General features: G+C 46.1%; 1 protein-coding gene, 2 long non-coding RNA genes and 2 pseudogenes across 4 annotated transcripts; 2 read left to right on the forward strand and 3 right to left on the reverse strand.

Annotated features, from left to right (window-relative positions):
• Window positions 1-3,519: 3,519 nt before the first annotated feature.
• On the reverse strand, window positions 3,520-14,399 carry LOC135904259 (uncharacterized). The gene is made up of 3 exons (XR_010565065.1): window positions 14,242-14,399; window positions 13,176-13,311; window positions 3,520-3,835 (listed from the first exon to the last, which is right to left on the reverse strand). It is a non-coding gene; the product is annotated as an uncharacterized lncRNA (long non-coding RNA).
• A 1,134-nt stretch (window positions 14,400-15,533) lies between these two features.
• Window positions 15,534-72,956, forward strand: LOC135904262 (uncharacterized). 2 transcript variants are annotated; one of them, XR_010565070.1, is made up of 3 exons: window positions 15,608-16,009; window positions 21,169-21,267; window positions 71,735-72,956. It is a non-coding gene; the product is annotated as an uncharacterized lncRNA (long non-coding RNA). The 2 variants fall into 2 exon arrangements; XR_010565069.1 differs by lacking the exon at window positions 71,735-72,956 and having other exon boundaries at window positions 15,534-16,009; window positions 21,169-24,892.
• Window positions 52,465-54,819, reverse strand: LOC135904255 (piggyBac transposable element-derived protein 3-like; annotated as a pseudogene).
• A 3,053-nt stretch (window positions 72,957-76,009) lies between the features above and the next one.
• LOC135904261 (piggyBac transposable element-derived protein 4-like) lies at window positions 76,010-78,429 on the reverse strand. Its single transcript, XM_065434883.2, has one exon. The coding sequence runs from the start codon at window positions 77,797-77,799 to the stop codon at window positions 76,177-76,179; it is 1,623 nt and encodes a 540-aa protein (XP_065290955.1). The 5' UTR covers window positions 77,800-78,429; the 3' UTR covers window positions 76,010-76,176.
• An 18,707-nt stretch (window positions 78,430-97,136) lies between these two features.
• On the forward strand, window positions 97,137-98,958 carry LOC135904290 (uncharacterized; annotated as a pseudogene).
• The last annotated feature ends 16,602 nt before the right edge of the window (window positions 98,959-115,560 follow it).

Here is a 115,560-nt window from a genome sequence, read left to right on the forward strand (position 1 = left end):
ATTTCGATCCTAAAACTGGCATTCGCCGGATAATGCGAACTTGACCAGACCCCAATAATGACCCCTTTTAGTGGCAGCGCATGTCTCAGTAGAGCTTAGGGGACAGTGAATGCGTTAAACAAATGCCATCTCCTCTCTGAAATGCCTATTTTTGACCCACCCGAAAAAGATTTTCAAGCAGTAACGGTAGCTGACAATGTCCGATTGTGGTATTTATCCGATTCTAACAAACACTTTTTGTTTTCGAAGGACATTGAGACGAAAATTGCCTAGCTGTGCAATAGATTGCGAAACTAAAACCGTGGTTGTAGCATTCATATGCTTTACCACATATCATGGCTGTAATACAGCAAAGCTGGCTTTAGAAAATCAGCTGCCATTCTAAAAAATGAGGTACGCGTAGGTTTCTACTTTGGTTTGGAGTTAAGTCCTTTCTACTTTAGTTTTATACTGTGGACTAATAGAAATTTGATGCACGTTCATTTCAGAGGCCTGTTACTCAAGCACATATTGCCAAATGAATCAACGGTGCTTCAGCAGGTTTTTGCATCTTAATTCGACCCGTCAGTCTCGCGAGGGTAGAATTAATGGAAGTTGATTGTATAAATTGCGTGATAAAGCACCAAGAAAGTTACCTTAATCAGGTAGTGAAAAAAGCATGGAAAGAGTGCTTCACACAACATCCACCGATGTTCTGTTGCAGATGCAAAAGCTGCCTCCCTTATCTGGAACAGAATAAATTCCTTTCGAAGGCAAAATAAAAAACAAAGAGAAGTCATCAAGGCATTCCACATCCATCTTATTCAGTCTTTACAGTGTTGCTACATCACCATTTGCTTAGCCTCCTATGCCAAAAAAACTTGACGAAAATAAAATGACCTGATTTCCATGTTTTTCACCATCCAAGCAGTGTTTACTGTCAATTATTACTGCTTTCTGTAACCTCACCTGTAAATACTGTATGCTGACCTATATGTTAACACTGAGCTATACGATAAGCTTAGTGAAAGTTAAAAAAGAATACTGGATGTTCATTTCTGTTTTTTTTTTTAGACATAAGAAGGGGTGCTTAAAAGCGAGCCACATTTGCAAAATGCTTGAATAAACAGCAACTACCCCTGTCATGCGCTAATTGTGGCCATGCTGTCCCTGCAAACTTCTTAATCTCATTCACCCACCTAACTTTCTGCCGCCCCCTGCTATGCTTCCCCTCTCTTGGAATCCAGTCCACAACCCTTAATGACCATCGGTTATCTTCCCTCCTCATTACATGCCCTGCCCATGCCGATTTTTCTTGATTTCAAGTAAGATATCATTAACTCGCGTTTGTTCCCTCACCCAATCTGCTCTCATCTTATCCCCTTAACGTTACACCCATCATTCTTCCTTCCATAGCTCGCTTTCCATAGCACGATGTGTCGTCCTCAGTTTAAGTAGAACCCTTTTTGTAAGCCCCCAGGTTTCTGCCCCGTAGGTGAGTACTGGTAAGACACACCAGTTATACACTTTTCTCTTCAGGGATAATGGCAACCTGCTGTTCATGATCTGAGAATGCCTGCCAAACGCACCCCAGCCCATTCTTATTCTTCTGATTATTTCCGTCTCATGATCCGGACTCGCGGTGACTACCTGCCCTAAGTAGATATATTCCCTTACCACTTCCAGTGCCTCGCTACCTATCGTAAACTGCTGTTCTCTTCCGAGACTGTTAAAAATTACTTTAGTTTTCTGCAGATTAATTTTCAGACCTACCATTCTGCTTTGCCTCTCCGGGTCAGTGAGCATGCATTGCAGTTGGTCCCCTGAGTTACTAAGCAAGGCAATATCATCAGCGAGTCGCAAGTAACTAAGGTATTCTCCATTAACTCTTATCCCCAATTCTTCCCAATCCAGGTCTCTAAATACCTCCTGTAAACACGCTATGAATAGCATTGAAGAGATCAAATCTCCCTGCCTGACGCCTTTCTTTATTGGGATTTTGTTGCTCTCTTTATGGAAGACTATGGTGGCTGTGGAGCCGCTGTAGATATCTTTCAGTATTTTTATGGACGGCTCGTCTACACCCTGATTTCATAATGCCTGCTGAGGTTTAATGACTGCTGAGGTTTAGACTGAATCAAACACTTTCTTGTAATCAATGAAAGCTATGTATAAGGGGTGGTATTAAAATTAGATCTTTCGTCTCCTGCGATAGCTTACTGGTATCCTGTCTAAGAAGTTACAACCGACTTCTATTGCATGCTCCTTAATGATGCCCATAAGATTTTCGTTCATTGCTTCAACACTAAGGTTCTCTTCCCAAGTTAAAGCCCTATACCTCTTTTGTAGCTTGATCCGAAATTCCTCTATTTTCCCCCTTACCGCTAACTCATTGATCGGCTTCTTATGTACCAGTTTTTTCCATTCCCTCCTCAAGTCTAGGATAATTCGAGATCTTACCATCCCATGGTCACTGCAGCGCACCTTGCCGAGCACGTACACATCTTGTATGATGACAGGGTTAGCACAAGGTATGAGGTCTATTTCATTTTTAGTCTCGCCATTAGGGCTCCTCCACGTCCACTTTCGGTTATCCCGCTTGCGGAAGAAGGTATTCATTGTCCGCAAATTATTCCGTTCTGCAAACTCTACTAATAACTCTCCCCTACTATTCCTAAAACCTTTGCCATATTCCCCCACTGGCTTTTCTACAGCCTGCTTCTTGCCTACCCTGGCATTGAAGTCGCCCATCAGTATAGTGTATTTTGTTTTGACTTTACCTATCGCCGATTCCACGTCTTCATAGAAGCTTTCGACTTCCTGGTTATCATGACTAGATGCAGGGGCGTAGACCTGTATGACCTTCAATTTGTACCTCTTATTAAGTTTCACAGCAAGACCTGCCACCCTATCGTTAATGCTATACAATTCCTGTATGTTACCAGCTATATCCTTATTAATCAGGAATCCGACTCCTAGTTCTCGTCTCTCCGCTAAGCCCTGGTGGCACAGGATGTGCCTGCTTTTTAGCACTGTATATGCTTCATGTGTCCTCCCAACCTCACTGAGCTCTATTATATCCCATTTAATGCCCGCTAATTCCTCCAATAGCACTGTTAGACTCTCTTCACTAGAAAACATTCTAGCGTTAAACATTGCCAGGTTCAGATTCCAATGGCAGCCTGTCCAGATCCAGAGATTCTTAGCACGCTCTGCTGCATCACAGGTCTGACCACCGCGATGGTCAGTTGCTTTGTAGCTGCTGGGGACTGAGGGCCGGGGTTTGACTGTTCTATTCATATAGAAGGTTGTGGGCAAGTACTGCACCAAGGTGGCCAATCCTGCTCTGGTGAGGGAGTGCATTACCGGTTCTGGTCACCGGGGTCAGGCCACTAGGCCTGTTTATACAGCTGTATCAACATGTGGTTTTTTTTTTATCCAGTGGAAAATTGCGTGGCACCGGGATTTGAACCACAGTCCTTTTGCACATGAGGCAGATGCTTTACCTCTACGCTATCGCATCAGGGCGCAAGTAGTAAGTAATTATACAGAAAGCATTTTATTTACTGTAATTGGAGGATTGGAGTAGATTAGTTCGACCACTCAAGGAGTGGGAATGGTTCAACTGTCAGAACTCCGACAAAAGGACTGGAATCACATAAGCCACAACTCTGAAGGAATGGAGTGGGAATAGAATGGAGCGCCCCCACTCTGCAATTCTGCGCCATGCCGATATATCCTGTTCTTGGGCAATGCCAGCGCAGCTCTAGAACCACAAAGACGACCGCACTACCAGGGCGAAACACATCGAAGACACGTCAGCTGCTGCATGAGCACGTGCTGCCAACGAGCAATCCTGCACACAACACACACACACACACACATATATATATATATATACACACATTGTATATATAGACACACACACGCAGTGCACGGACTGGTACCCTAGGTAGGGGCTATGACTCGCAAAAACTATAGTGTTCTCCACAACTGTGACGAGTACCAGGCCGCCGAACTCCTTGCCCTGTGCACGTTGCTGTCTATCTTCATGAGCCTAGATCCTGATGCAACCACTGGTGCCACGCTGCTATTTTCAAAGGCCACCACTAAGTGAAGCGCCAGGGACCGCCCAGGCCAGGGGACATTGGCTTGGTCCGATACACAAACAACCGTAAACTTCGAATTGACAGGACTACGAATTGGATTAGTAAATTCTTAACTAACCGGTACCAATTTGTAACTACTAATTAACTTTCTTCTCCGCGATCGCTAGTAAGATCTGGTGTGCCACAAAGCTCTGTATTGGGATCAATTTTATTCCACCACAAACATGGCTCCACACAATAGTTTTGTTTGAAAACATATGTGAGTGCATATGCTTGTATTGGACAGTGAGAATAATTAAGAGTCAGTAAGCAATCTCAAATACATGCAATCTGGCTTACAAAACAAAAGGAACTGGTCACTATTTAGTAACAGTTTTCCTTTGTGTGAAACAACTTCACCCTTGAAAAGTTCCTCATTCTACAAAGGTTTATATAGTGAAATATAGAAATATTTGGATGTATTTGGGTTATCACCTGGCCCAAGGAACTTCTAGTGGCAGCCTGTCTCGATCTCGCAATTCCTGGCACTGCCCAATATACAGCATGCCTGACTGCTGCAGTGGTCAAGTGCTCTGCAGCTGTAGGAAACCGAGGGATAAGGGTTGATTGCACAATTTATGGCATTTCCAAATTTTGAACTTAGTACCATCTCTATACTATGTCGACACTATGCCACTAGACTATTGCTGTGCTGCAGTCATCATAATATTAATTACTCATCGTATACACAAGCTATACAACTGCTTAGGCAAAATTTTAAACTGCGCAAGGAAGACAGGACGTGAACTGAAACATAGACACACACAAAGCACAGGCTTCCAACTGGTTTTATTTTGCGAAAGCAAAGAATATATAAGGTACTTCAATATAGCAAAACAAGGAGCAATTGCAAATAATTTTTGCACGAGGTATTGACGAAAAACATCAAGGCCATGTATGCATCAAGAGTGCAGGAGAGTCTTAATGTGCCCATCTAAGACTTTAATTCTTTCCTTGAGAATCTCCTCTTGCAGTGCAGGAGCTGCGACAGCAAAAGCTGCCTGCCTTATGAGGAACAGAATAAATTCCTTTCGAAGGCAAACTCAAGAACAGAAAGAGAAGTCATCAAGGCATTCCACATCGCTAAAAGGTGTGACAAGTTAGCTCACCTTCTTGATCCCTATCAAGGAAAGAAATAGAATTCTTAGATGGGCACTCTGGGTCTCTACTGCGCTCTTAATGCACAGGTGGCCTTGCTATTTTTTGTCACTGCCTCGCGCACAATTTCTTTGTGAATGTTCTTTGTTTTGCCATTTTGAAGAACCTTATAAACTCTCTGCCTTCACCAAACAAAGCCAGTCGGAAGTCTACACTTTGTGCATGCATCTATGGTTTTGTTCATGTCCTGTCTTTCTCGCAGAGTTTAAAATTTTGCTGAAGCTACGAGCTGACTAGCCCAAAACGTGCCGTACTTCAGTGTACAGCTGGGCTTGTTGGTAAAGCTACACAATGCAGCTCAAGTGTGTGTCTGCTCTTCCGCGTTCTCATGATGTGGCTCAGCCTTGAGTGCATGTGTAGTTTCAATACTGGCTACTATATTTTAATGACTAACATAACTTCTATCTTCAACTTCCAGCCAGACAGAGTACCTCATACTACATTCTGAACATTGCTGCAGTGTAGCAGGATTTCTGTCTAATGCATTGGCCTCCACCACCAAATGCATGAGAAATTAAAAAAAGATTATGTAGATTCCAAGCACAGTGGGGATTCATGTTACAGGAGGCATACTGCAGGTAAATGGCTACATAGTATTGGTTCGGGTTCTTCCAAACATTGCAGTGTTGACCAATGTGTTTGTGTATGGTGAGTGATTGCATATATGACACAAGCTTTGTGAGGAGAGTACGAATGCAAAGGCATGGTTTCTTTGCCTCTTTCCTAACACTTTGTGGCGGCTGCTGTTTTGACGAGTAGAAAACTTGGCTTATGCAGTATGCGCAAATGGGTTTGAGACTTTTAAGACCAATTTCCTTGAGGCAAAGTTTAGCATGGAGCCAGTTTTGTCACAAGGAAGTTATTCCTACTCACACATGCCTGTTTTGTTTTTGTTTTTTTCATTTAGTTTCAGGTCTACCTAAACTATTGCCGTCATGACAGCCATCACATATAATATGGTAGCATCAATCTTTGTATTAATCATTCGAATATTGAAATCTAAAAGTTTGCAGCTGTGTAAAAGGACAGGAGGACAAGAGAGCGAGGAGAAGAGAGGTTGCAGTGTAACAGAAATAGGCAAGCACTAATTGAGCGACAAGACCACTGGACACAGGAAAAGCAGATTTAGCTGAAACACAGCAGCCTGTCAGGAAGAGACTGAACATAATTCTTTGTGAAGCTTTGTCTGCATCACAGTTTTATATACTATCACAGATCATGAACATGCCAGAGGCAAAGCGTACTGTTACGGGGATGTTGGTAGTATAGAAAGACTGTATTTACAATATATATTGTCACGTGGTAGTGACGGTTGAGAAGGCAGCAAAACTATGATTAACGAAACGAGCATTTTATTGGGTGAACTTGTGCCCTCAAAAGAGGCTACACTCAAAGAAGGATCGTAGCGGCGAACACGATCGGCGGTCGTCGAAAATCTGATGAGCGGGTCAAGCGCGTTGGCTTTTATACATCTGTCGTCGAATGTTCCAGAGCAGTCACTGGGACCTGCGTGCCTTCCACAATGTTCCACATTATTCGCGTCGCGCCCACATGCAATCAGATAACACAAGTTGCGGTGAAAGACAGTGGACGGAACCATTGATAACATTCCAGAAACTTCTTTTACATGCAGGCACGTCCTGTGCTGTGCGATAACATTTGTTAGGCGGCGAGAAGTGGTCGCCCAATAAAGATAAAGTACACGTGTCAATATACAAGATGAGGCAGAGTAGTTAAGATGGCTGACCACCAACAGCACGCAGCAGCCAGCGTGCTGCGGTCTTCTTCCTCTCTTTTTTCATCCTTCCGTAACAGGACCCCCGGGCGGTGAAGCGCCGTCTCGGCTCATGGTAGGCTAAGAATCGCGAGCGAAGTATGGCTTCAGCCGCGAAACATGCACGACGTCAACAGGCGTCAGACTTGAGGATGCATCAAACCGAAGTGGCGAAATCTCGTAATTTACATCGTTAACTTGACTTAAGACTTCGTAAGGCCCTGTGTAGTGAGAGAGACGCTTCTGGGAGAGGCCAACCCGACGACATGGTGACCAAAGGAGCATCCAAGCACCTGGTGTGAACTTAACATCGTCATGGCATCAGTCATAACTCTTTTGGTATATGCTGCGGGGCTAATAAACGAGATCGGGTGACTTGACATGCCCTGTGAGCGCGATCGATGACTTCATGAGCATGGTCAGTTGCAACACGTGGCACAGAAGGGATTATGATGTCAAAGGGCAAAGTAGGGTTGCAAACATACAAAAGATAAAAGGGTGAATATCCTGCAATGTCACTTCGGGATAAGTTATACACAAACGGCACGTAGGCCAGCGTGGTGTCCCAGTCGCGGTGATCGTTGGAGACCTACATCGACAGCATCTCTGTGATTGTTCGGTTGAGACATTCCATAAGACCGTTTGTTTGTGGGTGGTAGGCGGTGGACAGCTTATGCTTAGTGGCACAAGAGCGGACGAGGTCGTCGACAACTAGAGACAAGAATGAGCAGCTGCGGTCTGTAATAACTGTCGAGATGCACCATGGTGGAGAATGACATCGTGGAGGAGAATATCGACGACGTCTGTTGCGCAACTAGTCTGCAACGCCTTTGTTATCGCATAGCGTGTCATGTAATCAGTAGCAATGGCAATCGACTTGTTAGCTCTAGTTGTCGTCGGAAAAGTGCCAGGTTAGTCAAGGCCTAAGCGAGAAAACGGTTCACAGGGAACTTCAACTGGATGGAGTCATCCGACAGGTGGTAGGGGAGGTTTCTTCTGGCACTGACACAATTCGCAAGTTGTGACATAACAGTGCACAAAGCAGTAGAGACCTGGCCAGAAGAACCAACGTTGTACATGATCGCACGTATGCAAAACTTCAAGGTGTCCCACCGTCGGTGCATCGTAAAGTTGTTCAAGAGCAACAGATTGCAGATGATGAGGATGGTGAAGGAGCAACTCAGGGCCATCAGCATTCATATTGTGGTGGTAGAGGATGCCGTTGCGCGGCAAGAACATGCGGCATGTGCCGTCAGTGCTGTCGGAGTGATTGCACTCTGGCAATGATGGACTGTAAGGACTCGTTGCGTTGTTCGGTGCGCATGTCAGTCATGTCAGTGAAAGCCATCACGCAGGTCACCAGATCATGCACAGCAGGATCAAGTGGATCCACGGGGTGACGAGAGGCAGTTAGTGTCCTTGTGGAGGCATCCAGTCTTGTAATTGACAATAAATGAAAATTCCTGGAGCCACAAAGCCCAGCCACCAAGCCGTCCTGTCAGGTCCCGGAGGGAAGACAGCCGGCAGAGTGCGTGGTGGTCTGTAACGACCGAAAATGTACGGCCGTACAAATATGGCCGGAACTTGACGACAGCCCAAACTAAAGCGAGCACTCCCACTTGGTGATGGGGTAATTTCTCTCGGCAGGTGACAGCAGGCGGCTGGCGTAAGCTATCACGCACTTTGTACCATTCTGTTGTTGATCGAGAACAGCGCCGATGCCGTGGCCGCTTGCGCCAGTGTGGACTTCGGTCGGTGCAGATGGATCAAAGTGGGCAAGTATGGGAAGGGTGGTCAGAAACGTGATGAGAGCGGCAAATGCATGAGCCTGCTCCAGGCCCCATGAGAATGGCGTGTTCTTCTTTTTGATCTGTGAAAGGCTGAGCAATGTTGGCAGGGTTTTTGATGAAACAATGAGAGTAAGAACACAGGCCGAAGAAGCAGCGCACGTCAGAAGCAGAATTTGGCACAGGGAAACTGCGTATGGCACGAACTTTTTCCGAATCTGGTTGGACATCGGATGCGTCAATGAGGTGCCCCAACACGGTAATCTGACGGCGCCCAAATTGACACTTCGTGGAGTTGGAGGCCAGCTTATCAGAAGACCGCAATAATCGCAGTGAGTCGGGTAAGGCAGCTGCCCAACATGGGAGAAAAAACAGCTTTGTCAAGGTAACAAAGACAGGTGGTCCATTTGTAGCATTGCAGAAGAGAGTCCATCACAAGTTCAAATGTCGCAGGAACATTGCACAGGCAAGAGGGCATGACTTTGAATTGATATAAGTCATCCGGTGTGATGAAGGCTGTCTTCTCCAACCATTTCATCAACCGAAATCTGCCAGTAGCTGGATCGAAGATTGATGGATGATAAGTATTTAGCTCTGTGCAAGCAGTCCAAGGCGTCATCGATGCTTTGGACTGCTGCGAGACGAGACGTTTTTTCGCGTGATCTCATTTAAGTGGCAATAATCGACGAAAATATGCCAGGCACCATCTTTCTTTTTTCACATGGACGACAGGCGTAGGGCTGGCTGATGGCTCGATGACCCCTTTGCGGAGCGTTTTGGCCACCTCCGATTGGATGACTCGACGTTCAGCATGCGATGCACGATAGGGACGCTGACAAATAGGACTTGTGTCTCCAGTGTTTATATGGTAGTGAACAACAGATGTTCAGCCTAAAGGCCTGTTGCCAAAATCAAGGATTCCACTGTACGATTCAAGCAGGAGACGTATGTCCCTGGCCTGTGCAGAGGTAAGGTTAAGTGCAGTCATTTTCGCAAAGTCGTTCGTTAAGGAACCAGAGCTGGGCGCTGCGATTGGCACTAATAAACCACTCTCAGAATTCAGACTCTCAATATCAAATTCAGAACCACTAGAAACGCTGTCCAAGAACATGCTAGCCGGAATCACTTGAGGGCACAGGCTGAAATTCAGAAGAGGTAAAGCAATGTCATTATTAGTAACCGTGACCGGTTCAAAGCACATTGATGATGGGGCGAAGCACATATTCACCATCAGGAACCTGTGGCTGGGCGGTCAAAGTGACGTAAGTAACTGCTTCGGGTGACAGACGCACATCACGAAGCGAGCACAAGTACAGTGGGGCGGTGCTCGTAGCATCGGCTAGTTGAGGCAGTCCTAACTGAAGAACGCCGGCCGTGCAGTTGAGGAGAGCGGAATTAGTGGATAAAAAGTCAAATCCTAGGATAACGTTGTGAGGGAAGATGTTGCTCACAGTAAAGAGAACAGAAGTAGGGTGGCCAGCTATACTTGCAGTGCACATTCCAAGAACCAGCATTCCAATGTTAGCCATATGAAGCACTCGGGCAGCTGCTGGGGTGAGGACCTTCTTTAAACGACTACGCAGGCTAGCACTCATCACAGGTATGTGGGCTCCTCTGTTGATGAGTGCTTGGACAGCTATGCTGTCTATTTTAACGCCAATTACACTTCTCCTTGTGTGCATAGACAGAGGATTTGCTGCAGCATTAGGCAATGCAGCACCACCTCCGAGGGCTGCATTTCTTACTTTTACGAACGGGTGTGGCCAAATGCCACAGGGGACGAAAGGCGACGTGGCTGTGGTGAACGCGAAGATGGGCGACTTGTTTGCGGTGAACGAGACTGGTGTCTGTGCGGCGATGGTGAGCGACTGTACCACATGTTCCTAGCAGAGTTGGTGCTGTTAGATTCGGCGGTGGGCGAAACATTGCGGGCATTTTCATCAAAACGGCTCAGGTTGGTTGGCATGCGAAGTGTTAAGGGCCACGAGTTGTGACAGTATCAGGCGACATGACCAATGCGGCAGCAGGTGAAACATATCGGCTGGTCGTCCACAGTTCTCTACTCAGTTGGGTTGCAATAACGCGGAGAGAAGCGTTGGGGTGGAGCAAAAATAGTAGAATGGCGTTTGTTAGCTCTGGGATTGGCAACAGCACAGACAGAACGTAAGCCAATGTTTTCAGGTTCCTGGTGAATGATGGCTTGTAAGAAGGGGACTGAAAATGTTGTAGCATCAGGGATAGGCGAACAGAAATGCAGGCGCCATCGCATCCAGTTCACGTCAACGATTCGCACCACATCCTCCGATGGCGACGCATGCTGCTGTGTGGGTTGATCTTCACACGTTGTCGTTGCAGCAGTAGTGGGAAGTCTGGCGAATGGTTGCAAGACGCATCGGCTTTTGACGTGCTGGAATTGTCGGCACTCCTTAAAGATAACATCAACTGTAGAGCAGCTTTTGCACATGAGCAGATTAAAGGCATCGCCAGCAATCCTTAAGCACATGCCCGACCTTCTTAGCTCCTGTCATGTCGTGATCGGGTTTGCTTTACGACAAAGTGCCAGCATGTCTTGGATGTACAAGAGATAGGACTCCATGGGGGATTGGGCACAGGAGGCCTGTTCCTGTTTTGCGTCAATTTTACAGCCGGCTGGTTTGCCAAACAAATCTGTCAACTTCTCTTTGCATTGGTCCCAGCTGGTTAGCTCCTCTTCGTGGTTTTCATACCACACATTTGCCATGCCTCTTAGGTAGAACAACAGGTTAACTAGCACACGCGTGGGGTCCCATCTGTTGATTCCACTCACATGTTCGTACATAGCCACCCACTTTGCAACATCGGTGCCATTGGTCCTACAGAAAGTTCCAGGATCCTTGGGTTGCGCAACCACAACCTTGGCTATGCCCGATGACAAGGTACAGCAAGATGCTACTTTACCCCCAGTTGTCACCTCTTATGACATTTCAAGGCAGCGAGACTGAGACTGTAATGTATTTAGCGGCACTTGTAACCATGATGTAGAGGATTGACTTTCCCCCTATGTACAACACATCAGCAGAATAAGAACAAGGAAATGCCCCACACAGGTGCATGGCACTAAACTGAACACACTACCTGCTGTATGCGAGAGAGAATGAGAAAGAATGAGCTTCCGTTACTCCTGAGCATCTACCTACAACTGTTTTTTATGGGCACAGCATTGAAGCTGCAATTGAGGTAATGCCTAACACCACATGAAATACAAAGCACAATAAACACAGAGAAACCAAAACAAATGCACACACTTCTCACCGAAATAGACACAACACCTGCTTTGTTGCATCTGAGCTGAAACGGGTGAATCCCAAACTCTGTGTCACATAACATCTGAAAGAATTAGCTGCTACGAGAGAACCAATGAGATTAATCTGACGTGCTATGCATGCACCTTTAGCCTAATGGGTAAAGAATTGGGCTGCTGCACTAAGGACCCAGATTAACGACGCATTATCAGGCACATTACTAACTATTATTGAGCCTATCTGACTGGATGTACAAAGAAGCCAGGAGACAGCTCATGATAATGCTTTGAATAAGAGACAACGAAGCTGAACCCACGTTTTCTGCCTTGTGCTTGCAATGCTCTACCAAGTGAGCTTCTACGGCAGTTGTCCCAATGTCAATTTTCTTGGATAGCTGCGCATATGTACTAAGCATAGCCCTGGGAGTGCTAGGCAGCAGCACTCACAGTTATGATGGCAAATGTGTAGTACCCTTTAAAACACCCACATTACAAAGCACATGATCTTAGAAGCTGGCAACTGGCTAATAAACACTCGTTTTCTACCATGAGGCACCAAGGCAGCCGAAATCAAAACATTTGTATCTGATGAGCGAGAAAAATCAGGGGAATCATGCAGCTCAATTTTTTTGTTTATAACAAGCATGTGATGGCAACAGACAATGAAGCAACAGTGGCTGTATAGGAAAATGGGTTAGAGCTGATGACAATCATCGGCAGCTCACACTATACTGCTTTCTCTACCATTTATTGTCTCAAGACATCTGGCAGCAAATCCTCTGGAGTCTTCTACTATGTCTTTTGCAACTGAAATTTTAAATGTGTGTAATACTTCATGGAACTTGGAACACTTAAATGGTTAAGCATCTTCATACCTTAAATTTGTGGACCAGCTTTGTCACCTTTCTAGAACAATAACTCTCTGGTGTCATACATCACTCAAACCAACTAATTCTCACTCAAACCACTACTTATTAAATCTACCTCTAGATGAGCAGTACCTGCATTAGACGCAGCTGCATACCCTTTTAGCAAATGGATATACATACCACGCTCAGACTGAGCAAACCAAACAAACCAACAGCAACCAGTACTTCTGCCCATTTGTCTTCAACGAGGCAGAGACAGGCCAGGTCTCGATAAACACAACAAATATAAGGTGCAGGCAGAGGAAATAGGCAGAAGCTGTAAAGACAGCAGCAAAGTGAAACAAATTAGACAAGTTTGCACACAGTCAGCGATCTGGGCCGAGGACAATGCAGAACGTTACTGCCACAATGAGAAGCAAATGCTCCTCATGCAACAAGAAAAAACACGTTTTAGCTGTAAACAGCACGACTGCGCGGAGTTGGTTGTTATTCTAAAAACAGCACATACAACAATTAAAGCAGACATTACTTGTGTCATCTGACGTCCTCTTGCTGTTTTTACAATATCGGTCACGGTTGCAAAGCTACGCACATGATCTATGAACGAAAGCAACGGACGTGCATATAAAGCTTGGTGAGTCGATTCATACTAATATATATATGTTTAATTTTGAAAGTTCCCGTAAAAGTGATAGTAGCAGCAGCAGTAAAGTGGTTTCGTTTACCAGCTCGCTCACAACGTACGCATTGTATGATTTAACTCCACGGCTCGCAAAGGAGCTACTAAGAAGCTTCAAGTGAAGGAAATACGCTTTCGTTATCTCACTGCAACGAATGAAAGCCTCTGACGCCCATACCGCGGTGAGCAGTGAGAAAGGTAATTAAATGCAGCAATGCGCTGCATGGGTAAATAAGAAGGGCATAGCGTAGTCATCCTCTAGAGATGGAGAAAAATAGACTTAAGAACGCGATAAACATCATAGGACGACATCCACGCTAGTTGAGTGCATGCATTTCTGGCGCGTGGAAGATGTCGCTGTCTTTTTGTTAATTTTTTTACATCGGTGCAACGCGTAGGAACTGCAGTGTTGAAGGCACGAACGAATAAATTATACTGCGATCACTGCGAGACCTGCGACAACCGTTTCGTGTTCCTTCGAATTTCGAGATCACATCGACCACAGCTCGAATGCGCAACCGGTTTTTTACGTGTCAGCAAGAGAACGGGTAATCGCACAACACTTACCGTTGCTCCAAGTACGTCGCGGTAGCACCAGCAGCTGGACAACAAATGTCATCAAGCCCTGGCCCACCGCAGTGTCCGCAACTTGATGCTTCTAAGCATTCGCCAAAAACTAAAAGCGGAGCCATACGTACGCGCGCGAACGAGACACAAGCCATGCGTCTGAGTTAGAGAGTAGTTATTTCAGAAAAGCAAAAACAAACAACAATGTGACGTCACATCCGGTAAAGTCAACTTGTCCTCCTTTCTCACCTTCTCTCAGCTAACGCATGCGCAGCGACCACGGAGCACTCGCCCAGGTGGGTCTCCGGAGTGTGGGACGGAGACGCTACCACTGAGCCACGAGTACGACGCTTCAAAGCGGTACAAAAGCGCCTCTAGTGAATGCGGTGTTGCCTTAGAAACGAGCTGTTTCTAAGGCGTGCGTCTCTTGCTCAGGCGCACATTTCGTTGCCGCGCCGAACGCTGCTTTGCTCGACGCTCACCGCGTCCAATGCGGGGCGCGTAGTCGCTGCCCTGTAGCCCATTGTCTTACACCCCTTGGCGAGTCGACGGGAACGCTGTCGCGTTCCACTCTTGAAGGCGAAGCAGTAATGCATGAGTTGTTTCTTCGTCTAGCCGAACCAAATATAGCCAAGCAACAGCAGTTCACCAGGCTAAACAGTGGTTCAACAACTAAAATAAAGGCTAGTATGCTTCGCATCCTGGGCTTAACCTTACCTAAGCCACAGCCATTTTTTTGGAAGCGACTGCTCACTGATTTCATTGTATGTTAGTATCCCTCGCCTTTTGCTAGTGTTTTTCTAGTTTTTTCGCGCCTGATTCCGTTGACTGCTGGTACGTTCGTTCATCGATGCGCATTGTCATTTTTCCCCGATTGTATCACTCCCTTCCCCCCTTCACTTCTGCCTTTCCCCTTATATAAGGTAACCGTCTTCCGTTAATAAAATTTAGTTGACAGTCAGCGCTTGTGTCCTGTCTTCATACTTTGTGGTTGCATGTGTTTGCGCTGTCCTTCATACTTTGTGGTTGCATGTGTTTGCGCTGTAACAGTTTTTATGTCAAGTATGCACCAACTCGCCCAGAAAGAAGTTTTAATGAACGCTATGCCCGTAAGTACAGTGGGCGCAGCGTTAAAGAAAAGGCCCGAAAGATAGATGACGATTTTGGTTCAGACAAGATAAGCATACAAGCTCCACAAAAATACTCTTGGCGCATATTATGTATCGCCTCAGAGATTTAACTATGCAGTAGTTAAGCTCGGAGGCTAAAAGGGCGCACATAACCTTCTTAAAGCGTACGTCTTCACTATCGTGCCTTGTATGGTATATCATATATATAGGTGTTCTGTGGTACATTCCTCTATCCTCCTACTAAATTTTTTGCAAAATGGCGCGGTGCGTTGTGAAGGCATCGGCGTGGTATGGTTGTGGTGAGAACTATTGTACGGACCCGCGCCTTTATTTTGCTGACATCATTCGGAAAGGTCACGCTTTCACTTATTTCCAATAAGTGCATAGTTCAGAGGTTTGCTTTCTCGTGACACTTTACTCCGCGTGAAGGGACACCGCTAAGTTTACCCGTGTGCGCATCACAATATGAGTGAATCAAAGGAAACTTGGACGCACTGCTTGGAGAAAGCGTACAGCGAAGCATACTCTAATGATGGACGTTAACCAGCGCGCACATGGAGCAGCGCCTTCGCGTTGCGAGCACATGGAGGTCCTCTGTTTGTGGCGCAAGAGCGGGTGCGTAGTTTTCCGCAGACGAGGCAAGTGCATTTATGACCGGGAGTCTTGCTTGCTTGTCACGCGTTCTTGGCTTCAGGTCACTCTGTGCATTTGTTGTGCATGCTGTGTGCAAGCATCGCTTTGTTTTCGTTGTGCTCGCTGTTGGAGACTTATTTCACGAGCTCTGTGAAGAAAGTAATCCTCACTGCGTTATGTAGACGTTTCAGTCAGCTTTCTTGATGAGATAGCTGGCTGTCTAGAGCAGTCACGCTGGATGCATGCTATAGCGCGTGGTATCTCGTGTGCGTTGCTTGTGCTTGTGGCATTGCCGGCGTGTGGTTAACAGCTGATCCATTTTTTTCATTCTGGAATGCGTTTCCCGCTGCTCTTCGCTCGTCCTATCCGAATCGTGCTATGTTTACCCGAATCGCTAGGTATAGTGGCAATAAAACACCAAAATGCATCTTCCTTAGTGCTTTTTTTTTTCATCTTTGAGAAAGTCTGTACGGCAAAAGCCGGAAGCATGGTTCATGGTACTGGACCCGATTGACGAGCTTCCCGCTGTCGCTCTTTGCCATGGGCGTTTTCGCGGCTTTGTTGTTAATGCATCGTTATTACACTATCGAGGTGCGTGCCGCGTCGGTGTGACGTTTTGTATGCTAAGAGCATTTCACGCTCGAGTTCTATAAGCCATAGAAATTTCCGCCACGAGTAAAATCGGCATTAGTACTGCCAATTCCACCTCAAAGTAGCCTGCTTTATTTTTTGCACTGTAATGAAGTGGTGCTCGGTGCTACAAACCGTTTCTTTTTCAATGTTTGACAAACATGGGCCAAACTATTTCAAGAGATTGTGCGTGCAACTTAAAGTTGCCTGGTGAACACTGAAGCACTATTACATTCCAGTTTCGTCATGAAAAAAAAATTCTAGATATTTCCACAAGTGCCTTTAGTAGGTGACATAACCTTGCCATCACCTTGCATGTCCCAATTTACAATTCCGCAAAGGTTTCGTACCTTTTCAGTAGGCATTGTAGACACCCTTCCGTGTAACTGAGCTCTTTCAAAAAGTCTTTGCCCATCGCTGTTCTCTTCTAAAAGTGAATCGCCAAATTTGTTTGTCATTTCTTCAGCCATGCATACCCAAGTCAAGTTCCTCCTTGTTATTTTCAAACCACAGAAGTGTACTTTGGGCATGAAAGAAGATATTTGATACTTGTAATTACATGCTTAGTTGATATTTTATATTACCACCAGGTTCATTTAATTTGCCTGCACTGCATGAACCAGTTTAGGAGGGACTGCACTTTGCTATTCGTTTCATTATTTCAGCATGGTTCAAATTGTTTCACAGGGCAGCCTGCATGTGTGTAGGGTGGTGGGGGACATGCTTGCAGCATTCCTTGTAGCGATGCAGAACTATCGATGGTACTGTCAGTACTGCTGAAAGCTGAGTTATTGAAATGTCGATAGTACAAGAACCAACTACAGTATCCGTAATAGTGCACTATCGATAACGTAAAGTTGTACGACATACTGCACTTAAGTACAGCAACATAAACTTGGTGACGTTTCCATGTTCCCAACTGCATGAACTGAGTGTTACAGAATGCATACTGTAGGGCCCCGAGCCCCCCAATACTCGTGCGTATTATGCTATGCATAATGTGCTTGTTTGACAGATCAGAGCACTTCACTAAGGGGAGTTAGGATACACAGTTCGTACTTATGCAGAGAAAAATTAATATTTTGGTCACAATACATAACGCATGCACTCAGAAAAATCATTCAAGAATCTACACAGCAATTATGGTTGATGCACACCAACTCCTAATAATTGTCATCATTTTCTTTTTCATTTAATCTAGCAGATTTTGAGATCTGATTCATGAAGTACAGTTGGTACATAGTAGCTTCGCGTATTTGTACAATAGTGCTTAAAAAAAGCACAGTTCGACATAGCACTCCGTTTTCCGTAGTGATGTCCTTGGTCACCAGTCAGTTTTCGATGGTCAGCTATTCAAAATTTCTAGTACCTAATATCACCAGCCAAGAATTGCAGAACTATCGCTGCTATTGATAATCAATTTAGTAATAGTTGTTCACCATTAATTACCTGTCCTCGTGGAAGCGTTAGTGCAGGGATAAGGCAGGTGTATCCAGGCCAGCTTCACACAAGCAAGAACTGGCACCAAAGTCGGCAATGAGTCGTACTTGCTGCGCACTGATTTCACAAGTGTGAGACAAAGTGTTAGTGAGTAGGAATGGGAGCAAGAGCCAGCACATTTAACTTCATGGGAGTAGGAACAGGAGTGCCAGTTGTGCAAGTACAAACAATAGTCGGTAATGGGGATTTCATAGTGGACAGTAGTGCTAATGTAGATGGATGTTGGCAAGTGAGAGTGGATGTGAGCGTGAAATTTAGAGGGTTCTGGGAAGTGCGAATAGAGTTGACTATTAACGCGAATGAGTGCTGGTATGAGTGGGCTCAAGAGTGGGCTCATGAGCTTGAGGGTGCCAGCATGTGTTAGTGAGTATGTAGCCATTGAACATATTAGTGAGTAAGTATGAGTGAATATCTGCTTATTCTACTAATCTAAGACCACACTGAATTGACAAACTAGTTCATGAATTCAAGGGTGAATTAATGAACCTACAGTGCTGCTTACTAAGTTTCCATGCTGTGCACAAGGGAATTAAATTCTGGGGTATTATGTGCCAAAATGATGATTTTATTACGAGGCATGCCATAGTGGTGGACTCCGGATTAATTTTGACCACCAGGGCATCTTTAACATGACCCAAATGCAAGGGATACAGCCGTCTTTGCATTTCATCCCTGTCAAAGTGTGGCCATTGTGATGAGGATTTGACCCCGCAACTTCGTGCTTAGCAGTGCAACACTATAGCCACGAAGCCATCGCAGCAAGGGTGCACAAGGTCAGCACAGCTTGTCTGGTGGGCGGCAGCATGTACCCAATGTGTGTGTATGGTTGCTGTTAAATATGTGAAATGCAGATACGCACATTATGTGCATCATGTTACATTGAAGTTTGTGTTTTGCAGTTGGTAACTCTATACTCTCCAACACTTCCAAAATTTTCATAAAATGTACTAATGTCGGCTCATTCTATGGTTTTATGATAAGTCAGGCTTTACGAAAAATAAATTCTGTCCGCGAAAAAGTTTTGAAGAGGTTGAAAAATGGCGGGACGTGCAAGATCAAAGAAAAAGAATGTATGCAAGGAAGAAATTGTGGTGGTACTTGTGCTTCTTATGGTGGTGCAAGACACCATATTGCAGTGGGGCACTTGCTTTGAGCAAGTTTATTCTAAAGCCGTCAAAATCTGCTACATTGTGTAGTTGTTGAAAAAAGTTGCTGTTTGCTTCTCATTCACTGCTCTTCCAGGTTCACTGTGGCTTGTGTGCTGTGCATAGAGGTAAAGAATCATTAATAAAGTGCAGATCTGTACTACAATGAATGTGTGCCCAGTGCAAGCATAAGGACGTGCATGGAATTCCCCCTCCCTTCTTGTACCCATGGGATTTTTATTAATGTTAATTTTCACCGGTTGGCAGGTGTGTAATTCTAAAATTACCGTATCTGTACTTACATCAGTAATTGAAAAGTTCACTACTAGGCATTTGTTAATGATGATATTGGCAATTGTCACATAACTACTGTAGTGGCTCTGTGACTACGGCAGTGTGCTGCATGGTAGAAAGTCGTGGGTTTGATTTCCGGCCGCTGTGGTCGCATTTCTTGGAGGCGAAATGCAAAAATGCTTGTGTACTTAGATTTAAGCACATGTTAAGGTATCCCAGGAGCTCAGTATTAATCCAGAGTTCTCCACTGCGGGGCCTTGTATAGCTCCATTGCTGCTTTGGAGCACTTGACTTCAGAATTCATTTTGCTACATATTTACTAGTTAACGGCTCTGTTCTCTGTAAAATTGTGTGATGAAACAGGTGCTACCAAGATATCCTCACTGCAACAAATATACGCCTTCAAGCACATCAGTCTTTCAAGGAAGCATTTAGCTTTGTAGAAGTGTTCGGCTATTTGCTTTCATTGTTTAGAGTTCCACTTGCAATTTCTATTGTCACACATTCTATGTGGCCACTGCTGTTAATTTTAATTGACATAGTAGTTCTGCGGAAACCCGCAAGGTGGAGAGAAGTAATTAATAAAGGGAAAATCAGACATCCACCTGTTCGTAGCAATTGTCACAATGGAAACCCATGCGGGTTCCTCGAAAGAAAAGCTTTGGAGTTGAAGAAAAATTCGTCCTGGTTCGGGACCTTTGGTTGGGTTAGGTTTCCTTTGCAGCAATTGCTACGAACGGGTGGATGTCTGATTTTTCCTTTATTAATTGCTATTAATTTTAGTAGGAAAGAATGATAATTCTTGCCCTTATTTAGCATTTTAAAAATTTTGAGACAGTTTCACATAAAGCACTCCAAAGGGCTTTCGGGCTGCTCCTCTGAGGGGACTTGCATACTTACACAGTGAGCACTCGGCTGTATGTGCTGCAGGTGCAGCTGAATGCTGTCATATGGAAAACACTGGCTTTGTTCATGTAGGGTTAGCGTTAAGTATAAACCCCATGCAAGCGATCTTGCACGCGACAAGCGACGCGATGGAGATGGCTGTCGCGTTCGCTTAGTCGCCTACAAGTTGCACCCCATGCGAGCGATGACTTCGAGCGACGTCTCCCCAGTGTTGCCGGTATGAGGGCAGCAATATAGGCGCCGAAACTAGCGTGACGCATGCTTTATTAACTTAAATTGATGTATTTTACTGTAAAAAGCAGCATAAAATATTTCTGAAAGTCTTGCAGTAGGTTCTTATCCTTGCACCTATAAAAAAATCAATCGTTTGCTCGTTCCGTGCAACAATCGGAAGTACTGGAGTTATGTACATCCAGTTCCGGCTTTGCGCTATTGACTAGTCGCTCATAGCACTTCCGGGCGACGAGCGACGAGCGACGAATTCTAGATTTGCAAAACCGAGCGATCGCGCGACAAGACCGAGCGATCTGTTCAAGCGACGGCCTGATCCGTCGCGCGAACCCGTCGCTTGTCGCTGTCGCGCACAAAATCGCGCTAATGGGGTTTAGCCTTTATCACTTACAAGTGAACTGAACTGTCCACACGAGAATGTTAGAGCCGCATTGCAACTATGCTTCTTTTCTCTTTAGGTGCACAAAGGAATGATTTGTTGCAGCATCCATTGGAACAGCATTGCATCGTGAAAGATGTTCGTGGCATCCCAAAGATACCTCAAGTCATGGCTTCAGGTAAGGGATGTGCAGCTTCAATGCTTAAACCACGCCATTCGACTAGGACAACAAGAGATGACCGTCTTCTACAGGCGCCCCTCAGTTGTGTCTAATTTTGCTCGTGGGCTATTCCTTATAGGGTCCGTGGAACAGGTGTATTAATCGTTAAAACCAGTACTTTCGGTGTGGCATATTTTTGGGGTTTTGTCTGTACATTGAATGAAAGGTACGCACTAAGCGGGTGTTTCATCATTATTAGCATTGAGGAAGGAAGTCTCATTTGCCTGTATACCTGTCGGAAAAAATGCACAATGATTATCACTGTTCCCGTTTTCTGCCTGCATTGTGTAAGTTGTGTACAAGCCGTCATGTCTGATTAATGCCCACACGTTTCATGTCTGTGTGCATGTCTTTGAACATCACTCTTCTACCATCTCCTCCAGTCTTGTAGCGGTTAATGAAAGTCAGTCTTTCAGACTTGCTACCATCTTTGCCAAAATTTCATGTTCGTTTGCAGCAGTGTTGGCAAATAAAAATGTTTCAAACATCTATGTCAAAACCCAGGAGATTCCAAACCAAAGCTGCTAGATCCAGTTAAATTCTGAACGCAGTCAGAAATGCATTACATATGCTAGTTGTGCCTTCTACTTAATAATTGAAACTCAAAAATTGAAAACGGACTCTTGAGATTTTGTAGGAATTATCAGCAGCTTGCATTACCAGAAGCTCACATTACCAGAAGCTCTCATAAATACAACCTGGGTAAGATAACAGCTTATATCGAGATCAAATATTCACTTGAATTAAAATTTGAAAAATATCTTAAATGGTTGACTGCTGCATTGCTGCATGCAACTTCAACATTGTTTATTGCTGCAAGAGCAAGGAGTTCTCTATGGGAGTCTTCTGTTGTGATTAGGAATTTGCACATCTTTGAAATGTGGTGGGAAGGCCCTTGCAGTTCTCAGAGCTGGTGATTGCTCTGCTGGCTCATCACTTCTGCTGCTGCATTGTGCTGGCAGCAAGAAAAGGAATCAATTTTTCCACCTTTGAGCATTGAATTGCAGGCAAATCAAATGGGCATACAATTCTGCAAATAGAATCTGTTAAGGAATACCGGGTAGCAAGGAACATTGAGGCTTTCCTATGTACTTTCTTTGACTGAGTAATCAAGTTTGAAATTACTCCCATTAGGATGTCATGACAATGTTGATCTTATACCGGTTAAACACATGACTAGCTTAAGAAGTCACAGCACACGCAACACAACCGGAAGAACCAGGCTAGCGCTGAGGTTGAATGTCGCTATACAATTGCCATTCCACGTTCAGTAATCACATGCAGATCATTTGCGGCTTCGTTCAGGGGCAGGCGTGGGCTTTCGGGTTGGTGCTTGTTGTGTTTGGTGCAAGAATATGGCTAGGAGCAGGAAACACTTATGCGCAGTCACGAGCAATATACACACATCATTTCTCCAGTAGCTGACGCTGAGCATGCATAGTGTGACGACCTCGTTTGGCTGACACGACTTTGCTGCAGCCAAATTCCAAATACTGCATCTGCAGTGAGAGTAGCTACATGAACTTGTTGATAGCTCATCCTGTAGGTTGTTGTAGCACAGACAGTATGACACAAACATGGAAGGCGCACGACACAACACACAGTGCTAAACAGCCTGTTTCCCTTCCTGAAACCAGAACCACCTGAAAGACCTGTTTTCGCAAGGCCACATTCGTAGTGTCGCCTCCATTGACAGCCGCCAATGGCTAGGAGCTGGCAGGCATAGCTCACTCGGCCGTCAAATCCGACACCAGTAGCGCTTGCGGCACTATTGTAGCAGCTCATATAACGAAGCGCCTGTGTTGGTCGGTATGTGTACGCAATTATGTCGCGCTTAAACCGCAATACATTTGATCTTATTGTTGCCAACAGAAACGAGCGAGCAAGCCAGGCGAGCTTGCAATTGTGAGGAAATGATATAGGCCTAGCTTGCCGGCCGTCTGTTCTGGGATCATCAGCCCTTGCGATGCATCCGCAGCTCATAATAAAGCGCCTAGATATTTGTCAACACTAACAACATCTGCTAATTTAGTTGCTCGTAAGTGAAAATACTACAGTCGAACCTCGATATAACGAAGTCCAATTTGCAGCCGAAAATTTCTTTCGTTAAGTCGAGGTTCGCGTGTTTCAGCAGTCCAAATAAAGATGCAAGTTCTTGGAACACTCCTGGCATATGGCACCTTGTAGATAGCAAAATTACAAAGATAACCCATAAACCCCGGGACTAATAACACAACCAAGAGCGTGATGCCCGATAGCCAGCGGGTACGAACACATTTTTCTCCATTACGTGTACGGCAAACAGCAGGTCTGCAGCAAGTGCCGCGCCTAGTGCTCATAACTGCCACTAGATGTGGCCATCAGCGCCATCATCATCATGATTTGTCATCACTACAAAAAAAAAATTTCCTTTCACGAAGACATGGCAACCCGTGACGAAAAAAAAAAATTATGCACATGCCAGAGCTATCAACTTAAATGTTCTTTCGAAGAAAATTGAAAGTATTAACTTGGTGGATACATGAGGCCACCACTTACCATTAGAGCGCTCAACGCTCGCAGCCATCGGATGATACCGCCCTCAGTAAAGCAATGGTGATGTTAATTCATGAACACTGGAATATTTAACTTCCCACAGAGCAATTCTATGCAACTCAGGTGGAAGCGAAGAACTCCGTCAGCTTCATCTGCCACTTTTTAATAAACGTCGGGGTTATAAGGTGCTCGTAGGTTGACAGGGCTGCTAAGGCTTGCCCTTACGAGTGCGCGCCCGCATACGTGCGTAAGAGATCCAGTGCATCCATGACTTGCTTCGGTGTTGCTATGCTGCTTGCTGCCTGGAGTTCTTCGTCCGAGTCGTTGTCCTGCATTTCTTTATCTGTGATGCTCTGGATTATTGCGTCATCGTCCGGCTCTTCAGTTGTCACAGCGCAAGCATCGCTGAAGACAAAGTCCTCGAGTGTCATGTCGCTTGGAGCACCTCCCTTATTGCAGAACAGCTGCCATGAGTCAACGACATCTGTTGTGTATGCCATACTTTCGTCACCGTCATTTGCTCTGCACTCCGCTTCCTCATTCAAAGAAATGCTCTCCTTCAATCCCACTTTCCTGAAGCACTTGGCTACGATCTCCCTATTTGTTGCCTCCCATGATCGCGAACGCATCTCCAAGGCCATGAACACGTCGATTTTCGTCTCTCTGTGTAGCTCGATGTACAGCAGAAGCCTTTCGATGACCCGCTTGTGGTATGCACACTTGACGCTGTTTATTATTCCCTGGTCGAATGGTTGTATCAGGGAGGTGCAGTTGGCGGGAAAATATTCAAGCTCAGTGTTGGAAAGCGCACAATCTTGAACATGTTGTGCTGAGCAATCGTCCAGAAGGAGGCAAATGTTTCGACCTCTTTTGCGCATTTCAGCATCCAGATCCTTAGCCAGTTGCTGAACAAATCCCTTGTCATCCACGCCTTTGTATTTGCATCGTACTTGGCTGGCATGCTCCTTTTCCCACTGAAGCAACGCGGCTTCTCGCTTGTGCCAATTACGAATGGCACATGCTTATCGCTGCCGTCCATATTCTTAAACCTGAGCCACAAAGAACTGCTGGAAGGTTTCCAAGAACAGAATGTAATCAAGGTTCAAAAATAACACTTCGAAGAAATAAGGAACAAATCCTGACCAAACACGTTATACTTACCTTTGGTACCAGTATTGTACCTACTACACTTGAAGCAGGCTATCTGAAGATCAACGTAAGACTATATATCCCAAACCCGAGGCAGTGTTTCAAGTGCCAGAGGTTCGGACATGCATCGCAATCATGCAGAGGTAAATCAACATGTGCAAAGTGTAGTGCCAATGACCATCAGTCGGAGAACTGCAATGCTGCTCCGCACTGTACAAACTGCAAAGGAGATCATCCAGCATATTCACGACCTTGTCCTTGCTGGAAGAAAGAAAAAGAGATAATTGCAATTACGGTGAAAGAGAAGATTTCCTTCTATGAAGCAAGAAAGAAACTAGCACATTTGCCTCAAACAACCAACGCCAGTGTGGTGCGACAGGGGACAGCACCGCAGTGGTCTTAGGAGTCTACAGGGACCGCAGACAGTGGCCCAGTAGTAACTCCATCCGTCCCCTTGGTGGCAGCAGCCAGTCCTGCTCCATCATCATCATCATCAAAGACCGGCCCGTAGACCCCGGTTCCACAGGGCCCCAGGCTAAATCGAACACCCAGGCCTGAGACGTGCGTCTCAGTGCCTGGTTCTCGATCATCCAGCGCCTCGGAGAAGGCTATGGAGGTCGACAAAAAGACTCCTGCATCATCGACGCCAAAAGATCAATGCTCTTTGGAGCGCACTAAGAAGGACAAGATCACAATAACTAGGCGAACAAAGGGACCGGTAACCTGAACGGTTACCGTTCTTCCAGTAGTACATTTCCGCTAATAAATGTCACCTACAGTTACTTAGTACACATATATAAATTAACATTCTCACTTCTGCCACTATGGCTTTTATCATGCATTGGAATTGTAGAGGGCTGATTCATAATTTGGGTGACATTAAACACATAACAAATAAGTTTTCGCCAGTCGCATTTTGCCTACAGGAAACAAACTTAGGCCCTAAACACAGTCGATTCCTTAGAGGCTTCACCGTTGTCCAAAGGGACCGCGAATGTTCCAGCCATTTGTCAGGTGGAGTGGCTATAGTTGTGCAGGGCGGCACTCCTACCCGAAATGTCCAATTAAATACATCTTTAGAGGACGTAGCTGTCACCATTCTGTCCTACAAAATCATCACCATTTGCTCACTATATATACCACCCTACACACATTTTACTATTAAAGACATAGAAAATCTAACAGATCAGTTACCGGAGCCATTTGTCTTAGTAGGAGATTTTAATGCTCATTGTACTCTTTGGGCAGTGTCAAAACTGACCAAAGAGGGCAACTCGTTGAAGATTTTATTCTGTCAAATAATATCTGTCTTTTAAACTCAGGTGCGACAACTTACTTCTCACCGACTTCCCGCACATTTAGTTGTTTAGATTTTGCTTTTTGTTCGCCCTCTCTCTTTACTGATTTTAAATGGGAAGCTCTCGACACGTCATATGGTAGCGACCACTTACCCGCACTCATCAAACACTTATCATCACCACAAACCCTAGTAACCAGACCACACCGATGGAAATTGCAGCTCGCGGACTGGCCAGTCTTTATGGAGAACGTGATACTGGAAGATGTATTTTCGCCAGAGCTAAGTATTGATGAGCTTAATAAAAAAATCACTGAGGTTATAATCTGTGCGGCAGAAAAAGCCATACCCCTGTCATCGGGTATAGTGCATAAAAAGCTAAACCCCTGGTGGACGAAGGAGTGTACCGACACTAAAAAAGAACAAAATAAGGCCTGGGGAATCCTACGGAGGTACCCCACCAATAGCAACCTGTTAAACTTCAAACGAGCCAAAGCCAAAGCACGATTCATTCGAAGACATGCTGAAAAATCATCGTGGCAAAAATACATCTCTTCAATTAATAGTACGGTAACATCGAAACGAATGTGGGACCAGGTGAGGAAATTTAGAGGACAGTACTCATCTTACACAATACTATTACAAGTCCAGGCGTACAAACAACAATACAAGAACAGGCAGATATACTTGGAGAATATTTCCGCGATGTACCCAGTTCAATTATACAAAGGAATTTTGACAATACAAACAGTCTGCTGAAAAACAGAAGCTGCCCACTACTGGCGCATCACATGAACCGTACAATCCCCCCCTCACACAACAAGAAATCAACAGAGTTCTTTCTGCAGGGAAAAACACAGCGCCAGGTCACGACCGTATTCACTACGCCATGCTGGCTCATCTATCTCCAGCATCTGTAAACACTCTCCTCAATTTTTTTAACTTAATCTGGGAATCTGGCATAATGCCGGAAGAGTGGAAAAAGGCAATAGTAGTTCCATTTCTAAAAGCCGATAAATCCCCCACATCCGCAAGCAGCTACAGACTTATTGCCCTCACAAGCTGTTTGGCAAAATCATATGAAGGCATCATCAATCATCATGTATTTTAGAATCAAGAAACCTTATTGACCCCCATCAGTGTGGATATAAAAAGGGTTGTTCAACCACTGACCATCTTGTCTGCCTAGAACATGAAATTCGATATGCATTTTTACACAAACAACACTGTCTTGCAGTTTTCTTCGATTTAGAAAAAGCCTATGATACCACATGGAGATATGGAATCTTAAGAGACCTGGCTGACCTCGGCATCCAGGGTAAAATGCTGAACTGCCTAGCTGATTTTATATCTAATACAACATTTCAGGTACGTCTGGGCTCAGTACTATCTCATACATTTGAACAGGAAAATGGTGTTCCACAAGGCTGTGTTCTCAGCACGACACTCTTTTTAGTAATAATGAACTCAGTTGATAAGATCATACCGTCGTCTCTTATGCACTCTTTATACGTAGATGATCTCCAAGTGGCTTGCCGTGCCTCAAATATGTTAACCTGTGAAAGGCAGCTTCAACTCACAATAAATAAACTTACACAGTGGGCTGACAAAAATGGTTTCCATTTCTCCACACAGAAAACAGTTACTGTTTTGTTCTCTCAAAAACGAGGGCTACACAGCGATCCAGCCCTAAAATTGAATGACGTCATACTGCCGGTGAAACAAGACCATAAGTTTTTAGGAGTAACCTTTGACACCAAACTAAACTTCCTAGTCCACATTAAAACACTAAAGATTAAGGGAAATAAAGCATTGAATATCCTCAAAGTTTTATCTCATAAGCACTGGGGTTCTCACCGAACCTGTCTTTTACGTATTTACCGGTCTCTTGTGCGTAGCCTTTTAGACTACGGTTCCGTGGCTTACAGCTCAGCCAGACAGTCCTACATCCAACGAATTGATCCAGTACATAACCTTGGACTGCGACTGGCAAGTGGTGCCTACAGAACTTCACCTATTCAAAGTTTATATGTCGAGTGTAATGAACTCTCCTTAAAGCAGCGCAGAGCATTACTAACTTTTTCCTACGTACTCAGAATTCAGTCATCATCGCAACACATATGCTACAACATCCTCACACAATGCAACTCACGCTTACGCTACACAAACAAACCGAACGTGATTAGGCCACTTGTCCTGCGGTATGAGCAATACTGTCGGGACTATGACATTCACCACGAAGTCCTCCAGCTTGCCACAAAACCACAACGGTTGGCCCTGTGGTACGATTTCACACACTTATGTGATTGGACTTTAACACATCTAAAGAAAAGAGACATCCCACACGAACACATTATACAAGAATTCCGTGCACTTCAGGACAAATATCAATATAACATGCACTATTACACTGATGGCTCTTAAACAAAAGATCACATGGGTGTGGGGGCCGTAATGGAAAATGGGGGAACAAGTATTCGATTTCCACAACATGCCTCTGTTTTCACGGCCGAAGTTTACGCCATCTGGGTTGTGAAAAAGATTATCGCTAATAAACACAAAAATGCAGTCATATACACAGATTTTTTAAGCACACTGAAGGCTCTACATCTGAAATCTGAGTGTGAACCCCTGATTGGAGACATTTTAAACATGGTGGCTTTTAACAAGTACGGGAAGTCAATTCGTTTCTGCTGGGCCCCGAGCCATGTTGGGATACTGGGTAACGAAGCAGCTGATAGATATGCATTGATGGCAGCGCACAAAGACATTACAAACACAACACTCCCATATAAAGATAGCATCCATGCAATTAGAAAAGCTTTAACGGTAAAATGGCAACGCGAATGGGACCGTTGTGCCGACAACAAGCTACATCTCACGAAACCCATAGTTGGCGAGTGGAAGTCATGCTATCATCAGGAGCGGTTCATCGAAGTAGTTTTATGCTGACTACGCATTGGGCACACACACCTCACACACAATTACTTACTTACGAAAGAAGACACACCAACATGCGAGAAATGTCAACAGCCACTAACAGTTATGCACATATTACTCACACGTACGGAGACTGAAACACACACACAAACACTTTTGTACAAATTATATCAACTACACACACCTTTACACCCTGCTCTAATTTTAGGTGATGATCCACTAGTACCAATATGTGACGTCCGTTTTCATGTGACGTCATTTCCAAAATGTAGTTAAATAGTTCACATAACTGAACAAAGATCACTCATGCTAGCTCTCTCCATACACACCCGCAGTTCGGTTTGCACCATCTGTTTGTGAACCGATGCTCCTCATTTCCGAATGAAAAGTGGCCTGCGTTGCTTTTATTGACACTTGTACAGTGCACTGCATTTGGGAGTCACGTGCACTGCATGAGATTCCTTCTGTGGCTGCGCATGGGGGTGATGGTGTGGAGTAGTGCTGCCCAAGTGCTGGATCAAAAGAAAACAATCGCAGGAGTCTTGGAGGCATGGTTAATGGATCATTTGTGCACACGGAGCACACATCATAAGCAACATGCTTGCGACAATCATACCAGTGGTTCCATTATTCCATTACATCTAGACTGGTCACCCAGTTTTACGAGTACAAGCATATGTTTGTAGGCATATTCTCCCCTCAAATACCACTACCACGACATAGACCATGCTTGGAAATTTCTAGCCTATGTAATGACACGGCAATGTAAGATCTTTTGCAAGTGCTTCCTTTAGTGTGGGTTTGTCAGTAACCTTATGCGCCAAGTTGAGCTGAGTTGAGGTTTACGTAAGAAGCTACTGGTAAGACTAGCCTCGCTATTATTCTGCCGGCAATTGCTCCACCGTAGCGACGCCTTGGATCAAAAATTTGAAACACAGATTAGAGACCCGGCACATCTATGTAAAAAATCGCCTATGCTTGTCGAAATTTTGTATTCTCGGCACTTTGCACATAAGGGTACGATAAAAACTTACTCGCAGATACTTCGTCCATGGCCGTCATGTCCCAGGAATTATGATCGCTGCCAACTCCAGTGATGCACTGCACAAAATATCACATAAGCCAGCATCAGAGCCACCGACAACAAACGTGCCATATCCTTTACAATCGGATGTAATGCACACCTGACGCTTCGGTGCAGTTGCTCCAGTCCCATGTTTAAGGAGACTGCAAGCGGAAGCGGGATACACCGTCATCACGGCATCGGGTTTCAGGCAGCGCTTCGCGGGGATCCCGAAGTCGACTGCATACTGACTACGGTACGAGTCCGACGAAAAGTGCAGTGAGCAAACCACACTAGTATTTCTCGGCGTCCAATAGTGCAGCCCTGTAGCACGAACAGTCTGTCCAAGTGTCCCTTTGCGCACCGTCCCGAGGGAACTTGTGAAAGGTCACGCCATCTCCGACTCTGCTAGGGCAAAAGTCCACAACGCAGTACTTCAAAGGCATGGCGGTAGTTGTGCTCCACAGCTACCGTCCGGATGCCTCGAACGGCTCCAACAGAAAGTGCTCGTAGATGAACAACGCCGATTTGCATGACGATGTGAAGAAGGTACGATTGCACGTTGGGAAATGCCAAGTTGAACGAGAGACCACTCTGAGCTGCCGAACTATGCGACTCGCAGATGCAGCACTGTGTCTCGGTTAGGCATGGACCATTAGCGGCATTTCATTGCTACTCATCATACGTCACGTTTTTGTGCTAGTATGCTATGCATATTTTCGTTCCTCCACTGTGACGTCATAACAGCCGTGCTAGCGATGGGTCTCCATCACGAGAAGGAGCTTTTATTGACTTTTTGGCGCTGAATTAACATTATTTTGAAATGTTTGCAGTGTCAGCCAATTTTATTGGCGTCAGCCTCTATTGTTGCGTTTTCTACATTGTTTCTGCCTACATTTATGCCCTGAGCCGCAGTGGACCCCCTAAAGAAGCTACTGCCCGGCCTGCCAGGCGCCAGCCGATCTCAGCTCCTAGCCTTCCATTAAAGTGGATGCCATCTCGTGTAAAGCCTCTGCCAAAGCCTGCTCTATGCACTTCTCTGTTTATGTCTGCCACTTCAAAGCCTTTCTCCTGGCTTAGCTTTCTTATCTCCTGATTAAGTCACAACGTCCTTGGTAATTTCTCCGTTCCGTCCTTGCACCTCTGGCACTGTGGATACCACGATCTGGACCTGCTGTGATATCGCCCTTAAATCATCAACTCCCTCCGCTAATCTTTTCACTATTTTTGCGGCTTCACTATTCAGGACATCATTTAGCCTCGCCACTACCACTACCAAATTGTGCTCTGCAGCATTCTTAGAAAGGTCGCTTTTTGTCTCTCTCAGTACTGCGACCATTTTCGTGCCTGGGAACGCCCTGACTGCTACCCGCTTATCACCTTTTACATGCTTCATTATAGTTCTTTTGCACCTACTCATATTTGAGTCACCACCGATAAGCACTAGGGTATTCCCCTCCTTCCTCCTAACTTCCAGATTATGCTGCCTCTTATCATTGATTGTGACCTCATTCCTTGGGGTTGGCTTGTTCCCCTCCTCTCCATCGCCTCCTGACTTCCTAGTTGCCACGTGTGCGTGGCTATTCCTGTCTGAACCTGCCTGACCTTTCCTATCGCTGTCCATGCCAGTGCAGGCCCCATCCACGTGGCCGGTGCTGGAAAGTCCGCCAATGTGACTTCGCATGGCGGTGTCAGTCATTTTTTTCGTCCAACAATTCACTAAGCTGCTCTTGGAGTTTACGCTTTTCAGCCCGCTCTACCTGTAGCTCCTTTTCTAGAGCATCCATACGTAACGCTAGGCTGGTGTTTGCTTCGTCAGTCCTGTCCAGGCATGCGCTTAATACGCACCATTTGCATATAAAATCCGCGCCTTCAGCCTCCTCTACAGATTCGAACCGTGTTTCCTTCCAATTCACCGACGCCTCACACCACTTGCATTTAACCTTCAGTTGCTCGACCATCTTAGCAGCACTCTATTATCGCTACCACAAAAAGCTAGAAAAAGAGCCACTTGCAACCACGTGGTCAAATAAAATTCTGCCTACTGCAAAAAGCTGATCATCTAGAAAAGAAATACTAACTACCTGTCTAAACTAGTTAACTCACAAATGAGCCCTGCAAATCTGTAGCTGCCGGACGGAAAAGATCTTGCCATTAGGTCACTGACCTGCTCTTTCGCGAGCACTTCACTTGACTAGCCTAGATCTAAAAACTAGCCTAAATCTAAATTCTGAGAATATTAAAGGAAAGAACTCATCTATTTGTTGTAGTCGCGGCGCTCTCGCAGTCATCCGTCCGTTCAGTCCCGGTCACCACGCGTAATCCAAAGAGCACCGAAACAAGCGTCCGCACCACACAACTTTCAACTGCCAACTTCAGAGAGGCTGTAGCGCCGTCTCTTGACTAGATTCGGTATCAGCCTGGGTGCATGACGCCCAGCAACATTGGACGGACGACATCTCAGGCCCTAAAGGACTCTGCATTTAAGACATGGAACAGCACCCCATGATAACACCGCATTATCCCACGGGAAATCTGTGATAGCAGTGGTGGCATGGCCCAGCACACCCTGTAGCGGTGCGCCGAGGGACCCTGTGTAGCAAGAGAAATAGGCTGGGCTTTTCACACCTCCCCATTCTAGCCACCTTAACCATATCCAGGAAGGTGGTCACATGTGTGGTGTGCGATTCAACGCCGCATGCGGTGGATCCTGTTGAGAACCTGTTAAGTGCACCTGCCAAGGAGAACAGCCGTACAATGGATTGCTCACAAAATTGCACCATGTCTTGCGCTTACGGCAGTCTGTGATGTCCAAAAAGAAATGACTGAAAAAAAAAAACACGAATCTGAACTTTCAGTTCACTGCAACTTTTATTAGCCTAGCAATATGGCAATATGAATTGCATAACTAGGTAGCCCCATCCTTCAGCAATAAGTTTATGACATACAGTTGAACCTCGCTACAACGAAACTGACGGGGCGCGCGAAAAATTTCGTTAAAGCGAAATTTCGTTGAGGCGAAAACAGGCCAAAAACACTGTCAGGTTGGACCACATAGTCCCAAAACATCATTTATTTCCAAAGAAGTCGGTCAGCTTCTTCTGCTTCTTTTTTTTTGCCACGAGTGCAGTGGCGCGGCTTTCGCACTCGGTGAACAGTTGCATCGCGACGTCGTCATCGTGAGCACCGAAAAATCTGCGGATCACATCAAAAGCATCCATCACTTTTATTGCAGGTGGTGGCGCTAAGTCCTCCGCGTCGCTGTCATCATCCGATGATGCGTCGTTGTGGCGAACGCCCTCAATTATAGCTTCGTCACTCAGCTCCTCGTGAGCTAGCACTTCACTGTCAACAGCGATGTAGTCGCCGATGTGAACATCGGCCGGCACATCTCCGGAGTCCTGAAGGGCTGCCCATGCCGCATTGGCCTCTGTGGAGGGTGGAGCAATTGTACTGCAGCCTTCCTCGTCCGACGTGGAGTTCGCTGCCAGTTGAGCATCGGAGTGAAAGCCGGCGTGCACAAAACAGTTGTAGATGATACTGCGACTGGTTGCCGTCCACGCTGCTGAGACCATCTGTACAGCCATGTACAAATCCACTTCGATTGCCCGACCGGTGTCGATGTTTAACACCAGCCGCTGAATCAGTCGCTGTCGATAAGCGCTTTTAACGCTATTGATGATACCTTGATCCAGCGGCTGGATTAAAGCCGTGCAATTCGGCGGGAAGAATCTTACTTCCACGCTTTGAAGCTGAACGTCTTCAACGTTATGCGCTGAGCAATTGTCGATGAGCAAACAAACCTTACGTTTCTTTGCCGTCATGTCACGGTCGAAAGCGGTTAGCCAATCTTTGAAAACGGCCCGTGTCATCCAAGACTTCTTATTGGCAACATATTTGACGGGCAGGCTCTTGCCACCTTTGAAGCACCGCGGCTTCGCACTTTTGCCTATCACCAGTGGGCAGCGCTTGTCAGACCCGTCCATGTTGCAGCACAGGAGCACAGTCACACGCTTTTTGCTATGCTTCCCTCCGCTGCATGGCTGGCCCTTCATGTGAAGCGTCTTGGAGGGGAGGAGCTCGAAGAAAAGTCCCGTTTCATCGGCATTGTATATGTCTGATGTGGCATATTTCTCCATTAATTCCGGCACAGTAGCTGATGCCCAAGCAGATGCAGCGTCGGCGTCTGATGAGGCCGACTCCCCACACAGCACTTTAGCGACGATTTCATGCCTGGCCTTAAAACGGGTCAGCCACCCTGAGCTGGCTCTGAAATCATTGATGCCCAGCATACAGGCATAGCCAAGTGCCTTTTGCTGCAACATGTTTCCGCTGACCGGCATCTTCTTTGCGCGCACGTCGAGGAACCACGTGTACAGAGCCTTCTCAAGGTCCTCATGAGCCGCTTGCGTCAGCTTTTTCCGCTTCGCGGATGTCCCCGAAGAAAGAGCTTGCGCTATCGCGTCTTTCGACTTCAAGATCGTTGACAGCGTGCTCTGTGAGATGCCGAAGTCCGCTGCAACATCTCCCTTTTTCCTGCCACTGGATGCCGCGCTGATAATCCGTGCCTTCTCTTCAAGCGAGAGGAACTTCCGCTTTCTAGATGAAGTCGCCATGCTCGCATTCATTACAGCGCACTAGCAGCACAAGCACGAGTGAAAAAAACTAGGGCAAACGCGCTGCTGTTGCCAGGCTGCTGCGTCCTTTGGCAACGGATTGGTTGCGGCTCTGAATTGGATTGGAAGAAAACGGGAGCTTGCCCCCGCGCCTTGTCGCAAGGCAGCCAGCCCGATAGTCATCAACACCAAGCTATGGCGGTGATCATGTGCGTTTCAGTGAGTGGATTAGTTTGGTCCAGCGAATGTTTAGCGAAACAAAGCAGCGTGGGCCTATGGAAGTACATAGATGGGCGGCGATATGCTTGTTTTATTGTAAGATATATTTTTAAATCGAGCTTCGCATAGCAAAAATTTCGTTGAAGCGGAAACGCGCCCCAAAAATGGTTCGTTGTGATGAGAAATTTGTTCCATTACTTTGTATAGCGAGCTGACGGGGAATTGGAAATATTTCGTTGAAGCGAAAATTTCGTTGAAGCGACGTTCGTTGTAGCGGGGTTCGACTGTATATGTAGCCACTGTGCAAAAATAACACTGATGTTTCTTGCATTATGCATAGTCATTGAAAGCTAGCACCACCCAATTCACATTTCTATTTTAGGTCCTTGTTAAACGTGAGGCACACAAATGGCATCTCTGTGCAAATAAAGTTCCGCAGTGTTCTTGGCCACAACAAAAGATCTGGATCCCGAGTGGCGGCAGCCACATTTCGATGGAGGCAAAAGGCGAAAAAGTTCAGGTACTTGTCTTGTAGCGCACCCCAGGTGATCAAGAATAAACCAGCATAATATCATGGTTTTGGCATGTAAACTCCCAGGATTTAAATGAACAAAAAGTATCTTTTGTACACTGTCACACTTGTGCATCCAGCACAGCTCACCCCTAGACCTATAGTAGTCCAGGACTGTAAGCTGTCTGTTGCTGGCTTGTGCCTCTTTGCAAGCTTGCTTGTCACAGCATTTCTGTTCGTGTGAACCTTGTTGGACATGTGAAGTCTCTGACAATCCTTTTTAGGCTTCGGTGCACCGGTTTTGGTTCTCATGGTCTCACAGGCTTCGGTTCTCATGCCTGCACTGTAGCACAGCTTCTTGGCCAATGCAGTGTTGCTTCTCGTCAGACCTGGTTGAATTGGCTGATGACTTCAGCCACTGCTTCTTTGAACACTGTGCAGTGAGGCAGGTTTAGTCCTTGGGGGCTTGATCCCAGATCACGGAATGCACGCTCTTGCTGGCATTTGCTGCATTGCTCCAAGAGGGCTTCCTCACTCAGCCACTTGAAGACTGGCTCCAAAGCTTTTGACATGAAGTTGGGCAGGCTGCTTTTATGTGCTGATGGTTCCTCACCCTTTACCACAGCCTGGTTGTAGATGCACCAGGATTCTAGTGCTTAGGGGCAAAGGTCATGCTTGGGGGGCCTTATCAATTGATGACATATGGCACATGGTAGCCTCAACTGCCCTTCTCATGCCTGGCACATTATTGTTGTGACTCCTCAGCGCCCAGCCATAGTAATTTGTATTTTTCTTTATCATGCCCTGGGTGAGCCATCCCTTTCCTGCAAGTGGCTCACCTTGGGCCTTCTTATGGTGAACCGGCCCATGCAAGGCTGCTCCTGTGCACTTGTGCATGTGATTGATGCAGTCTTTCTTGTCTAGCTTGATAAAGCATACACAGCTTTCTCGGCCAAGGCATGGAATGTCCTACTGTCACCATCAGAGAGCATCGTCGTGTAACTCAGCGTGTACTTGCTGAGGGATCTCTGGAACGTAAGCAAGGCAGCTTGCACCTCCATTTGCCCGGCATTGCAGTCAGTGTTTTTCTGGCACTCTGGAGTCTGTTTAGCCTTCCAAGCCACATACTCTTGGTCATCCAATTTTGGAACATGTGAGCAGCCCAAGCAAAAGTTGAACAACACGCTGTGTTCCACGACAAGCCCACTGTGCATCTCAATGATGTACCCAATAGCAACATGCGAGCTGTGGCCATGTGTCAACCAGGTTTCATCATAAGTCAAATTGATGTTCCCTGGGTTGTTTCTCAAGTCATTGTAAAGCTCCTTCATGATGGGCCACACTTGTGGCTTCACAACCTTTTGCAGTACAGCACAAGCTTGGCACAGAGGCGGTACTCCTTGGCGGGGTTCTTCAAAAGCATCACTGCTTTCTTGCCACAACCGGGACAGCATGAGTCGAGCACCACGGATAAAGCCGTGATTGCAAATTCAGTTCCGCTGTCTTTAACATCCTCTTTCGTGTCGATGCCCAGCAGCTTGAAATTTCGTTCCATTGCAGACTGCGACGCCAGGTGCGTTTTCGTGTTATTGGTGATCGCTATGCACTTGCTTTTTTCATTTGTGAAGAAAACTGTCTCTACGTGGTCTATAGGTTCCACCACATCCAACAATGGTTCGCACGTGCGGGCAAGAATGTATTCCCAGACATTACCTAGCCCTTTCTGCCACCAACTGTGGTCAGCGACATTCCAGGCACAGAATGTGACACACTGTGTGCCTGTCCCTCTTTCCCTAAACGTCCTTACTGACTGAAAAATAAGCCAGTGGCATGTAATACAAAGAAAAGGTTCCTCATATCAGCAAGCATCCGACATCATGAGAACGGCTTATCTCCAGACTCAGTTTCCGCCTTTAAACATACAAATGTAAAGAAACGTGAACTTTAAAAACATGGCAGAATGAAAATAACTAGCGGTATACACTAATATATGTATACACTATGATGTATACAATATATATGTATATGGATGTATATCTATATGTATGTAATATATATGTATATATATACATTATATATACACTATATAGTGGAACCCTGTTCATAAGTTTTTCACCAAACTGGGGGAAAAAAACGTAACAGCCGGGAAAACGCAACAGTGAGGAAAGCTCCAAAAATGAATGAAAAAAGTGCAGCTTCCACTATAGACAATTTATTTCCACAGAGTGCGCTTAGGACTTTTTTAAAAAAGTCAGGAATGGTAGCTTGCCGTTTCTTTCGCTCGCTAGAAATCGCCACACGTTTCTCAATAGCCTGGAAGGCCGCATTGCTGTCAGCGTTGCTGTGATGTGCAACGTACCTGCGGAGGAGGTCCAGAGCCGTGACGGCTTCTCCAAAGCTAGGATTTGGCAACTCCCTGGCATCATGCGGCTCATGCTCCTCGTTGTCACTGCGCTACGGCAATGGCAACGGACGAAGGAATATCCGCGGGAAGTTTTGCCCTCTTTGGCGTAATCATGCTAACGTGCTAACGATTGTTTAGTATTGCTGCGGAGCGCGCCCGTCTGAGCAGCCCGGTTGCGCACGGAGTGGCGTGGTTTCGCGAGAAATGTAAACAAGAGAGGAGAGATGGCCCGATAGGCGGAGCAACGCCAACTTCCGGCTTCACAAAGAGTGACGTCAGGGCCTCTCCCGAGTTTCCTTCCTCCGTGAGTCGACCCGTCCAAAAACCATACGGTGACCGTAATCACAGTGATGATAGTGAGAGCATTTTTTCACGAATGGCCACTTAGTGGCAGCCTCTCGAACTGGCGTGCGGCTTCTTGCAGCGAGTTCTATAGCCAAGCCCGGCCAAGCCCGGCCAAAATTCTTCAAAAGCCAAAATGGCGGTTGGCGCGCATTGCCTGCTTTAGTCCAGGTGGGTTCGGGTTGCTAAGTTGCGACGTATCACGCGGGAACGTTTTCACAGCTACTACGTAACAGCGGGGTTCCTTATACATTTGATCCTATGGAAGCTATGCCGGGACCGGATGAAAACGACGTAGCAGCCGGGAAAACGCAGCAGTGAGGAACATAACAGCGGGGTTCTACTGTATATATATATATATATATGGATGTATATGGATGTATACACTAACCCATGCCGCCCCCCCCCCCCTTGACTACAATAACTCATTAAAAAATGGGAAATTGTGTACAAATGTATAACTCGGAGCATGGACTATACGATAAAACTGTCCTAAATGACCGCTAGAATAAAATTTTCTGGTGCATGAACACATGCACAAAAAGAAAGCCTCCACTCCCCCACCCTGTCTAGAAAATAAAACACTAATAAAAGGCCGAAGCCTTTTGGTAAGGTAAATGGTAAGCGCGTGTACTGGAAGAGCCCCAAACTTGTTGATATTGTGACATACTTACAATAGACATCCTGGCGCACCAGCTGCTAGTAAGCATCTCTGAGGTAGAGCTTAATGAACTTCTGTCCCCCAGACAACGCTGACCAGAGATCTTCAGTCCGGGGCAGCAGGTACTTCTTGACGGCAGCGATGGGGTTACGGTAATCTTAAAATCCGTGCAGATCCTGGCACTGCTGTCTTGCTTGATGACTCGTACAAAGGGAGCGGCCCATTCAGACATCTTGACAGGCACCAGTATGCCCTCTCGCTGTAACCGTTGCAGCGCCTGTGTGAGCTCGTCCTTCAAGGTGAACGGCAGTGGGCGAGGCTTGAAAAAATGAGGCCAGGCTCCGTCAGGTACATAGATGCCAGCTGTCGTGCCGGCGAATGTGCCCACCCCTGGCTGGAACAGGGACTTGAACTCGGTCAGGAGGCTGGGGACGTCTTTCACCACGTGCTGGCTTTCTGGTACTCCGGCAGATGAATGCCTAGTGCATGAATCCCGCTTCGGGCCAGCAGCGTCGGCGACGGCCCCTTGGTTAAGTAAAGGACAAGGATTGACTCCCTGTCGCCAAAGAGGCCACTGACCTGGGCCTGACCCTGGACCTGGGAGAGCTGCCCCGAGTAGCTGCGTAACATCATGCCCGAAGCCTCGACAGACACGCCGGAAAAGGTACGTTTGAACAGTTTCCCCAGCCATGACTGACACGCTGACCCCTGTCTCCAGCTCCATGGAAATTAGGGTGCCCGCACACTTCGATGGTCAGCATGTATGGCGGCACAGACGACGGAGCAAGGCCTGTGTGCCACATGTCGAAAATTGGCGGGCCCTCGGCTACGATGTGGAGCCTGGTTGCTGAAGAACTCGAGCCTACTGCCTCACGTTTCCGCTGCATACCCTTGCGATGGCTCCCCTGAATGTTGGCTTGTGTGGAACATGGCCTTGAACGAGGTTGCTGCTGTCCGCTGTTTGTCCTCCCCCCTCAACATACCTGTGCCGGGTGCCCAGTTTTCCCGCACGTGAAGCGTTGTGCTTGCGAGAACTGGCACTATGAGGGGGAGTGTGCACCACCCTTGTTAACTCGTTGACCACCGCTTCAGCCGACGGTGAGCCAGTCGCACGTGCAATCTTTCCAGTGTCCTTGACGGCAGCTTTCATTGACAGCCCCACCTTCATGGTGTCATCTGGCGAGAGGTCTGGTAGCTCCAGGAGTCGCATCTGCATGGCGGGGTTGTTTATTCCGCAGACGAAATGTCTTGGAGCAGTGAGCTCAGCTGGTCGCCGAAGGCGCAGGCACTTGCCAATTCTCATGGCACAGCGACGACCAGCCCAGGCCTTCCCGGCGGTTCCGGTTGTTGAAGCGGAAATGCTCCATTAGTGTGGACGGTGCAGAGCTGAAATGCAAGCGCAGTATGGTGAGCAGCTCACTCAGCATCTTAACATGCGGTGTGGCTGGCTTGAGAAGGTCGAGCAGGAGACTGAAGACGCGGGTTCCGCAGCTGGCGAGGAAAATATCCTGCTGTTTCGCCTCGGCTGTGTCGTTTGCCCGGAAGAACACGTGGATTTGCTCCTCATAGACTGGCTAAGCGGAGCCATCTCCCTCAAACGGCTCGAGCCTTCCGCACAGAGGCATGGCCGCAGCATCAGGGAGCGTTGTTTCTCTGCTCGCGGCGTGGGTCGATACGTGGGTACTTGTCACCAGTGTCACGAACCGCCCAGGTTCTTGTACGACGGAGGGCTCGAGGCACCCTCCATTAGGCAGACGCTCTGCAGCGTGCTGGTGACTAACAGTGACTGATCGCCGAGCAGCAGTCCTCATTAGTGTTTATTTAATGCTGTGACCAATGTTGCCCACCACTAGCTGGCAGGCCACCGAGCCTGGCGGACCGACGAAGATTATGTCTGAGGGGGCATCACATGCTTGTTACATATTCTAAACTGCTAAAGCAAGCAGAAAACATCAGCCATTGTAGCCTCCTCATTTGCAGTGGCACCCTCAGGGGCAGCTGCTGTTTCTATGGCAGAGTTGGCCTGAACTTTCGTGACCAATAGAAAAGTACATTATCACAAGCTCTGCCTCAGGTGACGAACACATCAGTGTCCATAGCCACGCAACTTCACATGTGGAATGTTTTTATCTACACTCTGCTGCAGCACATGGTGCCGCTTTCTTTGCTTGCTTTGGGGAAGGGCCCCTCAGTGGTCGTTCCGCTGGTACTCACTTGGAGCCTCTTGTCACTCCTGGACACTGTCTGGAACTCCTGGACACTGTCTGTGGGCTGTACTTTAATATGACGCCCGTGCCTTAACTCAAGGCCTAGAGCAGCATCCACAGCCATCATTGCCCCAACACCATGCTTGTGCTCTTGCAGTCTATTTAGGCATTTAGTGGCACTGAGCAGGTGCCTTCTATACGTTTCGTTGCCTTTGTCCTCGGCTTGAATCCACTGCATCTGCTCAAAGAGAGCATCAGTATTGTTGCCCACATCCTGTAACAATCATCACATTATAAAACATGGTTATAAAACAGGTTTTCAGTAAATAAAAAGAGTATCTCCTAAGGAAGGGTCCTTCAGTATATACAGTGAAACTTTGTTGAACCGTAGTTGGCCGTAGCTCGGAGAAAGTACGTATTAAACGGTAGTACTGCTTAACCAAAATAGCATGAGATCACCCACTTACCTGTCAAAAACGGAACTCGGAGAGAGTGCAATGAAAGGGGAAAAAAACATGCAGTATTTATTCACTTCGTGCGAAAAAGCGTTCTTTTCATTTGATGTCACGGTGGCCTAACAGTGATGACTGTGACCTCAAACTTAGTGAAACTGCGAACCAGCTTTTCAGCCAGCCCCTCTAGCGAACACTCACATGGTAGATTCCTCGTTGGCGTTGCATATTCTCCGTGCACAGGCCCGGTAGCGCTGCAGATTTCGCAGAGCATCTTTTTCATTGCGAGGTGCTGTTCTCGTCGAGACAATTGCATTCATGAGGCTTACGTAACGCACAGCTGCTGCCACTGTCGGGCCTGAGTCGCATGTGCTGTCGCTTTCCGTGTCGTCCTCATCACTGTCGCTAGGCGACACTACAGCAACAACAGAGGCAACCACGGCAAAAAGTCTAACCTTGTAGCCGATATCTCTTCGCAGTTGAAGCAGCGCTGCTGAGGAACTGCTTTGCATTCCAAATGCCACACACCGTAGTCAACAGTAGATCCCTGTCGTGTGCCAGCGCCGACATCTTCGTGTCACGTTCGATAGCACGAAGAATGTCTAATTTTTCTTCTATGTTGAGCACCCGGCGTCTTTTTATCCGAGCTTCGGTATGACGACAGTCCTTGTTTGCATGACGCCGAAATGATGTTGCTTCACGCACAAATGCACGGGGCGCTTGGATGTTGTTGTTCTGATCCATGGTCCCGATCTCTGAGGCTTGTTGTTCTGCTGAGCCATGGCTGGTCTCGACACACGCGCTCTCTTCTCTTATGGCCTGTGCAAGAGGGGCCGCTGCTACCTACCGCCGCAACTTCCGGGGGTGCTGCGAGCCAACCCTCTCCACTCAAGGGCAGCCACAGAACTGTTCGCATGAGCATCACGGCGCGTGCAGCGCGTGATGGTTCAGGCACCTTGCACGGGTTTCTGGACGGCAGCTCCCAGGGTTGAACAAGAACTTGACAACCGTATCTTCTACAGCCAACACTATAAGCATGCTAAGCTGGAAACTAGTAGATGCAGCTGAAAGCATCGAAGTTAGCATGCAGAAGTGACGGTGTTATAGCATTAGCATTAGCATGTACGGGTGGATCATTTGTGACGGCCAGGTGTAACACTAAAGCAAGATACTTTAGTAAGAAACGAGGGTTAGGAAACATTTATTTTAATCTTAAAGGCCAGCACAGACTTCGGCGGTACTTGAAAATGTATTGTAACATTAATAACATTTGCAACTCGAAAACATTCAAATTTGTCTGCTGAATCTGTTCTCATTGCACAAAACACACAAGATGTGACAGATGCTTTTCCCTTTGAATCTGTGACAACCTTGCACATACTTAAGAAAACTGAAAGCAGTTACAGGCACTGCTTGTAATAAACTGTACAACATTCTTGTGCGACTCACAGTTCTGAGGCATGTCGTTCACAGCCTGAAATGTTTCCGCGTTAGTTTATGGATGAAACCAGATGGCATTTCATTTTGGTCCGTTAATTTCTTTGCATAGTTGACAAGAAGAATTCGGAGAAACTTTTCTGAGATCAGATGTGCTAAGCGTTTGTTGTGACTCCTGTCGACACCTTCTGGGCAGCATAGGAGGGGCGAGTCTTCTAGATGCGTCTCAACGATTAGCATCAAAGCTCCGAGAATCTTTGAACTTGGAAGTTCCTTGACTGCCTTTTCAAAAAAAAAAATTGAAACCCTTTCCAGGAGAGCAAGAAACTCCGGCTTTGGATAGTGGAGTTCGCCTTCTTTTTGTGCACGCAGAAGTTTGTACAGAGGTGTGCTTGTCTTGTTCATCGTCATAAGCATGACGCAAGCGTTACACCCAAGATCACTGATCAGCTTGGCAATATAGCCATCTACATAGTGAAGCATAGTGAAGCCTGAGTATGCAACAGACGGAGGCGGAGCTGGTGGATGTGCTCACAGACCTTTCAGTTCTTGAACTAGATCTTGAGAAGCAGAAGTAGCCGTTTCTTCAGCGTCGTCACCTTGCATAGTGTAGTGGCTTCTTTCGATGGCAGTGCTTTTTCCTTTACAATGTGATCCAAACCTGTGGAAATGTCTCTTGCGTCCAGCTTGTTGTTACCTCCGCACATAAATCGCAGTTTTCTGAATAATGCCTCGATAGGATTACTGTTGAATTTCCTAGTCAAAACGTAGTTGAGCCCTCTTCTCAGCAGTAATTGGGTTACTTCCACTGTTGACTTTGTGCAGAAAAATAGGGCACTGTGTGTTTCCTCTTTGAAGCTCCCAACGCCACTTGTGATGGAACAGTCTTGAATTGTCTTCACGTAGTTGCAAAATTCATTTTGCAGCCACAGGAGTCGGTCATCATTTTCTCTGGAGATGGGCATTTTGCAATCGCTTCCCTTGTACATTGTGTCATGAATGTTGAACCATTTCATCACTTTCATGAAGTTGATCGTAGATGTTGCGTCCTTGAAAGCAAAGAGGGCAGAGTTGACTTGAGAGTTCTGCTGGAGATGTTCCAGTGCTGCAATGACTTCGGGTGAAAACACTTGCATGGCACGTAGCATATTCATTTTCTCAAGGTTCGATGGATACACATGTTTTCTTGTCAGATTTCTGGCCAAATTTATGGTCATTTCCTTCTGGTGCTCGTATAGTTTCTGCACTAATGTGCCACTGATGGTGCCAGTGCCATCTGTGAGCTCACATTCCAAAAGTTTACTGTGGACATTTTTGAAAACGTGGCAAGGATGGAAGCTTGAAAAAATTACTCTTTCATCATCATGAGGATGCTTTACGACAGTTGACAACAACCCATTCCCCATGAGCTTAAACATCGTTCTGTTCACAGAGTAGTTATCATTCACAATACGACTGACTACAAAGCCGCATTCTTCAACTGCAGAGATGACATCTCTTGTCCAGGCATACAAATCTCTACTGCTGAGCTGCTTCGTAAGCTAATAGGAACATGGGGTCTTGTACGAGCTGGACACACCGTGGAGTACAAAACATAAGACTCCGTTAGCAAGTACTTCGCTCTTGGTGCATGGCGCACCGTTTTCTGGCTTGTTTCTTATTCCAAATACTATGTAGGGCTTGCGATCATATATGCACTCAGGCTTTATTGCAGCTTCATCTATCATTAAAGAAGCCATGTGCTGTTTGTGGCGGGGAAGGGAAGCCTCATGGAATTAATTCCAGAAGTTGAGCTAGGGCCGACAAAGCGCTGCAGTCTTGTGCACTTGTGGCAGTGTGAACAGTTCAATTCGGGCACGATCGTAGCCTTTTGGCGAAAGAAAGCGCCATATGACACACTCTCTAATTACTTCTTCAGGGCAATACTGGAATTTCTTCTTGTATCCGTCAATTTGGTGAAGCAGGAAGACAGCTTTTTTCTCTCCGTTTTCGGTGTCTGCAGCAATATTTTTCAACGATGAGTAGCGCATGTCTTCACGATATGAAGAGATCACCTTTGTCTGTGCTTCTAGTTGCTGCTGTGCTTTCGAACACTTGGAGCGATAACATGCTACCTCTGAACAAAGCCTTGCCACCAATAATCGGTTACGAACTGACTGCCGCACATCGTACGTGTTTGCTGTTTGCGTGCATGTACTAGCTTTCTGCTCACTTTCATGCTTTGGTGACTCTAAAACTGCATTGTTGCGATCTTCTGTGTCTGCTTTTCGTTTTTCTCACTTCCTAGGAGGAGCAGTGTATCAGACTTTTGAGGTCCTGCGTGGTTTCTTTGCACTGGGTGCTAAGTAAGACTGATAGCCTTCAAATACGGTTGTAACTGCACTGGGAACCAGTTTTCTTATATTGCAGTCACTGACATAGTCAGTCACCAAAAAGTGCCTACTGCATACTCTAGTAGATAGCTATTTGTCATTAATGACATTTTCCCAAGTAATGTTTCTTAGCCATTTGGCGCACAGTTCCTGACAGCTGGAAACTGGTGAAACGACACACCGAGAGTCTTTCTGGACTGCGACTGACAAAACGGCACACAACAGTACACTATAGGCACGATCTTGACATGGGAACTTCACTTCACAAGTCTGGAATATGAGTATCCATGAAAAGTCAGATGCAGAAACTTACTGCGAAACGTGACCTTGTCAGTAAAGTGAGCGAATCATGCGGCAGGCATGTAGATAGGTAACTTCACGTGACAAACCTTTCACTTACGTGTTTCAGCGCAGTGAAAGTAGCCAGCACATGAAAAATTGTGCCCGCACACGTACCAGCTTGTTCGAAACCTGGTGCTGCGCATAGTGAGGGTTAGAGTTACCGGAAAAAATTTCAGAGTACCGCAAAGGTCGGGATTTGACTGGCAACACTGAGTGGCCACCGCCGTATACCTTCCAAGCCGACTGCGTCGCGGGAAGGCCGCCGTGTTGGAAGAGCTTGATATTCGGTGACGCATCGAGTTGAGTGTTTACTCAAGTACAAATACTTTGCACCCGGAGATAATGGTTGCTGAGAGCGAACAGAAAATGTTATTTTGTGCGAAGTAATGCAGCCGATGGTTGTTCTACACGCCGATCGTGTTTACTGCTGGAACTGTGCTACGATTGTGGGCAGCAGCTTAGCGCTGCTATCGAGAGCTTATGCACGCGTTTTTTTCCCTTTCTGCAATGCTAGCTACGAAGGAAACATTTCGTCACTTTGAGCCGGAATTAGGCAAGCTTGTGCTTATGGGTATGAACATCGTGGACCGCCGTCGGCTTCTATTGAATGTTTCCAAGCAGGACGAAACTAACACCTGACAGTTCATTGTATAATTTCACAAGCTAAATCGGACACCTTTAATTTAGTTTGTAAACGGATACCGCGCGTTATTGATTCTGCCGGGCGACTTCGTCCGCCGTATACGCGCGACACACTGCGACTGCCGTGTGCGCACCGGTGTTTGGCCATGATCGTAAGACGATCTCTGAACAGCGGGTGTAAAAACCAACTTCAATGACCATCTTGCCCACTAAATTGTGGAAGGCCAATATGAGCCATTTGCATAATTACAGCAACGTACATGTACTTCTGTACACTGATAATGAGCGAGAGTTTGCTACATTGCGATTTATGAACGCGGCTGTCTGGTGCATTCATGAGCGGCTACTCTTCTCAACTTATTTATGACTGTTTCCTTAGACTGCCAAGATTTGCTGCCTGTGTAAAAAAAAAAAAAAAGCAGGAACGCTCGCTGGTGATGCAGCACTTTTTTTTTCTAAGTTACATAGGCGATGTATAAAATTTTTGCTTTTAGAGCAGTTTATGTAATATGCATATTGACAGAGTGAAACTAAAGCTACTGGGTGTTCTGTTATTTTTTATTTCTTGTTATGCATCAAGCACAATATTATTTGGGTGTGCACCGTAGCATTTCAACATAAAACATAATGTGTATGCCAACTTCAGTTCATTGCATGTGCTCGGCTTATTGTTGTTGTTGTTAAAACTTTAATCAAACAAAGGTGTTAGGGGCATGCAAGCCCCTGGGCCCCCGCATTACAAACTCAAAATTTGAAACATGTTGTGAATATCACCTGGCCATTAGTTTCAAGCTCGAAAAGCATGTGTATAAATGAGCGAAGGATAAGTGGAAAAAAAGGAAGTATCATGGGTCTCGTATTGACCATGTTTTTATTGACTGCAATCGTCACGATCTGCGAAAAACAAGTGCCATATGGGTCGAGTGACTCAAGGCGAGAGCGCGCTCTCGTGCGCAGAGAAATCATGCGAGTACCTGGTGTACGTGAGACCGTGGAATTCTCGCGCGACAAGGGTGCCTTCGCATACCACGAGCACGGAATAACCGCGTGTGCTGAGCAACAAACGTGTACAGGTGTACCCACGCCAAGCGTGCAAGACGCGAATGATCCCTGCAATTAACTTCTATTTTTTTAGCATCGCTAACACCGCGTGCACTTCGCTTAAATATCTTCTAAAACAGTGCCGAAAAGCACAAGCAAGGTGTACTTATACCTCGCACACGCGGGTGTTTTTTGTAGGCTTGAAGTTCTCCCGGCTGATTCTGTGTAACCACGCAGAACAACGCTCTCGGTCATTTTCCCGGTCGGAATCTAGAAAAAAGTATTTCCAGACTCAGTTCGGTTGCTGCGTCTGAAGGCGCAGCAGCCAAGCATGATTTCCTTGCAGTCAAATGCGAGCGCGACAATCGCACCACAAAAAAACGTAGGGAACCTGCGCTGCCTGCGCTCCAACTCAGCCGGCCTGCCCGGCGCTTGAAAGGTATATGGCGCCCCAAAGTCACATGGTACAGTTGGGCCAATGAACGCGTCGGCAGCGCGGGGAAAACGAATGCGGTACCCTGAAATTTTTTCCAGTGACTCTTGTGAGGGTTAGCTTGGGGCGCCCTCTGGCGGAGAACAGTGGTGCAGCAGCGCAGAAAAAAATGCATTGGCCCCTTGACGCCTGGTCAGGCCGTAAGGGGAGAGCGCGCGCGCGCATTGAGACTGGCCGTGGCAGGGCGAACTGATGTAGACAGCGCACCGCCGTGTTTGCGCGACGAAAAGTGGAAACACTGCGTGTTAACTGATACGTATGCAATAAGCTGGTATGGTTTATGCGGATAGAAAACACATTGTATTCAATGGCCGCTGAGTCGGGGATTTGATTTCACTACTTCAAAATGAAACTACTGTTCAAGTGGGTACGGGATAACAAGGTTTTACTGTACTGCAGTACCCTTCCATGAATCCTGAAATAACATTTTTCGATCAAAATCAACACTATGATTTAAAGACAAATGGTATTACACAAAGCATCATATCGAAATTAGTCAAAGTATATAACATCAAGAGAGTTGTGCACATATACAGTAAAGAAGTAAACTGGGCTACTTGTTGATGGTAAGTGAAAGACACAGAAAATGAAAGGATAAAGCACAGACATCTGTTTATACCTGCTAGTGAACGCGTATATGTACATGGTGATAGGCTTGGGACATAGGATGTAGCTAGACAATAACATGCAATTACTTAATAAGCCAGTAAGGTAGCAACCACCGCCACCTGCTAACGTCTGCTAACTCTATCTCCGCCTCTGTGAGCGTGACTGAGACCGTGCTTATGTACTAGTCTTATGCACTTTTCGGTGGCCATAAACTTGCTGCAATGCTTAAGGGAACTATAGATAGATGGCTATGTAGGCAAGAGGAAGTGAGCATGAAAAGAACTAAAAAGGGATACGAGTATTGTAGCTATGTTTGAAAAGGTGCATGAAGGGCCAGAATTCATGCACATGATGCTAGCCAAAGGGCAACTGCAGTATCTAAACCTGAATTTAAGGCAACATGAGCACCGCGCGTTGGTTTTAGAAGATGCGAGGACGGGACGAAATCCTGCATTGTGGCTCTTATCATTCCAAGGTGAAGGCACGTTGGCTGAGAAGCAGTAGGTACCCCAAAATGGTGGTGCAGATTTCCCAAAAGATCCGGCTGGAGACACAAACAAGAGACAAATTTGTAAAAAGCATGAGATGTTGCCTGAAACACACAGGCTGTTCCACAGGCTAGGTAAGATAGCCCAGTGTCGTGACACTAAAGTGCACTTTTTCACCCCATATAAAGAAGGGCGATCGCACACACAACAGACGAACGTGCAAGAGCCTGTCAGTTAAAATATATGTGAAAACAGATTGAATGCAAGAGCTTTGTGGTTTACGACATTCCACTATCACATGGAAAAGTGTACACAGAGTAGACTAAATGATGTGTGAGTCTATGGAAACGAAAATACACATGCCGGCAACAAGTGGCACCCAGTAATTCTGAAGTCAATTGCAAACAGTGGAAGTGTTTGCTACTGTTACAACGAATAAAGCTAGACTCGAGAGCAGAAACTGAAGCAGAAAGGGAAAGCTGGGAAGCACTTAAGGTAAAAAAAAAAAAGGAAGTTCACTGGGCACTTTCAAGTTTTGTTCACTGATGCGAAAATATCTGCTAGTTTGGCCTATGGCGTCTTCACGTGTTAGGCTTTAGCTACGTCCTACATCCCACGCCTATCACTATGTACATACACATGTTCTGAGTGCATCACATGCCTGACTTTCATCTTCATCACATCTATGTATTATCATCCATTTACATATTCATCTGTATATATCATAGGCTGCATAGCTTCAGCTTCGTGTGGCAGCACGAGCTCGGCTGGAATAAAGTGGTTCCTTAAAGTTCTTAAGAAATGAAGCAGGTCACTGACCAAGGTCAAAATAAAAATAAAATTTTGACCTAGGTCAGTAACCTCCTTCATTTTCTAATGATGCTTTTACCTGACCAGACTGTATTTCGTCGAACTTTTGACTACATTGGTTCCTTAAAAGATATTTACTAATGGTAAAAAACTGTTATTAGTTTTTGCTTCATTCTTTCAATTCATGTTCCTTAAATTTTTTGTGCTAAATACAGTGCATAACAATTATGAGTTATATGCAGTCGGAAGTTATATCTCTCTTTAGCCAAAGCCACTCTCCTTGGAACATTTCCCATGAAGCTTACGAAATGGTTCACCCTGATTGTATGCTGCGTCACCCATCACGTGTATTGCTTCTTTCCTTCATCAGAGAATGATACAGTGAAGGCCTAAAATAGCTGTACTGTTTCAAATGTAAGCTGATAAACTTAAGCTGCAAGTGTGGTGCTTGCAACATTCTGTAACCCAAAATAGAGGCATAGGCATCATGCCATATGAGATAACCTATGCTTAAAAAGTGGTACAGTGACTGTGCTTGCTACTGTTGCTTGATTTAATACCATATCATTCCCTTATCCTGAGATTATAACAGTTCACCATTTAATTCAGGGACGCAAACATGAAAACTGAGTAGCAGCTAGCTGCTACTCTTATATGGAAGCACTTCACTTCCGGGAACTGTTCTTTTTTGTCTAGCTGTGTTGTTACAGGTGCACAAGTATTTGTAATGTTAGAATCTTATAAAAAGAAATTTCACATGAAAGCTCCAACAGCTCACTTCTGTTAGCAACATTAGTCACCCATTGCACATAATGTTGGCAAAGACGGAAAAAGTGCACAAACTAAACAACATCATGACCAGTGGAGATGCGAAAATTTCCAACAGCTTCTATAAAGTTCAGGACTTGTGCATGCTGCTTACATTTGTCTCTAGTCTCCTCGATAAGCTGTCTGATCAAAGCTGTTAGTATTTGTTCTGGCCCCTTGAAAGGAGTGAAAACACTAATTTGATAGGTTTAACTGGCTGTAGCAGATGTTAATTTGACCAAGTGTGACATACATAATACTACTCAGATATTTTATTCTTATTTTCAAGTCATATTTAAACTCACTCCGCTTTTCTAGATTTGCAGTGATTGCTGTCAGCACCTTCTCCCGTCTGAGAGCAAAGAAATGCAACACGTGCAATGCCTTGCCAAAGCTTAATGACATGTTATAAGAGCTTGGAGTACTGAACCTGGGCAAACCAGAACACTGCACATGTGGCAAGATTTTCTGAGCAGCACATGTGGCAATGAAGACCTCGGACTTATTTTTACAAAATATGACAGCACATGACGGAGAGTTTCACTTGATACACCAGTGATTCATTTACCGAGGGGTAAGTGATGCTGACTATATGTTCAGTGTTGAGCAAAATTCTGCATCGTTTGAGACCAATGGTGACAGCAGCTCAGACAGAACTTAAGTTAGAAATGCATTCTGAGCAAAGTTGACCTGATGACAGTGCTTTTGGTTGTCACCACTGGTTTTTACCTTGTGGCATTTATGATGGTGTCAATCAGCCCTGGTGCCATGATCAGCGTTAAGTGCCCGCAGTGGGGTGAAATTAAAGTTTACTGATGTAGTTGCAGATATTGTGCTATATTGTTGTGCTGAAGGCACTCACACACATGATTTCCTTTGCAATATTCGACAAATACCTCCGAATTAGTTGAACGGCAAATCTGGCAATTTTTTTTACCCTGTCAGTGTAATGACAGATTAAAAACTGAATACTAGTACGTGCAATGCCAAGACGGGACAGAAGATAGATACTCAAGAACAGGACAAGCGCTAACTCACAACTAAGTTTTATTGGTTACATAAAGAAAAGACAGAAAGAAAAAAACAAACACGAAGAAAACAAGAAAAGACACGAGAAAATACAAAAATGAATGGCATGCAGAAAATGATTTAAGGAAACATTGACCTCAGTGGTAATGGGACTGGGGTTGGCCCCCACGCTAAGTTTGCTGGGAGCCTCAAAGTTTGTTTGCCTTATGTTTCCCCAGTTGAGGCCGTTTATTGGCCAGAAGATTGGTAACATTGTGCTGCAAGAAAACTAATGAACAGTGTTCGGAAAATTGGGAACATTTAAAAAGCAAGAGAAAAATAAATGTGCAAGATAAAAGAGATGAAAGAAAAAAAAATGCCAGAAGAGATGAGAGCCAATGGAGGCATCAACCAGGCTGCCAATTCCCCGAGGTTAACCTCTTCTAGCCTGAATTTAGCATACTGCATAAAAAAATTATTTTTGCTGTGGCTTTTTATGTTCTGGTTATGAGGAAGTTACACAGCAACTTTTATGCATGTCGGGGTTTTAGGAAGAAAGTTACAGCTATGTCGCGAAAACGCGACAACAGGTCGTAATGGATCAAAAAATGTTTAATTTCAAACACACTTGAGAGCTCATTTCTTTGAGTTTAGCACATTTGTATCTCAGTTCTTATGAAAAGAAATGAAACAATTTGAACTTTTTTTTATACACAGATGAACTTTGGACTTTGTGCAGAAGGAAACAGGTTGGCCTTTGCAGCCAGGCATCTTGCATCGTTGTCGTTGCTGCGACACTTCAGGCCAGTGGCCAACATTGTCTTGACGGACTTCAGCATTAGGTGTTGGAGCTGCTGGTCCTCTTCTTTTCTTCTTCTCAAGCTCTCCTTCCACGGAAAGAGACGGCCGGCCCCTCTTCTTCATCACGTCCTTGTTTTGATTGCACAGGCAGCTGGCTAGAGAAGCCTTGAACGCTAGAAGATCCAGTTGATGTTTCTTTGGGATTCCTAGAGCATCACAATCCCTCCGGTAGAGCAGCCAGCTGCTCACAATAGCCATGTCCACAAAATGAAAAAAAAATCGCAGGTAGAATTTCTTCGACTTCAGAAAAATTCTGTAGTACGCCATGAGCCCATCGAGAAGGTCGACTCCACCCATAAAAGTGTTGTAAGCCTTCACAATGGCTGGCTGCTCAACTTCACATCTTTCTTTCTTTTTGCGGTCATACCGCTGGCAGCTTCCTAGAGGCTGGGCACTCCCGAATGTGCTAGCAATATTCACTCCCCGGCTGTCGTACCACTTCACTACTCGGACTTCGACCCCTTCAATAGTAGCCTGCCTCTCCACGTGGCTTCCTCTACCGTTCTTCTTCATTTCTGCATCGCTGGGCAGTCGGCATCCAGAAATTCTGTTTGCGCGTGCAGTTCCCATTGCTGGAATACCACGCTGATGCAAATTTACCAGCAGTTTTATGGATGTGAACCAGTTGTCAAAAAAGAGCAAGTAGCTCTTGTTCTCTGGGATGGAGCGCGAAAGCTCGAGCACAACATTAGAGCTTGCTCCAAGGTCAGGTAATCCAGGAACAGGGCGGATGTCCCCTGTGTATATAGAGAAGTCAGAGACAAGTCCGTGGGTGTCGCAAAGTACAAAAATCTTGTAGCCCCACTTGTGAGGCTTGCTAGGGACGTACTGCTTGAGTGAGGAGCGGCCTTTGAACGGCACAATTTGCTCGTCGACCACCAGCATCTGTGTCTTTGGAAGGATTTGAAATTTGAGCAGCAGATTGTCAATGAGTGGTCGAATTTTGAAGAGCCTGTCTTTGCCAGCATTTGCTTGTAGGAGATTGTTGTCGTTGAAATGAAGGCTGTTCTTTATCGCTTGCCACCTGTCACGTGACATAACTTCTGCCACTTTTTCTACTCGCATCTCGCGGTTCCAGTACATGCGCGATCGCGGAAGCCTGTATATGGACATATACATTGTGGCCCCAAGAAACTGCTCCAGTTCAGCGCGTGTTAGGCACAATGCTTTGTTGGCATTCTTCTGCACTGCATAGAGATTGGACTGGTCTGTAATCTCCTCAAGAAGCTTGTCGTCAAAAAAATACCGGAAGTACGCAATGGGAGCTTTCGGCTCATCTGGAGGGTCTGGAAGACCGTCTTCCCATTGAGGGTGGCATGTCCGCGGATGGTTCACTTGCTTCCAGAGGAAACTTCTTGCGCTTGACGTTGACGGCTCTTCCGTTTCACCTTCTTCATCTGCAAACAAAAAAAGAAAAAGAAATCACTGCGAGGTCGCAAACCACATTTGAGAAGCCACAAAAACCTTGGCTTGAAAAAATTGGCTGGGGCTTAGCTAAGGGCCTGGATATCTCGAAGCGAAAAGCTGCGGTGATCCGCGATAAACACGCGCTTGCGGCGAACGTCAAACGATGACGCATAGCGCGCGGCAGCGTGCGCCTTATATACCCCTCCTTTCAAATGCGCACGGCTGCGGCGAAAGGTCAAACGGTGGCGCGGAGAAGCGACGGCGCACATGGGCAGTAGCCTGCGCAGTGCGTGACGTCACTCGTGCTCCGACAAACGCGGTGTTGACTATCGTAGTGAAGCTTTTGGCTTCAAAAGAAAAAGACGCGCCACTGCAATACAACACGAAAGAACGCTGACGGCGTTTCACATTGCAGCCGAATGCAACTCGCCCAACAAACAAAAAATTGCGCACCTGTGTCGCTCCCAGACTGCCCAGATTGATCTGATGGGGCAGCATGTACTGTGTCAGGGCTGTATTCCGAATCGCTGTCGCTGAGGCAGCTATCTTCGCTTTCTTCAACGGGTGGAACCCTGATCCCGTAGAACCTTCTGGTGTCCATCACGAACAAAAAGCACCGAATAACTGCAAAAAACAAAAATTACTAGTTTTTTGACCACATGCCGAGGAAGACGAAGTTGTGCACAAATCGGGACGCTACAGCCTGTTGATGCGAAAACGCGACAAAGCGACACACGCTTGAAAAAACAACTAATCTTCAAAAACAAATTATTTACGTGATCTGCGTGCATTATTCAACCAAGTGCCTATCATGCAAAATTTTTTTATATTAAAAAAACTTACATACCTTGAATGGAGACGGATGCCAATGGATGGATAGTGAGAAATGTTCTTCGTCGGCATCAACTGGAGAAATGGCAGCCGTCAGCTCTTTACTGAATCGACGATAGATGGCGCTGCCTTTTCCACGTGTTGCCAGACATCTGTGGATTCCCTCTGAGCGCAGGGGTAGCGGCTACAGATGTTTTCTTCTGGTGGTGCGGCTTAAAACCGGTATGATGCGAAATCGCGACAACAGGTCATAAGAGGTTAAGGAACCACTTGTTTTGAGTACCGGTTGAGGCAGATCAAACTGGCCACCAGTGTTCTGGCCGCAAGCCAGGCCAATTCCCCTTCCCGTAATCCAATTTACTTGGCAGCCTGTTTGGGGCTTGGACAGAGGAGACCATTTGCACCGAACGCCAGGCCTAGGACTTTAACTTGCTTCTGAAGATGGCGTTCGCTCAGTAAGGACACAAGGTATTGGTATTTGTCCCTCTTGTGCGTGCACATGTTCTCGAGTGTGTCTGTCCTGGCATCCCAAGCGACCGCCACATCCAAAATGAGTGTCTTACCCTTGAGGTCAAGCATGATGTCAGGCCGAAGCCCACTTCGCGCTCGGCCACAAGGGGTAGCGCGCTTGAGATGTCAGCATGTGGATGATGCTTTTGAAGCTTGTTAATAATAGTGTTGCTGATGAAGTTAGGTTGCGAGCAACGCGGCGCGTGGACGGCTTCACACATCTAGAGGATGTGGTATGTTATTTCTTGTGCCTTGTGGCACCTTCTGCATAGCTTGGCTGAATCGTCGCTACTGTGCCGATTGTAGAGCGTCCGTGTTAGGAATAGGTTAGAGTGCAGCCGCAGGCCATTTATTCGGTCTCCATTGCTCATGAACCTTGAATCAATTCTGAGCCACCTATTACCAACTGGATTGTTTTCAAAAGCAAAAAGGTTTTTGTTGGTGTATTTTGATTTTATGTCCTCCAGGTTCATTTTCCTAGCGGTTCGAAGGGCCTTCTCGAGGGATGAGTTTTCAGCGATTCCCGATGGGACCCCAATTCTCTCTCAAGAGTTTGTCGAAAACCGTCGAGTGCACCCTCTAGGACTGATAGGAGAGCCCAGACGTTGAAGCCCTCATAGGAGTTCTCCCCATAAAAGATTCTCTCCCATAGGAGTTGTTCGAGAGGAAAGTACATAAATGCTCTCAAGGAAAGCAATTGTTTTCCCAGTAAAGACAAGTTCCCTTGTTGATACACTGGCTCCAAAGATATCCCTCATTCAACTTTGGCTGATCAACCAGAAGTTTGGTTTAAATTTGGTGACCATGATTTTATAATTTCCAGCAGAGCATGCTGCTGACGAAGAAAGAACTCTCGCTCCTCCCTCCTTTTTTGGAGCTGCTGGAGATGCTCTTCCCTTTTCTCCTCTTGTGCCTCCTCCCACTCGTGCTTCTTCTGCAGAAACTGCTCTTTTTCAAAGGAGAGCCTGTCTTCTTCAAGACGAATACGCCTATCTTCAAGAGCAAGGCGGCTCCTCTCAAGGTCCATTTCTGTGCCTCTCGTCCCTTTCTCCACCTGCAGCCTTTTTTCAAAGAACTCCAAATGAGGGTCTGCATGCCGTTTCCCTGTAAACAAAACAGATATGTAGATTATGGTTACATGCCAATAGGGGCAATTAAAATGTCCTGCACATCAGCAGTCACTAAGAGTGGGTGCCACAAAACCTCTCTACACAAGATCATCACCACCACTTGCACTCATCAAATGAGCTGCACAGCCTGTGTGAAAGTGACCGAAAATAGTTTCTTGCTTGCCTTGTGACTGGATACGAGATATGGCCTTTACAAGGGGGACATATATGTTAGTCATTGCATGCGAAAGGTCCCAGACATGCCGCTTTGTCTCGGACTTTCTTGTAGAAATTCATGCCTATTTACTAGCTTGCTGAACGTGTCGAACACGCAACACAGCGCTTGTGTATCTTTTGTCCTTTCTTGCGCTGTCTCCCACTACAAGACAGATGAGGCTCATTAATTTGATTGTGTTTGATCTCCATTCAGCCACAAAGTAATCCAGAAGCAACAACTCATGGCAAGGCTAACAGAACTTTGCCCTAGATGTTTACATCACAGTTGTGCACATATGAAACAGCATGTACATATACACAGGCAAATACAATGACTTGATTGGACCAACGAAGTAACAGATGGGTGCTCATGTGCTTGGGAATGAAGCGCACCAGCAATGAATGAGCTCTTCAACCTTACTGGGAGGATTACCTTTCATGTTCAAGCCTGCTAAGCGCTGAAGATTTACATTGTGACGCCGTATGCGCTGCTCGCCATACGACTACTTTGAATGGGTGCACAGCTGAAATCAGCGCGAAACATGATGGCAACCCAAAAAGGACACACAGCGCTCATCTTGTGTCTTTTTTTTTGTGTTACTGTCATTTGCAGCTCTAATATCAATTATGTACATATGCCTGTGTCCGAAAACATCACTGTGGGCCAGGACCCATGATTTTGCGTAGAAATGTGTATGCTTTAAAAGCAATAATACATTTTTGATTAACGATATCTCTCGGAGAAGCTATCGTGCTTGTCTGTCTACTTCCCCAGCGTATGTATAGTTGCGGTACAGGCAGTATACACCTGACCGATACATGGTTGTTAATCTAGGTAGTCAAATCTTGGGTGTTTCTGTGGACCTTTGGTAACTTTTAAAAGTCATCAGTGGCAGATAGCACAATTATAATCATTGGGCTGGATTGGCCAAACAGGTGGACACTATTGGGACTAGAAATCAAAATGCATTATTGAATAATTCAAATAATGCACAAAGTTTTTCACCGATTATCACACATACTGCAATTTGCAAATTCAAGCCTGATAGTTCACAAGGTAGACCCAGCTGTAACAAGTGATCATAACAACAGCAGTTTTGAGACACAAATTCACAAACGTTGCAAAGAAATGCATTAGTGGTGCAGTTACTTTTGTGCTTTAATGCACAAAATGGAGTTTCATTTGAAATGTAAGTGGAATGACAGTTCTACAGCAAGGTTGATGTTGCATATCTTAAAAATGATGTTATCCACAGAATGCCAGTATCACAAGCTAAAATTTGTAAATTGCAACATGAGATGCAAGGCAGTTAGTTAAAATCTTCATTCGTGAAGTAGATTAAGCACTTCGATTTCTTAAGTAATGTCTGCCCCTTCGAGTAGATCAGCTCAAGGGCTAGAATTGTGCTGTTTGTCACAGGCGCAAAATTACTGGTAGTACTAAACCTGGTGAGACAAGCCCAAATATTACTTAGGGCTAAATTCACTTTGGGCAGACTACAACTAAAGTTTGATAAAAAGGCATAGAAAAACACCAGAATGTATCACACAGTGTACAGAACAGCTGAATCAAAACAAAAACCCTTGCACATAAAAGATACTGCTACAACCGGTCAAAATTCTGCGCCCATACAAAGCAAATTGTAGCACACTCGGCGCCGCCAAAGAAGATGCTCCACCCCAGCATGTCGTGTCCTTGCGGCCAACAGCTGGTGGCTGGTGCACACCATGTCATGAAGGTCTCATGGTTTACTAAAACGTACGAATTCGCCGGTGCGTGCCAGTTGGAGTCGTGGTGCTTGCAGGGGTGGTACCCGAGAGGCGGACAGGGGTGGGGTTATGGATAGGGCCTGGGGTGGGGTTGTGGATAGGGCCTGGGTTGGGGTTATGGATAGGGCCTGGGGTGGGGTTATGGATAGGGCCTGGGGTGGGGTTATAGATAGGGCCTGGGCTGGGGTTATGAATAGGGCCTGGGCTGGGTCCAGGGGTAGCGTCAGGTGTGGGTCCAGGGGTAGTGCCAGGTGTGGGGCTAGAGGCAGGGGTAGTGGTGGGGCCTCAGATGGGGCAAGAAGAGGTTGTAGAGGTTGCCCTCCACGGTGACATACTTGCCGAAGCACTGGCATGTAGCTCTGGAGCTATGGCCAGCACTTCGTAGTCACCGTGAAGGGGCTCCGCCTCGGACACCACTGCTGCGTCATTGCCATTTGCAGAACCTGAAAGAGACGGCACATACATATGTAATGAATAGGGTGTACAGCAAATCAAACAGATATAAAATGTGACCTACAGACACAAGCAGGCAATGTGAATGCACATATGCCTTCGTTTGTTTTTGGCGCTACTTAATCGTTTCCAATGACAAACCAACTAGCCCAAGCTTCCATCCATACTGACCATATGAAGCCTTTACCACAATCTTTTCTTTTTCGTTAATGGGAGCATGGAGGATGAGCTGCCACTAGCTCTATAATCAGGCGAAAACAGTGGCTCGACCTTGTTCACTAATTAAGGAAAAGGAAAAGATCGCTGCAATAGTGGCAGTACAATCTTTGTTTTACATGGAGCACGACAGAAAGGTAGGCTAATACGTTCAATATGTATGTAGTACCGCGACACTTGTGCACAGCGCGGCCGTTTCATCATGATATTTTAGCCTTAACAAATACAGGCCTTTAACTGCCAGCATATAAGCTAAACAACCGTTAAATACTATACTAGAAATACTAGGGTTACTAATACAAGCATTATTTCTTGGTGATTAACGAGGAACACACAAAGGTTGTCTTCGTCACAAGAGGTGGCCCCATCATCAGACTCGGTGCGCATTTCCGAGGCAGCAAGGTCCCGGACAGCCGACGCTATGCTTTTATCCGTGGCCGGCCGCCGGGACTGTCGCTGCTGCTGCTGTTGCCGCCGTGTCGTCGCAACTTTGCATACAGCGGAGTGCTTGAGTTTGTAGCCACTCTCTTGTGCGAATTCATACACCTCCGCGAGAAGTTGTTCTTTCTCGTCGTAGTCCTCCTCGGTTCCGGACCTAAAAGAACGTTCCACAGGTAAGGTTGCAACTTGGCAATACAAACTCGGAGAACAATTGCTGGAAGCAGCGGAGTGAACAGCACACTTACTTTCTTAGGTTCACTCGGTCACGTGCGGCGAACTGCGCGAGAAGCAGTTCTGCGCGGTCCCGCAGGCTCCGGGCTGACAAATTCTTCCGAATTGCCAGCAGGAGGTTATTTGCGATCACTACCCACCGCGACACCTCCTTGAATGGGTTGATCGCCCTGACTTCGCGCAGTACTTGGACGTCCACCTCGGCCGTGAAGTGCACACGCGCACCCGTCCTCGCCGGTGCAGTTGATGCAGTCATGTTCTCTGCTTGTCTGGCGAGATGCGCATGGAGCGCGGCTTGACTCGGCTGGTCTCGCTTCTCGTAAGTTCTTGTACACAGCGAGAGTCGCGTGGGTAACGTGACCGCTTAGGGGCAGCAATGTTTTCGGCCGCCCCAACAACCCCAAGGATGCAAGTAGACGTAGCGGTCTGTGCATGCGCATTAACATCGCCCCTAGTTCTTGCGTATGCAAGCCGCTTGCGTCCCCTATACTAAAACTCTCTAAAGTCGGCGCGGGCAGCTGGGTCAATTCTTCGGCGAAGATTTCGCGATATCTTCCTTACCTGCGGAGGCCTTTGATTCTTGATATTCTTGAAGATACGACTGGAAGCCTCTGCAAAATTATGTGTGGTATGGCCACATGTTGTCAGCTTAGTACGAAATAGTAGCACCCACCCTTCTTTCCAGTCCAAAACAATGCCTGGGCACGCATCTCCGAGGGCAAGTCTTCCCAGATCGTGGTGGTCCATTACTGTAAGAGCTGCGCAGTTAGGAAAAATGCTGCCTAAATGTTTGTGCACAAGTGCTTGGTGTCTGGAGAAGGCATTATTGCAACCAGTTAGGCATGTACTCGTGCCTGCTTCTCTACACATATCATATGCTTTGCCATTCTCTTGAAAACTTGGCACAGAAAAGCAGTTGTCCCTAAGTGAGATGACTGATGCTTCAGCTCCTTCCAGTGTCTTCTTTAGGAGACTGTTGTAGAGCAGTTGGTACGTGGGGACACAGTTGTTTGCATGTATTCAATATTCTGCTCTTAAAGTAGAACTTCCGTACTTCTGGTATGGACTCTACTAAAGTGACGGCATTGAAGGATTTTGTTCGTGAAAGCACAATATTATTGAAGATACGACTGGAAGCCTCTGCAAAACTATTTGTGTTATGACCACATGTCAGCTTAGTACGAAATAGTAGCACCCACCCTTCTTTGCAGTCCAAAACAATGCCTGGGCACGCATCTCCGAGGGCAAGTCTTCCCAGATCGTGGCGGTCCATTACTATAAGAGCTGGGCAGTTAGGAAAAATGCTGCCTAAATGTTTGTGCACAAGTGCTTGGTGTTTGCAGAAGGCATCTGTGCAACATGTACTCATGCCTGCTTCTCTACACATATCATATGCTTTGCCATTCTCTTGAAAACTTGGCACAGAAAAGCAGTTGTCCCTAAGTGAGATGACTGATGCTTCAGCTCCTTCCAGTGTCTTCTTTAGGAGACTGTTGTAGAGCAGTTGGTACATGGGGACACAGTCGTGTGCATGGTTCAATATTCTGCTCTTAAAGTAGAACTTCCGTACTTCTGGTATGGACTCTACTAGAGTGACGACATTGAAGGATTTTGTTCGTAAAAGCACAATATTCTTGAAGGTATGACTGGAAGCCTCTGCAAAACAATTTGTGTTATGGCCACATGTCAGCTTAGTACGAAATAGTAGCACCCACCCTTCTTTCCAGTCCAAAACAATGCCTGGGCACGCATCTCCGAGGGCAAGTCTTCCCAGATCGTGGTGGTCCATTACTGTAAGAGCTGGGCAGTTAGGAAAAATGCTGCCTAAATGTTTGTGCACAAGTGCTTGGTGTTTGCAGAAGGCATCTGTGCAACATTTACTCATGCCTGCTTCTCTACACATATCATATGCTTTGCCATTCTCTTGAACACTTGGCACAGAAAAGTAGTTGTCCCTAAGTGAGATGACTGATGCTGCAGCTCCTTCCAGTGTCTTCTTTAGGAGACTGTTGTAGAGCAGTTGGTACATGGGGACACAGTTGTGTGCATGGTTCAATATTCTGCTCTTAAAGTAGAACTTCCATACTTCTGGTATGGACTCTACTAGAGTGACGACATTGAAGGATTTTGTTCGTGAAAGCACAATATTATTGAAGATACGACTGGAAGCCTCTGCAAAACAATTTGTGTTATGGCCACATGTCAGCTTAGTACGAAATAGTAGCACCCACCCTTCTTTGCAGTCCAAAACAATGCCTGGGCACGCATCTCCGAGGGCAAGTCTTCCCAGATCGTGGCGGTCCATTACTGTAAGAGCTGGGCAGTTAGGAAAAATGCTGCCTAAATGTTTGTGCACAAGTGCTTGGTGTTTGCAGAATGCATCTGTGCAACATGTACTCATGCCTGCTTCTCTACACATATCATATGCTTTGCCATTCTCTTGAAAACTTGGCACAGAAAAGCAGTTGTCCCTAAGTGAGATGACTGATGCTTCAGCTCCTTCGAGTGTCTTCTTTAGGAGACTGTTGTAGAGCAGTTGGTACGTGGGGACACAGTTGTGTGCATGTTTCAATATTCTGCTCTTAAAGTAGAACTTCCGTACTTCTGGTATGGACTCTACTAAAGTGACGGCATTGAAGGATTTTGTTCGTGAAAGCACAATATTATTGAAGGTACGACTGGAAGCCTCTGCAAAACTATTTGTGTTTTGGCTACATGTCAGCTTAGTACGAAATAGTAGCACCCACCCTTCTTTGCAGTCCAAAACAATGCCTGGGCACGCATCTCCGAGGGCAAGTCTTCCCAGATCGTGGTGGTCCATTACTGTAAGAGCTGGGCAGTTAGGAAAAATGCTGCCTAAATGTTTGTGCACTAGTGCTTGGTGTTTGCAGAAGGCATCTGTGCAACATGTACTCATGCCTACTTCTCTACACATATCATATGCTTTGCCATTCTCTTGAAAACTTGGCACAGAAAAGCAGTTCTCCCTAAGTGAGCTGACTGATGCTTCAGCTCCTTCCAGTGTCTTCTTTAGGAGACTGTTGTAGAGCAGTTGGTAGATGGGGACACAGTTGTGTGCATGGTTCAATATTCTGCTCTTAAAGTAGAACTTCCGTACTTCTGGTATGGACTCTACTAGAGTGACGACATTGAAGGATTTTGTTCGTAAAAGCACAATATTCTTGAAGGTATGACTGGAAGCCTCTGCAAAACAATTTGTGTTATGGCCACATGTCAGCTTAGTACGAAATAGAAGCACCCACCCTTCTTTCCATTCCAAAAAGGCTTCCACACGTGAAAAGTGAGATGTGTGGGAGCTCTCTCATAGCTTTGTAATCGCACTCTCCAGCTTTTCAGGGCTGTCAGTGCACATGACCGAAAGAAATCAATGCAATGGGTCATTCAAAGCAGCTATGGTGTTATACATTTCAGGTTGTTTCAAAATGCGTAGGGAAAACGAAGGCCAAGTGCACTTTTATTCAGAGTTAAGAAACTCCTAGGACACCTAGGTAAGCACTTCTCATGAGTTGTGAATGCAAAAGCATCAATGGCTAATTGAATGCTGCTGAGCGGTCCTTTGAGTAATGAACTCCTCATGGGCAAGGTAGCACCTTGAGACATTTGGCCAACGCCTCCTACCTAGCATAAGACTTGTGCACTTCGATCCTTGATGTCATGCTACTTTGCCCAACCGCTATCGAATCTAATGGGGATGCTTCTGCGTAAGCCACAATTATTTTGATGTCGCTGCTTTTGTCATGCCAGGCTTGACAATGGAAATTTCGCTCCAAGTAGTGGGATGTTTTAAAGTGGAGTGCACAGGCCCTCTATCCTGGTGGCACTGGTTTAGCCCAATGGGTAAGACACTCGTCTCCTGGGCGTGGTATCATAGGTTCGAAACTCCCTAGCCAACATGTTTTCTTCCAAATTTATTGTTTCTTTATACATGAATATTTTTATATGATTACTGAGGCAAAGTTATAACGCAGGTGAGAGCTTGCGCTGACAAGGAACACGTGGATAACACTGGCTTCTGAGAGTGAGGAGATGTGGTGTTGCGGCAATGCCCTCTCCCCTAAAGCAACAGGGGGTGCACCTGCAGGTGCTTCCTTTTGCCCACTTTGTTCTGTTGAGGCGCACATGTGATGTGGCATCGCAGCCAATAGGGATTTAGGTGCCGTTTCTCACTGCTACAGGCGCCTTCCTTTTCGCTCAGTGGGTCATTTGATGCTTTACCACCCCAAAAAAAAAAAAGATATTTTGTTAGCAATCCTGTGCTGGTAGCTACTTCAGTGACTAGCAGTAGTAACGGACATGCTTCAATGAAGCTTCCAGTTAGTTGCAGCTTTCAAATGCCTCAACAATTCTGCCAGCAGCCAACTTATCACCTGTGATTGTTGACAAACGGTAATGCTCTGTGCACTGTCAACAGTAAAGCACATACTGCCAAAATACATCCTAGTAATGTATGAGCACGATAAAAGTCATAGCAGGGTATCTTTTCCAGAAGTTTATGTAAAACTGCTTCTAAAGCACAAACCTGCCAGATCGCTGACATGAGACTTCTTCTCTGCTCTTTTGCGATGTTGTTGCAAGCTGCCGTGAGCCTCCTCCACTCCGCTTGCGCAACATGAAAGAAGCAAAGCAGCTGTGTGTCTTGGGGCCAAACAACTTGAAGGGCTGCTTTCTTCGCAGCTGAATTGTCTGTCATGAAGGCTTGAGGATACTGCAAATGGAGCAACAAAGCATTTGAATCGGTCAACGAAGAACTTGTTGAAGGCACGCATGTCAACCGTTAGGTGAAGAATATCCAAGAAATCACATTTTGTATTGCCCATAATTTTTATTCATGTTAATAGTAGCAGATTATGTTCCCGCCGTATACTGGTCTTCTGTAACAGTACACACATTATTACCTACAAGTAGAATTTATCAGAAAAGGAAATTCAGGTGAAGTTATACTGCTGCATACTACCAGTGCCCTTGAAATGCCCTTGAATTGATGCAGGGCAGTGCAACATGTGCTTTACTATCAACTTACTTAAAAAGCAGTATACAAATGCTGAAGTATAACTACACGCTACATAACTTGGCCAAATGTGACATAAACAGGCCCCTGAGACAAATTAAGAAAAGGAAAAATCAAGCAAGGCATTAAAATATTCCTAACGAAAGTGCCACTCTCGTTGAGCCACTCATGCTTTTGGTAAAGATAATGTATTTCTTACTATACTAATACTGATGCTCATGCCTAGTTTTCAAGCCATTTCAAGCCAAGGTGACACCTGTGGGAGCATTGCGCACATTGTTTGCATGCTCCTTCATTTTGTTCAGTTGTAATCTTATTTCAATGTTGTACTTCTGGCAGCATGATGGGGGAAGCAGACAAACTGCGTTATTAAGTATTGCAATGGCCAGAGCCCTGTCTCTACTTTGTCTGTATGCCTTTCTTTTCATCACTGAGATAGGTGGTCCTACACAATCTTACTATCCTAATTGATGCTGGGAGTATGGATGTTCTTGTCTTATTTATGCTGTGCTGGACATCATGTAGGTACTATATCACAGCACATTTTTTCTTTCTAATTGCATACTTGGCTGCCTCTCATCTTGACGGCAGCTTCAGTATAAAAGAGAACTGCCGCTATGTGAGAGCACGCCTCTTCAAGGCCTGCTTTGCAGGTGTAGTGCGCAGTCTGGACCTCGCCATCCTCTTTTATGAGAAGCCACAGTGTATTGCTGCCTCAACTGCATATTCACTGCTGTTATGTGTTGTTACGACAACATCTGCAAAGAAAATGTCAAACAGATTTCAACATGGCTAACATGTATTCCAAGTTACATTAAATTTCACCATCAAAAAGTGAAAGACAAAAAAAAAAACTTACATGGTAAGACATATAACTTAGAACACAAGTTCAGTTGCATACACACACGTATGGTGAGGTAACATGTACTATAATGTACAGTAGGAGCTACAAGGGTATCTTGCACAGTGAAGTGCTTGCACCTTGTAGCTCATAGTGAATGCAATAGTACAGAGTGATACATTGAAATGATATGGCTTGCAAAAAGTAAGGGATGTGACTGCAGTATGACAAAACTTGATTGCTCAATTTCCTACTTACAGACTATGCCTGATGAATGTAGCTGCTGGAGACCATATTTTCCGTTCTTCTCTAGCCATAATTTAGAGTGCCATAATTTTAAGTTCCTTTATGCATACAAAGTGCATATTGTCTTACATAAGGAAACACCAGACAGAAGGCAATCTCCAACATTTCAGCAGTGAAATTATAATTGGGTGAACTTGAACTTGGAAGAAAATTTAACAGTCCAGTAATGCCCAGGGTGGTAAGTGCGATTGGAGATCACACTCATAGTTGGTGTGCATTCAGCCATTATTTCTACTTTCTATTTGGCCTGCTTGCAATTCCTATGCACAAAAACATGCTACAATTCTCATGCATGCATGCGAAGACTAATAGGACAAAGTCTCCCTGAAAGCAGTGTGCCTCAGTGTGTAGACAACTTATCACATGTGCATCTCACGGAATAACACTAGTCATAACAGACTCCTGGAACACAATTTACATAGGTACATTGGAATAAGCACCTAATTATGTACAAGAGGCAACAGGTGTAGTGAAACAATAAGTTTCTGGGCTTGCTTTTGTGCAAAAGAATAGAAAGTTGGGCGAGTTGGTACGGCAACATGATCTTGGATTGTAGCGCGAAGTGACACGGACACAGACTAGAAGCATGCAAGATGAGCGCTATTTCTCGCTTTTATGGAAAGTTATAGAAAAGCATGCCTTTTAATTTAATAATAATTTCAGTTTTGCAGCAGAATACATGCATGGAATGAAAACTTTGTTCTTATACACAGGTTGCAATCTAGAAGTTCCAACATATATAAAGCTTACCCTCCGGGGACATCAATTTTTTCTGAGCATCATAGTGGCACATGTCGCACCAAAACGGAGCGCATAAAATGAAACTGTGTCTGCACGCCGCGTTGCCTCTCAGCCGCCATGATCACTGCTGCACCGCCTCTTGCATGTGAAGCAGGCTTTAGTGTTGAGTAAGAGCCACCCGTGAAGACTACATATGTCGGTTAAGCAGGCAACTCTTAAAGAAGTTGAAGATGGGACCAGTAATACCATAAGAGTCAAGCTTGCTGAATAGAATAGAGTGACTGAGTACATCAAAGGCTTTAGTTAAATCCAAAAATACGGAACCTGAGAAGTCACTGCTATCAATTGAACGTTTCATGAAGTCAGTCAAAGGAAGTAAGGCAGGTTCAGTGGAACTTCCTTGGTGAGAACTAAACTGGCAAGGTTTTCTAATACTAAATTTCATTAGGTAAGTATTAAGGCGCTTAAGAAACAAATGTTCAATGACTTTACTTACTCAAGAGAGAATAGATATAGGCATATATAAGATTGGTATAACCTTAGCACATTTTAATGAGTCAGGAAAGCAACCTTCTGAAAAAATAAGCTTGATTATATTGCTTAATGTATCAGAAATAAAATGAGCAACCATCTTTAAATGATGTGCACAAATGTTATCCAGATCAGGAGGAGTGTTTTTAAGATTAGGAATAGACAGTATTTTGTCAGAAGAAGAAGAGGGAAAAAAATGAGTGTGGTAAATGCGACAAACCACATGAAGTAACGTCTTTGGGACTACAGGATGGCAAAGGGAAATACTCAAAGCACATCAGCCATATCAGCAGAGTGATGATAAGTGGCATTATCCTAACTTATTTTCATTATAGACGAGCTCAGAGCAGCCATATTTAAAACTTCATTGAACAGTTTCCACTGTTTCTTAGGGTTATTCTTATTTTTTATAAAGTTGTAGTTGTAATAGCAGTCTTGTCATGATTTAGTAAAGCATTAAACCTTTCAGGCCTAAATTAATAATGTTCAACGTAAAAAAAAATGGTCTTTACAAATTGCGATGTGCATGCTCGTATAGTAAAAAAAAAATTAAAAATCTGTGCTTGCACTTTTTAATCAAAATTTATTTAATGATTCCAAATGAAATCAGTGGAACCTGGTGAGCTTGAAATGTGTCGTTACAAACAATACTTGAAAAGTATATTTTAGGTTAAACTATTTGAAGCAATTCTTTTCTTTGTTGAGGCAGAGGTGTATGCCACATTTCTCACACTGAATGCGGGAGTAAGAGACGATGCAGAGCTTGCACCTCTGCTTCATGTCACAGTGCACAGGCGAGTGAGCCGTCCTGTCTAAGCGTACATCTTATATTGGTCGGAGGCATGTATTGGCTTTTTTCGGCGGTGGCGTGTGAGATGCAGGACAGCTGTGCTTTTGTTCTTCTGATGTACCCGCCTTTGGGAGAGCCTGGGCAACTTTCATTCGGAAGTCAAGAAGAGGCTGATATCGTATGCCGGATTGAACATAATACCTCCTGTACAGCAGCCATGCATTCACAAAACAAACATCAATGATGTGAAACACAATGCACAGATAGCAGCACTTGCTGCGAATGTCGCAGCGGTGTAGTTCCACCATGTCACACAAGTCGACACCTCCCATGTAGCGGTTGCACTCACGGATAATTGCCGGTTGCTGAACAGTCACATGAATGCGACTCGTCAAGCTCCACCTCTGAACTTGTCCAGTTGGTTCCAATCCAACGTACCGTATTTACACGATTGTAAGTCGACTCTAATGTAGGTCGACCCCCCCAAAATCGCAGGCCTCAAAAAAAAAAAAAGAAAGTGTGAGCCACAAGAAAAATTTATTGCCACGGTTGATGACTACTCATCGTCACTGGAGTCGTCCTCACTCATGCTGCTGCCGTCATAGCTGCTGCGGTCCCACAGCATGTCGTCGTCAAGTGTGAGTCCATATTTGGCGAACGACTGCACCACAACATCACGCGGTACCGCCGTCCACACAGAGAGGACCCACCCGCACACAGTAGCCAAGGAGCCCCTCCTCACACGCCTGCTTAGGGTAAGGTCGGGGTTTCCTCTGGAAATACAGTCGTATTCGCGGCGCAGCAGGTCCTTAAAAGGCTTGTTGACCCCCACGTTGAGAGGCTGAAGCTGTCCCATCAAGCCACCGGGGATTACAAGCATGTCGGTGCGCTCCTTATGAAGCACCGCATTCACCTTGTCGGTGAGGTGGCCCCGGAAAGAGTCCAACACTAACAGGTTGGGGGTGTCTCTCTTGAGGGATGCCCCCGGCCTCAGGAGCCACACCAGACGGTACCATTCCCCTACCATATCATCCGTCATGAATCCCTTTGCATTCACCCGTACCACAAGGCCTTTGGGAAGCACTTCTTTAGGCATCGTCTTCCTCTTAAACACGATGTACGGGCGAAGCTTGGTGCCATCCGCCAAGCATGACAACATGACCGTAAAACACAGCTTTTCGTTGCCCGTTGTCAGTAGGTTTACATCGCATGTTCCCTTAACGCTCACGGTTGTGTTACTGGTTATATCGAAGTATACGGGAGTCTGGTCGGCATTGCTGATCTGGCCGAGCAAATACTGTCGGGAGTCTCGAAGTTTTAGGAAGTGCCTATGGAAGGCGAGGACCTTATCCTCGTATGCAGCCGGCAACTTCTCGCACACGCTGGTGCGTCTACGAAGGGAGAAGCAAGCCCTCTTCATAAATTTAGAGGCCCAGGCCCTGCTGGCTTTGAATTCAGTCCTCAGTATTCCTGCTTCCGAAGCGAAGACACAGGCTTGTTGAGTGATCATTTTGCACATGACCAGCAGTGATCGATCACGTAGATCAGTCACGTATGCCGCAAGCTTCGTTTCCAGCTCCGGAAAGCGTCCAGACTTAGGCCCGCGAAAACCACGGCACTTGGAGTCGCATGAAAAAATTCTCTCGCGCTGAAGCCGCCACTGCCGCACCACACGTTCACTCACTCCAAACTTGCGTCCTGCAGCGCAGTTGCTAGTTTCCTCGGCATGGAGGATAGCAGCTCGTTTCAATGCAGCTGTGAACGAGCGCCGACAGTTCTTTGGGGCACTCATGACAGGCACGACAATTCGACACAACAGAAGCACTGACAATCACGTGGCCGTCGATTAAATTGTATCTCAAAAAGAAGCTCTTCCGCCAACTACCAATACCCCCCAAACGGCAACTTTCCCATCAATGATCGATGCTCCCACAAGAGCCTTGCGCTCGCGGTGCGCACAGTAAATGTTTCTTTAAAGAAAAAAAAGAAAGCTTCTGTACAAGCTCTTGAAATAACCATATGCCGTGGGTTGAGCGTGAAACTTTATTCACAAGAACACATTCGCTGCGAGATGACGACCATCCAATCAACCGGAAGCGGCCACTGCCGAACTGCGGGATACCAAAACAAGCTACATGCGACTGATGAAAGCGGCCGCACGCGATTTCCTTTACCTCGTGAGTATGTTACTCACATTCAATGATCGTTCTGTTGGTCTCTAATAATAAAATGAGTATTAGCAAATTCCTTGATTCAATTCACGGCGCTAACCTAGCCACGATCGTATCACATTGTTCAATACATTTCCGAACTCAATGGCAGGAGGTTTGTCGCTCTAGGTACGGTGGCCAATGGGCACAGATTGGGAGCGCCAACTTTCAAAGTGGGCATCGCCTGTATTGACATCAAAATGCATGCAATACGGTAAATTATTGCACTACGCTTCTACTGTAACCATGGAAACGTAGGTACAAAGTTGTAACCACGCCGTAGCGTCCCTGATTTCTCGATTTTCTTGCCGTTACTAGTGGTTCACGGTTCGGTTTCTATTCTAAGTCGACCCCCCAACTTTGGATTGTCAAATTTGAAAAAATTGGTTGACCTACAATCGTGTAAATACAATAGGATACTAAATGGACTGCCTTATCGTACCACTTTACCGCTGCGATCTTGTTTGTTGGCTCATTCTTTGCGTCGAAGCTACCTCGTCCCTTCTTCTTCAGCGCAATGCCACCCTTGAAAGTGCAACCCCGCAGGCGATTGGGGTGTACAGTCCCTACAGAATTAATTCCCTTTAGTTCTAGGGCACATACAAGGCCATATATGAGGCAGACCAGTTGTCAGAGACTACTTTGAAGCCCTTGTTCAGGCAGAGAGCGCTGGTCAGTTTGAGTACAAGATATCCACTTATGCCGAGCTCTGATGCTTCAGTGATAGTGCCTTTACCTACATAGATATCGTATGCATATATGATGCCACTAGCACCTGCTCTGGCAAAAACTTTGATGCCCCACTTATGAGGCTTGTTCTTGATGTATTGTTTTAGAGCACATCTACCTTTGAACGGTATGATAATTTCATAGACTGAATTGAACTCTTCAGGTTCAACTTGAGCTATATCTTCAGAAACTCACTTGAGCAATGGCCTTACCTAGAATAGCCTGTCTTGCTCGGGGTGTGTACGAGCAGTCACGTAGCTGTTATTCACGTGGAACAGTGTTCTACAGTTCTACGTTCACTACAGTGCTGAACATTGTTGCTCCGCTCCAATAGTTTTTGTCGGACAACATGCTCACAATTCCAGAGATAACATGTGTGCCTACAAACTGCTTCATTTCTTTAGCTGTCATTTTTACACAACTTACAACAGAGTACAGATTTGTCTGGTCTGAGAAGTTTTCAAAAACCGAGTTGTCACAAAATAACTTGAAATACTGCTAGGGTGATGGTGATTCATCTCGTGGAGATCCAAATTCTTCATTGTATTCCACCTGCAGGGGGAGTATGTCATCATTCGCCCACAACAGCGATTTTTTCTTTGAAGATTTTTTCATGCGATCATCCACTTGCAGCAGCTTTGTACTACTGTTCACATATTCACCAGCATCTTCATCATCGCTGAAGTTCTCATTCTCGACTTCAAGGCTGATATCACGGGCAAGATTGTCACTTGTACATTCTTGTCTATTTTTTCTAGTTTGCACGATGACTTCTTCATTGGACGAATCAATGTCTACATCTGACACGTCACCTCAAGGGATCAGAACAAGCTTCGGAACTTCTTTTTTTCCCCCGTAAAACTTGCACATGCTGATTGTCGTCATCTGTTCCAAAAGAAAATCTGCATATTACGGAAGATTTCACACACGAAAAAAAATATCTACACGGAACAAGCTCATATCAACAGCATAAAATCGCAAAAAGCAGAGCTACGCTCCACCAACTATACAGGCTCCTGACGCGATAATGATCCATCATGTAACAAGTTCCCAAAACATGGCCATGTACACGGCATGAAAATGAAAAAATAAGTATTTATAACGTGTAAATGTCACCTCTGCACAGAGTTCGAGCACGAACAAACACATGATTTACTCAGATAACATCAATCGAAAATGTACCGCGTCAGTAGTCGGGGCCACTACGTCCCAATGACTCCATTTAGAATCAAGATTCACTAAGTTCTCCGGTACACACAAATACTTTTGGCCGAATAAATTTATTGCTAAGAGATAGCATAATACCCGATAGTCAAAGTCCAAAAGTTCGAGACGAAAATAATATAGTTGTCTTGCCTCTGCACGGTGAAAAGAAGAGGTGATCTCAGTGAATGACGGGAACAGTGCAAACGATTATTTTATTTTGTTGCTCACAAATGGCAGCACTTCATTGACTCTACCAGATTGCCAGCATATTTAGAGCAAAGGCTAAATATGACTTTTAGTATAAGAACGACCTTTTTTTTTTTAGCTTGGTATCGCAGAGGTGTCGCACCCATGTCACTCGATTCTATTCAACCAAGTCTCAGCTTTGGCATTATGGCAGTGTCCAAGTCAAACAAAGATGACCCTGGCAGCACTGACAAGTTTCAAGATGTCACGGCATTCTTTCAAGTCAACACGGAGCTTGTAGTACACAGTACCATAGACACTATTCCAGGAAACAAAGTAATGCTACCCTCTAGTGCCGGGCCATACCTGCGCCACATGCACAGAAAGGTCAAGTTGAATCCCAACAGTCTGTCACGCCATGGTCGCCCAGACCACCTGTCAAACACACCTGAAGACATTGCAAACTATGAAGCAGAAATTGAGTGCCTTGCCGCCGAGCAACGTGGCGATCTCCGCGAGGACCTTTTGCCTGTGCGCAGTGCACGACCGAGAGTGCCATTTATGCCTGAATAAAATGTTTTTTATTCATCTTCTTGTCTCAGACGCTCTTGTTTTGCTATATATCTTTCATATACATCCAGTGGCATGTCTTTGACACGTTCATGCAGAAATTTGTCTTCTTGAATATATCTTTCTATTTTATCCATAGCTTCCTCAGTTTCTTCTTCGTCATTGTCTATTGGTTCAAGTTCTTCATAATACAGCGGTAGTAATATGGCGCGAAAATTAAAAAGATTCGCGCCCTCTTGTGCAGGGTGTCTACCAACCGGGAAAACCGGGAATTCTCGGGGATTTTGAGTAGTCTGGAAAAAGTCAGGGAAAACTCAGGGAATTTGGGCCTCTATCAGGGAAAATTAGCGGCAATTTTATTGGAAGGGTCGAAAGTAGCGGTAATGCTGGCTCGAGCAACAGACAGGAATCGCACTGAATCGTCTTTGACGCCCTGTCGTCGGCTGGATGAGTTGCCAGTGTGCAGTCAACGACCGATTTTCCGGATTCCTGATAATTTGGACGGCTTCGCGGCACCGCCACGTACCCCATAGAGTCAACGTATCAGAGCGTGTGAAATTTCGGATGCAAGAACCCTTCGCCGTCCGATTTTCCGGACGTTTTGCCGTGACCGCAGGTCCGAAACGGCAATAATCAAAGGCACCACCGCTGCCGTTTTGATTACTTCGCCACCTCGAAGCGGCACTCTCGCACGCAGATCCGCTGGCAGCCGTTGCCACCACTGCGGCAACGCTAGGCCTAGCTGCTTCGACGTTCGCTATGAAGCTTCTTACCGTTGGGTGCCGAGTTTTTTATTGAAAGAATTAGCTGCTGTCAGCAATGGCACGGACTCCGCTTTTGTGGTCCTCGCGATTGGCTTAGAAACTTAGAAAACACGGTGCGTTGCATAATGCCGGGTCCCGAAAGTCAGCTTCGCCTCTGTGCAGAAATGTTACATGGTGAAGCATACGCAAAAGTATTGCAGTGAAGCATAACAAGCGTGGTAAGGGGCTATTGCCACGGAAAACAGTATGTATTCCTTAATTATACACGCGTGCACACGGTATTTCCTGTCACAGTACGAGCGCCGATATGCCTAATATGTGTACCGACAGTTCTTTAAAGTGCTTTCGAACGTACCTGTGCCGGTTTGAGCCCCTAAGGGCAGTAAATGACACGCATTTATTTTTTTCCAACTGGCCGATTTTTCGAACGTTTTCGCGACCCCTAGGGAGTTCTAAAAATCGGCCGTGGACTGTGCCACTGACCAAGATGCTTCATATGATCACTGGGGCGAACGAGTGGCAGAAGGAGGACAAGAACAGAAATGATGTACGCATTGAGGAATAAACAGGAAAGGAAGCATGCTGCCGCCGTTTTGAAGGAGCTTGAGCTCAAATTACTATTTACTAAGGTAATCGCAAATAGAATCGGGAATACCTTAGACTTCTGTCAACCAAAGGACCAGGCAGGATTCCGTAAAGGCTGCTCAACAATAGACCATATTCACATTATCAATCAGGTGATAGAGAAATGTGCGGAATATAACCAACCCTTATATATAGCCTTCATTGATTACGAAAAAGCATTTGATTCAGTCGAAACCTCAGCAGTCATGAAGGCACTACGGAATCAGGGTGTAGATGAGCCATATGTAAAGATACTGGAAGATATCTATAGCGGTTCCACAGCCACCGTAATCCTCCACAAAGAAAGCAACAAAATCCCAATAAAGAAAGGCGTCAGACAGGGAGATACGATCTCTCCAATGCTATTCACAGCATGTTTACAGGAGGTATTCAGAGACCTGGAGTGGGAAGAATTGGGGATAAAAGTTGATGGAGAATACCTTAGCAACTTGCAATTCGCTGATGATATTGCCTTGCTTAGTAACTCAGGAGACCAATTGCAATGCATGCTCACTGACCTGGAGAGGCAAAGCAGAAGGGTGGGTCTGAAAATTAATCTACAGAAAACTAAAGTAATGTTTAACAGTCTCGGAAGAGAACAGCAGTTTACGATAGGTAGCGAGGCACTGGAAGTGGTAAGGGAATACATCTACTTAGGGCAGGTAGTGACCACGGATCCGGATCATGAGACTGAAATAAGCAGAAGAATAAGAATGGGCTGGGGTGCATTTGGCAGGCATTCTCAAATCATGAACAGCAGGTTGCCACTATCCCTCAAGAGGAAAGTGTATAACAGCTGTGTCTTACCAGTACTCACCTACGGGGCAGAAACCTGGAGGCTTACGAAAAGGGTTGTGCTGAAATTGAGGATGACGCAACGAGCTATGGAAAGAAGTATTATAGGTGTAACATTAAGGGATGAGAAAAGATCAGATTGGGTGAGGGAACAAACGCGGGTAAATGACGTCTTAGTTGAAATCAAGAAAAAGAAATGGGCATGGGCCGGACATGTAATGAGGAGGGAAGATAACCGATGGTCATTAAGGGTTACGGACTGGATTCCAAGGGAAGGGAAGCGTAGTATGGGGCAGCAGAAAGTTAGGTGGGCGGATGACATTAAGACGTTTGCAGGGACAACACGGCCACAAGTACATGACCGGGGTAGTTGGAGAAGTATGGTAGAGGCCTTTGCCCTGCAGTGGGCGTAACTAGGCTGATGATGATGATGAGCTCAAAAAACAGAGCTTTGGCTGATGCCGAGATGCAGGTGTCCCGCATCCAAACCAAAATAAACTTTTTAAAGCAGTGAAACACAACACTCAGGTGTCATGCGCGGGCTGAGAGTATGTCAGGACAGTTGAGGTTGACTTACGAGCGGTTGAGAGAGAATCTCAATTGTGACAGAGTTCGGGCCTCATACCACTGAGCTTGCTATCAGTTGATAGAAATAGCTCATATTCTAATATATTTGCTTCTATGTGCGTCTCCTTTTTATTCGTATTTGTGAATGTCCGACTTATTCGCAATTTTTTTCGAGGACACTTTATTTGCTGTGAATTTTACTAACCCCTGCCTTCTATTATCTTTTTGAATAATATAAACACTACTCCTTAGTATTCAAATTGGATTAACCCTTTGTGGGACAACATATATTTTTTGCAAGAATTATAAAAATTTTTTTATTACACTTGAAAATGAGGTGTACAGAAATGATTCTAAACAAATTTCACAGTTTTATTATGTATAGTTAAAGAAAAAAATGTGGGACGCATTTGTCCCATTGACACTAAATGGGAAAATGAAATGTGGGACGTATTTATCCCATTGACCTACACGGGTGCCACACTAGGTTAGTTCTGACTAACCACTTCATGGAATGGTCCAAAACAGGTCACACAAAGCGGGACTGAGCATGCCTTGCACAAGAAACTTGTTCGCACTTCTTTCCCCCTCGTGGAACACCAACGGCATCTGCGCCTATTTTCCACTTTCACAGGGTTGTGCTCTCTTCCCATGAACCGAACTTCATCCGATACGCCAACCATTTTGTGGCCATTTTTTCTACCCTCCTTGTTCATTCTGAACGGCTTCCTGCTGCCGGTGGTTCTGAATGTCTGGCCATTGATGAGTTCCCGTCCAAGAACCAATCGAAACCATAAGTAGGTCATTGGATTCACAGCATTTACTTGAATGAACGCGTTGACGATGGCTGCATCGAGCAAGAAATAAAATATTCTGTACCAGGACTTTTTGGACCTCCTGTCAGCTCGGTATGCATTGCGCTTTTGGTCGAATTTGTCGACTCCTCCCATCCAAGTGTTGTAGTCGGATATAGCCTTTGGACACTGGACGGAAACCGAAGACCCATTTGCAAGCTTGCGGACAACTTCTTCTGTGTCCTTTGGGTGGTGAAAATTCGATAAAGCATGCACATTTTTTGTGTCACGCCACTGATATGCAACAATGCTTCCTTTTGATCGCCAGATATATTCTCCTTTCTGGAGTTTGTTGTCCATTTTCAATTCATCAGGCAGATCCTTCCTGTTTGTCCGGACTGTACCAACAGCAAGAATTCCTTTCTGTGCAAGGTCCTCCATGAGGCGAGTGGAAGTGAAGAAATTGTCAAAGTAGAGTTGCGTGCCAGGCCCAACGCCTTCTACCAGAGACAATACGACGTACTCTCCAAGTGCTTGGTTGGCAGGACGCTTCGCATTTTTTCCTTCATACACCTGAAACGCAATCAGGTAGCCGGTTTCTGAATCGGCCCGGCACCACACCTTGTAGCCGCGTTTGATGGGCTTCATTGGCATGTATTGCTTCAGAGACGATCTTCCTTTGAATAGGATCATACTCTCATCTATAGCTTGATGAGCCGATGGCGTGTACTCTTTCTGAAAACGTTTGTTCAGAGCATCGATGAGAGGGCGTACTCTTGCCAGCCGGTCATATCCATCTTCGCCTCTTTTTTTTTCTTTCGTGTTGTCACTCAAATGCAGGCAATTCATGATGGATTGGAATCGCTTGAACGACATGACTTTTGAGATTTCTGGTGCATTGAAAAAGTTATCGCTGCTCCAGTAAAGGTACAGCTGATGTCTCGGGTTTACACTCATGAGAATCAGAATGCCGAAGAAAGCCCGAAGCTCATCTAACGTGATCGTTTTCCATTTTCGCCGGTTTTTCTGTTCTGCAAAGCGGTTTGTTTCCTCTACAAGGAGCTGCATTACTTCGTCGTCGAAGTAGAGTGAAAAAGCTTCAATCGGTTTGGATGGCAACTTTTGTGACATCTCAGGATCCCATGTTTTTGGGACTTGCAGAACATGGTCTGGCTCGTCACAACCCCATGTGCCCGGCGTTTCTTCCTCATTTTCCACGATGTTGTCGCACAGGTCTAGCGATCTTTTCCGCCTCTTTGTTTTCTTTTTTGTATAGGTTGCCTTGCGTTTTGCCTGTCTGCTCGTTGACGCAGCCATTTCATCTGCACTGGCATCCTCATCTGTACAATGAGGCGCAAGCTCGGGAATGACATTCTCGTCTGTGCTTTCCCCATCCGAATCATTGGAGTCCGGATCGTCCGATATGCTAAAATAGAGCTCGAGAGCTTCTTCTTGTGATAGAAATCGCTTGCCTGCATTAGAAAGCAACGACAAGTTCTAGATCAAATAATTCGAAAATTACCGCTCAAAATTCTGCCATTAGGCTTAGCAAAATGTGCAACTTTTTTCAGCATGGTATTGAAAATTTGCATTTATCTCATTATATGTAAGCTCAAATCTCAGAAACAAGAGCTGATTTTAATCCAGGGTTGTTTCTCTGAATGCAGAAAAAAGGAATTACTTACCAGGCATGTTGATTTTCTTTTCTGCCGGATCGCATATAGTCGAAAACTTCCAATGCATCAGAAAAAAAGAACGAAGTTTCAAGTTCTGGACTCACTGCCTCATCTAGTGGAGGCTGCTGAAACTATATTTAAAAGAAGTACTGAAACCTCTCAATAGGTGGTAGCACATCACAAGAATGATTCCGGTTTCCTTCTGCTTCGTACGAGCCCTTTAGAGTGGAGCACTATGTGGGACGTATGTGTCCCACTGTCCCACAAAGGGTTAAGTCACTTTTTAATTATTTTCATGTGCTTACTCGAGAGTGACATCATCAGGCGATATGGTTTCAGCCCGTCTTGACATAAAACATAGTTCTGCATCCCTCAGGGAAATGGACAAAGGCACTCAGGGAAAACCTGGAAAACTCAGGGAAATTGGAAATGTCAACTTGGTAGACACCCTGCTTGTGGCAAGTCGCGGCATCTCCTTCACAAGCCACTGTTTCTGTATCCTCTTCTGGCTGCATATACACAAATGTAGCTGTAGTCGACAATCTAACTCTCGGAGTGTTTAAAATATACTATATATATCTTTTTCTGAGTGGTACCTACGGCAGCTACTGCAACGTAAAAACATACTCACCACCATCCTCGGAGCTCCTTCCTTTTTATGTGGTTGTCGCTGGCCGCCGAGTGTGCCTTTTTTTTTTAACTCGGGGCTGCCCACTGACCTGCAAAATGGACGATTCCATCTGGAATCACAGGGCCTTAAAGGGTCAAGGTTGCAATGACATTTATGGTGTAGCGCCTAGGCAATATTAAATGGTTGCCTCTTCACTTTCTTGTAGAGATTATCCCTTTTTTTTCCTCATCATCAACATCAGCCTATTTTAGGTCCACTGCAGAACGAAGGCCTCTCCCTGCAACCTCCAAAATTACCCCTGTCATGCGCCAACCGATTCCAACTAACGCCCGCGAATTTCCTAATTTCATCGTCCCACCCAATCTTCTGCCGTCATCTACTGCGTTTCCCTTCTCTTGGCGCCCACTCTGTAACCCCTGGTGGTCCAATGGTTATCTAACCTGTGCATTACATAACCTGCCCAGCGTCATTTTTTTCTCTTAACTTTTCTCATCGTGACTGGATGTTGGAGCGTAGGCTTGTACTACATTTAATCTATACCACTTATTAAGTCTGATAAAGACTACTGCTTCCTCTCATTAATGCTGTAGGATTCGTCCATGTTGCCCACTATGTCCTTATGGATTAGGAATCCTAGTCCGTATTGCTCCTTATTTGGGAGTCCTCTATAGCAGAGGACGTGGCCGTTATGTCGGCAGCGGCAGGTGATGGGGGCCCGGCATCCAGAGAGTGCACGGCGAGCGCCGGCAACGCCGACATGAGAGAGGGAGGTGGAGAGACGACCCTCTTTAGCAAACCACACAAACGACTGGACCAACAAGTGGCCGTTTAGTGCCCGAAGACTTCCCTGCCAGATGTCACCACCTCTTTGGTCGAAGCCAAACACATGACCGAAAGGGGTGCGTCATCTAGCCAAACTAGACCACAACATGATTAAGCATTCAACATGAGATCCCTCAGAGGGAGACACTGTACCACATCATCCCCCTCTGGAAAAGAATAGTAACTACAGCAGAATCTCGGTGATACGAATCTCAAGGGGAGGCGAAAGTATTCGTATCACCAGAAATTTCGTATCACCAAAAAACGAGCCAAATCTGTCCCGAAACCATGAGACACGCACAAAAAAAAACATTTATTTGCGAGCAAAGAAGTCACGTATGTCCTTCTGCGTCTTATTCTCCGCAAGGTTGGCCAGCAGAGAATTTTGGAAGCTGAAGAACTTGGCTGTAGAGTTCTCACGCACAGTCTCGGGCGTCACAGCATGCCGCAGAATATCGAGAGCGTGCATAGTTTCGGCTGCCGACGGTGGTTAATCATCACCATTTTGGCACTCGTCTTCTTCATCGTCACTGGTCGAAATTTGAGGCTGCGACGATACATCCTCCACGATGTCTTCTACTGTGCGCAGACCACAGATGACGAAATCGTCGGCACTGCAGTCAACGCCAAGCTGGTTCCAGACATCAACCGGAATTGGATCTGGCACTTGCGAGGTGGTAGCCACTGTGGATTTAAAAATCCCACACTTTGCGAAACAATTCGCGATGGTTGCAGGGGAGACGCGCTTCCAGGCCACTGCAATAAAATGCATAGCGTCCAAAAGACTGATCTGCATATTTGGGTCCTTACGGTCAATCTTCGCAAGGAGACGGCGCACCAACAAACCTTTGAAGTGGTGCTTCACGTTTCTGATAATGCCAGCATCCAGTGGCTGCAAATGGCTAGTGGCATTCGGGGGCAGGAATGCCACTTTGATGCTCTGTAACGTCATGTGCTCTGGATGTGCCGCACACTGGTCCAGCAGCAAAACAATCTTTCTGTTCTTGCATGACATCCTATGGTCCAAGTATGTCACGAACTCCACGAACAGAGCTGACGTCATCCACGCCTTTTTATTGGCTCTATATGTGCAGGGCAAACAACCGGCTGCCTTGAAGCATCGGGGCTTTTGGTATTTTCCAATGACGGTCAGTTTCATTTTTTCTGACCCGTCAGCATTGCAGCAAAACAAAACCATCACACGCTGCTTACTTTTCTGTCCTCCCTGGCAGGCTTCGCCCTTGAAGCAGAGACTCTTTTCGGGCTGAAGATTGTAAAAAAGCTTTGCCTCGTCAATGTTAAAAACATCGCGAGCGTCATATCCCGCAATGGAATACTGCAGCGTGGTTGCCATCCAATCTTCAACGACGGAGGCGTCAACCTATTTCCCTTTGCTGCAAACGGTTTTGTAGGAGAGGTCATGCCGTGCCTTAAATCGGTGAATCCAACCACCAGAGGCCTGAAAATTTTCAATTCCAAGCGTGAGTGCGATGTCCGCAGCCTTCTCATGCAGAAGTCTTCCGTCAACGTTGACGCCAGCCGCGGTGACCTCTTTAAACCATGTTAGGAGAACTTCTAACTTTGCATGGTGAGCAGTCTTCGCTTCTTCGGAGTTTACGCCAAAGTGCTGCACATTCTACATAATTTGGTCGTGCTGACCGACGATGGTAGACAGTGTAGAAATTGGCAGGCCTAATTCCTTGGCCATGTCAATGCACCTTTTCTTGGGCTCTTCGTCCACCTTCTTCAAAATATCCAGTTTTTCCTTCAAGGACAGCGCCTTCCGCTTTCGCAACATCTTGCTGATTGCAGTACCTTTCGGGCTGACGTGATCAACGCTCCTAAAACAACACATGCAAACAACACGCTGCACTTCCGTAGTCGTCGCGCATGAGGAAACAAAGAAGCGGGAGCTGCTGCTGGCGTGACGATCTGCTCACTGGCTGTAGCGGAAAGACCGGCGACTCTCCTGAGAGCAAAAATCTTGGCCCTCTCTGCAGTGGGGGTAGCCATCTCCTTCCACTGGCTGCCTTCCCACGTAGGGATCGCTGGAAACGAGGAGGCGGATGTCCTTATGAAATGTGAGAGCTACAGGTGTCAATTTACAGTCGAACCCACTTATAACGATACCGGTTTTAACAATATATCGCTTATAACAATGAGAAGCTGCTGCACTGTCAACATTTGAATGTTTTCCATTGTGAAATAACCAGCTTACTACAATGCCTCAATGCCACATTATCGGCTATAACGATGAAGTCTGGCCGCTGGGTGTCCGAGCCGAAAGGTACTGGAATGTGAAATCCTTGAAAAGAAAAAAAGAAAACGAGAAATTCGAGTTGCTGCTCAATGGGCTGCTGCTTCAACAGTCGCCGCGCACTCATCAGCCATCTCCACAAGCCTCTCTCCTGTCACCTCTACCCCTCCGAAAACGAATAGGCTGCGCCCATAGCTCTAAGCCGCCCCACCCTCCAAAAAAAGAATGGACTGCGTCAACTGCACTTCTTGCAGATTGCTCGCATGTTGCTCACTGGCTTTTCATTCAGTGCAGTTCTGCTAACAGTTTAAATGCTCGCGTTCGTCTTTGTTGGACTGGACTGGAAAACATTATTCTGGTCCTGCAGGACGCGCTTAGTGCATAGCGGGCGTTTCCCACATGGGGACCGACGGGGAGTATCTGGCGTTTCTACATTCCCAGAGCATGTGTGCCAGTGTCGCTGTGTCTCCACGTGTCGCTGGGGTGCACGTCGGGATAGAAAATGTGTAATTTGGCAGGGTTTGGGTGCATGTGCATCTGTAGCAAGCATAGTGTTAGCGCCTGTGGCCTCTTAACTTTGGGGTGTGGTGGCAGAAAGATGCGGCGCCGTAGGTAGAAGTGTTTTGTAATCTCGCTCTACCTAATGAATGCATCCCAATTGTTCTATAGCTCGACGAGATAGGGTTACCTGGGGACGGCGTGGTCGGTAAGCGTGCATACTGCTTCGCGGACGATCTCGTTGAGGTTGGGCGGGACGCCCGGCACCCAACCGAGATGTGCGGGGAACCAGATGACATTGTGCTGCTTCAGGGTCCTCAGATCAGCACTACAGAGGATGCGTAATGCCTGATCGGAGACTATGTCACATTCCAAGGCTTCGATGGGCGGTCTGGAGTCGGCGAAGGCTCGGTTTTTGTGGTAGGTGGCGGCCTCCACAAACGTGATGTCCGCTTTCATTTCTATGTGCTGGAGAAGGGCGGTTGCCCATGCATGGCGCCTGCCGCTGTTGTGGTTAGGATGTGCGCTTCGTAGAATAGGAGCGATCGTGATAAAGTCTCGGAATTAGGCGTCAATTTCCGTGGATCCCTGGTAGTGTGGCACATAATGTGGTGGCCCATCTTGGTGGTCGTGAGTTGGGCCACCTGCGTTCGCTCCTGAGCCTCGGCGATCTCTTCAAGCATGTTGTGTATGCTGAACTTGAGGAGTTTGTGTGTAGAAAAGGAGACCGGAAGGCCGAGGGCGCATTTCACTACCTTTCGAGTGAGGGCGTTGAGTATGTTGCACTCAGCATGTAGCCAGTTGTACATGGCAGCAACATAGGTAAAGTGGCAGAGAACAAACGCTTGTACGAGACGTTTCAGGTTGTCTTCTTTAAGGCAATGGTGACAGTTTCCACTCTGCGTACGAGTCATATGGTGTTCTCCGTCTTGGTCTTGAGCTTCTGCCCCGTTTAGGTGTTGGTTCCGCGGGACTCGATCATGCCCAGGACCCTGATACAGTCTACCTTGGGGACAGTATGGCTGTCCCTGGTGCAAAGGGTGATGTTGCGTTCGGCTGGGGGTCTCCACCCTCTGGGCTTGGCACCGCAGTATTCGGGCGAGTACAGCAACAGTTCCGACTTGGTGGGGGAGCACTTGAGACGAGTGTGTTCGAGGTAGTTCTAGGCGGTTTCGATGGCCTCCCGCAGGGTGGATTCAATGAAGCCATCCGACCCTGCAAAGCACCAAATGGTCGTGTTGTCCGCGTAAATGGTGTGGTTTAGCCTGCCCATCTTCGAGAGTTGTTCGGAAAGCCTGATCATCACGAGATTCCCAGGTTGAACCAAATAGATGCATAACGTTAATATAGCGTTTATGCCAGACGATAAAAACGGTTGAACCCTTTTGTGAATGCGGAAAGATCGGTAGTTTTCGGGTAGTCTGGTAATTATTCTGTTTTCCTGCCACAGGAAATTATTCATGTTGAAGTGTATGGTATCAAATTGTAGAAGAAGAAATTATCTTTCCAACGGTATTAATTTCAAGCAATATATTTATTAAAAGTAGTGCGAAAAAAGTTATCAATACAAAATAATCGCAACAGAAACGAGAAAGACAGATAAAAACATCAATGCTGTTTTGCACAAAAAAGGATTATTTAGAAAATCGAAACATACGTTTTCAACAAAAGGGCCACATGAAATCAGCCTGCAAATATTAGCTCTGTATCTACAAAAGTTCTTCAGCTACACAGGAAAACATTAGCCCTACTGTCTATCGTGCCACCGTGCAAAGCAGTTTCTCGATAAAGTGAAACATGTTAGCTGCACATGTTTCGCAGAAAACATTTGTTTTCTCGATAATTCTGGGACTTCTGGATGCTGCCGACGATGCTCGTCAAACATTATGAAGCTATATACGACAGCTATATAGCTGCAGTGGAAAAACAGTGTCTTCCACCAATGCACGGACTTCATAAGAATGTTGTAGGATCCGATCAGCTGGTCGGATTTAACCACTCCAAGCATGCCCACATTGCATTTATTGATCAGCAACGGCTTCTTCATGGACACTTCTGTCCATGTATTCCCGACTTTCTTTCGTCGCTTTGCAAGGACGAATTTGTTCGCTGTGTGCATGGTAGACATCATATTCACAACCCTCTGGTCTTTCCATTGCAGGTACAAAACATCCTGCTCCCGCAGCCATTGAATGTCCCCTCTTTTCGCCTTCTTTTCCCACTGTGTCATGGAGTTCACTTGGAAAGCCACGCCGATCTTTCTGCGTTGTGCCACACGCAAGTGTCTTGCGCTCCAGTAAATGAACAAAGATGTGGAAGTGTAGAAATTGTCCCAAAAATTATGTAACCCTGATCAAGGTCATTTTCGCACGCTAGGTTCTTCACGTTTTCTTGTATAGACGCTGAATTGAACAGTGTACCCCGTTTCCGAATTTGCCAAAACCCATAATTTGTAACCCCATTTGATCACTTTATCCTTCATGTACTGGCGAATTCTGGACCGACCTTTCGATTTCACCATTCTCTCATCAACGGAGCGGTTCTGACACGGTTGAAAAAATAGCGCGCAAGAATCATTGACGTGCTGAAGCAGAGAGGATGTGCAGTAAAGCTTGCCATGGGATGCGACAGTTGTCTTCTCTGGATCAGACACTCGGGAGGGCAAGCAACGCCTTGAACCGTTTCCTTGTCATCACTGTAGGCGGAAGAAGCCCTGAGAATAATCTGCGTGTGTTCCAATAACAATGCAAGCGTGGGACTTGCATGATTCCCAGATACACGAGAAGTCCGATGAACTTGAGCATCTCCTCTTAAGTGACTTCCTTCCATGATCCATTTCTCTCGCTGCACGTGGGCTTCTCTAGAATATGCATCCACACATACTTATTTGTGTTGCATATCTCTTTGATGATTTCAGTGGTGAAAAACAAAGGAAGAAATCGACGGCTCTTACGAACCACCACGCAGCACTCGGGAGCGCGATTCCAAGGTCCACTCCCAGTGGTCTTCGTGGACAAAACTCCGCTCTCTGTGCGGCCGCCGGCAAATGGTCTCGTCCGAACGACATTGACACCCTGCAGATAAGAACTGTGACCTTTAGAACACGCTGGAAATCCTTACGACGCGATAACATGGTCCGCGAAGAAAGCAAAATTCACCGGAGAGTACTTGTTGATGTTCGGGGGCAGTTTGCCACACTTTCGTCGTCCGTACTGAAGTCCGACGAATCGAAGTCATCATCCGAGTGTGTGCTGCTACGATCATCCGCAAATTCGAGCCCAGATGCGTCAGAATCCGTCGAAACTCGCCTTTTCCTAGGAGCGGACGTGCGTGATGTAGATGCCATCTCATAAACAATGAGCGCTCATCACCCTGACTATGCAGGGGCTTTAAAAATTCCCACACGGTGGAAAAGAGAAACACAAATCCGAAACTAATAAAAGTCTCTTTAACCCGCTCGATGGTGCTAGCTGTCCGAAGCGCTCGGAGAGGCGCCGAAATTCGAACTTGCACCACCGAGAGCATGCTGTCGACGGGAGTAGGCACGACCACGAAAGTGTTAAAGAAGACACGAGTAAGACAACTTCGTTGTTGAAACGCCGTATATGTCTGCTAATGTCCGGCTTAATTACTTTCTTCAGAGGATCTAGAACAGCTGTTCAAAACATATTCGAAGAGCTGGTCTTGAAATAGGACTGTGAATGGCTCAAGTAATCCCTTTACCAGGGCTCTTCATATATGGATTCTAAATGCTTTTAAGACGTCATCAAAAAGCTGGTCTAGTAGTCTCGAAAGGTTTACGATCATCTGAAGCTCAATATATTGCGGTTTCGAAATGAGTCGAAGCGTGGGCGTCTAGTGTTACTGAGCTCCTGGTGCAGTGCCAAGCATTGTTGCCTATAGACAAGAACGGCACCGAGAGCGGCGCTGCTGCGCCGGCGTTGAGAGCGCCGCATGCGGAGCAAAATTCTATTAGCCGGTGGTACCCCTCTCCCATCTCTCGTTCGCGCCGCCTTGATTGCCTCCTGCACTGCGCGTGTTTGGGCACGTTTCGCGCCGCGCGCGGTGTGTGCGCGTGGACATTTCCTTCGATGGGCGGTGTACAGTCTCTCTGACATTTAGGGGAAAACTCGAAGCGCATTGCATCGCGATGCGGCGACCGCTTGAGTCAGGCGGCGGCAGCAGCTCGCGCAGATGCTCGAGGGGCGGGATCTTGAACGGCGTCGTCTGCTACGGCGGCGCACGCTGGCCGCATTGTCGAGAAACGTTCTACTGTCAGGTGCAGGGCGCTGATAACATCGTTACTGCGTGAAATGAGCCGGTATTCTTTGCTAAGCGTTGCGCGACGCCCACTGATACGCCTCGAATGTAAGTTCATCGCTGCATGGCAGTCATAGACGACGTACTGATTCCATACATTCTTGACGGCCCGTTTCTGGAAGGCGACTATATATTCTAACGCGATAGGACGCCGATCCACACTGCTCGTGCTGTGCAAGAACTGCTAGAAGAGCGCGCAGTCACTCTCTTGGAGCGGCCGCCTCAATCCCCGGGCGCCAACATCATTTAAAATGTCTGGGGCTCGTTGAAAGTATCTCTGGCGAAACATCCCCTCTATCAGTCGCCCGAGGATAGGCTTCGATCCACCATCGTCAGTGACTGAGACGTGCAGCGAATGAACACATCCCTGACCAAGTCATTCTACACTTCACTGCCTTCCAGGATGAGCGCTGTCATCGCTGCCGCTGGGGACATGACGAGATACTAACTGAAGTTCCGAGCGTGACGTGTCCAATTCCCCACGGGCGGGCAGGGTCTGTCTGGTGTAGCGAATGATTGTCGAGAAAAATCACTTCCAGCTCATTGTCTGAACCTAAAATGTTCATTTGAACGAGCTCGCTTCGTTTGCCAGATGTTTACTTCGCTCGGCGCACCGCAGTAATCCATGTCTGTCGTCTGCTTCTTTCGTACCATTTTCTTGTGAATCGGCAGAATTTCACTGGTGGCATCAACCTTTTCATGTTTACATTGCTGTCGTGACAGTTAACAACACAATAATAATTTCCGGTCTTCCGAAGAGGTGCCGTCGCAAACAAGAGACGTTTCGCGCGCAGCGCGAACTGAACGCGGGCGCGACCGTGAAGGGAAGCGGCGACGGAAACCCCCGCTGGAGATGAAATCGCTCCGCCAGGGGAGAAACGAGCGCTGGTGTCTAGGATGAAACTTGGCGTGCGGTCGTCTATAGGGGCCGATGCATACCCGACCAGGCCACCTGAAAAGGAACATGTCCACAAAAACGAATCCGCAATGCCGCCTTTCGTATAATAATAATAATTATGGGGTTTTACGTGCCAAAACCACTTTCTGATTATGAGGGACGCCATAGTGGGGGACTCCGGAAATTTGGACCATCTGGGGTTCTTTAACGCACGCCTAAATCTAAGTACACGGGTGTTTTCGCATTTCGCCCCCATCGAAATGCGGCCCCCGTGGCCGGGATTCGATCCCGCGACCTCGTGCTTAGCAGCCCAACACCATAGCCACTAAGCAACCACGGCGGGTGCCTTTCGTATGCAGCAACAATGTTTACAATGAAAATATGAATGACATCCCACTAAGAAATGGGCGGGTCTTGACAATCGGCCAGGCCAGGACTATTGTGCCAAAAGCACATGAATTGAGCATATCACAAAGCAACACTTTATTGCGAAAATAATACTTATGCAAGGTTTGAGCAAAATATGTAAGAAATGCTAAGTAAACCGAATTAAAAGCACATCAAGAAGGACTAAAGCTACCAGAAACAATTCTTAATGAACTAGAAATTGATCAATGACTATAACATGTATAAGTGAAATTTGTAGGTGCACATACAATGACGAACAGCTAGAATGCGAAGTTTGCTAATGTTTCTTATTTTGTACAGTAAAAAGAACACATGCCATTAGGTGAATAGACTAGACTCATTTAAAAATTGGTATCACAGCAACTGCAAGAAGCAGAATGAATACATTGTACACTTGAACCCATGAATACATTATAGTACACTTTGCATGCATCTCCAGTCTCCTAAAATAAAAAAAAATGAAATTGGCTCGCCATCCCCACCCTGCGAAAGTGAATGTCCAGCGAAGCTGTTTAATACCACCACTACAACTGCTGTGGGGCTATGCAATGCTTTACTGCTTTAGAGTGATGGTAACTTTGACAGCAAACCACCACCTGTAGCGGTGCTGCAACAACACTGAAATAAGGTGCTAGTCTAATTATTCCATATATGGCTAGGGACGTCAATTCCCACGTCGCAAGCTGCCATCGCCGCGGCAGCTTGCGCAGCAGTAATCCCTACTGGGAAACATATGCAGAGCACTACATGCTTTGCATTGTTACCAGGCGCACCTTATCATCAATTATTTGGCTCGGATGTTCCTTTTGTACTTGTTCTTTATTGAAAGGTATGCTGTTTTGTATGCTGTATCCATGATTCCAAAGAATGTATGCACTGTGCGCTTCACTTTGCTGAAGCCTCTGCGTTACGGGGGGTACGAGCCATTGCTTCTGGCCCTGCAGTGCCACCGCAATCGCCCCACATTTTTGGTAACGGACACAAAAAAAATGCTGACAAGCTAGGGTTAGCTAACAGCTTCACTGTAAAAAGCACTCTGAATACAAAAAGCTTTCGCACATGTAGCTCCGAGCAAGCGCTTTACCAGTTCATCCCCACTTTCACATCCAAAAATATTTGGCACACAGTCCAAGTAGAGTTCCATTGGTGAACAGCTTGCGAGCACGCCGGTTTGTACTTTTGAGTTCCACTGATGATGGCACTGCCTTACGTGCTGGTACTTGAAATGTTTTCAGTGTAGACACACTTGCTGTCCTAGACAGGTATGCCCAGATATTTGCAGTGGTGCTCTATTTCGTCAAAGTGGGCATGAAAGTATGCGCTACGCTGGTAGTTGAAATGTTTTCAATGCAAGTGCAATGGCTTCACCAGGATGACTTGCCTAATACCATCTCTGACACATGTATGCGCTCACTCTTCACTTGGTAGCACTAAACTATCAAGTGTTCCCACTCGGTGTGCTTGCCAGACAAGTGGGCAGGCCTAGCATTCAAATTTTTGCAGCTTCTAATGAAACATATAGCAAAACACTTAAGCTACAATGTGAAAGATATGCTAAATTTTATGACTTATGAAAGTGGCATTAGTTCAAAATGTGCTACTGCAACAGTGCATCTGGGTCATAAAAAATAACATAACCAATGCTAACTATAAAAATGTTCGCGGAAATTGTTTTGAAAACGCTGTTCAATGAAATGGGCACATAATATAAAGATTCCACATTAATTATCTCTTTGTGACTTCATATATGTTTTTCTAGCAAAAAAAGGGAAATGCTTTGCTTTTTTGAGCTCCTGAAGGCTTCACAAATGATACTAAACAAATTGGAGGATTATAACATGCCTTGTTTATTAGAAAAAAGTGGGACGTATATGTCTCATTGGCACATTCTGTGGGTCTCGGAAGTGGGACAACACTGTCCCATTGTCTCATGAAGGCATCATCCTGAGATCACTTGTGTGCCTATTTAATGTGAAAGGCACCAAAACAAGTGAGGGGTACCTTGCACACCCCACACATGAACTTTGTGCATACCTCATTTCCTGTGGTGGAGCACCACCTGCAACTTTGCCTTGTGGGCACTTTTTGTGGATTGTGGCCGATCCCTGTGAAGCGAATTTCCTCTGAGACTCGAACAATTTTTTGGCCGTTCTTTCGGCCCTCCTTGTTCATCCGGAATGGTTCTGTGCTAATGTAGTGCCTGAACGTTTGTCCATTTATGAATTGCCGTCCTAGAACAAGCCAGAACCACAAGTATGTTATGTCATTGTTGGCGCAGTAATGAATGAATGCATTGACAACAGAAGCATCGAAGAGAAAAAAAAATATCCTATACCAGGACTTCTTGGAATGCCTATCAAAAGTGGAGGCATTTCGCTTTTGATCAAATTTGTCTACGGCCCTCATCGACATGTTGTAGTCTGTCAGTGCTTTTGGGCAGATCACAGCCACTGAAGAGCCATTGGCAAGCTTCCGTGACACTTCGTCAGTTTCCTTCGGATCATGGACATTCGACAAGAGGTGAACATCTTTAGTGTCATGCCACTGATAGGCTGTGACCTGACCTTTGGAGCGCTACAGGTATTCTCCCTTCTTTAGCTTGTTGTTTCGCTTCAATTCTTCGGGCAAGTCCTTTCTGTTGGTGCCAACCGTCCCTCCGGCTAGGATGCTCCTCTCAGCGAGAGTTTCCATTAGGCGAGTGCAGGTAAAGTAGTTATCAAAGAATGGCCGCGTTCCAGGCTGCACGTTCTCTGACAGAGAAAGCACGACAGGCTCACCAAGGCTTTGATTGGCCGGTCTTTGTGCGTTCTTCCCTTCATACACCTGAACATGCAGCAAATAGCCCATCTTTCAGTTGGCCCTGCACCAGACTTTATACCCTCTTTTTATGGCCTTCATTGGAAGGCACTGTTTCATACTAGATCTTCCTTTGAAAGCAACCATGCTCTCGTGAATTGCCTGGCGAGATGACGGCGAGTATTCTTCGTGAAATTTCTTGTTGAGTTTATCAACAAGGGGACGCAGCTTAGCGAGCCTGTCATAGCTATCTTCTTTCTTTTCTGTGCTTCTCGCTCGCAAGAGCACGTGTCCGGCACCTCACAAGAGGCAATGGACACTACACCTATCCTCACGGCGCACCAAGTGCCTAAGGGGCAGCGAGACTCCCTCAAACGCTCCATAAAGGAAAAAAAAACCCATTACAGGGCCTCAAAAGAGCTCTGTAATTTAATCCCTGTAATCTCTGTAATTACTACTTCTCTTTCTGTTCACACAGCACATATTTACTTCTAATATGGATACACAAATTATTCAATGGAACGTCAGAGGTCCTGTTAGAAACCTTGATGATGTGCAAGAACTCATCCACGAACATAAACCAAAAGTGCTGTGTTTACAGGAAACACACTTAAAATCAAAACGCACAAGCTTTCTCTGAGAGTATACAACGTTTCGAAAAATCACGACGATGCTATCGCATCATCGGGCGGTGTTGCCATTGTTATCCATAAAAGCATTGCGTGTCAGCTTTTGCAGCTACCAACGCTTCTTGAAACAGTGGCGGTTCGAGCTGTTCTCCTAAATAAAATATCACCATTTGCTCGCTTTACATACCCCACATTACAAATTAAACAAACCTGAATTTCAGTCCTTCATAGATGAATTGCCAGAACCCTATGTTGTTCTTTGTGATTTCAATGCGCACAGCTGCCTCTGGGGTGACTCTCGTATAGATGCGTGAGGTCGTCTTGTTGAACAGTTCCTTTTTTCTTCTGGTGCGTGCCTTTTGAATAAGAGGGAACCCACATATTACTGTCTTGCAAACAGAACCTTTTCTTCAATTGATCGCAGCATAGTTTACCCATCTATACTGCCTGAACTCATGTGGGAAGTTATGAACAATTCTTACGGAAGCGACCACTTCCCCATACTGCTGAGAACATATAAAGAAAACGAATATCCCCCAGAGGCTCCTAGGTGGAAGATAGATACAGCCGACTGGGAGAAATTCCGAACTCTTAATAGTATTTCATGGGAGGACATGTCCTCGTTAGGAATTGATGCTGCTGTGGAGTATTTTACAGCCTTCATAATACAGGGTGTCTACCAACCGGGAAAACCGGGAATTCTCAGGGATTTTTAGTAGTCTGGAAAAACTCGGGGAAAACTCAGGGAATTTGTGCCTCCATCAGGGAAAATTAGCTGTAATTTTATTGAAAGGGTCGAAAGTCGCGGTAATGCTGGCTCGAGTAACAGACAGGAATTATAACGAATCGTCATTGACGCCCTGTCGTCGGCTGGAGGAGTTGCCAGTGTAGAATCAACGACCGACTTTCCGGATTCCCGATAATTTGGACGGCTTCGCGGCACCGCCACGTACCCCATAGAGTCAATGTATCAGAACGTCTGAAATTTCGGACGCAAGAACTCTTTGGCGTCCGATTTTCCGGGCGTTCTGCATGACCGCAGGTCCGAAACGGCATTAATCAAAGCCACCGCTGCCATTTTGATTACCTCGCCGCCTCGAACCGGCGCTATCGCTCGCAGACCCGCTGGCAGCCAAAGCCACCACTGCGGCAACGCTTCGCCTAGCTGCTCCGACGTTCGTTATTAAGCTGCTTGCCATTCGGTGCCGTGTTTCTTCATTTCTCCGCTGTCAACAATAATTTTGGCTTCGAAGCTCGGAAAGCACGACGCATTCCATAATGCTTTTTCGTGAAAGTTAGTTTTGTCTCAGTAGAGTTGTGTGACGCGGTGAAGCATTAGCAAAAGTATTGCGGTGAAGCCTAACAAGCGTAGGGAGGGGCAATTGTCACGGGACACAGTATGTATTCCTTAATTTTACACGCATGCACCCGCCCTCTCCTGTCACAGTATGAGCCCCGCTATGCCTAATACGTGTACTGACAGGCATTCAGAGCTTTTCCAGACGTGCTTGTGTCGATTTGAGCCCTTAAGAGCAGTAAAATACATGCATTTATTTTTTCGGACTGCCTGACTTTTCGGAAGTTTTCGCGGCCACTAGGGGGTCCGAAAAATTGGACGTTGACTGTAAACTGACCAAGAGTATGCTTCGAATGGTCTGTAGTGTCAACGCGTGACAGAAGGAACATGAGAACAGAAAGGACCAACGCATTGAGGAATGAACGGGGAACGAAGTATGCGAGTGCTTCTTTGAAGGAGCCTGAGCTAAAAAAACACTCTTGGCTGACGCCTAGATGCAGGGGTCCCTCATACAAACCAAAATAAACTTTTTAAAGCAGTGAAACACAACACTGAGGCGTCGTGCGCGGGCTGTATGTCAGGATAGTTGAGGTCGACTTACGAGCTGTTGAGAGAAACTCAATTGTGACAAAATTCGGGCCTCATACCACTGAGCTTGCTATCAGTTGGTATAAGCAGCTCATATTTGAGAATATTTGCTTCTGTATGCATCTCCTTTTTATTTGTATTTGAGAATGTCAGACTCGATTTGCAATTTCTTTCGAAGACATTTTATTTGCTGTGCATTTTACTAACCCCTCCCTTCTATTCTTTTTTTTTTTAATAACACAAACACTACTCCTTAGTATTCAAATTGGATTAAGTCGGTTCTTTTTTAAAAAAAATTTCTTATGCTTACGAAAGAGTCAGAGCATCGGGCGATATGATTCCAGCCCGTCTTGACATAAAACATAGTTCTGCATCACTCAGGGAATTTCGCAAGGGCGCTCAGGGAAAACCTGGAAAACTCAGGGAATTTGGTAATGTCAGCTTGGTAGACACCCTGTAAGAGATGCTGCACCTAAATGCATATCTGAAGTAAGTGGCTTGGCATGCAGACGACTTGTCCTGTGGTGGAATGATGAATGTGTAATCGCACGTAGGAAACAGAACAAAGCGTGGCGGTTGCTACGTGCTTCTCTCACTGCAGAGAATCTTGTCAACTTGAAAAAAATGAAGTCCCAAGACAGGAGAACCTGCCGACAGGCCAGAAGAGAAAGTTGGCAGAAGCTTTTATCTAGTGTTAACTCGTTTACAGATGAGGCGAAAGTCTGGAACAGGGTTAATAGGATAAGAGGGCGACAAACATATTCACTCCCTTTGGTAAATACACAGGGTGATACACTGCAAGATAAGGCAGACTCACTTGGGGAGCACTTTGAGAGTGGGTCAAGTTGAACCCATTATTCGCAATCCTTTCTCAAATATAAACAAATAGAAAAATGTGAGCCACTCATAAGAAAATGTCGACACAATGAACCATACAACTGTCCTTTTAGTATTGCCGAGTTGAGAGCTTCCTTGAGCGCATGCAAAAGCTCCGCACCGGGATCTGACAGAATCATGTATGAAATGATCAAAAACTTACACAATGACACCCAAGTTACACTCCTCGCGATTTTCAACACCATTTGGGCTGTAGGATACCTTCCAACTACATGGAAAGAAGCGATTGTGGTCTATATTTTGTAACAAGGCAGTGGCAAGTTACCGCCAGATAGCCCTCACAAGTTGCCATTGTAAGGTATTTGAAAAAATGATTAATCGGCGAAGCATTCATTTCCTTGAACCGAGCAAAATGCTTGATCCCTATCAATGTGGCTTCAGAGAACAGCGCTCCACAACTGATCATCTTGTACGTATTGAAGGAAATATCCATGACGCATTTGTACACACAGTTTTTCTTATCCATATTCCTCGATATGGAAAAGGCGTACGACACAATGTGGCGTTACGGAATCTTGAGAGACTTGTCAGAAATGGGCTTCCATGGTAGTATGCTAAACCTAATAGGAAGCTTTTTGTCCAATCATACCTTCCGGGTAAAAGTCGGCAATGTACTCTCATGTCCATTTACACAAGAAACTGGTGTACCCCGGGGAGGTGTGCCACGCTCTCCATCCTGAAGATGAACAAGCTTCATGGTTCATTACCACCGGCCATCATTTATTCTGTCTACGTGGACGACATTCAAACAGCTTTCAGATTTTGTAACCTCGCAGTGTGCGAGAGATAGGTACAGTATGGCTTCAACAAAGTGTCTATGTGGACAGAGAAAAACGGATTTAAAATCAGTCTTAACAAAAGTTCTTGTGTTCTTTTTACAAGAAAGAGAGGCCTGGTCCCGAATCCTTGCTTACAACTGTGTGGACAACAAATACCGATCAACAAAGACGACAAATTCCTAGGTAATATACTTGACCATAGACTCACTTTCATTCCACACATTAAATATCTGAAAGAAAAATGTCTAAAGACAATGAACATAATGAAACTTCTATCCCAGACTACATGGGGTGGTGAAAGGAAGGGTCTAATGAATCTCTACAAGAGCCTAATTCGGTCACGATTGGATTATGGTGCCGTAGTGTATAACTCTGCCGCTCCGAGCGTGCTAAGGATGCTGGATCCTGTCCACCATCTCGGTATTCACTTAGCCACTGGTGCTTTCAGAACAAGTCCGATTGAAAGCTTATATGCCAAATCGAATGAGTGTTCGCTCCACCTGCAGAGATCATACATCAGCTTTACATATTTCCTTAAAGTGCAGTCTTGTCTTAAACATCCATGTTTTAATAATGTTTCCGATTTGACGTGTGCTACCCTTTTCCGCAACCGTCCATCTATAAGACAGCCTTTCTCGCTGCGTGTGAAGGAGCTTAGCGATGAAATGCATGTCCCACCCCTCGAGCATCGCTTAATGCACCTAACCAAGCTCTTACCTCCTTGGGACTGGCAGGTGACACAACGTGACGTATCCTTTCTAAAAGTTTCAATGCATGCTCCAGAGGTCGAAATCCAAATGCATTTCCTAGAACTTCAGGACAAGCACTCGTGCACAGTGTTCTACACAGACGCTTCCAAGTCGCATGTCAGAGTGTCCTATGCAGCTGCGGTCCATCCTTCTCGGAATTCGATGTACTACATCCGGAAACAAGTATCTTTACGGCCGAGGCCTACGCATTACTCTCTGCTGTGAAGCATATAAGGAAATCAAAACTCCAAAAAGCCAGTGTATGTACAGGCTCCTTAAGTATCGTGAAGGCCTTAATGTCACTCTGCAAACATAAAAATTCTGTCTACCTAACTACCTTATGCTTATCTCCTAACCAGCATATCATTATATGCTGGGTACCTGGCCATAGGGGAACGGAAGGTAACGTTCTGGCAGACCAGATGGCTACGTCAATGGACCATTTCGGAAATCGCAGCGCCGCGAGAAAACCTAGCGGGCGCGCGACGCATTATGGGAAAAGTGAGCGCGCGCCGACCAACCGCCCGCCCATCTTGGCTGCCTCCTGCGTTCGCTGCTGCGGTGTGTGTGTGTGCGCGTGCTTTGTTTGGTTAGAGATTGTGTACTTTTTGGTGGTGGGCGGTTGTAGGTGCGTTATATTAACTGTTACCTGCCTGTGGGTTACTTAGTGACCTCAGCCACTACTGCGCGTGATGTCGTCGAAGTGCCGAGGCGGCGGTCAGACTTGTTGTGTGCCTGGTTGCGACAACAACACGCTGAAAGACAAGAACGTTTCATTTCACGCGTTCCCTGCAAATGAAAAAGAAAAAAAGGAGTGGGTGAGAAGAATCAACCGCCAAGGAAGTGCTGGTCGCTTCTCTTTGTGGCAACCTTCTAAGCACCACCGGATATGCGGAGCTCACTTCAACGCAAGTGCACGCCGTGGTTATATGGACCGGCTGCCAACAATTTTCCCCCACAAGGTCATCAATCAACTATCTCCTTCCTTTAATACCAGTAAGTATATATGTTCAGACGGTTATTGCATGTAATCATAACTTCCAAATCTTTTCCACTCGCGAAACGCAAGAAGACGAGCTCCCAAACTGCCTCTTCCAGCCCGGCGCTCCTTCTGAACGAGTTGGATATCGGCTGCGTAGTAGACGTGCCCCAATGCGATCAACGTAAGAGACGCTTTAACTGTGCCATCTTTTTTCTGAGGCTTCGGCTTTGTGTGTACGCATTTTCACGAACGTGTAATATACGCAGAAAGCGACGTTGTTTCCCAGGAGCCCACCCAGCTGACATTCGGTGTACCGGCTTCGCCTCGCACGGAAACGGAAGGTTAGTGAGAATTCAAAATTCTCGCTTTCTGCATTCCACTATGAAAACTTATTTTTCGCATTTAACGGACCCCTATCGCGCCCAGGATGTCGGGGTCCACGGGTGCTGTGGCGACCGGTATATTAATAGCGAGCGACTTCCTTATCTAGTGAAAACTGACGAAATTTCTTCCCGCGAAGCCAGTTTTTCGCAAGCTTTTGCAACTAGCCATGGGAAGTCTGCATGTTAGGAGTGGCAGAACCTCATGTGTTCTGTGACGTAAATGTCATCAGTGATTTGTACCGTCCATGTGTTAGTACTTCAGCGAGTTTTCTGATAAACGTGGTACCTCTTCCACCAGTGCACGCATTGTGAAACTTACCCATTTCATTTCTTTCACCTCGATATTATTCCCTTTACCCCAGCTTGGAAAAATGACTCAAAAGTCAGGCTATCCAAATGTAGTGCAAATTTGGCGGAACAATGCACTGGTAGCACAAGCTGCAATGTCGTCGAACTGCATGCTCAGGAGGGGCACAGACAGCTCATGAGGTTTACGAGTATAAATGGATAGCATTAATCTGGGCTTGCTGGTTGGTAAGCTGCTTGCGCAGGTGGACCAGTGGAGTGAAAGAGCGCTGGGCTCTATGGCTTTGGCATCCTGGTTCTTTGTTGTCTGTATATCAATGTAAGCCGAGAGCAAAGGTTCAGAACACACATTGTGGGCGGAAGTGACTATTTAAAACCCTGAAATCTGCATTAAAGTAGGGTCTAACCGTTCGCAAATCAATAAGTAGTTCTTTTTTTTTTTTAGGTGCCCACCACTCGTACTCCACGGGGCCTCCAGACGCAGCATCTGCTGCCACACTAAGAAAAGTCAACCACCTTCTCGAAGTCTGTGGAAAACTCGAGCATGAAAACAGCTTGCTCCGCAAAGACAAATCTGTGCTCCAGAAAGGGGTTGAGGATCTGAAGGCTCAGTTGCACGATATGAAAGTTCAGGCGCTCAAAGGGAAGCTGAAACTAAACGATCCTGTCTCTAAAGTTCACGATTTTGTTTCAGATGAGAAACGACTCGTGTTTTATACGGGGTTTAACTCCTTCAAAAAATTTGATGCGTTTGTGGAACATGTTGAAGGCATGTACGAGGCACTGAAAACGGGTGCTGGCAGGCCACCAGCACTGACAATGAAAGAACAGCTCATTGCAGTGCTTTGCAGGCTCAGGGTTGGGTTACTCGAACAGGATTTGGCATATCGCCTGAAAGTGTCTGTGTCGACCGCGAGTGCCATGTATACATTTTGGGTTAATTTTTTGTTTGAAATGCTAATCCAGATACCAATGTGGCCATCCCGTAACACAGTGGACCTGTTCATGCCAGACAATTTTAAAGAATTGTACCCATCTACACGCATTGTACTAGACTGCACAGAAATTTTTATCGAGAACCCGTCTGACTACAATACACAAAGCGACACTTTCAGCTCGTATAAAGGACACAACACCGCAAAAGGGCTCATTGGCATCACTCCGAACGGCTTCGTTTCTTTCGTGTCTAATTTTGCTCCTGGAAGACTTTATGATCGAGAACTCACAAGACACAGTGGCCTGTACGAGTTGCTCGAGAAAGGGGACAGTGTAATGGCGGATAGAGGATTCCTCATTGAAGATGACCTCCGTCAGCTTGGAGTCGAATTAAACATGCCACCTATGTTGAATGGCCACTCGCAGTTGTCACTGGCAGAGGAGTTAGCAACACGGCAGATAGCCAGTTTGTGAATCCATGTTGAGCGTGTCATCAGGGAAGTTAAAAACTTCAGAATACTCCGTGCTGTTTTTCCGAATGTTATGGCAGAGAAGCTGAACAAGATATGGAAAATTTGTTGTTATCTCAATAATTTCATACGTGAGCCCATTCTAAACAGATGAGCGATGGTGGTGTTTTTAATGTTTTGTACGTTGTGCATGATCTACTTTAAAGCAGGGGTGCTCAAACTTTTTAGCCTTTTCAGTTGAAGAAAGACTAACCTCATTTGGCTAAAATGGAGTCGGCTCCTACCATATTTCATTTCTATTTTGGCCAGCTTCGGTCACGGAGCCTGTATTGAAAATATTTGCTTAATGGGGGTTTAATGTCCCAAAGCGACTTACACTATGAGGGACGCCGTAGTGAAGGGCCCCGGAGATTTCGACCACCTGGATTTCTTTAACGGGCAGTGACATCGCACAGTACACGGGCCTCTAGAATTTTGCCTCCATCGAAATTCGACCGCTGCGACCGAGACTTGAAAAGGTGTTGGCCGGATTATGTAAAAGGGGTACGCAAGCTGCACAGCACCTGAACAAATACTTAAATTCAGTTATGACTGGCTGTATAGTGAGATAGCAGTAAGCGGCTAGAGCATTAGTCCCAAAATAACTGGCTAAGGCGGATGAAGACATGCATGAACATAGGTGCTTGGCGATTCTAGGAAGTGTTCCAAGAAACCCAAGAGTTCCACAAAACGCAGTTTGAGAATCCCTGGTGCAGTGCAAGGCATTGAACTTGCGTTAAAGTACACTACTTCATGTACAGCAGACTAGAGCAGCATTTCTTGCTCTGCTGAAGTAAGCCTGAAGTCACTGTACAGGCTATATAGCGCTGCAATGCCTTATTTATGTGTCGGTGTTGTGCAAATGATTCGAGCATAGAATGTGGCAGTACTATATGTGAGTCATGACTAAAAACCAAATCACCAGTCTCATTGCTGAGCTACACAGACAAGTTGGAAAGTTGGTGTTTGCAGCCATTGTCTATTCTACCACAGATTTTCTTTCCTAACTTTTTGGAGTGAAATCTGTAAAGTGAATTTCACTTTGTCATTTTTACATGTGTTAGTGACGCGCTCATGTTTCAAAAAATTGTGATATGTATATGTATTGTATATTTGTGTACTGTATATGTAAAAAAATTTGTATATGTATGGGAGTATTTCATGGCAATGAAATTTGAGACCTTTATTACAAACTCTCATGTAATGTCCTGCATGGAATTCTTGAGGAAGAACTTATGAAATAATTGCTATCGCACTCAGTATCAGTATGCAATACTCGAGATGCGGTAGGTTCGAGCTTGGTCGTCAAAGCAGTGCGAGCCCAGTGCAGCTCGAAACTTGGGCATTAGCCCCTCAGAGCAGAGATGAAGTATGCTCAATGTGCACCTTGGGCACTCTCTATGACGGCACATTGATTACTGTAAAGCATAAACCTTCGTTGGTTCACTCCACGTATGTTACAAGTCGTACCGAGTGCAAGAGTACCTACACTAAGGAGAACACACTTTTCACTTCGCAAAGATTTTGCTTGCAACTTTCAATGCGGTTTCCTTACAGACACCAATGTGAAGTCACTATCACCATCAAGTATAGGAAATGTTGAAGTGTTTAGCTGCCCAGATTCCTGCATCCAAGAGTGCGTTATGTATGTGTTCAATGACAAGGCAGCAAGACGTGTGGTGCTTGATTTACTTTTTACACACCGATTAGTTGCACACACATTTAAATAAGTGGTGGCAGCACATACGCGTGGCCATAACGATATTACACAGAAAAACACTTTCTTCATGGAGACTAATGCAATACAACATATTTAAAAACCAAATATATGTAAGATGAACACATGCCAAAGCATGTTATGAGTCCGAGCATCTTTGTCCTGCAGACCAATGTGACTTAACTAAGTCGTTGATATTCACACACAAGCACAGTGCTCTTGGTAGTTCTTGAAACATTCCAGAAGCCGTGGCAGCATTTGTGAAATCCAAAGCGAGCTGTCAAAAGTGATCCTCTGAAGAGTGCAGTTTGTGCCATTATCAACCACAAAGTCACACCAGGAGAGTCCAGTCAAAGCCATTTGCCCCTGGACCTGGTAAAAGTACTTGTGGGTCGGTTTAAGAACTCCATTCTTCAGGTAGGATGCCGTATTCACAGCATTTTCTAATTCATCACCCCGTTCCTTGGCAGCTGAGAGGGTCTTAACTTCAAGGTGACCAAAATCTCCTCCCTCCTGTACAACACGGTCTGGCGTTGCACCAAGAACAGGGACACCAGGGTTGACGCACAACCCACAACAGTAAATCCTAACTGGGACCTCTCTCTTCTCTATGTAACGCTGCACGGCTGCAGCTTCATTCCTTAAACCATCAGCCATGTATTTGGTCTGCATCTGGCTAGACCCAAACAGCCTCTTGAAAAACTTCTCGTCAGCTGGCTTCTTCCGTGACACCACATCTCCGAAGTGTGAAGCAGTCAGGCGCTAGGATCTCTCGAAGCTCCATGTTGTAGAGCCGCTCTGCATCCTAGTACCTTGCTCAAGGGCCCATGAGTCTTCTAAAGTAAGCTCACAGGAGCCGAACTTGTATCCAGCTGGCACATGCTCAACCCACAGGGCTTGCACCGGTAACCTGATTGGCATCTGGCTAAGAGCATCCTCGTGAAGTGCTCTTTTCACTGCTACGGGCAGAAAGTGGTTGTCCTCCAGCGTCTTGCATAGCATGGCGTTTGGAATATTTTTCTGTGTCTGATACATTCTCTTAATACGGTCTTCTGTCACTATCAGAGAAACTGTGGTTTCTTGAGTCAGATGCCTGCCAGCTTTCATTGGCATATGTTTCACAAAACGTAGTTGTGAGAACTCGCGTGAGAGCATGTTGGCCTTCTTAGCGCCAGTACCCCATGCTCTGGGTTTGTCTGTACACGACTGTGTGTCTCGCACGTAGGCTGCCCCAGAGCGCTTCAAGTCTAGTACAAACCATAGTAAGGCAGCTACATGCTTACAAACACCTGCAGCTCCAGCCCGGCAGTTGCAGGTTCCTTCAACCACAGTTCCATTTGACGAGAGCACAGCAGCAGTGTTATATAATTTTGCCAAAGAGAACGATGCCTCCACGGTTGCTTTAAGAAAAGTGGAGCTGTCAGCCTTGCAAATAAGAACATTGTGAACCTTATCTGCTTTAAACATCCTGTATCCGCTTATAGTATGCTTCTGAGCACTATGTGCATTCTGATGTGCCAAGATTTCTTGCTCTGAGAAACCATCCGGCACATCTTTTAACTGCTTTGTCCATGGTCCTTTCGGTAACCTTGCTTGAAGAGGATGAGTATTTTCAATGGCTTGTAGTGGCTCCTGCAACATGGGTATAAGCAAGCGTCAAAATGTTTTCTTCGGCGCTCCACATATGAACAGAGCATGGAAGCATACACAGCTGATCATGGGATCATCAATGCGATCTTGAAATAAAAGAGTATTCATTCATTGTGTCTTGGTCACTTGTGGCAAGCATGCTTGAAAAGCAACGCTGAACCCGTTTCGTTCACTATGCGCGGTCGTGAAGAATGTTGCACAAGGACGGGCTCCATAAGCCACTAGCTAACTTAAAACTCTAAGGCCGCCCTAGTACAAGGTACTGGCGCGTTCAATACTTTTCAGGCTAGCCAAAACATCCGCCGCAGTTTTTTTAGACCGCGTTCGCGTTACTTGTAGCCACCGAGGCACGTTCATATTTTGGGTGCGTCTATCTGCACTCCACAGTAGTAAGTAATGTACACCGCGACCGAGGTAGTACGAGCTGTCAAACAAACAGCAACTGCTATCTATACCGCAATGCTATGCTCAGATATATACACTGAATGTAACAGTACTAATAGAAGAGCTTGTTGGTTCTTCGTACTTGCTGCATGCTATTCAAACAACACTATAGGCAAGAAAATTCGCTGGCACAAGCTAAGCGCCAACTCAGCTACTTATTTCTTGCAAGATGTACATTATTGAACGTATGCGCTGTCCGTTCCTTTCGACGATATGCTTGTTTCATACTCGTCCGTAGATTAAATAGCCCGATGTAACCAAAAGACTGAATGGGCAGTGCTTGATAACGAGGTATTTTGCTGAAATACAGCACATAAATTCTCACAAGAGGGTGTTGCACTGTTGCAACAAACATGAATGTACTGTACGCTACGTACTACGCCTGCCGCCGGAACAGCCGCACAAACTTCGAAGGTTTGCGACGGGCGACTAGTAAATAAATGCACTGTTAGCGCGTGCTCACAAACAAAACACGCCTGCTAGCCGTAGGATCGCGCTCGTGCCTTCAGTAGCATAGCTATAAAACGCTGACAAAGGTGTTGCTATGCAACGCAAGCTCCGAGCGCGAGACACTGGCACATGTGCGCGCTTCACGTGCGAAAATACTCGCTTCGCGCTCGTAGCGTCGGCTGCATAACCACAAGAAAGTTGTACGGCAATGTAAAGATCACTTGCGCGGCGAAAACACGCAACAAAAGTATTACTAGCACTCCAAAAAACGTTTTTTTTTTTACCTGCTGTTGCGCAACGTCCATGTCGTACCGCTCCTGCGCCGGATCCTGCCCGCCAAGGTCTATAGACGAGCGCACGCCAAGTTTCGCCCGAGACGCCAGCGCTCGTTTCTCCCCTGGCGGCACGGTTTCCAATCCCCCGGGGGTTTGCTTCCGCCGGTTCCCTTCGCTCGCGCTGAGCCAGAGGAGGCCAGGCTGAGCGCGCGCTGCACGCGAGAAGGCTTAGGGTGCCTCGATGCGCGCGCCCCCGCTTAGGGTGAGGACATCTGCGTCGTCTGCTACGGCGGCCGCCATTCTCGCTCCCACTGCATGCTCGTTCTCGCGGAGAACGGACTCCTCCGCTTTCCGGCTCCCTATCTCACGCTCGGCAGCGACTGGGGCTAACCCCCTTTCTCCCGCGCTGTTATGCGGAGGGCGTTAAAAGGCTGAATGGGCATTTTTCTTCGTGAACGGAGGCGCGGTAAACAGGATTGCATGGGAAACCTCACTGATGTCCCAATGCAAGTGAGTGAATTTGATCGGTAAGAAAATTCAGCCGACGCGGTCAATGCAACAACGTCTTGGTTCTGCACGCTTTGAAGAAACAGCATCAGCAACGGTAATAAAATATAAAGTCCCCTTTTCGTCTGGTAACAGCCAGATGAATACAAAAGCTGTTACCCAAGCAAACATGAAATCATTTATTCAGTGCTTATGAAAACACACAAAGTTAGAGATTTGTGTTTAATGGGAACGTGAACACTGAACATTATTGCACTTTTTAAAAGTCGACATTTATGTTAAATAGACGGTAATTGATAAAATAGTTGTGATCACTATATATATAGATGCAGACTTCAGACTTTGAAGGAAAAGGCTCGCAGAACTGCAGATTCCAGCTTGCTTACGCAAGGCTGACCCCTGCACAAGTCTTGCTTCCGTGGCCACTAGGATGAGTGCTCGGAATTTGTCGGAGATGAATTCGGAGCCTCACTCTGGCATATGCAGCAGTCAGCATTTTGCTTATTCGTTCTTTGTGAGCCATGCATGTGTTCACTGAGGGTTTGTCTATGCCTTCGAGATAGGCTATCAGAGAACGAAGTGGCGACTTCATGGTGAAAAATTTGCCTGTGCACCATGAGTTGACAGCGGTGAAATGTTCCTCGTAGTTTTTTAAAGTTTTCATGACATCAGCGCTTGGATATACGAGGTTTTGCCCATCCCTGACGTATTCCTTGAGTGCAGTCAGGGAAGCATACTGATCGTCAGGCTTGCCAAGGAGAGCAGCCTTGCACTGCGGACAAGTTATAGATTTCAAAATTCCTTTCAAAATAAAACCGCCAAGGTAAAACAAGATGCGGCACTCGGTTGACGTGAGCTCTTCAATGAACAGAATTTCCGTGTCGTTGATTTCATCGACTTCGCTTTCTGCACATTCCTTCTTGCTATGTGCAAGCAGATCGACAAGGTATTCGCGGTCGTCAAGTTCGTAGCTTGTTGATCTCGGAGTGTGAAGAAAGTGGCTGACGCTGACGAGTCGGAGTGCACACTTCAAGTCATACGCAGTGGGCACTGGCTTCATGAGCCGCACCACAGAAAAAAAGTTTTCTAGGCAGTCTTGCAACAGCCTGCTCGTGAGGAGGAATTCATACCCTTCACTGCCAAGAAGCACTTCTTGAAGGCGAAGGACAGCCGTTGTCGCAATTAGGACCCCTGCTTGCGATGGCTTCCACTGAGATCCAGTGCCCATTTTCAGTTCTCTGATGGTGTCTGTTGCCGTGCGTAGTGTGTCCAAGGCGGCATGATATTTAGTAATGTTCCTGCGGCTTAGCGCCATGGTGGGATGACGCGATGACATGAGGGCATACCACCTAGAAACGAGGTCCATAAACCACGCTGTTGTTTCGGCCTCTGGCTCAATCACTCCTTCTTTTATTAGGAACCGAATAGCTGGTGGGGCTTCACGGAAGAGCTGGACAGCGACTCCTACTTTCATTTTGGTGAAGTGCCCACAACTAATGTGGGTTTCTGACAAATTTGGTGCTACCTTAAGTTCGTTGGCTGCGTCATAATCCAAGACGGCCTGTACATGCTCCAATTTCACCTTCGAGGCCGTCAGTCCGTTCCTGCTTACTGTAGTATCACTGAGTGTGAAAACTTTTGAGCTTAGAAGCTGTCCTTTCAGGTTCTTAAGGACATGTGCCGGGTCCGAGATGAAAAAAAGTTCCTTCCCTTTTAAGGTTGGGTGAGGTATTGAGCACGAAGTTGTCGAATGGCGGTGGCTCGAAAAGCCAAATTCTCTCCACATAGCGCGGTTTGCTGCACCCATGTCACATGTGATAACACGGACTCTTAGAGAAATCTGGCTGCATATCTGCACTATTTCCAGGACATATGCCTTGAGTACAGAGCCGTCCACGTGCCTACCAGTGAATTCATAGGCTATCACTTGCTTCCATCTCTGGTTTACCCCACCTAGCATAAACACCAAAGCATGATTGGCTGGCTCTTCAGGCTTTGAGGGCAACGTCGTTCCTCCCAGAAGCACGTCTTCGCCACGGTCGAGTTCAAATCCGGGTGCTATCTCCATTTCATCTAAAAAGAGAACGCAGTCTTTCTCCACGTCCTCCATTCCCTCTGCTTTCGACCTCATGACGTCGATCACTTCATGCAGGATACCTGGCAGAAACTTCAGGCCCTGAATTCTTCTTGCTAACGTTCTGCTGGATGGAAGAGGGTAGCCAATCTTTCTGAGTGTTTCATACCCGGTGGTTCCACAAGCAAATTTAATTTTTAGACCTTGCTTTACTGTTTGCGCTGACCACGAATTACCATGATTGTTGTTCCGAGAAAGAGCACGAATTTGGTCTTCATTTAAAAACTTCGTATTTCGTGAGAAATTAGTTGCCTCTTTCTGCAGCTTGCGTACCTGCATCTGTAGCTTTTTGACAGTGTTCTTAGATTCGTTATGATGTTGTCTAAGCTTATTATTGGCTGCTGTGAGATCTGCAATCTTCTTCCTAAGCTCAGCTGCCTCAGAATCGAGGGGTTGGGTCGCAGTAACTATTGCAGTTTCTTGAAGCCGTGCATCCCTGGGGGTCGAAGTAAGTTGCCCATTAGCATTGTTGGTTTCCGTAGCCGCCAATCTCTCATTTATCTCCCCGTCTGACGAAGAATCAGCGGGAGAAAATTCCTGCGTAGTTGAGGGAAGAACGTTTCTCACTTCTCGTGAAGAATTGTGTGCGGCTGCGTCGTCACTGAATAATGCAGGCACGTTTGCATTTCGTTCCCTTGGTGGCCTTCGCTCTTTAGGAAGTTCTGGAAACAGATAAATAAGAAAAAATGCCCATTACATATATTTAAGATTGTGTTAACTAAAAGCAGAATAGAAGGCGCGCCAGAAAATTTAATATGTATGCGCATGAATCGTTTCCTCACATAACTTTTTCAAATGTAGATAATGAGCCGATAAGCAACGTGGTAACAAATACCAGGGTCAGGAGGCATCTCACCTTTGAATGGGAACACCGTTGGTACAGCATTAGGCTTGAGCTTCTTCCACCCATCCGCGCGGTTCTGTTCGAAGCTGCTGGCTTCGAAATGAGCCTGCAGATGAATTTGATATTGAAATTAGCGGCGCATTTCCGGCTCGATAATGAAAACAATGAAGGCAGCACGCAAGAGAACACAGTAGTCCAAATATCAGTCGAATTACTCGAATGAGAGCCTCAATCTGCACATAACATATCCTGTCTATCTCATTCACTGACTTAATCCGCCATCGCAGAACGAAGCGTCGGGTTAACAGGCCAAAGAACAAATTAGTCGAAATATCAGGCGAATTACTCGAATGAGCGCCTCAATCTGCACATAACAACGATCTCTGTTAATCTCATTTACTGACATAATGCGGCGTCGTAGGACGAAGCGTCCGGTTAATAGGCAGCGGAAGCTACCCAACGCCGCACACATGTCAAAAACAACTTCAGAAATCGTGAGTGAATTAATCAAAATTGGTTCCTGGACCATCCATTTGCACAGTAATTGCCACAGCTTATGTGCCCTTGCTTGTCCTCATGCTCTGTGCCTTGATGCAATGTTTGGGCCCAGACCGCAATTCGCTGGCAAGCGCCTAGTAAAGGCAATTACCTTTGAATGAAAAGAAGCGGCGAAAGCACGCGTGGTACGTATTCCCCAGCGGACACGTGTCGTGCAATTTCGGATGCGAACAAGCAAGCGGCAGACAATGGCCTGTACCGCGCTGTAGTGAAACTCATTTACTTTGTTTTAGTGTTTCACGCAGCTTTTTTAAGCCGAGCAAGAAGAATATTGAACGACACTTAGCTGCCCAAACGCAACAAAATACAAATAAATCGCAACAAAAACAGCACTGAACCAACATGTGGCACTTACGCTGCAGACACACGAGGAGTTCGTCGGTTGCCACTTGTCACGCTTGACTCGCACCAGCCACAGAAGCCGCCTTTTTGGGTCCCTTGGAAAATGGAACATCCTCCAACCATTTCTCGAATGGTTGGAGCACTGAGGAACACAACATCCAGGCATTCTACGCCGATGAAAGCCGCGCGAACGCAGCAGCGTTTCGAGGACGCCCGGACAGCAGCGCGGCGAAGTCGACGCGGGCAACGCAATGGCGGAGGGAGCGCGCGAAAACAGGTTTAGGCGGCGCCGGCTGGTTCAAAGGGTGACCTCACCCTAAGCGGGGGCGCGCGCATCGAGGCACCCTAAGAAGGCTTTCTCGCGCGCGCTGCACGCGAGAAGGTGTAGGTTTCCGTCGCCGCTTCCCTTCGCGGTCGCGCCCGCGTTCAGTTCGCGCTGCGCGCGAAACGTCTCTTGTTTGCGACGGCGCCTCTTCGGATGACCGGAAATTATTATTGTGTTGTTAACTGTCACGACAGCAATGTAAAGATGAAAAGGTTGATGCCACCAGTGAAATTATACCGATTCACAAGAAAATGGTACGAAAGAAGCAGACGACAGACATGGATTACTGCGGTGCGCCGAGCGAAGTAAATATCTGGCAAACGAAGCGAGATCGTTTATTGATCACTCCTGAGTGTATGACGGTTTCTATATCTAACCCACGTGAAATTAATAATTACTCGGTACATAATCCTTTTATTCATACAAAAACTTTAAGTTCAACGAGTGCTTGTCCTGTCTTCTTTCTCGTGTTTCGTTTGTGTGTGCGCTGTCTGAGAATGGAAACCACGTCTGTTGTATGCGCTAGCAGTGGCCGAAGTTCACGCGTGCCGAGAAATTGAATATGTGCATGATGCATTGAACATGACCGGAGTTCATTCCCGCTTCACCACTGCACCGATCGATCGGGTTACTGGACGATACACACCCGCGTCTTGGTCGCGCCGGCATTGCTGAAGCAGGAATGATTAATAATACTTTCAACTTCCGTCTCTTGAGTACTGTTAAAAAATGACCAAGCTGTCTACATTGCTGCCTCTATTCCATATTGTAGGGGACGTACTAGTTAAAGTTGTGTGCGCATGTCGTACTTGTGCTATGCAGCGATACATCTTGTTTATTTCCGCACAGTGTCGATAGAAGTCCGTTGTCGCCATCAGAGACAACACGGATTTGTAGCAAACATAATGTGTGAAACTGCAAAAATGACTTTAGCTCGTAGGTGCCGTATGTATCTGCCGCATCGTATGTGCTGACGATTTTTCCGGCGGCACATACGATGTCGTTTCCAATTACCTGCTCAGCGTCCCTTACATGGTTAAGCAGACGCTGCCCTTTCGCCGCATTGCAGCCATAAAAATAATCGTCAAGCGTACCGATCTTCTTAAAGGCAAATATAGCGTGTGCAGTTTGTTTCACACTAAGGGGAAAACTCGGAACGTATTGCATCGCGATGCGGCAAGCAATGGAGTCGTGCGGCGGCAGCAGCTCGGCGCGCGCTGGCCGCATTTTCGGGAAGCGTGGTACTGTCAGGGGCAGTGCACCGATTTCATCGGTACTGAGGGAACTGAGCTGATGTTCTTTACTAAACGTTGTGCGTCGCCACACTCTGATCCTTCATTGGCGCTAATGGAGTTCCACAAACTTCTTTTGACAACATGGTTCATTTGTAATTTCGAAGGGCCGGAGTACTGAGCGTGTGCACGTATATTTCTTCACTGTGTGTGCTACCGTAATGAGCAGCGACAAAACGCACCAAGATGTGCGCGCAACGTGCTCAGTCTTTGTTTGACTCGAAAGGAAAACAAAGCACTCAACAATGGGAGTCGAACACGGTGAAACAAACGGACACGATTAAATGAACATTTTAGGTTCAGACAATGAGCTGGAAGTGATTTTTCTCGATAATCATTCGCTACACCAGACAGACCCTGCCCGCCGGTGGGGAATTGGACACGTCACGCTCGGAACTTCAGTTAGTATCTCGTCATGTCCCCAGCGGCAGCGATGACAGAGCTCATCCTGGAAGGCAGTGAAGTGTAGAATGACTTGATCAGGGATGTGTTCATTCGCTGCACGTCTCAGTCACTGACGATGGTGGATCGAAGCCTATCCTCGGGCGACTGATAGAGGGGATGTTGCGCCAGCGATACTTTCAACGAGCCCCAGACATTTTAAATGATGTTGGCGCCCGGGGATTGAGGCGGCCGCTCCAAGAGAGTGACTGCGCGCTCTTCTAGCAGTTCTTGCACAGCACGAGCAGTGTGGATCGGCGTCCTATCGCGTTAGAATATATAGTCGCCTTCCAGAAACGGGCCGTCAAGAATGTATGGAATCAGTACGTCGTCTATGACTGCCATGCAGCGATGAACTTACATTCGAGGCGTATCAGTGGGCGTCGCGCAACGCTTAGCAAAGAATACCGGCTCCTTTCACGCAGTAACGATGTAATTAGCGGCCTGCACCTGACAGTAGAACGTTTCTCGACAATGCGGCCAGCGTGCGCCGCCGTAGCAGACGACGCCGTTCAAGATCCCACCCCTCGAGCATCTGCGCGAGCTGCTGCGCTTCGAGTTTTCCCCTAAATGTGAGAGAGACTGTACACCGCCCTTCGAAGGAAATGTCCACGCGCACACACCGCGCGCGGCGCGAAACGTGCCCAAACACGCGCAGTGCAGGAGGCAATCAAGGCGGCGCGAACGAGTGATGGGAGAGGGGTACCACCGCTAATAGAATTTTGCTCCGCATGCGGCGCTCTCAACGCCGGCGCAGCAGCGCCGCTCTCGGTGCCGTTCTTGTCTATAGTACAGTGGCTACAAGGGGGAAGTGTGAGGAGCGCGCCCGGGCAGGCGAAGCGCTTTGGAAGGAAAGGGGCAGATGGCGCTGCAGCGCGCATACACGTCAGATTCTTCGGCTGCAGCGTTGGTAAACGCGTGTTTTATACGCGGCGGACGCAGTTTTTCTTTCGTCATGTTTCCATGGCTCTCACTATATTACAGAAATCGGTTCTGCTGGACACTTGGTTGTACAAGAGAGCCGGAAATATTACTGAGTTAATTCCAAATTGAGCAGAATGTCAAGAGAAAGCAGACTTACCGTTTCCATGTTGGATCGCCCAACAGCGTAGATTATTTCGCGACGGGTTGATTTCTGCTGTACTCGGACAAAGCACCACATGTTCAAATGCGCAAAATTTCTGAATAAAGCTTTATTTTGCTAAGCTGCTCTGGTAGCGGCAAAATAAAATGATTTCCTGGTACTTGGGAGTGAAACCTCTTCCAAACAGTCCTTAGGTAACCCGCCTCAGTTTCAAGTGCTTCTTTTTTTCCCGCGATGATTCCCTCTCTTTGTTAAGGGATTTCATGTAGAAATGAAGGCGTGTTAGCAGGAAAAACTTGGTGATGTGGTTGGTAATACTCAGCCCATGAAGTTCACAGCCAATCAAGACATTGTTCTTCCTGAGACAGCATGTCAGCTGATCAAGGCTGTCATAGTGCAGTTGGTTGTTGCTAAACCACATAGAAAAGGTGAGTTCTAACGCCTCTACAAACGAGAAAAGTTCGTGGGATGGGTAGAGCAGACCACCTTTGTCACAAAATTTGGTAAATGTCGAGAGTTCTTTGTTAGCATTCTCCGGATTCACGAGAAGCTGATCAAAACAGTCTTTGCAGTGAGTTTTCAGGATGGTCTTTCGTGCAACATACCCTGCAATGTAAAACACCAGGCGGCTGTCGCTCGTTTTTTCATTGTACACATGGTCAGAGAGAAGCTCAGATTTCTGGAGCCTTTGTGAAGCATCTTCTATCTGTCCTCTGTCAAGAAGTTCATCCACTTCACCGCCTGCTTCCTTCTCACCCAGCAAAAACTGCAGGGTGCCTCCTTCACAGTTTCCGCTGCTCGGCGCTTTCACTAAGTTATAAAAACTTAGGCAATTAACAGTGATGAGGAACTGGGTTGCGTTGGGGTGGTCATTACAGCCGGAAAACTGACGTATGACGCCAAACAGTTTTTCCAGGCTATCCTGACAAAGGCGGCTTGTCAGCAAGTACTTGTACCCAAGCTTGTCATGGACATACTTTAACAGATCTAATGTTGCATGGAGGGTAACCCTCAGTCCTTCAGCTGTGCTTGCTGACAAAAAACCTACTCTGGAAGGTGCCAAGGATCTTTCCCATTTGTTAAGGTACTCGATGAAATCTTTGATGTTTTTCTCTTGAATGGACCCAAGTCTTAGAGCTTCGGATGGAATACGTGCTGTCATCGCCTCTATTAGCTTGGCCATTGTGCTGACAAATGCCTCAGTTGCTGCTGGGTCACCCCAATTCCTTTGAATTTCATTCTTGTAAAAGAAAAGGCCACGAACGACTTCTGAGCTGAAAAGTTGGAATGCTAAGTTCACCCTCATTTTCTCAAAATTATTGGGCTTCACGTGGCATGCACTAATTTTTGGCATGACCTTGAGGGTGACTGCACATTTATCTTCCTCGTGTGCCACCCTGATGTGCTCAATGTAGGCAGCACCATCCGGAGTTTTGTAGAAGCACTTCAGGAAACCGTTCCTTACGCATTTTATCAAGTGGGGAAAATCTGACATAAAAAAAAGACGTCTTTCTTTATCAACAGGATGAGCAACCGACGACTTCACACAGCTCGAGGAACCAGATATTCCAAATATGCGCCACATAGAGCGGTTCCATGAAGCGCCATCAGCTGTCACAAAATCAACCTTCAGGCCAGCTTTTTCGGCAAGAATCACAGCTTCTAGGACGATTTTCGACAACAGAGCTGCCTTCACATTGCCCCTTGAGGCAAAAACACCAAGTATTTGATGCCAAGAACCGCTTAGAGGTTGAAACATGACCACTAGACCGTGATCACAAGGCACATGTTTCTCACTTTCGGGGGTGAATTTTCCTAAGTCCACAAGTCCCTCAATCTTTCCCCCTCCAACTACACTGAAACACTCCGACAGTTTCATCTCATCTATTATCAGGCCACCGTGGCACCTGAATTCATCCATGGTCTTCGTTTTCTTGCCAATCCCTGCAAGCACAAGGGAGTTGAAGCCAAACCCGCTCTTATACGAGGGCCGTTTTTTTTTTCAACCTCCGATCGCTCCGTGCAGGCGCTACGCGGGCAGCAGAAAGTGGAAATGCGCTGTAGGCAACTGCGCAGCTCTCGCGCTACACACTCCGCCATTGTTGACATTCAGGCGTCAGTCGGCATTGTGCTACAGCCACGTAAACATGGCTGCTATTATTGTTGCTCCCGCCAAGTGTGAATTCCCAAGTGTTATTCGTTTTCTACAGGCTGAAGGCTATGGTGCGGCAGAAATCCATCGGAGAATGCGTCGAGTGTATGGGGAAAACTTCATGAGTGATGGTGTTGTGCGTGAATGGTGTCGAAATTTTAAAGATGGACGTAATGATGGGCATGATGAAGGGGGCCAAGGACGCAAATCTGTCGTTTCAGATGACCTGGTTCAACGAGTTGACAGAATGGTTAAAGAAAACCGCAGATTCACCATTACTGCTTTATCTATGGAATTTCCAGAAGTTTCAAGGTCTGTTTTGTACTCTATTGTTACTGAACGGTTACGCTACAAAAATCTTTGTGCACGTTGAGTCCCAAAAATGTTGACGGACGGCCACAAAACTCGACGAATGGCGTCAGCTTTGGAGTTCCCTGAGCGTTATCAGGATGAAGGAGACAACCTTTTGAAATCAATCGTGACTGGGAATGAAACCTGGATTCAATACGACACACCGGAAACAAAACGACAATCACAACAATGGATGCATTCAAATTCACCAAACAAGCCAAAGAAATTCAAAAAAACCTTCAACAACAGAAAGACCATGGCTACTGTGTTTTGGGATCAACAAGGTGTGTTGCTTGTGGAGTTTATGGAGCCGAGAACCACAATCACTGCAGCTGTTTATTGTGAAACTTTAAGAGTTCTGCGTAGAGCCATTCAGAACAAACGAAGAGGAAAGCTGACCGCTGGAGTTGTTCTGATCCATGACAATGCCCGTCCACACACTGCTGGAGCAACTCAACGGCTTCTCGAACAATTTGGATGGGACATTTTCGATCATCCGCCATACAGTCCAGACTTCGCACCCTGTGACTTTCATCTTTTTCCTGGACTGAAGAAGTGGCTTGGTGGGAAGCGCTTTCAAACCAATGGCGACCTTCAAACCAACGTCAAGGACTACTTGAATTCATTGGCGGCAACGTTTTTTGAAGAGGGTATTGCAAAGCTTATCCACAGATATGACAAATGCCTCAACTTTTCGGCAACTATGTCGAAAAGTAACCGTAACTGTACTAATCTTTTGGTAATAAAACTATTGTTTTAGATGAACTTGTCTTTTGTTTATAGCCTGTCGGAGGTTGAAAAAAAAACGGCCCTTCCGCATATATGTCTTCAAGCAGGTTCTGTTCGGGAGTGTTAGTATTCCCTCTCTTCTGACGTGCTCGTAGAGTCTTGGACTCTTCATGCGCATTATAATGCACTCGAGTAGCCAATCTGGGTTGTATTTCATCCCTCTCAGTGATTTGCGACGAGCTGCCTGAAAACACTGCAGTACCGCGAGCCTTTGCTTAGGTGGAAGAGCTTTTAATCTGTCTTCCAGGACGCTCTCTTCCAGTTCTACACTCTGCCTCTCAAGATCCTTGATGGTTTGTGTGTAGACTGACAACTTGGCCTTGAGTCGCCGAACAGTTTGCGTTTGAAGTTTTTTCTTCCTTGAGAGTCTGGGAGCTGAATTCTGGCTACGACGCTTTTTTGATCGCTGGTTCAAAAGAGCTTTTCTTAGATGCTTGCACATCACACATGGCCTACTGTCATGCGCTACACCACGACACTTTATGCTTGAAATGATTGCGTCAAAAAAGTGAAATTTCTTGCTTCCCAACGCAAACGGAAATACATCGACTGTGCCGGCTCCAACACAGACTTCCATGCTGTCGACCTCTTTCAAAAGAGATGTAGGATCGGTGGATGACAGCCCCGACTGGCGCACTCCCTTTAAAAAAACATCTTGTTTCACACAGTTCGCTTCTTGTGAAAACACAACCAGCTTGCTTGCATATAGGACCCGTTTATCCTTCCCTGGTTTGCACACACTGTAAGCCACAGTCAACGGCGAAGGGTTCAACGTGTGCATGCCCCACGAACACGACGGTAAAGTGAGGTCCTGAAACGAAGCTGTGCAGTACGGAACCTCCTCGAAGCCCACACTCACAGAAACGGCACTGTCTTCTGCACATTTCTTCTTGGCTGGAGCTGTGGGTTCAGGCTTTGCGGGCCGCTTCCTGTCAGGCGGCAGTTGCTTCGATAAATACTTTGGTAGGTTTGGGAAAAGCGTGGGCACAGCTCCAGGAAGCAACAGAGGCCTGCTTCTTTCGATTCGGACGAGCTCTCCATTCACTGTGTGCTCAAAGTACCTTGAAATGTACCTTGTGTCGAAATGAAGCTCGCACACCGCAGAGTTCTTCTCGAGTTGTTTGTCAGCACGCGGTATAGCCCGCTGCCACTGCGCCAACGCCAGTTCATTCTTGGGTACACCAAACAGCGACAGTTTCATCTTGCACGATTTGTAGCCAGTAGTGCACCCAGGCACAAAACAGTGGCTCTGTTTTCTGGGCATCACCACACATACAGCGCACAAGAAATAACTCACACAACTGCCGGCAAAGCCGAGAGAAACACGTGCAGCACAGCTCACGCCAGCGTATGCCACCGCGC

This window comes from Dermacentor albipictus, chromosome 2, assembly GCF_038994185.2.
Source record: "Dermacentor albipictus isolate Rhodes 1998 colony chromosome 2, USDA_Dalb.pri_finalv2, whole genome shotgun sequence".
Classification (NCBI taxonomy): domain Eukaryota; kingdom Metazoa; phylum Arthropoda; class Arachnida; order Ixodida; family Ixodidae; genus Dermacentor; species Dermacentor albipictus.

What these genes read in the sequence shown, in the direction of transcription:
- LOC135904261 (XM_065434883.2), bottom strand. Translation starts at nt 77,799, where the DNA reads ATGGCTGCGTCAACGAGCAGACAGGCAAAACGCAAGGCAACCTATACA.